The following is a 108,487-nucleotide window of genomic DNA, read 5'->3' on the forward strand; positions in this document are numbered from 1 at the left end:
GGAGTGAAGTCTAAAATAACACGCTACCGTTTTGTTCAGGTGTCAGGCACATCATATACCAGGTGAGACCCGGGAAAACAGTTTGGGATACATTGTTTAAATGTTTTTAACACAAGTGTGTGGGGGGTGAAAAAGCATGTTACTAAGAAAAGTATTTTATTGTAAGTGCAAAATTGTCCTCTTTAGTGGTCAAAACGTAAATATGATAAACACCCCCACACGTGATATAATTGAAAGGCCAAATGTCTTCTCAAAAAGGACTTAATAAAACAGCTTGTATGGCCTCAGATACAGACCAAGATCTAAATGTCCACTGGAGGAATAAAATTACCTGCTGGGTCTCAGGAGGATTTAGGTTAACAGGTTTAATAGCTTCCAACAGGTGGGATTACAGAATATTTCAAACTGGCAGAAATAGGACCATGGAGGAGAGTGAAGGAGTACGAATGGTAGCAACCGTGTCTAGCCAAGCTGGGACAGTCCAACCTGAACACACACTATTTCACTGACCAAACACATAATGCAGGAGAAGGGCATTCAATTCTCCTTGTAATGAGGGCATAAATCTGACTCCACTTGCAAACACACGGATGACAGCGGTTGTGTGGTTCACACCAAAGTTTTATTAAAAGTCTTGATTCAGCTACAAAAAAAGATGAGTATTTAGTCAAAGCATTTAGTACTGACTAGAGCTACATTAAAAGATAAAAAGTTATTTTAAAAATTAAAAAACATGACTTAAAAAGATCAAAACCAATAGAACATGTGACATACAAACTAAAAGCAGAGGAAGAGAGTGATCAGTGTCGGAGACGAGCACGTCGAGAGGTGCGGGCGATGGGTGTGGTCACCTTAGGTGTCTCACTCTCTGCCATGACAGCGTCTGATTGGGTAAAAACAAACATCAGTAACATTGTGTTAATTTGACAAGCAACAACTAAGCAGATTTGTTCCTATGAAATTGCAAAGATTAAAATAAATCTAATTTCATTCACTGGGCTCAAATGTACTTCATGACACCATCCTGGGAAGCCAGCACCAACAATCTACTGAGAGCATGAATCAGTTTAAATGCTTTCCATCACTTTAACTGAAAAGCACTGCCAAAACTCAAACAGATTTCACTTTCTAACAGTACAGATACCTTCTTCTTCCTCATCCTCCTCTTCATCACTACTGAAGGTGATAACAGCTTTCTTGGAGGACTTCCGGGTTGGTTTAGGGGTCACAAAGCTATCGTCATGGCAACTGGATACAGAGGGCTTGGCTTGACCTTTGAGGGGAGAGAAAGAAAAATCATGGAACATTAGCTAAAGTCTATATAATAGGAAAAAATAAATACATTCAGGAGGGAAAAATTCACTGTCTAGCAGAAGTCACTACACGTGTGCTCACCTCTCTTGGGCCTGCCACCCCGTCCCCTGTTGGGTAGTGGCGTACGAGTGGTGTTCTGGCTGGTCCCAGCTCCCTCAGGCCGTTTTGTCTCCATCTCAGGGCTCTCTACGTTCTCCAGCCCCCGGGTGTGGACCGCCGTCAGACGTTTCTCAAACTCCTCTACCTGGACCTGGGGACAGAGAATAATCAGAATAAGACCCAGCATGTGTATTCATTCAGAGGCACAGTCAAGAAATCAGTCTGGATAGTCAGAAAGAGTCAGGATAGTCTATAGTCTCTCACTTGTCCCAAGTTTGTTATGTATATCTGAATTCGGGGGGGGCTAAGGGCTTTCTTAGGTGGTTTGAACTGTACCCTGAGCTGTGGCTTGGCTCCTCGGCGTAGCTTAGCAGTGATGGAGAGGAGAGGCTGGTAGACTCCTGTCTCAGTCAGCTTGTCACTGTAACAGTCCCAACACTCCTGGAGCCTCTTCAGCCCTCGCTCACACATAGACAGCAGAGACAGAGACACGGCCAGGTCACACCACTGACGCTCAGTCCTGGAGAGAGAATGGGGGGGTGAGGAAATTTGATTATTCACTTACAACAAATAGTATTTCAAGAACAGAGGAAGCCTGACATTTGAAATCATTCTCCGCCCATGGTCTCGATGATTCACTGTCTGTCTGTGGCTTAATCTAAAATGCCCTTTCTATGGAGGTCTGTGCTTTGAATGACGAGCCAGAAAGAGGGAAAGAGTTGGCCCTGCGTTCGCCGAACAGACGACCCAGGCCTCGAATACTCCTGAGACTGAGAGGAACTAATGCCAGCCGTTATGACACAGAGCGGGAGAACAGAAATGAGGAGATGGGAAGGAAGAGCGAGGGGAAGACGGGCTGCTCACTTTGCTGTCCTGAAGCGCTGACACAGCTTCTCCACCAGAGACTCAGTCTGTCTCTCCTTAGTGATGTAGGAAAACAGCTGCCTGAAAACAGAGACAAAGAGGAACATTTAAAATAAGGCATTAAAACACTACTCACATATTAGCATCCCATTTCCATGTTATTCAGCACAACAGGTTTCAAACCAGAGTCACAATGTGACCCCAGCATGCCAAGTCATCCAGAGTGTAAAGCCTGGGAGAGAACACAGTGGGCCACAGACACAGATTAAGTAGCCCGTAGATTATTAAAGCTTGCGGGTATTTGAATAACTCCCTGCAAGACACACTATACTGATCACAACACAATATACACCATGAGAGCAGAAGAGGCACACAGCTCAGTGTGGACACCACTCACTTCATGATGGTGTAGAAGTCTTCCTCGTTCATGGCTCTCTCTGGGTCTGACAGTCTGCTGATGATGTCTGGGAGCAGGTTGTAGATGGCATTGTCCTGGGAGGAGAGGCCACTGTCTGGTTTAGAACATTGGAGGATCCACATGACCCTCAGTCTATGTAAAAAGTTCCCCAATAGTAAAAAGTTCCAATACACCAACTCAGATTTACAGTGCATTCGGAAAGTATTCAGACCCATTGACTGACTTATTCTAAATTTGATTAAATTGTTTCCCCCCTCCTAATTACACACAATATCCCAAAACGACAAAGCAAAAACAGGTTTAGAAATGTTTGCTAATTTGTTAAAAATAAAAACCTGGAATATCCAATCAATTGAATTTACCACAGGTGGACCCCAATCAAGTTGTACAAACATCAAGGCTGATCAATGGAAACAGGACGCACCCGAGCTCAATTTCAAGTCTCATAGCAAAGGGTCTGAATACTTATGTAAATAAGGTGTCTTAAAAAAAAAAACTGTCATTATGGAGTGTAGATGGGATAATAAAAAAAAGACATTTTCAAATAAGCCTGTAACATAACAAAATGTAGAAAAAGTCAAAAGGGTCTGAATATTTCCCAAAGGCTCTGTATATCCCAATCAAATAGAAATGCCTGGAAATAATACTGTGTGTACCTTGGAGGCGAGCTCATTGAAGAAGTTGAGTGCGAGGCTGGTGATGTGTGTCTGGGGGTCGATGAGCAGCACAGCTACCTCGCTGACCTGACCTTTGACCTTGAGCACATCCTTCAGCACTAGTTGGGTCAGAACAGTCACCGCAGTCTGCCTCACCGCCGGGTTGTCGTCACTCAGCCTAGGCAGGGGAGATGGGGACATGTTATAATGAAGAAACAACATTTAAATGGCATGCAGGTTTCCGCTCTAATCAGGATCAGCTGGGATACCATGTAAGAGACTCTGGCTAATCAATGACATGACATTAAGCAATCGACTACCTGGGTGAAAATACGACCAGCTATACATTGGACCCGGAGGCTTCGATGCCAATACCCCTGACTGGCATTGACCATAATCCTCTGCTATGCAGTCATTTCAGATGTACAGAAGGCCTCTACCCCGAGGAAGCTGACACAAAATGACTGCAGGGTCTCCCTGGCCTCCATTGTTCTAAACAGGGGAATTAATTAACCACATACACTGGGAAGGGATTTGAGGCCAGGTGGAAAAAAACAACAATATGCAACTTCTCCTCCTGCCGTGGATTAGGACGTTTTGCAGAGGAACCAGACTCACCGGGGGTGTAGTCTGCTATACAGTAGATGGTCATAAGCCACAGCTTCAGTATAATTAACTACGCCTGTAAAACAGTGCATTACCATTAGAGTAAAAATCATGTTTAATACCCTTATCAGTCCTCTCCCAGGGAGGGCTGTCTGTCTTTGAGGAGACCCAACACAATGGAGGTGTGTGGGAGACAATTACTGACCACTACAAAACACTTTACCATGAGGAAGAACCTGAGGATGTGTTCATGGTGAAAAGCCTGGAAAACACTATTCATCTGAAACACCTCAAACGTAAGAATAACCAAGCATCATAATTAGCACTATACAAAGACAAAAATGGAACTAGTGGAATGTAAAGAGATAACGAATTGTAATTAAACTTAATGGGGAAGGGGTATGGCTTCAGTGCATCTCAATGTGGGAGGAACAACCAGCAATCATCATTAAGATTTCTTCAATTAAGTCCCCATCCTTCCTACAGAGTATAACAAATGGCATCACCTGAAATTATCCCCCTTCTCCCTCCGATCTACTCATTGTATAATTATACCACCAACAAGTAGTTCTGGACACAATCAGAACCTTCAAGCTGTTCTAGGCCTTTCTGCTCAAATTTTATTTGAGTGCATGAGCGAGCAGCCCATGGTTGCCACAGTCCAGAAGTGCAGTTGGAGTTCTGAAGAGCACAGTACAATGTACTGTCACGCTATAGCAGAGGTCAGAATGCTAGTGGAGGACATGACAGCATTTTACAATGCTTCCTATTGTTTTTTTCTGTTCTGAACATATGGAAATAGGTTTTTGATAAACTGGTTCAGTAGACTGCAGCAGCAGGACTGGAGCATCTGAAGGAACATTAGCAGACAACCAGACATGGAACGAGCTTGTAGCCCTCAGCCATCCTCATCTAATGGCCATGTTTACCTAAATTAAAAAAGCCATAATCCATAGTACACACACAGCTGGGTAATTAAATAAAGATCAGCTTGTTTGCTCCTTCCATATTCTAAACAAGTTCTATTAGCTGCTTGGTTAATATTTAGTCACTGAATGAAAGTGGATTGTGGGTGTTCACACCTGGTACAGAGGTTCTGGGTCCAGGTGTTTGGATTACCTGGTGTAGAGGTTCTGGGTCCAGGTGTTTGGATTACCTGGTGTAGAGGTTCTGGGTCCAGGTGTTTGGATTACCTGGTATAGAGGTTCTGGGTCCAGGGCTCCAGGATGTTGGGGAAGCGGACGGTGAGGTCTCCCAGGCCGATGATGGCGTTGGCCCTGACGACGGGCAGAGAGGAGCGCTCCAGCACCGTGAACAGGAGACGGATGTGCTCCTCACACACTGACGGACTGACAGAGGTTGACAGCAGGAGAGGGGATAGAGGTTGACAGACACACACCACACAAAGGAAAATTATAGAAAAACAATGTAGTCTGAGGTGTAGTCTGACCTGATCATCATGTACTGTGAGAGGGCCAGGCAGGCAGCGGTGGTGAGCTGGGGGTGGCAGTATCTCCCTGGGGAACTACACACCCTCACCAGCAGGGGCAGGAACGAGCACAACAGGTTCTCCTCTGGGGGGAGGAGATGTGGTTGTCAAGGCAATTAAATCACACCAGGAAAAATGACACCGTTTTTGAAAAAGTTCGGCCTCTTACCAGCCAGCAGCTCAGTCTCACAGATCTTCCTGATCAGCTCTGCCTCGGTGTCCTCAGCAGAAGCACCCATCAACCCAAGTTCTTCATCCACAGAACTGTCATTGGCCGCTTGCTGTGGGAAACATGGATCATGACAGTTGATTAAGAACTCCCTGTTCAAGTCTAGTCTACTGGAAAGTTAGTGATTTAAACTAAAGGAGTAATTAGGAAAAAGTTCACTGTTGAATTTAGCCCCCTGTTGGGAAGAATCATCAAGACCTGTCAATCACTGTGTTGCGTGACCAAAATTAAACTCATCAAGCATTTCCCAGGGAGAAAAAGTCACTGATTGGCAAGACAATCCTGCTCACCAGGAGACTCACATGGCCTCTTTACTAATCAACATCCTGTTCTGATAACATTTGGTTTATGAAATGCAATGAGAATCAATTTGACACGTATAGTAAAAGCTTCTGAAACACAGAACATGTGTATATCCCAGCAGTCTCATTACCACTAGGTTTGCAGTATCCTAATCTCATGACTGACCATTATGTGAATTATTGCATCATTGGTTTGGATTGCCTAAAAATACTGGACATCATAAACATTGTGTTCTCAGGGCGGCAGGGTAGCCTAGTGGTTAGAGCGTTGGACTAGTAACCGAAAGGTTGCAAGTTCATTTCCCTGAGCTGACATGGTACAAATCTGTCGTTCTGCACCTGAACAGGCAGTTAACCCACTGTTCCTAGGCCGTCATTGAAAATAAGAATTTGTTCTTAACTGACTTGCCCAGTTAAATAAAAGGTAAAATAAATCAATTCCATGTCCAGACTGACCTTGGCCTTACGGGAGGGTACCTTCGCCTTCTCCTCCCTCTCTTCTGTCTCTCCTCTCCTCCTCCGCAGCTCAGTGCTGACGCTGCGCTCCAGGTGGGACACCTGCCAGAACGCCACGCAGCCACACAGAGACAGCAGCTGGGCCAGGGACACGCAGCTCACCGCAGGGACTAGAGGGACAGGAACACCGTACTGATCATGAAGTACCAATACAAAATACTGGTCATCATAATACATTACCACACTAGGCACATTGAAAGAGCACCAGACAAGAGAAAGTAATCTATTCATACTACTTTGAGAAGGTGTTTTACCAGAGTGCACCAAGTTTTAAAATAAATATCCACTCTGTCTCTCACCTTGTTCTCCCTGCTCCTCAGGGTCCTGAGATGCACCCGGCAACTGGCTGACATCCTTGTTTGCTAACATCTCCCCGCCCTCCGCGATCTGGTCCAATAGCAGACGAGAGCAGCGCTGGAGGAGGCGGGAGCAGAGCTGGTCTGGGGACTCTGACAGGAAGTACAGCAGACGGACAGCCTGCTCCATGAAGCTCTGCCAATGAGGGTCCGCCATCACCACACCTGGGGCGTGACCAGACAGATAGTCAGTTAAGAGTCAGGGGCAGATGCACTACATTCTTCCACTCAAGAGACCGTGTGTGTACACACCTTCAGCGATGGCCTGAGTGAGGCAGGTAAAGAGCTGGTTGTCCTGAGGCAGTCGGAATGGAGCTCCTTTGCATTGCTGGGGGGGGACAATTCAACTCAATCACTTTACACAATTCAAACTGTATAGGGTTGACCCCATTTAGTCACCTGGTAGATTGTTTAGTTCAGGCTGTTGGTTGACCGAGATTTTAGTCAAGCAGTTAAAAAAAAATGTTCATGGTGCACAAGAGTCCTGTCTGATTCCCACCTGTCTCAGTGGACTAATCCATTGCAGAGGCCACGGGGATGGCACAGTTCATCACTCTAAGACATGAGCTACTGAACTTGTAAGTGATTATATGTTGTAAGAAAATGATGCAACAGTAATAAATATATTATTTTATAACAAATGCAGTTTCTCACACGATGGATAGCGGGAGAAAGCGCTGTCCGCGGTTCTGAAACGTAATCTTCAGTGCGCCGCTGAATTGGCACCTTTCCCTTTATGTTGCTATGTGCATAATAGCAACGTTAACCAGCATATTGTTGTTGCGAACAATGCGGCAGAAGCAGAGCAAGGAGAACAGAAAATAGCCCTAGCCTTAATTGTCTAAGAAACTTGAGAGGAAACTAACTTAGATATATAATCCATAGCATAACTGTTAAAACGTCCCTGGCTTTATAAATCAATTTCTACAGAAATAAAACTGATCCTGTTTGTTGCCAGTTTGAGTGTTTAATAGCCTACTGACTCCGTGAGCACCAAGCCTCTAACAACCACAGAATGGCAGATAAAGCAACTTCAAATGTGGCTGTTTTTAATCTTTGCTGTAATAAAGGATGTAGATTTTTGTTAGAAAATACTACATTTTAAGTAATACCAGAGTTGTTTACACAGTTCCAAACAGGCAGAAAACATTGAAATCTAATAGGACTGGGCAGAGGTGCAGTCATGATGGGTGGGCCTGGGTCCACACACTACGGAGCCAGGCCCAGCCAATCAGAATACATTTTCCGCCACAATTAAAAACAGAAATACTGCTCAGCATCCAGCCTCCCCCTATCCCACAGGAAAAGAAGCTGGATGTGTCGGGATCTTTTATTTCAGCTCATGAAAAATGGGACCAACACTTTACATGTTTATATTTTTGTTCAGTATAGTTAATTTTATTCAAACACATTGTGTGTGTGTGTATAAATGAAGAGACATTACTTTAAATTTCAACCAAAGAACATGTTGAAAGAACATGTGACTTTTGGTCAACCAAGATAGTGTTTGTCTGGGACAGCCCTAGACCTCTAGAAAGTCTAGGCCGGGAATCTACGTGTGGGTTCTTACCCTGACATGGTCAGTGATGTTACAGATGGTGATAACTGAGTCTCTGGCCAGTAGGAAGTCTTCAGTCAACTTCTCTCCCAGAGCCACAGAGCACAGAGTGTCCAGGTTACTGAGGACCACCTCCCTCTCTGCTCTACACAGAGAAATACACAATTACATTAGTCTACACACTGAATAACCTAAAATGCTACATCTAATCTGATACAAGAACACACATACAAACATGCTATTACACACAGCAACTTTAGTGTGGGGTGCACAAATGTTCTTATCAGTAAATGTACATACTGCCATGTCTACACACAGAGTAGTAGGCTACGTCATTTAAATTATGCCCAGGCTCCAGATTAATTAATCATCTCATCGGTGCTCGGGCCCTGCGCAGAACACACAGTCTACGGGGGATTGTGTGTAGGAGGGAGGGTTAGAGGAAGTGAGGGGAGGATTAAACAGGTTACGGAAAGAGAGGAGGCACTGTATTGTCCATTACAGTGTGGGTGGACTGCAGATAGTCCCCCTCACCCCTCCACCGGCAGTGGCTGTCTTTGAAGGAGACAGAATGTGTGTTTAAAACGCTTGTTCTTCATTGAAAACCCTGGCGGTGAGCCCAGATGTGTGTGGTCGTGACTTAGACTCAATGGAGAGAAGTCTGTACTCTGCTGTGCTCCTACTGACAGAATAAAGGCACCAGCATGCTTCAGTTCGGCTAACCAAATGAGTATGCTAGCATACTCTTAAAAGACATTCACTTTAACGACAAAACAAAAGAGTCAATAGTACAGTTTGTCAATTTTGAGACAGCGTAGCCAGTACACTTCCTCAAAATAGTCTGAATTATTCTAAGATAGAAATTAATGACAGAGTTCACGTTTATGCTGAGGATATCTTTTGTTTGTTTTTGCAACTAAGATGTTTTCAGCAGTATTTCTCAATGAAAAAACATGCACGAAAACGAGTCGTCTCTTGCTGAATGACCGACTATTGAAGAATCCCTACTGTTGACCAATCACCGACAACGGGGTGTAGACTTGGTGCCCCCGAACTGAAAAAACCTAAGTCTAAAATAAACATGTGCATATATTATTACATCTTGTGACATCTTGTGTTACAGATGGGAAGCATGCAGGCGCCTTAATGAGGTTCAGTGGACAAATTAACCAACACCAGACTGTTGAGACAAAGCCAAGCGCCACAGGTAGGAGTTGCCAATAGGTGCAGACCTAGGAACAGTTTAACATACGTCAATAAGGGAACATTGTCAATGGGAGGTTAACAGCAAAACTGGACTTGGATCAGTCTCATATTAAACAAAGATCAAGAGATTAAGATAGTCAAATGGCCACAAGGCCAACAGAAATTTTACTTCCACTTTTAACTCAACCCCTCCGAAAGACGCATACAGGTGTAGAAGCCCTCAGATTACCAAAGAAGAGCGCTCATGGACAACTGAATATTGAGGAGAGGTAGGGTTCTCCCTGCCTCACACATACAGACAAACACACGTCAGTCACACTGTCAGCACCCTCCCACTATTCTCTACAGTGTTTCTTTAACGGGAGAAACATATGGGTGGGGCCAAGTCACTGTAGGCCGGCCCTTACAGCAGAGCAGCCAATCTTCGCTACACTGCCAAGATTACCGGCCAATCAAGACAAAGGAGAACCCAACACTCTCGTTCAGTTGGCTCGCATTCGCCTTGGTCTCATCATTGGGCAAGAAGTCAAAGGGGACTTAAAGACAGAGGTGTGGAGTTAGAACTTGTGTTTGTGTGTGGGCCTTACCGTGCAGCCATTCCCAGAAGCAGCACTGCTGCTCGTCTGTGCAGGCTGGAGGTCTCTCGTTTGCCAGTGAACCTCTCCCACAGAACCTGCACCACCGTGGACTGCAGGCTGCTGCCACCACCAAAAAACTCCTGGACCTGGAACGACATGAGAGGTGGTGTTTGAACAGATTAGATGAGAGAGAACAGGGTTAATTATTGAAAGACAGGATGGGTAGAGAGTAATCAGTAAAGAGTAAGGGCTAACAATCACTGGGAAGTACTGATGACAGGATGGATAGAGAGTAATCAGTAAAGAGTAAGGGCTAACAATCACTGGGAAGTACTGATGACAGGATGGATAGAGAGTAATCAGTAAAGAGTAAGGGCTAACAATCACTGGGTAGTAATGATGACAGGATGGATAGAGTAATCAGTAAAGAGTAAGGGCTAACAATCACTGGGAAGTACTGATGACAGGATGGATAGAGAGTAATCAGTAAAGAGTAAGGGCTAACAATCACTGGGTAGTAATGATGACAGGATGGATAGAGAGTAATCAGTAAAGAGTAAGGGCTAACAATCACTGGGAAGTACTGATGACAGGATGGATAGAGAGTAATCAGTAAAGAGTAAGGGCTAACAATCACTGGGAAGTACTGATGACAGGATGGATAGAGAGTAATCAGTAAAGAGTAAGGGCTAACAATCACTGGGTAGTAATGATGACAGGATGGATAGAGTAATCAGTAAAGAGTAAGGGCTAACAATCACTGGGAAGTACTGATGACAGGATGGATAGAGTAATCAGTAAAGAGTAAGGGCTAACAATCACTGGGAAGTACTGATGACAGGATGGATAGAGTAAAGAGTAAGGGCTAACAATCACTGGGTAGTAATGATGACAGGATGGATAGAGAGTAATCAGTAAAGAGTAAGGGCTAACAATCACTGGGAAGTACTGATGACAGGATGGATAGAGTAAAGAGTAAGGGCTAACAATCACTGGGAAGTACTGATGACAGGATGGATAGAGTAAAGAGTAAGGGCTAAGAATCACTAGGAAGTACTGATGACAGGATGGATAGAGAGTAATCAGTAAAGAGTAAGGGCTAAGAATCACTGGGTAGTACTGATGACAGGATGGATAGAGTAAAGAGTAAGGGCTAAGAATCACTAGGAAGTACTGATGACAGGATGGATAGAGTAATCAGTAAAGAGTAAGGGCTAAGAATCACTAGGAAGTACTGATGACAGGATGGATAGAGTAATCAGTAAAGAGTAAGGGCTAAGAATCACTAGGAAGTACTGATGACAGGATGGATAGAGAGTAATCAGTAAAGAGTAAGGGCTAACAATCACTGGGAAGTACTGATGACAGGATGGATAGAGAGTAATCAGTAAAGAGTAAGGGCTAAGAATCACTGGGAAGTACTGATGACAGGATGGATAGAGAGTAATCAGTAAAGAGTAAGGGCTAACAATCACTGGGTAATATTGATGACAGGATGGATAATAAAAGACTAATAAGAGAAACTCACTATCTCCTCAAGACACTGGATTGTCCCCAGAGAGGCATCCACCATCAGTTCAGACAGACTGTCCACTAGAGTCTGAGCTTTAGCCCTGAGAGGGAGAGAGAGTCAGGCACCAGAGCAGAGCCCATTGGAGGTTGATTAAGTTGCTCCAAGACATTGTTCTACGGTCAATTGTGCAATTTCCCACCTCAACTTCTACCTTGAGTCTGCATCTCTTTCAGCAGCAATGTGCTAGCGGGAGCAAGATTAACAAATGCACAGCAGAAAATGTAGTCATTTCAGAGCTGATCCGATCAGTCAAAAGACCAATTAGTGAAAATAAGATCAGAATGGGATTGCATGTCTATAAACGCAGCCCGAGAGTTGAAACCGCTGGTCCAGGAGGCAGTGCAAATTGGTAGTGGGATCGAGGGACCTGAGGGGTTGATAGAACGTGCCTGTGGCAACAGTTTGAAGGTGTGACAGCGTACCTGGTGTTGTCTCCCTGGGGGTTGAGGTAGAGGCGTCTGTAGGCCTGCACCACAGCATCTTTAATGGCAGCGTCAGTAGACCAGACCAGAGGCAGCATCTTCCTCACGCCAGTCAGAGAGTTCGCCACACTGAACTCGCATACTGTCACACAGAACTGCACCGCCTCCTGGACCACTGAGACACATTCATTCCTCAATACCCCACACATTACATTGTCTCAGAACACATGCATGGAGTCATTGGGGTGAGATGTTGACTGTGCAGGTGATAAAGGTATGGTAATGCGGGTGTAGGTAAGATGAGGTGTGTTTGTACCTGAGGTAGTCTTCCAGTAGAGCATGGTGTTGATGACAGCGATGGCTCTCTCCACCTGCAGGGCAAAGCTCTCAGTGTCTTTCAGATACTGCAACAGCATCTCCTGTTTCTTCAGCTCGCTCTCCTCCACCCCTTCCTTCCCCCCATCCCCTGCTCTCTCCTTCTGGGGGGTGGAAGGCAGGTCCTCTCTGATCTCAGAGGTGTCCTGGTCAGGACCTGGGGAAGAAGAAAAATGTTCTAATGAGAGCAGATGTGAACATCTTAAATCCTGTCACAGTGTGAGGACACATTTGTTCCAGGCCACATGATTTAACTAAATAGTGGTCTAAAATGAAGACCAGTGTTAGTTCTCAGGTGTTAGAGCTAGGGTTGGGTGATTTACCAGTAGAAAACATTATCACCCACCCCATCAGTAATGCTGTCATCTAGAACTACACCTCCTACACTGCTGAAAGCCCACAGCACTAGATTGACCTTAATTACATTTTGATTGGTTATATCATACTCTTATTCTAGCACTGATTTCACCACTTGTTTTTGAAGGCTTGGTACTGAATCATTTGTTTAATCGATATGAAAGTGTTTTGATTGAGTGATTAGGACTCTTTCAGCAGAGTGCTGGTTAGTTCTGAATAGTTTACTTACTAGACTTGTATTATGCGGTTCTTTCAAAGTGCACTAAATGACCCAAAATTTTCAGAATGCTAACTTTCCCCCCTCCTATCTCCTACACTTAACCAATACACGTTCTTTGTGATGTGATTGACAGACAGAGTTCAGTACCTTTGAAGAGCAGGGCCAGTGTGTCCAAGAGAGTCTCGGGGGTGAGAGTGGACAGAGACGAGAACATCTCAGACTCTGGGAACAGGCTGTAGGCTCGCACACACAGACGCACTGCATTCCTGACACACAAACAACAATCAGTTATTATCATTTCTATAAACAGTTGATCCTGACTTAATACAAATCTAGTCACGTGGGCAGTGTTTCAAAGTTATTTGATTTTGCCTATTGGATAGGATTAAATGGATAGAAATAAAATGAATAGAACGACCCCCCACTTACCGGTATTTGTTGACGCGGAGGAACTGGGCGATCTGTACGGCGGTGGCCCTGTCGTCGTCGTCTTCTCCAGCCTCGTCCTCCTCCCTCTCACCGGTGGGCTCCAGCTCGGCTCTGACGGTGAGGAGTAGCTCAGGCTCCATAGCGGCCCACAGCTCGGAGGCCTTGATCACTGCCACTGGACGGAGAGACCAAAGGAATATGGTTAAATGGGAAATCAACACTAAAATCATTTTGCATCATGATGATGTGGCTGGTGACACTGCTTCTCGAAAGTCCAATATCTTGAAAGCTTGACTGCTGACATGCAAAACATTTTTTGGGGACTGTATCAGGGGATTAATGAAAAAATCAAATAGAGCTTGAGTGGAGTTTCCCTTTAATGATAAATATAGTTTGGAAAAAAGAGGCAGAAGAGGTAGAGAAGCTCAGAATGAATTCTATTGTTACAAAGCCCTCAGATTAACAAAAAAGAGCACTCAAGGCCAACTGAATATTGAGAGGCTCTCCATGCCTCACACATACAGACAAACACACGTCAGTCACACTGTCAGCACCCTCCCACTATTCTCTACCGTGTTTCTTTAACGGGAGAAACATGTGGGTGGGGCCAAGTCACTGTAGGCCGGCCCTTACAGCAGAGCAGCCAATATCCGCCACACTGCCAAGATTACCGGCCAATCGAGACAAGAGATCCCAACCCTCTTTCAGTTGGCTCACATTCGCCTTGGTCTCATCATTGGGCACTATAGAAAAGATAAATCTAAAAGAAGGTGGTGTGTATAATTTACCAGGTGCGTTTTCCTGCAGTCTCTCTCTAAGCTCTCGGAGTTTATCCGTCTCCTTCTCCAGGGGTTTCTTCAGGTCAGCACTGCTCAACTACAGATGAAAAACCAATTGTAAGACACTGTGTTGTGTGTGTACTTCACAGTAGTGGTTGTTCGAGTGTGTGCGTGCACCTTGCAGCTGTAGGGGTTGTGTGCGATGAAGGCAGCCAGTAGCTGGATGGCACTCTTGACCACATTGATGGATTTGTCCATCAGCCTTCCCACTGCCAACCCCATCACTTCACTGTACCTGTTCAGGGGCAGAGCCTGGGGGGGGAGAAATCACACAGGACATTAGAGGAACATTCAGTAATCCCAGCAGAAGTGATGCTCTCCTTGTCACCTTTCCTTCAAAAACAAAATAGTCAGGCTTGAGAATGACAATCAAATGGGGATTTGATGTCGAGGGACAATTCACTTCAAACCAGCACAGAAGTGTTGGTGACTTTACTGATGTTGAGGCCACTGCATAGCTGTCACTAAGATTTCTGAATGCCCTCAGATTACCAAAGAAATTGTTCATAGCCATAACAAAGGCCATCAACCAAGAGTTGTCTCCTTGCCAATTGAAACATATTCTCACACTCACAAAGACTTTCAGCAGCCTCCATCCTGCCTTCTCCCATGTCTCTGGGATGGGCAGAGGGTGAGGAGGACTGCTAGTTTACTGTAGGTGGGCCCTTACAGCAGAGCAGCCAATCTTCACCACACTGCCAAGATTACCCACCAATCAGCAGGAAGGAGAACAATCTCTCAGCCTGATTGGCTCATACTTGCCATGATCTCATCACTGGGCATTGGTGAATACATAATACTGCAGTTTCATAATAGTGCAAGTAACATCCGGAATTTGCTTCATACATCAACATAGTTGTTTGGGATACACTTTCAGAGATGTAAGCACACACACTCGCACCTTGCTGTTGACGATGCGCGTGTAGACCTGCAGTACTCGGGCCCTGACGTAGGAGTGTGTGTCATGGAGGTGCTCCTGCAGTGTGTCCATGAAGCGGTCCCTGTCAGCTCTGCCAGACTCATCCAGTCCATCTCCACTCAGGACCCTGACCAGAACCTCTCCCAACACTTCACACACTGCCACACGCAAACTAGGGCTCTGCAGGCACAGAGAGGTTTGAACATTCAGTCACGACAAGATACTAAGGACATAATGATTGATCAAAGGAAGCACAATTTCAAGGGAAAAAGTAGTACTAAAAAACCTCATGTTGGTGTATGAGTTACATCGCCCTCCAGGTGTGTGAGTAACACACTGATGTTATGGATCATGGTGTATGAGTTACATCGCCCTCCAGGTGTGTGAGTAACACACTGATGTTATGGATCATGGTGTATGAGTTACCTCGCCCTCCAGGTGTGTGAGTAACACACTGATGTTATGGATCATGGTGTATGAGTTACCTCGCCCTCCAGGTGTGTGAGTAACACACTGATGTTATGGATCATGGTGTACGAGTTACCTCGCCCTCCAGGTGTGTGAGTAACACACTGATGTTATGGATCATGGTGTATGAGTTACCTCGCCCTCCAGGTGTGTGAGTAACACACTGATGTTATGGATCATGGTGTATGAGTTACCTCGCCCTCCAGGTGTGTGAGTAACACACTGATGTTATGGATCATGGTGTACGAGTTACCTCGCCCTCCAGGTGTGTGAGTAACACACTGATGTTATGGATCATGGTGTATGAGTTACCTCGCCCTCCAGGTGTGTGAGTAACACACTGATGTTATGGATCATGGTGTATGAGTTACATCACCCTCCAGGTGTGTGAGTAACACACTGATGTTATGGATCATGGTGTATGAGTTACCTCGCCCTCCAGGTGTGTGAGTAACACACTGATGTTATGGATCATGGTGTATGAGTTACATCGCCCTCCAGGTGTGTGAGTAACACACTGATGTTATGGATCATGGTGTACGAGTTACATTTACATTACATTTAAGTCATTTAGCAGACGCTCTTATCCAGAGCGTTACCTCGCCCTCCAGGTGTGTGAGTAACACACTGATGTTATGGATCATGGTGTACGAGTTACCTCGCCCTCCAGGTGTGTGAGTAACACACTGATGTTGGGGATCATGGTGTCTGGGACCAGGGTGCCCAGTTCAGACAGGAAGCTGGAGAAGGCCTTGACCCCTGACCCCTCTCTGGCCAGCTCCTCACTAGACTTCTGACCGATCTCCCTGAGAGAGGAAGTTCAGTATAGAAAACAGGGCATCAGAACAGAGACGTCATACACATTCCAACTCAAGTCGCTAATATGTTTCTCACAACACCTTATAAACAGGGATAAAAAGGACATGACACAAGGACCTTAGACATTCTAGCAGAAAATTACACACCAATACAGAAAGTAATCTCTTCAACTGACCTCATGACCTCTCCTACAATAGCCTTGACTCCATACTCAGTGCTCCACACAGACACCGCCTGGGCACACACTGATGACAGCTGCTCAAAGTGCTGCAGCAGCTGGATCACCTTCACACTGGCACCTGTGGATGGAGAAAGAGAGGACATCAGTACAACGCTTCACTTGAACACCATACCACTAATACAAAGCCAGTGGAGCAGTAACATTTGCATGGGAGCAGTAACATTTGCATGCATCAGTATAGGTTCTATGGAGCTGTCTAATAACATTGGTTTGGGGGTGTCGAGTTACTGACCCAGAAGGTGGTTGTATTTCTTGACCTGCACCCCCAGCAGGTGAATGATGGCGTCTCTGGTGGGCTTGTTCTTCACGTGGCTGATGGTTGGGTTCTCCAGGAGCTTATAGCAGCAGCATGTTACACAGCTGAGGACATAAAGTATACTGTAAGTCATGTAGACTGCTGCTCATCGCTCACTATGTTCTCTACCTAGAGTGAAACTCCACAAACCCATGTTTCCTCCAGCCCCACACACTCATCCACAGGCTGGCCCTCTCACCTGATGAACTCCTCCTCGACCAAAGAGAGGCTCCAAAGGGAGCGGATGTCCAGCTGAAGGAGCTGGGTTAGAGCCTGCAGCACAGTCTCCCTCTCAGAGTCCCACTGTAGTAGACCTTCTCCTGCAGCCTTCCCCTTCTTACTGCCCTGAGGGAGTCGACAGAAAGTTCACTTCAAACTGTCAACACAGTACAGGACTGGGGAGGGTTGAGATTCTAGATTGACTGAAAGGGTATACTGTACTATCCTTATGCAGTTACAATATCCTTATGCAGTTAGAGTGACTCCTTGTTTATGAGGCCACTATGCATAGCAGTCACAAAGATCTGGGTGTGGTTTTTGAATGCCCTCAGATTACCAAAGAAAAATGTCATAGCCATAGCAAAGGCCATCAACGAAGAGTTGTGTCTCCATGCCAACTGAAACATATTCTCACACAAAGCATTTCAGCAGCCTCCGTCCTGCCTTCTCCCATGTCTCTGGGATGGGCAGAGGATGAGGAGGACTGCTAGTTTACTATAGGTGGGCCCTTACAGCAGAGCAGCCAATCTTCACCACTCTGCCAAGATTACCCACCAATCAGGAGGAAGGAGCACACTCTCAGCCTGATAGGCTCATACTTGCCATGATCTCATCACTGGGCATTAATGATGTATGAATTGACTATAGAGCATGCTATGAGACTACATATTCAAATATGACTGGGTGCAGAAGGACCTACCTTACTGGGTGCAGTGACAATACTCTGCCTGTAAGAGTCACTCTCCAGGATTTCCGTGAGCTTGCAGAGGAGGAATACACTCATTTTGACAGCATTGAGCTGCTCCTTGCGGTCCGGGGCAGAGAGTGAGGCGTTGAGGAGGAGGGAGGGCAGGGAGACGGACAGGCCACTCACCACTAATAGAGAACGCAATGAAATACGGATGAGGACTTCGGCTGAATAGTGAGCACTAGCAGGCACAAGTATGCCATCATGTGTATAAGTTGAAAGACATTTCAACACACCATCACAAACACTGACCTTGTATGAGTAACTCCAGGGTGTCCTCTTTCACACTCATGTCCACTTTATGGCAATGCCTGTGACATACAGTAGAATGCAACATGAGTCAAAATTCGAGAAATTACATCATAGTTGTGGTAGGTTTAAGAAATAAAAAATACAATAATTTGGGTAAATGTAGCTACTCACTGCAGCACAGTGTAACCCGTGTCAAAGTGTTCCAGGATACACAATGGACCCTGGCTTCTCAGTGCAGCCTTGAAACCTGGAAAATATATAGAATAGTAAAGGAGTTGCTTGGTCAGATTTCAGGATGACAATAGTCTAACAATTGTAAGTCTGTAACAAACTATGGGATATTTACTGTTGAGATGGGAGGGCAGTTGTTTAGGGGAGACGACATCCTGAACCACGTACTGGTTAATGCCCCCAGTCTTCACCAGGTCACCCACGCACACAGGCACAAAGAAGTCCCACGACATCACTATATACGAAAAAACAACTTGTTAGCCGAGTGGTTGACATTCTAGGTATCGTTAATTATAGTAAGGTAAGTTCATTCCATGTAGCTAGAAACGATCCAATCACACTAATGTATTAACGAAGTTAACTTGGTCAAAAGAAAGCTAGCTATTAGTTACGCGTTTGTTTCGATTTATTCGCGAACTAGTTAACGTCAGTAAGCTACCTTAGTTAGCCACAAGATAACTTTAGCTAGCTACGTTAATTTATTTTAAGATAGCTACCGTATTTAACGTTGTTTTTAGTCAACTAACTGACTAGCTATATTTCACAACTAAGAAAAAGTCCAGACACAAGTAACGTTAACCAAGTATAACACACTTACCAATATTTTTTTTAGCGCTCTCAGCCACAATTTCGGATCTTTAGAAACTGTTGAACAGATTGAAACAGCAAGGTTCTGCTCTAAACGGTTTGTGGCGAAGGGTTTTGAATTTTTAACAGCAGCGCGCCAAAGGACTACGTCATCAGCATCGCTCCCCTCCTCCCACTGACCCTCTTCCGTGAACAAACTACGCCATCTGTCTGCAGATAACTGATGCTACAATCTTATTGATACTTTATTACTGCAAACTCAAATATTGCAATATCAAGTACAGTAAATCTGATTACCTCATGCAACATACAATTGTAGCTATGCTGTTCAGAACCAATCTACATGATAAAGGACAAAAAGGACAAAACTGATTTGAGGTAGTAGCTGTATTCAAACTGAAAATACAATTTTCCTCACATGTACCCAGGTGTCAGCTACAGTATTGATATTTCCCATTATGCAATGTATTCGCTCTTAACCAGATCTATCATTTTGAAAATGTAAAAAGTCAAATGTGGTTCAATCAACTAACTACCACACAGATAAAAGCGCTAATGTCTTAAATTAACATTTCCCCACTCACTCTGTCAGGCTAAAATATGTGTTTTAGAGCGCACACAATATAATCCAAAATTCTGTAACAAACTTGAAAGCACAACAGTTCTCGATGGTCCAACACTGCATCCATTACAATACGTCAATCCACTTCACTCCAGTCAATCACATGTAGTCAAACACACACTACAATATTATGGACACGAACTGTCACATTTTAGTGTTTATTGTTCAGTTACAAAAAAATAGAAACATAAAAATGTAAAAACAAAGCAACTCTCGTACCTATCAACTCTCATAACCTTTGAAACATTTTAAATACATCTGTAACCACATATCTCCTTCACACTGCATTAAACCAAGACAGAACAATCAAGTAAACAAAAAAATAAAGCACCAATTGTTCAATGCTAGAAGACCGATAAACAATGTAATACTATCCTGGGGACAGAAACTGTCATGTTACTTTCTCTTCATTACTAACGTAGTATCCTGACTCTACAACCGGTTGGCTCCTCTACCTTAGGGGCTTACTTTCTCTTTCTGTCTTGAGAGCAGCGTGGACAATACCTGCAGAGTTAGAAAAAAGGAAATACTCAGTTTGTAAACCTTAAAATCCCATCATTATTTCCGTTATGTAAGATACACACTCACCAGCCAGTTTATCAGGTATACCACCCTGTTTATAAAAATGGATCGCTCCTACAGACAGTGAGTCACGTGGCCGTAGCTTGCTATATAAAGCCGGCATTCAGTTACTGTTTGATTGAACGTTAAAATTGCCAAAACAAGTGACCTAAGCGATTGAGTGCGGTATGATCGTCATTGCCAGGTGCGTCGGATCCGATATCTTAGAAACAGCTGCCCACCTGAGCTTTTCACACACGGCAGTGTCTGCGGTTTACCGAGAACGGTGTGACAAACAAAAAACATCCAGTCAGCAGCAGTCCTGTGAGCAAAAACTGTAAGCGTTGATGAGAGGTCGAAGGAGAAGGGCAAGAATCGTACAAGATAACAGGCGGGCCCGCAAACAGACAAATAACGGCGCAGAGCAACAGTGCTGTGCAGAACGGCCTCTAGGAATGCACAACTTATCAATCCTTGTCACGAATGGGCTATTACAGACTAGACAGACAAGAGTGGCTGTAGTTGACACGTGATCACAAACACTGGACGATTGAGGAGTGGAAAAACATCACCTGGTCCAACGAATCCGGTTCCTGTTGAGTCATACTGATGGCAGAGTAAGGATTTAGTATAAGCAGTCCATGGACCCATCCTGCCTGGTGTCAACTGCGTACCGCTGTCCAATCTGCAGCAACTGTGTGATGCCATTGTGTCAGCAGGACAAACATCCCTGTGGAATGTTTCTGACTTGTAGAATCCATGCCCCAAAGAATTCAGGCTGTTCTCGAGGCAAAGGGTGGTCTGACCCTGTACTAGATGTGTGTATCTAATGAACTGGCCAGTGAGTGTAGTATGTATGGTTAGTCTGTGGAGGTTGGCTGATTCCCTCACCATTTCCCTCTTGGTTTCGTTGTCAGGCCCACGCAGGCAAAGTGGAACCACTCGATGGAACACTGCAAAAACAATCAACACAGGGGTTTGATGAAGTCTGTACAGACTGTAGCTTTCAAGACCCAGGATCAACACAACAATATAGGTCAGGTCAGTGCACACACTGGGGGAAACTCAGAGGAGGTTTCTGGGGAAACTCACGTCTGTGTTGTCACAGCCAATCATCTCTCCATAGGACACCTGGTGACACAGGCAGTAGGTGGGCTCATTGGGGTCCACTGGCATGTCCAGAACATCAGAGGGATGCACATTCCCAAAATTAGCAACTGGAGCAGTGAACTCCCCCCTGACAATGAGAGTTGTGGGTGAGCGCGCACACACACACACACACACACACACACACACACACACACACACACACACAATTAAGGCCAATGAAAGAGTGTCTTCAAGGAAGGAAGTGATAGAGTGCACAATAACAAACGTACGGCTGGAGAAGTTTGACTTTCTTCTGTGCACTCTTCGGACTGCCATCTTCATCGGAGCTCTTCACTTTAGACCGAGTTTTAGCCACCTTCTTCTCTTTCAGCCCCCTGGACTCACCTGAAATATCAGAACATAGCTTTAAATATACAGTGAGCTCCAAAAGTATTGGATAAGTTACATTTTTAATTATACAATGACTATGGGGTTCAAGTGCAGACGGTCAGCTTCATTTGAGGGTATTTTTGTCCATATCGGGTAAATCGTTTAGAGATTACAACAGTTTTTGTACATAGTCACCCCCATTTAGGGGAACAAAAACTGTGGAACAAGTTCACTTATGTGTATTAAAATAGTAAAACGTTTGGTAATTGGTCCCATATTCCTAGCACGCAACGATTACATCAAGCTTGTGACTGTACAAACTTATTGGATGCATTTGCTATTTGTGGGGGGGTGTATGATATTTATGCCTCTTTCACTCTTTATTCACGATTCATTCAGGACTATCCGTAATCATGGTAGCATCCACATGAATGTAGAGTATTTAGAAATATATTATTATTTACAATAAAAGTGACTCCAAAATGACAATACATTTACCATCGTTTTTTCTCGGAAGGATCTGATATTTTGAAGTGTGTCAAGATGCTACAAGGCAAACACTCATGAGAAACAGACCCGAACGTACACACACACACTTCAAATACGTACATTTCTTTCCCTTACTGGAGGTGGAATCATAGTCTGTGCTCTCTATCTGCTTCTCCTTCAGGTCGGCCTCAAAACGGGCCAGGTCTGTGTCCAGTCTCCGGATGTGCTTGTCCACCTAGGGAACAACCACTGCACTTTAGGATTAATTTGACTGACCCACAAAGGCTCCAATACAAATGAAGCACAGAGCTCCAAAGTACTACTACTGACCATCTCATAAGTCTGCATGGCCAGTTGCACTTTGTCATCCCCAAACTCCTTGCTTTTGCTGTACGACTGCTGGATCTGCCTCAGAATAGTAAGCTTCTGTTCAGACGAGAGGGTCCTGGCGTTGGATGTGTAATCCTTTGCCAGGGAGTCTATCTGCCCCTTTAGATCTGAGAGAAAGACAGATGGGTTGAGTGAGAAGTTTGGATAAGCAATTTTATTGATGCCACTTGTCTGAGAATATCAGCCTTATGTGATGTGTGTTACTGTGTCCCTTGCTTTCACATAACATGTATTTTTTTAATGAAGTATGTGCATCTAGGGCTTTTACAAGTATGAATGGATCTAAGAAATCCCATGCCTGTGCCCTTCAAAAGCTCAACAAAGTACTGCTATGTAAAGACGCCTCACAGAATTCTAGTGCAGCTTTTGGTCTATATGACCTGACGATGTTTGAAGATTAGATCATTGAATGGTAAATTGTTGAGGACCGTGGACATGAATGTTATGGAGGCTAGACAGATTTCATTTGCATACATTCAACATGGGCAATTCAAATGCACAACTTGTGGGTGGGATGACTGCTACTTTATTATGCATTGTAAACATGGTTCACACATACTCTGCAGAGTAGTGAATTGGTCGGTAACAGTTGTAGTTAGTGTTATTTCTCACCCTCCGTACGTTGATCCAAGTCCCTCATCAAATTGAAGTTCCTCTGCAGTTCAAATGGCAGGTTCTCTATGCCTGTGATGAGAAATCAACAATCATTAACTTTTGACTAATAGTCACTAAAAATACAAACTATTGGTATAACAAATGTATATTCAATTTGTGATGATACTCTAGCTAGGCTATTGCCTAGCAGGCAAAACGACCGTTGGTGTTGCTTAGCTAGGTAGCTAGCGGCCTAATTCTCCAAATAAAGCATTCCTTCTTGCAATGCATTGACTAAACATACAGAAAAATTCAAATTGATAGCTAAACTATCGAAAACATAAGCAGATTTGTATCTTTAAATAGAAAATTAACTCACTGTCCAAATAGTGTTCCAAATACATTCCCGCCGCCATCTTGGAAAATGTAAACAACACAACTTCCGGCGAGGACGTGTTCTTTGGTTTTATCCGAAATCAAATCCAAGTACCAGTATTTTATTATCAATCGATAATGCATACGGATATTGTATTTGCACCGTGTCAGAAACTGAATGTAATTTATTAAACATACTGTTTATGAAAACGATCTAATAACATATTTGATGTCATTCACAGCCAACAATACTGCAGTAATATAAAAATAAACACAAGATGGGGGTATATGGCAAACAATCTGAAACATTTTATTGTCTCAAGGATTAGTCTTTACAATACATATCAATTTGACCAAAAGACAACATGAAATTAAAACAAACCGATAGCATTGCAAGGAAAGAATAAAATGTGAAATTGTGATGCTTAATGAGAGTTGAAATTAGAACATTGCCCTCAACCAGAGCTAGGATCATATTACCATATTCCTAACCTAGAAGCAATCATCCACGAGGGCCATGAAACATTTCTGATCCAGTATCTGTGTGGTTAGGGACATCTACCTACTCCAAAAGGGGCTGAGGCTCAGGGCCCTCGAAGGAGGGCCTACTGCAGTGATTTTCAGTCTGAAGGGAGGCAATATTTAACAATGCTAACATGCTCTGCTCAACTTTTGTGAAAATTACTGATCTGTCATGAAACTTAGACCTCTCTGACTAGCGACAACTGCAAAATAATTAGTCTTCATTTTCATAAACATTTTATACATGTTCATTGTCCAACCTCTTCTTTTTTCAGCAGCTTCTTCAACTTATTGAATTTGTTCTTCCCCATTCTCTTCTTGCTCTGCATGGGGGATTTCCTCTGTTTATCGCCCTTTTTCTCAAACCTGCTCCCTTCCTTTGACTGTTTGGTCGTTTCCCCTTCTGTTTTGACTGTGTTGGACTTCTTGTGCTCTCCATCCACTTTCACAGTCCCACCATCCATCTTAGCGATCTTTGCCTTTTTCGGCCCAGTTGGTTTCTCATTCTTTTTCAAGGTGCTTAGGTTTGTTGTTTTCTTGCCTATGCTTTTGTCTGGCTTCCCGTTGGCTGTGGCCTTCTGTGACATAGCTGGCTTGCCAGGGACTGGCTTCTGCTTCTTGGACTTGTTCTTAGACCCTGCTTTAGATGGTCCGTCCTCATCAGAGGAATCAGCTGTAACCTCTACTGCCTCAGATGGCTTGGTTTCCTCTTCTCCGTCTGAAAGTGACAATAACAGGATGTTAGTTTTACATAACACAAGTGATGTTTCCATGATACCGGACAAAGCATTGTGGTTTATTAGATCCAAGATGACATCTACTTTACCTTTTTCAACTGCTGTGGTTGGGACCATGTTGGAGAACTTTTTCAGCTTGGCCACAAAGAAACCGTCCATGTTGTGGGAATGAGGATAGAACCGGCGTGAGAGTTTCAGAGAGGGATGGAATCGTCTCTCTTTGAATCTAAATGGAGAAAATATATTTGTTCATATTGCACGAGAAAAGGGTTTGGGGGTATATCTGGATGAATGTGAAAAATGTAGTGTTCTTATAACCCCTTTACCTGGTGAAACCTTCTTTGCCAAAGTCCAGTCCAGTCTGGACGAGTTTGACGTTTCTTTTCTTGAGAGCGTAGTCCACTACCCACTCGTTCTCCTCCACCTGGTGATGAAGTCAATTACGTAATTTCAGCTATTCTAGTCCAAATGAATTTAACCAGACATTTTGTACATGCACCAACAACAAAAAGTCTACGATAAAGTGAATTGCAATGATTTATTGTAAGTAAAGCCCCACAATTTAGATTGTTTATTTGTCATCAGTGTGACACTGTGTACCCACCATTATAGAGCATGTGCAGTACACCAGATAGCCTCCAGAGGGAGACTCAGCGTTGACCGAGTCGATGGCCGCCAGGATGAGCTCCTTCTGCAGGTGGGCCAACCGCTGGATGTCAGACTCGTCCTGAGATGCAGGACATAGGATTAGGAAGACATGAACAGGAAGTTGTCATTAAAGGCCAGTGTATACTGTAAATCTAAAGGCCCGTGTAGTGTATAATAGGTTTTTTCTCACTTTACTGGTCTTCACAGCAGGGTCTTTGGAGATTACTCCTGTGCCTGAGCAGGGAGCATCAAGCAGCACTCTGTCAAACCCCCCCATGACCTGCAAATATAGTAACCAACAGGTTAACATACCATCAATGGGTGTAACATACATACTTATATTATGTCATACAGTACATGTATAAACTGCATGTAGAGCAAGAACCCCTCTCATTACCTTGGGGAACTGCCTCCCGTCGTAGTTACAGATCATTGAGTTGGTGACTCCCAGACGGTGGATGTTGCCCACCACACTCTTCAGTCTGTCAGCACTGGCATCATTGGCCACAATCACACCTGTGTTCCTCATCAACTGGGCTGTGGGACACACACATATACACAATAAATAAGTTACCCAATAAAAAGACAAGTCTTGCCTGTCAAGCCCCCAGATCAGGGGTTCTTCATATTTTTCAGGATCGGGCCCAAATCAGAAATTAAGTGTTTTCCTGAGACCGAAGCACATGAAAACATGCCCCCTTTTGAGGGCCCTAAGCGAGATATGGTTGGGGGGCTCCCCCACCTCGCAGGCAAAACATTTGAGTTTTAAAGTTAATTTCCTGCAATTCTACACACTTTGCCATGACTTATGCCATTTTAATATGATATCTGAGTGAGTGCCTAACAAAATCAATGGGGGGGCCCTTGGAGGTCAGGGCCCTCGGAGGTCAGGGCCCTCGGAGGTCAGGGCCCTCGGAGGTCAGGGCCCTCGGAGGTCAGGGCCCTCGGAGGTCAGGGCCCTTGGGCATGTGCACGGTCAGTATTCAACCATGATTAGATAGCTGGCTAGACTAACTTAACAATCTAAAAAGTGTTTGCTGACATGGCTAATTAAGTAACTGTCAGTAACTAGGTTACCAAACAAGCGCCAACAGATTTTCATACAAATATTCCAAAGTCTGCATAAAGAAAGTATGCACATTTTCCCACAAGTGGTGTGTTTTCACTGAACTGACTTCCGTGATGACGTAACGTAGTGCACACAAAATGTACTTTCACACTTAAGTTTTCATGTTCCGAATAAATATCTAAAGTTTCCATCACCTTTTCAACTCTGCTGATAGTTCTGTCACAAAAACTGTTGCGTTACACAGCAAATGTGCCTAGTCTGGTCTTGGTACGTGCGCTCTCAGATGCATTCCGGGTAGGCTCGTCTACATTGGGTTTTTTATGGATGAGAGCGAGAATAGTTTTATTTGTCAAACGGCAGTCATGCATCGATCATCATGTCACCAGAACAAGACCCATGATATTTATTGGAGAGGAGCATCAAGTTCACCACCCTGTGAAGTTGATCCTAACTTATTTCATTTGTAGCCTAATAAATTGCATGGTTTCCCCAAGTCACGTTTCCACCGAAGTTTCTCGCACAATTAATTTTAGACAAAAAGATCCCACCATGTCAGCCGAACAAATGATGTCGGCATTTATAGTAATATATATATATATATTATGACTTTACTCACATAAAAACTGGATGGAAACATGGTTATTGACTGACATAGCAAGAGAAAAACGGCAGCTGCACAACCAAATGTCAAAATTATGTTTTCTTCTATTCTAACTCCCATGTCGAAACACAAGAAAGGCTGCCCTTGATTGTTAGGCTAATTGTAGAGACCAACAGCAGTTAACAGTATTGTGATCATGGTCATTCAACTCTCATTTTTAACATCCTCACCCATATAGGTGGTCTTTCCCCCGGGAGCTGAGCTCATGTCGAGCACAGTCTCCCCCTCCTGGGGAGAGAGAGCCATGACAGGCAGGAAGCTGGAGGCTCCCTGCAGCATGTAGTGACCCGCTAGGTACTCTGGGGTCGCACCTGGGAACAAGAAAACACAGCTAGGGTATACACGCATCAATTCATCAATGTATACTTACTCATAACACACAGAAAGCACGATAACAGTAGTAAATAGAGAATTAACATTCTAATCTTTCATCACAATATAAAAAGGTTTCACTGTGCTGGTACTGACCTATGGGTACCGAGGAGTCGAAAATGACCAGGCCCACTTTAGACCACTTCCCCAGAGGATCCAGATTCACCCCTCTGTTGATCAGGGCCTGGGACAAACATACACATCACTTGGTCAGTCTGGCAGAGGAACAGGCATTACTAATAGCATCCAATTATCCTTTGGTCAATTCCAAATGGACCTTTAGTCTTAATATTTTCAGAGATACACAAATGCCTAGGGGTTAGGGGTGGATTTGGGGCACCTTTATTTGATCCAACTTGAAATAGATTTGTTACCTGAGCCAAGTCCCTCCTCCTTGTCTTCAGTGTATTGGTCCGAATGGTGACAGGTCGCTGAATTTCATTGGCCTCCAGGAAATCAATCAGCTACAAAGCACATAAAACGAGGGAAGCCTAAGTTCAGCATGATGACAACACTGTTACAACAAAACGTAACCTTCCAAAGATTCCTGTTCATTTTGTGTTTCTATGACATTTGGGAGAACAAAGCAATGACACATACCTCTGACACTGGGAAGATATCCAGCAGTTTGTCTATGAGGAAATTGTTGTAGCTGTAGTAAGTGGAAAGATCCTTTTTGAGGAGAGAGAGGTACTCTGTTCTCTCTTTCCCCTCCTCCCTCTTGGTAGCAAAGTGAGAGAGAACATCCACGTTGTCCTTTATTCTCTGGTGGATGGTCTGCAGGTCTACAAGCAAAACACCTGCAATCACAGGAGAGAGAAAGAAACTCAGTACAGATGGAGTCCACAGGCACTGATAAAGAACATGTAGCAATGTGTAAACAGGCATAACAAAAAGCAGAACTGTCAAATCTAAAAAAGTACAAATCTAAGCTTTAAACTGACCCTCTTTTGCAATCTCCTCTGCTCCAGGTAGTATGAATTTGTCCATATCATCTAAATTAGCCTGTACCGTGTCATCTTCATCCATGTCTTCATCTCCAGTCTTCCCCTTATTTTCATTATCATCATCATCATCACTCTCCTGGCCCATTGCTTCCTGCAGCTTCTTCTGCTTCCTGGCAGCTCGCTCGATGGGGAGCAGCTGAACGAGGGATGAAAAGAGGAGTACGGAGCAGATGATTCAACAGACAAAGATTCAGGACCTTGCTAAACAACAGTAAGAACTTTGAAGGACTAACATTGTTTTGCTATTTAGAACATGTCCTGGACACATAAATTCAGTGAATAGTTTCACATACCTCCTCTCCATCACCATCTACTTCTCCCTCTCCTTCACTGCTGTCCTCCAATGCACCGTAGTCATCAACCAGGTCATCATCGTCACCGTCTCCTTCAATTAGCAGTTTTTTCCCTTTATTGTTCTCCCCTCCCTCTTGTCCCTCGTCCTCTTCCTGCTCCCATTGGCTGTCACTGTCGTCCTCGTTATCTGATTGACCGACCTCACGCTTCCTCTTTGCTGGCTTCAGCCATTCACTGTTTTCATCTGTGAATCCTTGAGAACAGGGGAAACAAACCAATGAAATCCCCATAGACATTCACAGTGAATGGATGGGGCTGTCTGACTCTGGATCCACATGGACTGGGGTGACTTACCCCCCCCAATGCTTACAAATGAACAGTAACTTACCTTTTTTTGGCTCCTCCTTCTCAGTGCTTTCCTTGGGCTTTTTGGTCACTTGAGCTCGCTTCCCAGCTCTACAAAACATCATCATCTTCAGCAAAAGTGACACATTACATAGTGGTTTAAAAAAAGGGATTGACGACATAACATACAAAAGATTACAAACTGACCTTTTCCTGGACCTGCTTGACAGTCGTTTTGGTGCAGTATCCTCTGCAAATGACAAGCATAGTTAGTGAGCATCAACCTCTAAAGCTTCATGTCTCATTCCCAGTCATGCATCTTTGCTTTAGTGCCACTGTACTCCCAGCAAGTGAAGGAATACTGAGCATGTCTTCTCACACTGCCCTACCCTGTGCTCTGACCTCTTTCTCCCCTCTCTCTCCAGATGAAATCTCGCGTCTTGTGACGGCCGGCCGCCCAACAACCTGCCCGCTTGACCCTATCCCCTCCTCTCTTCTCCAGACCATTTCCGGAAACCTCCTCCCTTACCTCACCTCGCTCATCAACTCATCCCTGACCGCTGGCTACGTCCCTTCCGTCCTCAAGAGAGCGAGAGTTGCACCCCTTCTGAAAAAACCTACACTCAATCCCTCCGATGTCAACAACTACAGACCAGTATCCCTTCTTTCTTTTCTCTCCAAAACTCTTGAACGTGCCGTCCTTGGCCAGCTCTCCCGCTATCTCTCTCTGAATGACCTTCTTGATCCAAATCAGTCAGGTTTCAAGACTAGTCATTCAACTGAGACTGCTCTTCTCTGTATCACGGAGGCGCTCCGCACCGCTAAAGCTATCTCTCTCTCCTCTGCTCTCATCCTTCTAGACCTATCGGCTGCCTTCGATACTGTGAACCATCAGATCCTCCTCTCCACCCTCTCCGAGTTGGGCATCTCCGGCGCGGCCCACGCTTGGATTGCGTCCTACCTGACAGGTCGCTCCTACCAGGTGGCGTGGCGAGAATCTGTCTCCTCACCACGCGCTCTCACCACTGGTGTCCCCCAGGGCTCTGTTCTAGGCCCTCTCCTATTCTCGCTATACACCAAGTCACTTGGCTCTGTCATAACCTCACATGGTCTCTCCTATCATTGCTATGCAGACGACACACAATTAATCTTCTCCTTTCCCCCTTCTGATGACCAGGTGGCGAATCGCATCTCTGCATGTCTGGCAGACATATCAGTGTGGATGACGGATCACCACCTCAAGCTGAACCTCGGCAAGACGGAGCTGCTCTTCCTCCCGGGAAGGACTGCCCGTTCCATGATCTCGCCATCACGGTTGACAACTCCATTGTGTCCTCCTCCCAGAGCGCTAAGAACCTTGCGTGATCCTGGACAACACCCTGTCGTTCTCAACTAACATCAAGGCGGTGGCCCGTTCCTGTAGGTTCATGCTCTACAACATCCGCAGAGTACGACCCTGCCTCACACAGGAAGCGGCGCAGGTCCTAATCCAGGCACTTGTCATCTCCCGTCTGGATTACTGCAACTCGCTGTTGGCTGGGCTCCCTGCCTGTGCCATTAAACCCCTACAACTCATCCAGAACGCCGCAGCCCGTCTGGTGTTCAACCTTCCCAAGTTCTCTCACGTCACCGCTCCTCCGCTCTCTCCACTGGCTTCCAGTTGAAGCTTGCATCCGCTACAAGACCATGGTGCTTGCCTACGGAGCTGTGAGGGGAACGGCACCTCAGTACCTCCAGGCTCTGATCAGGCCCTACACCCAAACAAGGGCACTGCGTTCATCCACCTCTGGCCTGCTCGCCTCCCTACCACTGAGGAAGTACAGTTCCCGCTCAGCCCAGTCAAAACTGTTCGCTGCTCTGGCCCCCCAATGGTGGAACAAACTCCCTCACGACGCCAGGACAGCGGAGTCAATCACCACCTTCCGGAGACACCTGAAACCCCACCTCTTTAAGGAATACCTAGGACAGGATAAGTAATCCTTCTCACCCCCCCCCCCCCTTTAAGATTTAGATGCACTATTTTAAAGTGACTATTCTACTGTATGTCATAAGGTGAATGCACCAATTTGTAAGTCGCTCTGGATAAGAGCGTCTGCTAAATGACTTAAATGTAAAAATGTTAAATGTAAATGTCTTCAGAAGCTGTATGTTATAATAGCATCCCTCTCACCATCCGTTAAGAACTTGGCCAGCTCAGTCTCTGCTCCTTTCTGCTTCCTGGACTTCCGCCCCGGCCCCTTCTTCACATACGTGGTGGGATCCAACTTCCTGCCCATGACTGACACCAACACAGGTAGTCTGGAGAGAAGATATAGCTCGTGATCATGTTGGATTTAAACACAAAGGCATAGGATCAGAATGGGATTAAAGTAGTCACTAATAACTATGCACCGTTGGCAGCTCTGAAAGATGGTAGCTAGCTATATTCTCAGTAACATGTTGCTCAGAATCTGTTCCAAGAATGTTGCAAATAACAAAATGGTAAATGACGACAAATCAGCTTAACCTCAAGTGTTTACTGAAAATGCTCCTGAGAACATATCACCTCCTAACTCTGACCAGCACTGACGTGGAAAAATAAAAAGCTATGTGAAATAGAAAAAAGTTGTCTCTTACATCACGGTGTAACATGTAACGTAAGTTATTATAATACGCGGAACGTCCTTTTCACATGACAAATCTGCATTCTCGTCATAAGAATGTTAGGTAGCTATCGAGCTAACTAGTTGACAACTGTTAATGTTATAGTACACTTTTCCACGCATGCTAAAGTTATCCATCAATGGTATCCCCCTATATTCAAGTATGATGATGTGCCGGTAATTAGCTAACGACACGTTGACTTCTTTTAAAAACAAACGAGTTGCATTCTAGAGACAACCCAAAATTCATCACATGATGCTGCTATGAGCGGTAAAGAATTTTAGTTCGCTGGAATTTGATATCACATACGCAGTGCAAGTCCGTCACCATGACTTGTCCATTCACTTGTGTATGGCACAAACAATCACGGCATTTATCTTTACGACAACTCTCCAAAACCCACCTTTGCAATAGTTAAAGTATAATGTATTTATTCGATCCTTGATTCCAGTTAACAGATCAAATTTACGCACATGTGGTTTTTTCCTCGCACACGTTGATTCCCGGAAGAAACAACCATGCGTTTCCGGCGCATGTGATATACGAAGGCAAAATGCTCATTTTGTTTCGTGTAGACCTACATGACAATTTTTCAGTTGGATGCGTTGTCCCGATTAATAATATGTTATTTTCCTGGGACATTGACAATCAGAGAGAATAATCAAAAATGTTCGATTATATACTGAACAAAAATAGAAACGCAACATGTAAAGTGTTGGTCCCATTTTTCATGAGCTGATGGAAAACAGATAGGAAAACGCTGCACACTGCTGCTCATGCTCCCAGGTGATATTTATAACAACGTTATGACCCTTAAGTCTTCATCAGGCATCCATATCCCAGGTGGGGGTGGAAGGTCCTACATATATAGGGGTAGTACTCAGTGACATCACTTCCTAAAACAGGTGGTAAAAAATGTACAACATAGGTTCACAATATTAACATTCAATGTATCAAAATATGTGATCAATATTTACTGTAATATACATACACATACAATAATAAATTACGATGAAAAAATATATAATTTGAACATTTTGAAACTGAAATAAAATATCCCAGAAATGTTCCATATGCACAAAAATAGTATTTATCTCAAATGTTGTGCATAAATTGATTTACATCCCTGTTAGTGAGCATTTCTACTTTGTCACGATAATCCATCCATCTTACAGGTGTGGCATATCAAGAAGCTGATTAAATAGCATGGCCATTACACAGGTGCACCTTGTGCTGGGGATAATAAAAGTCCACTAAAATGTACAGTTTTGTCACATAACACAATGCCATAGATGACTCAAATTGAGGGAGCAATTGGCATGCTGACTGCAGGAATGTCAACCTGAGCTGTTGCCAGAGAATTTAATGTTAATTTCTCTATCATAAGCCAGGTCCATAGTGGTTTTAGAGAATCAGAATGTCCAACAGGCCTCACAACCGCAGACCACACGTAACCACACCAACCCAGGACTTTCACATCTGGCTTCTTTACCTGCGGGATGGTCTGAGACCAGCCACACGGACAGCTGATCAAAGGGGGTTTGCACAACCGGGGAATTCTGCACAAACTGTCAGAAAACATCTCAGGGAAGCTCTTCTGCGTGCTCATAGTCCTGCAGTTCAGCATCGTAACCAACTTCAGTGGGCGAATACTCACCTTCGATGGCCACTGGCACGCTTGAGAAGTGTGCTCTTCATGGATGAATCCCGGTTTCAATTGTACCGGGCAGATGGCAGACAGCATGTGTGGGCGAGCGGTTAACTGATGTCAACGTTGTGAACAGTGCCCCTTGGTGGTGTGGGGTTATGGTATGAGCAGGCATAAGCTACAGACAGTGAACACAATTGCATTTAATCAATTGCAATTTGAATGCAGAGGTACCGTGACGAGATCCTGAGGCCCAATGTCCTGCCATTCATCCGCAGTCATCACATCAAGCTGAAAATGTCCCTGTACTTCCTTGGTCTGCCTGCATACTCACCAAACATGTCACCCATTGAGCACGTTTGGGATGCTCTGGATCGACATGTACAACATGTTCCAGTTCCCACCAACATCCAGCAACTTCGCACAGCCATCGAAGAGGAGTGGGACAACATTCAACAGGCCACAACCAACAGCCTGATCAACTCTACCAGATACTGACTCGTTTTCAGATCCAGGCTCCTACCTTTTTTTAAAGTATCTGTGACCAACCGATGCATATCTGTATTCCCAGTTATATGAAATCCATAGATTAGGGCCTAATGATTTTATTTCAATTGACTGATTTCCTTACATGAACTGTAATTTTAAAAAATTAAACTGTTGCATGTTCCGTGTACAAGGGAGCTAAAATAATGTAGAAAAAACAATGTCTCAAAATGTAAATGATTTTTCAAAGTGTGAATTAACCGTTACAAAGAACAACAAATACCAACCAAGCACCACAAGACTTTATTGCGGAGACGTTTCGTTCTCCTTCAATGACACTCACAGACGGTAGTTTTATTATACGCAAATAAGCGCCACCAACCAGCACACACCTAAGCTTTGCTTGCAGTGAGGAGCTAGCTCAAACCTAGTGTATGTTGGTTGCTGGCTTGTTGATTTTCTTGCTTCTGGTGACCCGACCCGCGTTCAATATAATTATCGAACGACCGTTTAAATTTTTTTTCTTTTCGAACGACCGTTTGAAAACTGATATTGTTGTTTTTTGTAAATTGAAATTGATAAAACGTCATCATTTCGTTCGCTAACGTATCCCACTTTCCCAACTCACTGTTTAACCAAATATAGTAACGTTAGCTAGCTATCTTTACTTTATGTGATTTGCTCGACCACAACTTGTAATCAACAATATGCCTAGAAACGACCGCAAAAAGAAAGATGTCAAACGTGAGAGAAAAGGGAAAGTTAACATAGAATCAAAGGGAACAGTTACAGTAATCAACCGAGGACAAGAGAAAGTTAAACGTAAACCGCCAGTAAAACCACCGGTCAAGTCGCCGGTGAAGCATCAAACGAAGCCAGTAAAAAACCCAGGTGGTCGGGGCCTTGGGAAAGCAGGGGCTAGACGTTTGGGTCAGCTATTGAAGCGTGCAATCCAAGAGAAGAAGAATGTTACAGGAAACGAAAAAGTGCCTTTGCCAAGTGAGTGATCTAGCTAGCCAATTTCTTTAGCTTGTTCAATATTTGCTTGCGCATCACATTGCAGCAAATTCGGGGGGTTGCCCCCTATCCCAGGTAGCACAAACCCACAGAGTTTTGTCTTTAAACAAACCTCTGGCCGGTGTGGGCTAGAGGTGGATGCTAACGTTACCTGGGAACCGGGGCCAGGATGGCATCTTGTCAACTCCTAGCTGTTACACGAAGAGATCGGAACATTTTGACTAGGTCACTTGGTTTTGGGTCAAGGTTGCTACACTACCCCCATCCTTCAGAGAGCACATTCTTGTGCTTCACTACAGTTAATTGCGGCGCCTGCACTCTTGATGACTGCAACCTGGGGATATCTAATTTCTAACACCAATGCAGCAAAGTCAGGGGGTAGTCACAAATGGGTCTTGAACCCAGGACTGTCAACCCAACACATCTGGTGCGCCAAGACATCCAAAGCTCTTGACCAGGTCGCTAGGTGTTGGGTTAAGGTCACTACAATATCTTAATGATTTTCAAAAAGAAATTTTGAAGTATGTGATGTTTGTGTCATAAAATATTGAATAACTAATGAGTGTAGCCCCATCTTCATCTCAATCTGTATCCAGCGACCCCAGTTCGCCTGTTCAAGTACCAGGCAGAGGCTGCATCTGCACCCAAAACCAACGATGCAAGGCGTGTGGCTACCCGGGTCTCCCAGCTCATCCTTCGGGTAGTCTCCCAGTGCAAGCACCGGGGTGGCATCTCCATGGTGGACCTCAAGCATGCCCTGGCTGCTGGTGGCTATGATGTCACCAAGAACAATACCCGTGTGAACTTAGCTGTGAAAGGCCTGGTGAGGAAGGAGACACTGGTGCAGACTACTGGAGTTGGTGCATCTGGGTCATTTAAACTCAACAAGGTAACTGTTTTAAGTAATACATTTTTGTCTGTGTTTTTTTTGTTTTAGCTCATTGGCAGTTTGATTTTCCACTGGCTCATTTCACCTGAGTAGGAAGCAAATTGCACCATGGTGCATACTTCATTGATAAAAGGTGCTCAAGTTGTCATTGTCAAACCACAACCAGTTATTTGGGAATTTGAATTATGCAGATGTTTCTCTCTCGTCTCCTGTTCTAAAAACTACAGAAACTGACGTATGAGAAGAGAGTTAAGACAAGAGCCATGAGAGACCTTGAAGCAGCTGAGAGGGCCAAGCAGAGAGACCGTGCAACAGTTGAGAGAGCCAAGCAGAGAGACCGTGCAACAGTCGAGAGAGCCAAGCAGAAAAAAGGAATTTTGAAGCCAGCAGCAGAGAAAGGAAAGGCCTTGAAACCAGGAGCAAAAACAACTAAACCAGCAGGAAAAGCTCTGAAACCAGGAGCAAAAACAACTAAACCAGCAGGAAAAGCTCTGAAACCAGGAGCAAAAACAACTAAACCAGCAGGAAAAACAGCTCAACCAGCAGACAAGAACAAAACAGTTGTTGGAAAAGGTCAAAGGGAAATAGGAGATAGACCAAAACAAGTCGGCAAAAGCCACAAACCAGCAGGACAAGCATCAAAATCACCAGCCAAGGTCCAAAAAACAGGCTACAAAGCCCCTAAACCTGCAGGAAAGTCCTTGAAAGTAGCCAATAAGAAAACTCGTAAAATGGTTGTAACCCGCAATACAAAGCCACGGATATAGTGACCTGGGGTTGCTAAAAGACGTGCTTCCTTGTGGAAATGGACTGAGTATGGACTAAAAGAATATGTCCATAGTAGATTTGTCAAATTACCTTAACCTTACGTATGACTGTTATATGTTGTCAATGTAATAAAAACCAATACAATGTTACTCACAAATTACATGTACACTACCATTCAAATGTTTGGGGTCACATAGAAATGTCCTTTAATCAGAACAGTTTTCAGCTCTACTAACATAATTGCAAAAGGGTTTTCTAATGATCAATTAGCCTTTTAAAACAAACTTGGATTAGCTAACACAATGTGCCATTGGAACACGAGTGATGGTTGCTGATAATGGGCCTCTGCACACCCATGTAGATATTCCATAAAATATCTGCCGTTTCCAGCTACAATAGTCTACACTATATTTCTGATCAATTTGATGTTATTTTATTTAATGGACAAAACATTGGCTTTTCTTTCAAAAACAAGGACATTTAAGTGACCCCAAAGTTTTGAACAGTAACGTATAATTGAGTGATTATTTGACCAGTATTACATGAAAACATGATTTTTGTCCCCATCATGTGTTAAATTGTTTTGTTCCCTACAGTCTCTTTGACAAGGAACAACAGAAACCAGAGGACAAACTATACAGATTATTTCCACTGTATAATCATGGGAACAATGATGCACTGGATACATGTACAAAAAAACACAAAAAAAACAAGTAGGAAGACCATATTTGGTGCCAAGTCCTTACAGATGGTGTATTCAAAACAGTATTCATTTCATATTGAAACTACCTTTATTAAGACATGTAAAATACCATATTTTACACACAATACCCATAGTATCGTACAAATCCACAGGAGGTAATTGGTGAAATGGACCGTTTCTGTACAATGTTCCTTGACTGTCCAATCCATTTCTAGTCCCTGTAAGACAATGTTCATGTTGACAACCTTTTTAGCTGGAGCAGCAGTGCGCTGTCAACTTCATCACAACACGCCCCAGACCTCCTCAAAGGCAGAGCACATCTTGGCACAGGTGAGGGCAGCAGAGAGAGGGTAGTTACTGATGGAAACAGTCTTCTCTGTGTAGTCCACATTCACCTAAGACAGGAGAGGACAAGCAGAGAGAGGGTAGTTACTGATGGAAACAGTCTTCTCTGTGTAGTCCACATTCACCTAAGACAGGAGAGGACAAGCAGAGCTCAAACCAATGCATAATCAAATCAAACGTATTTATAAAGCCATTCTTACATCAGCTGATGTCAAAGTTCTGTATAGAAACGCAGCCTAAAATCCCAAAACAGCAAGCAATGAAGGTGTAGAAGCACGGTGGCTAGGAAAAAAATCCCTAGAAAAGGCCAAAACCTAGGAAGAAAGCCTGGTTCCTCTCTAGGTATGTGGGGTGGCCAGTTCTCTTCTGGCTGTGCCGGGTGGAGATTATAACAGAACATGGCCAAAATGTTCATAGATGACCAGCAGTGTCAAATAATAATAATCACAGTGGTTGTCAAGGGTACAGCAAGTCAGCATCTCAGGAGTAAATGTCAGTTGGCTTTTCATAGCCGATCATTCAGAGTATCTCTACCAGAGAGTTGAAAACCTAGCCGCAGGCAGAACAGTTCAAACTGGAGCAGCAGCACATAATCATCTACCAAATTCCAGCTTATTTTTTAATTGGTAGAGAATAAAATCAACCAACATCTACATTTCATATATTATTATATATATTATTATTAAACCAACATCTACATTTCTAACACACTACCTACATCAACAGCACCTAAATCAGCTTCTGCCCCAGAGAAGTAGGATGAAGATGCCCCATAACACTGATCTACGGTCTGTAATGAGGGAGGGTAAGTAAAGCTGATCCTGGATCGGTGCACACGGGCCATTACACTAGAGCCTTAAGCTAAACTCACCGCTCCGTGTGCAAATGCTCCGACCACCACAGTGGCGGGCCCATCCTCTGGTACCACGGTGCGGGCGCCCACTGCCTCCCCAGAGGAGAAGGAGGTACAAATACGGGGGCAGCCAGGGGGCAGGTGGTCTGACACAGGGTTCTTGATGAGCTTCAGCAGGCGCTGGGGGCCATCAGCCGCCCTCACACTAAGCTTGTGCAGGAGCTGGACTAGGAGGAGACATAAATACAAGTGGGATGAAATGAGAGGGAGGAGAGGAGGATGGTAGGAGAGAAGGTATATAGAGAATTTCAGCAGAACCTAGCAGGCTTACCCATGAGGCCACAGAAGCGGTTGAAGGTTCGGGGGATGCGTGTCTGTGGGTTGATCTCAATCAGGGCGTTCCTCTCTGTGTGGATGTAAACCTGTAGGAGACCTGCCCTGTTCAATGGACTGTCCATCAGCATCAACAAACACTGGGGGGGGGGGGACACACAATTACAGGATATGGCTGGGTTAGGAGCGAAGAAGAAAGATGACTGGTATTCCAGGGTCAAAGTGAAAATGACAGCTTACCTGATGTGTAATGTCAGGTCGAATCTTCCCTGGGTCCCGTCCACTTTTGATGATCATGCCCTTGTGTTGGTCACAGTTCAGCAGTTCAAATGTCTTGCCAACCTGAGTGGAAAGAGTAGAACATGATTAACATCCTTCTTTGATTATGGTGCAACTTCCATGCCCACTATTTAGAACAGGGTTTTCCAAACTTGGTCCTGGGGGCACGTTTTTGATTTTGCCCTAGCACTACACAGCTGATTCGAATAATTAAAGCTTGATGATGAGTTGGTTATTTGAATCAGCTGTGTAGTGCTAGGACAAAAACCAAAACGTGTACAAGGGGGGGGGGGAGGCAGGACCGAGCTTGGGAAACCCTGCTTTAGGACATGCATCAGTGGGCCTGCAGGCAGGTGCTAACTAATAACAAATCGTTTCATTCAGTCACAAAACACAGTTATCGTGCAGAATGCAATATTCATATCACAAATCTACCAGGCAAGTCTGGTTGAACAGGAAGCTATCTAAATGGTTTATATCCAATAACGCAGGAAGTAAGAGACACAGCTAACATTAGCTTTAACGTTAAGTTTCCCAACACAGCAGTTGGGTGGCGGAGGTGAATAGCAAAATACTTGTCTTGACCTTCACTGTTTCCAGCGTTGCCCCCTCTAAAATAACTACTAGTCGCCTTTCCACCATGCGATCGTGCAGGCTACGCATATGTTTGGCTGGTTTGGGTTCATATTCGTCTAAATGCTCAAGACCACGCTTGTCACAACTGTGGGCTTCCATGTTGCTTCCGGATGGTAGTCGCCGGAATAACGCGTCATACTGATGGAGTTTTGCCAAGGTTCTACCCCTCATTTGAATAATTATGCAGCAGGCGGCCGTCTATGGCGGCAGATTGACGAAGACTGCATTTTCTGAGCTAAACTGACAAAGACGTACCTCTAACAACAGATAAAAGCTCACATAATTCTGCCGAAAATCAATGACAGTTTATCTCAACCAGTGGCATATGGGCTTTTTAGGTGAGCGCTGATGCCGCCCTGTGATAAGCAGTGCCCACTTTGTCAAAAGATAGGGACGCGAAAATATCTATCATGTCCAGTCCTAGCCGCCTCTCCAGGGTGATGTTGGAGAGACGTATCGCTGCAGAGCTCCACCAACATTCAGTCAAAACACGAATCTAACGTAAATCATGTAGCAGATATAGCATATGGTAGAAAGAGTATGTGGCCTTTTCTGTAGCTTTCAGGCCGGAGATCAAATGTATGACAATGTAATTAGAAGGAAACGTTTTACATTAGGTTACTCCAATCAAATAGCCTACACTAAATAGCGCCCAATCACTAGTCCTACCCGCTGACCTGTCCACCGTTTTGACCTAGCTATTAGAAACATGTTGCATAACAATCACATATTACATGTATACGTTATTACTCCATAAGAAATACAACTCCCTTCACATTAAAAAATCAACTTTATTTTGTAGAATGATCAGCCCTATATCTATGACCGCACCTCTGATTCAGAGGGATTGGGTTAAATGCGCAAGACACATTTCAGTTGAATGCATTCAGTTGTAAAACTGACTAGATATCCCCCTTTCCCTATTCATTTACATCCACACACTTCATACACACTTTTTCAACACTGTTTGTGTCTTTGGCACCATCTAAACTGGCAGACACACTCTCCTACATTTAACAAAGGTAAGTAGACCATAACCTCCAAACATAACTAATAGTAAGTATCCTTATGGATAACAAGGTGCTTGTTACATACTGCAGTTTTAAATAAAACACAGACAATGTGCATAGTTTTATCTCAGAACCCAGAAACAAATCTCCCATGCACAGGATGTCACAAGAGACTGGATGGATGTGCCTAATGAATAATCAACTATCCTGTCAGTTGCATTTGGATTTAGTGTTCTGTTCTATTGCCTTCTTAAAGATCTGACCCTTTAAAAAAAAATGTTTGCCTAAAATGACATACCCAAATCTAACTGCCTGTAGCTCAGGACCTGAAGCAAGGATATGCATATTCTTCATACCATTTGAAAGGAAACACTTCAAAGTTTGTGGAAATGTTCAATTAATGTAGGAGAATATAACACATTAGATCTGGTAAAAGATAATACAAAGAAAAAAACATGCATTTTTTTGTACCATCATCTTTGAAATGCAAGAGAAAGGCCATAATGTATTATTCCAGCCCAGACATAATTTTGATTTTGGCCACTAGATGGCAGCAGTGTATGTGCAAAGTGTTAGACTGATGCAATGAACCATTGTATATCTGTTCAAAATGTTGTTTCAAGACTGTCCAAATGTGCCTAATTGGTTTATTAATACATTTTCAAGTTCATAATTGTGCACTCTTCTCAAACAATAGTAAGGTATTATTTCACTGTAATATCTACTGTAAATTGGACAGGACAGTTAGATTAACAAGAATTTAAGCCTTCTGCCCATATCAGATATGTTTATGTCCTGAGATTATTATTTTTTTGTTACTTACAACCTCATGCTAATCATATTAGCCTACATTAGCTCAACCGTCCCGCGGGGGGGGCACACTGATCTGTTTAAATTACAGTCTTGTGTGTTCATCAATGGCTCTGCATTTTTTGTTTGGTAGGAGATGTTACTGTAGATCTGTAGGTCAGCATGTCCCTAAGAGGTGCTGCTGGGGTTTGTTGGGGCAGGAGAGGGTCGTAGGGCAGAGGTTAGAGTCCCCACAGATGACAGTAACCAGAAAGGAAGGTTCAAAGGGCATGAACTCGTGGTACGGGTCAGAGTCGCAGTTGATCTGAAAGAAGATAAAATCAATACAATTATGGGAAGGAAAACATCCATTCGTAGGACCTTCATATGCATGTTAAAGTGAACCTTTTAGACATCTGCAATTGTTGTTCTGTTACTGTTGTTATCCTTACCTGAGTGAATGAAGTAAGGAACAGATGAGTGTGAGAGAGGCCTGAGAGAGAGGAGTCGCCAGGATACTTCTTCAAACTCTGATTGTAAGCCTGAGACACAGAGAGTAAAGGATACAGAGGGAGAAATAAGTAGATAAAGCTTTGACAAACATACTATGCCTCTGATACCAACCAAAACATAGTATGCCTCTGATACCAACCAAAACATAGTATGTCTCTGATACCAACCAAAACATAGTATGTCTCTGATACCAACCAACACATAGTATGTCTCAACCAAAAATGTCTCATAGTACCAAAACATAGTATCAACCACATCATAGTATGCCTCTGATACCAAAACATAGTATGTCTCTGATATCAACCAAAACATAGTATGTCTCTGATATGCCTCTGATATCAACCAAAACATAGTATGTCTCTGATATGCAAAACATAGTATGTCTCTGATATCAACCAAAACATAGTATGTCTCTGATATCAACCAAAACATAGTATGTCTCTGATATCAACCAAAACATAGTATGCCTCTGCAAAACATAGTATGTCTCTGATATCAACCAAAACATAGTATGTCTCTGATATGTCTCTCATAGTATGTCTCTGATATCAACCAAAACATAGTATGTCTCTGATATCAACCAAAACATAGTATGTCTCTGATATCAACCAAAACATAGTATGTCTCTGATATCAAACCAAAACATAGTATGTCTCTGATATCAACCAAAACATAGTATGTCTCATGATATCAACCAAAACATAGTATGTCTCTGATATCAACCAAAACAACCAAAACATAGTATGTCTCTGATATCAACCAAAACATAGTATGTCTCTGATATCAACCAAAACATAGTATGTCTCTGATATCAGTACCAAAACATAGTATGTCTCATATCAACCAAAACATAGTATGTCTCTGATATCAACTACATCATATCATAGTAAAACATAGTATGTCTCTGATATCAACCAAAACATAGTATGTCTCTGATATCAACCAAAACATAGTATGTCTCTGATATCAACCAAAACATAGTATGTCTCTGATATCAACCAAAACATAGTATGTCCATATCCAAAACATAGTATGTCTCTGATATCAACCAAAACATAGTATGTCTCTGATATCAACCAAAACATAGTATGTCTCTGATATCAACCAAAACATAGTATGTCTCTGATATCAACCAAAACATAGTATGTCTCTGATCAACCAAAACATAGTATGTCTCTGATATCAACCAAAACATAGTATGTCTCTCATACCAAAACATGTATGTCTCTGATATCAACCAAAACATAGTATGTCTCTGATATCAACCAAAACATAGTATGTCTCTGATATCAACCAAAACATAGTATGTCTCTGATATCAACCAAAACATAGTATGTCTCTGATATCAACCAAAACATAGTATGTCTCTCAACCAAAACATATATGTCTCTGATATCAAAAAACATAGTATGTCTCTGATATCAACCAAAACATAGTATGTCTCTGATATCAACCAAAACATAGTATGTCTCTGTATGTCTCTGATGATATCATACCAAAACATAGTATGTCTCTGATATCAACCAAAACATAGTATGTCTCTGATATCAGCAAAACATAGTATGTCTCTGATATCAACCAAAACATAGTATGTCTCTGATATCAACCAAAACATAGTATGTCTCTGATATCAACCAAAACATAGTATGTCTCTGATATCAACCAAAACATAGTCAGCAAAACATGTATGTCTCTGATATCAACCAAAACATAGTATCTGATATCAACCAAAACATAGTATGTCTCTGATATCAACCAAAACATAGTATGTCTCTGATATCAACCAAAACATAGTATGTCTCTGATATCAACCAAAACATAGTATGTCTCTGATATCAACCAAAACATAGTATGTCTCTGATACCAACCAAAACATAGTATGTCTCTGATATCAACCAAAACATAGTATGTCTCTGATATCAACCAAAACATAGTATGTCTCTGATATCAACCAAAACATAGTATGTCTCTGATATCAACCAAAACATAGTATGTCTCTGATATCAACCAAAACATAGTATGTCTCTGATATCAACCAAAACATAGTATGTCTCTGATACCAACCAAAACATAGTATGTCTCTGATATCAACCAAAACATAGTATGTCTCTGATATCAACCAAAACATAGTATGTCTCTGATATCAACCAAAACATAGTATGCCTCTGATACCAACCAAAACATAGTATGTCTCTGATATCAACCAAAACATAGTATGTCTCTGATATCAACCACATCATAGTATGTCTCTGATATCAACCAAAACATAGTATGTCTCTGATATCAACCAAAACATAGTATGCCTCTGATACCAACCAAAACATAGTATGCCTCTGATATCAACCACAACAACTAAGGTGCTGAAATTGAAATAGCCTAGGTACCCTAGAATAGATTTGGAATCCCAAAAACTGACCTGTAGTGCGATCTGCAGAGCAGAGTACTGCACCCACATCTCCTGCTGCTGTGCTGGTGACAGCGAGAATGCCCCCTCTCTCCCTGGTCCCTCTGTCATACTCAGGTACTGGTACCGCACACACTCTGCTATGGACCTGGGAGACACACTCTGAGAATGGACTAAAGCACAGGGTGAACAGTCAGGGCACACACATGGATCATGTATAAACCTACACACACATGGATCATGTATAAACCTACACACACATGGATCATGTATAAACCTACACACATATGCATACACACAAATAAACATGTGCAAAATGCAAACTCTGCACATAATTTCATTAACTGCATTACAATCATAGAGTAATTCATTGAGACTATTTGCCTTACTGTTGGGAAGAAGGAGATGGAGAATATCTTTGGCCATCAAAGATCCCAAAACCCCAAAGTTGATGGCCCTGACACAAAAACATGCAAATACTCAACAAAACACGCCTTTGAGGGATTTGATTATTTATCTCAATAAGACTACTTGGTTATTCAGAGTTTTTTATGTGATAGTAAAAATATGAGTTTGGGTTACCTGGGATAGGTAGGGTGGAAGAGAGGCTGGACAAACATCCCTATGGGAAAGACTAGCTCATTGCCGGAGATAAATGGAGTGAGGGACCAACTGGAGGAGAAGATGGAGAGAATCCTCAATTCTCATATTCACATATTAATAACACATATCTACCCAAACCAAATCACATAGACTTTTCATGACAACTGGGCTCTCACATATCATCTCCTTCAGCCTGGGAAAAGAGTTTGCTTGGTCTCTGGCGCTGGAGGGAGAGAGACTGGATGTAGTTGGAGAAATACATGTGTTCGTCAATTGTCACCTATTAATTAAATAAATGGGGGAAAATTAACTACCAGTATGTATATAGTACATTGTATTATCATCACTGGTAATATGATTCATTAGTGATATTGATTAAGAAATCCTATATCTTATTGGCAATGTAGACTAGTTCCACTACAATAAAATACTATACCTTTGAATACAGTTGGTTTAGTTCAGCTTCACTGAAAATGTTGTTTTTAGTTGAAAGTCTTGGAGTTAGAGACTGAATCTGGGAAAACAGATTGTTCATTTCAAGTGGACAATGAATACACAGTTGTTTTTAAATAAGGGTTCCAGTGAATTACATCCACTGTTGACTTTTTACCTTATTCAAAACAGACATGCGAGACTCCTCATCTCTCCACCTGAGATCAGGTAGTTTGGACTTGATGGAGGAATAGACATTCTGAATCAGCTCCTCTGCCTAGAGGAAACAGATAGTACAATTTCAACACACTTAGTTATCTTGTATTTTGTTGCTAAAAATAATATTTCTGAAGATTTTCACATTTGAAAATTATAAATACTGTAGTTCACATAAATACAATTAATCAATACATTTGAGTTCATAATTACATAACATGATTTACACATGTAATAGCCTATGGGAGTTTTTGGAGTCCATCTTATTTATTTTAGTTATGTTTATATTTTTTTTAAAATATAAATTGTATTCGATCAAAATATTTTTTTATAGTCATAATGCATCTTGTCTTCCAAATGTTACTGTTCACCTTAATTCTTTAGTAATGTCATAAATGTGAGTATCGAAGACACCCTGAAAGACTTATACATACATCAACAAATATACTTCTCATCAGAACCCATATTTCTTTAGTTCTGTAGCAGTTCAGAGGGGTTGGATTAAATGCGGAAGACACATTTCAGTTGAATACATTCAGTTGGACAACTGACTAGGTATCCCCCTTTCACTAAAATGTGTTCTAAACTCTTCCTCATGACAATTAGGCCTAGGACACAATTAACCTTTTCTATTTATATTTTGTTGCTGCTATTCTTCATCACACATTTCACACACTACATCCTCTTCTGTCTTTGCTTTCTCTATGCACACACGCACGCACGCACGCACGCACGCACGCACGCACGCACACACACAGACACACACACACAGACACAAAAACACACACACAGAGACACACAGACACAAATCACACACACACAGTGCCTCTCACCTCTGTGTATGCGGTGTTCTCTCTCAGCATGTGTTTTAGTACCGTGTCAAACCCTTTCTCAGTCTGCAGAACACACTGCCTCCAGCGAGGGACATCCTGAGAGAGGCAAGTAGCAATGAACTACAAGTCCCAGACAATATAATCACTCCAAGCCAGTGTTATTCAACTACAAGAGCAAGCTGGGAAATGTAGTCCATATTCAATTACCTCCTCTGTAGTCCCCAGAGCTAAGGAGAAATTCCTCTCTGTCTGAGTGAACCTGGAGTCTAGCGCGGGTATGACAGTGTGGAGGAGACTGAGGACCATGAAGGTGTGAAGAGGGCCACTAAACAGAAAGATGGACAGGCACCAAACAAACGTGTACTGATTACTATACACCATGCTGTAAGTAACAGAGGTAGCTTGTGTGATGAGAAACCTTGTTATATTTGTTACTGTCTTTTGCATGATATTTTTGATGGATATAAAGTACCTGCCACTCAATTCATGCTTGTTCAGCCATTTGCCGATGATGCGGGACATGTGGACTATGTAAGGGAGGTTGTGCAGGAGGACGTGATCTGATTGGCTAACAGGGTGGGGATGGAAGGTGGTCTGTAGACAGCCCAGCCAATCAATGGCAGGGGCCAGGGTCTGTTCACAAAATAAGAAAGATGCATTCTGTATAGGGAAATACAGGTACACATATACAATAGCTCTATGAGTTAGAGAAGGTTAGGGTAAAGGGAGATATAACTAGACACACACACACACTCACACATAAGTACATACACACACACCCGCACCTGTAGCTCTTTGATGGTGATGCGCTGGTACAGCAGCCCCTGTTGCAGGCGATGCGGCAGAGGAGAGGCAGCTACAGCCAGTTCAGAGGACAGAGAGATGAACAGGCCTATATGGAGAATGGTGCTGCTGGAGGGAGAGCCCAACAGGGCCAGCAACCTCTGATATGAGGCCAGGAACAGACGCAGGATCTGGGGGGAAAAGAGAGAAATAAAGAGCGGGAGCAGAGGGGATGAGAGACATAATGCCAAATGTTGACATCAGCAGATAGATGATATACTATAGAACCGATATAGACTTAGTGTACCTGGGTGTTAGCTTTGGACTTCTGAGTCTTGCTGCTCCATTCAGTAGGTATCTGAAAATCCGGTTGATCAATCTATAGAAAAAAAGTATATGCTATAAATGTATAGTGGATGGGGAAGTTACCCTTTATGTAAAGCTCCAGTGAAAAGTGCTGTATGAACATAATCCATTACTGTATATACTGTAGAACACCCATTAGGTATTTCACTGCCCCAGAACCCCAGTCTAACTGACCTGTATGTATCGCATGTCTCCTTGAGTGTCGTTAGGATCCTTGCCCACATAAACACTAAAGAATGGGAAGGTGCCATAGTCTCTCATCAGTAGAGACAGAGTGGAGTTGAAATCTGTCTGGTTCCACCGGCCTGATACAGCCCAGCCACCCAGCTTAAGGGGGGGGGGGGGGTAAAGAGAGAGAGAGGGAAATAGGCTTTACCATAAGAGTAGAGAAGGTGTAATCAGTCACCATACCCCACCAATCTATTCCAGGGATCTGACCTTGTGGACTAGCCTGAGAAAAGGTTCTGGCCCGGCGGACTCTGTGGGGCCAGTGTCCATACAGGAACGGTAGAACATACAGGCCTTCTGCTTCGCTGAGTTACCCGGGCTGGAGCGGTCCTCAGCTTCTGACAGAGGAACATTATATCAAAGTTTCATTGTGAGGATAAAAGGTCCTGTTATGGAAACAGTTTCAGCAGTTCTATTTAAATGGTTGTCCCAAAGAACAGGTACAAAATCTACAGAGGATAAACACATTTTTAGATTCTCACCCAAAATCTCCCTCATTGTCAGCAGTAGTGCAGTCTGTCTGTCTGGCATTCTGTCTGCTGGAGCCTTTTCTATTATGTCCGTGCCTGTCTCTCTCTCCTTCCTCCCTCTTTCTCTCTCTTTCTCTGCCTGTGCTGCCCTGCTCTTGTAGCCCTGTGGGTGTAGGGGCATGCCCTTGCCCCTCTGTCTCCCCCTGTTGGACAGAGACGCCCCTTCAGACCCACAGGGAAACAGGAAGTAGTCACAGGGCTGAGAGAAGGGGTCGACTGAGATGGAAAGACGGGCGGTAGCCCTCTGACAAGCCGGGGAGGTACATGGAGGAGAGGCTGGCGGTGTGCTCTCTGGTGGGAGGTGCTGCTGGGAGTAGTAGGCCAGGCCCACTATGGAGGCACAGAAGGAGGATGCCAGGAGGAAGAGAAGGAGTACGCAGTGACGTGTCCACACCCAGGGCTTCACCTCCTCTTCAGACGGGGGCTCAGGGAGGGTATCAGGCTGGGGTAGGAGCTGGGGCCCAGGAAGGCTATCCGGCTGAGTCAGGGGCTGGGGAACGGTATCAGGCTGGGGTAGTGGCTGGGGCTCAGGGAGGGTATCAGGCTGGGGTAGGAGCTGGGGCCCAGGAAGGCTATCCGGCTGAGGCTGGGGCTGGGGCTCAGGGAGGGTATCAGGCTGAGGCTGGGGCAGGGGCCAAGGCTGGGGTAGGAGCTGGGGCCCAGGAAGGCTATCCTCAGCCTGGGGCAGGGGCTGGGGAAGGGTATCAGGCTGGGGTAGTGGCTGAGGCTCAGATAGAGGATGTAGTTGGTACTGGAGCTGAGGCTCAGAAAGGGTATTAGATGGGGGCTGCAGCTCACAGTCAATCTAAACAAAATGGAATGATAGTCAGTTTCATATCAGGATTATCATGATACACATTTCTGCTTTATTTAAGACTAATTTGACACGACAGGCTTATAACCTATCTTGTCCTCTATATACATTTAATTAATACTGCATTAAAAACAGGAGTACAACTTGAAATGTACAGTATGAGGCGCAGGAAAATTGAGAGCTTGCTCCAACACCCCCTCCCCCAAAAACAACTGATGCAATAAGTAGAAAGTGTTGAGCCTGTGGCAGGCCAACATTGATTTGACATCACCTAAAGCATAAATCAGCATAAACCTCATAATAACATTTCATTAAATAATTAAAAGTCCTTCTACAGGTTTTACCTGAGGCTCTGCTGGGGTTTCTGCCATACTCTGTTGTGTCTTGTTCTGTCTGTCTGGGCTTAGCTTGTTACAGCCACTGACGTTTCTCATTTCTCCCTCACACGTAACCTCCAGACCTCTATCTCTCCCTCCATCAGCCAGCTGTCATCTCAGCTCTCTATCTTCTTTCATCACTCACTGCTCTCCTCCTCCTCTGACGTTTTGATAAACAGAGTTGACCTGGCAGCCTACCTCTCTCTCTGCTACATTATCAGGTGGCACTATGGATCCATTTAGACTGTGACATGCACGTGGGTGTGTTTGATGTGTAGGAGGAATCCTCTTCAACCCTAAAATGACTTTGAGTTTTAACTCAAATATCATTCAAATGTAATGAGAACATTATATCCCTAAGCAACAGGTCGGTACAGAGCCAATAAAATCCGCCCCACTCTGAAACACAGAAAAAGTCTAAACGTTAAGAGGACACATTGTTACCCTGCATCGAGAGGACAAACATTTTCTCAAATGCAAAAACAGTGCACACACAGCCGTCTACCCACGTCACTATCAGTGCAGCAGAGGGTCTGGTATGAATTGATAGAGAGAGCGAGGGTGTCCTAGAGGTCATCTGGCAATGGAACACGTCACTGATAGCATAGTGGAGGACACGTCACAAGGCCGCTGGGCCAGACGGATTACCAGGATGTGTACTGCGAGCGTGCGCTGACCAACTGGCAAGTGTCTTCACTGACATTTTCAACCTCTCCCTGTCAGTCTATAATACCAACATGTATCTGTGCCAAAGAGCACTAAGGTAACCTGCCTAAATGACTACCGACCCTGAGCACTCACGTCTGTAGTCATGAAATGCTTTGAAAGGCTGGTAATGGCTCACACCAACACTGCTATCCCAGAAACCCTAGACCCACTCCAATTTGCATACCGCACCAACAGATCCACAGGTGATGCAATCTCTATTGCACTCCACACTGCCCTTTTCCACCTGGACAAAAGGAACACCTACATGAGAATGCTATTCATCGACTACAGCTCAGCGTTCAACACCATAGTGCCCTCAAAGCTCATCACTCAGCTAAGGACACTGGGACTAAACACCTCCCTCTGCAACTGGATCATAGACTTCCTGACAGGCCGCCCCCAGGTGGTAAGGGTAGGTAACACCACATCCACCATGCTGATCCTCAACATGGGGGCCCCGTAGGGGTGCGTGCTCAGTCCCCTCATGTACTCCCTGTTCACTCATGACTGCACGGCCAGGCACAATTCCAACACCATCATTAAGTTTGCTGATGACACAACAGTGGCAGGCCTGATCACTGACAACGATGAGACAGCCTATAGGGAGGTCAGAGACCTGACCATGTGGTGCAAGGACAACAACCTCTCCCTCAATGTGATCAAGACAAAGGAGATGATTATGGACTACAGGAAATAGAGGATCGAGCACGCCCCCATTCTCATCGATGGGGCTGTAGTGGAGCAGGTTGAGAGCTTCAAGTTCCTTGTCGTCCACATCAACAAACTAACATGGTCCAAGCACACCAAGACAGTTGTAAAGAGGGCACAACAAAACCTATTCCCCCTAAGGAGACTGAAAAGATTTGGCATGGGTCCTCAGATCCTCAAAAGATTTTACAGCTGCACCATTGAGAGCATCACTGCCTGGTATGGCAACTGCTCGGCCTCCGACCGCAAGGCACTACTGAGGGTAATGCATACGGCCCAGTACATCACCGGGGCCAAGCTTCCTGCCATCCAGGACCTCTATACCAGGCGGTGTCAGATGAAGGCCCCATAGTCATATACTGTTCTCTCTGCTACCACACAGCAAGTGGTACTGGAGCACCAAAGCTAGGTCCAAGAAGCTTCTAAACAGCTTCTACTTAGCACCCCCCACCCTGCTACTACCGTTATTATCTATGCATACCCACTTTAACAACCCTACCTGCATGTACATAATTAGCTCAATTACCTCAACACCGGTACCCCCTGTATATAGCCCTGCTATTGTTATTCACTGCTGCTCTTCATGATTTTTTCTGACTTTCTTTATTTAAAAAATGATTTTTTCTTAAAACTACATCGTAGGTTAAGGGCTTCTAAGTAAGCATTTCAGTGTAAAGGTCTACTACACCTGTTGTATTTGGCGCATGTGACAAATAACATTTGATTTGAGAGAGAAATACTATATTTGATGTGAGAGAATGAGGACAATACTGAACAATAACTTCCAAGGGTAAAGACCTTTAATGATTGCAAATGCCAAACAGGCTAAATAAAACCACACAGGATTTAGGCAATTAGCAGTTTTATTTTGAGTACAGTAAAATTAAAGAAGAAAAAGAATGACATGTACAGGTAATTAATGTTGGCATGTTTGGAACCGTAAACATACACACACATATAAGAGGAATTTATCAAAACTATATGAAAAGAACAAGGCAATCATCATTGAGCAAAGTGGTGTTTTTGAAGGCATCATCACACACCAATGGTCTGACAGAAGACAAAGGCATGGTCACAAGGGTGGAATCATTTGTGCAAATAAAAAAGGAAAACAACTGAGAATACTAAAGATGATACCGACGACCCAGATAACATGCATATGGAGTCTGTTTGGCCATATGGTTTAGGATGTTAGTTTGGTCATGAGGGTTGTGTTGCTATGCCAGACTGAGGATTGTAATAAGGATCGGTGTTCGGTGCCAAACCAGTCTGAAAAGGAGAGATAGGAATACTAGGGTGGAAATGGCAACTCACCAAGTTTCACAGTAAAATCACTGAAAATAAGTACTTATCAATTAAATACAGTATGGTAAGATTACAAGCAGAGTAAATATAACTGATATCGAGACATAAAAGAAAACTAAGCTGAATAATGGAAACAGTGGTATTTATTGGAGTATTATGAGAAAGGAAGAGGAACAATATACTGTGTAAAGCACACAAAATATGATTAAAACTTGGCAGTGAATTTAAAGTGTGATGCGTTTGAGTGACGTGCTACCATCACCTTGAACTGTATTGGTTTGATCTACATGCTACTGCTACAGTCAATGACCTACTACACTCTACTGGAAAACAGACTGGCCATTTGATCTGTCGCATGTTTATAATACTTAAAACCCTGATTCAGAGCCAGTTCTATTATGTTATTCAGAGAGCTGCAAATGCCCAAAATACGAAGCATTTGTAAATGCAGGTGTATAGTGCAAAAATCCACGAGTTGACCTTTAGGTGAATTGAATTAATGAGAGGTAATATCTCTATGTTACTCATTAGATATCTTAACTCACCTGCACACTACATAAGTATGCGTTCAAGAGCGCTTCATTGAGGATGATAGGATTATACTGTACTGTAGGTCCTGGAAGTTGCCCCTAACTACTGATGCAGGATCCGATGTTTTCCCTCCACCCCCTTTAAATTAAGATTAGGGATGAGGTAGGGTAATCTGATCCTAGAGGTTAAGAGCAACTTCTGCCTGTAGCGTAGGTTCTGTTCTAAGCCATGTGGTCCTCTTTAAACTACAGCACTCTATTTAACATGAGGAGATCATAGGAATGGAATCTGTGCTTGGCTAACTTTTGACCTTTGTTCTAGGTAGTGTCTCTAATCATGATCTTAAATCTTCTATTCTTTTGCCAAAGAAATAAATGGTCATTTTGATCGTATTGTACCCTCATTCTGTGCTTGACAAACTGGTGAGAGTAACTGACAGTGATCTGTAGCTATGCATGCCTATAAAGCAACAAACGCACACAACAAAAACAAACGAGAGCGACATTCACATATTTTTGTTGTTTTTTTGCACTCAGTTTTTAGCCCAAGAGGAACTACATTTCCTACAGCACACTGCTCTGCTACATTGTGTCTGGTGGGATATGTAGTTCTGTAGAAAGCACTCTCTAAAGGCAGTTAAGCAACTTGTATGTTTGCAGGCACTCCAAAGTGCTTCCGGTGCCACCAGCCCACCAGAGCTCAGCCCTATGGGAGGTGCAGGGGAACATGAATTAGTCCACCTTAAACTTTTGTTCAACTCCTCGTGCACTGGGGTCAGGGGGTTACACTAAACTTCTGGGAAAAGTTGCCAGTAGGCACAGATCTAAGATCTAACCATAATCAGTAAGGGGGGGATTGCAAGACTGACCCAAGATCAGCATTTAGGGTCAACTTGATCTTACTGTTACTATGTCTCACTCTGAAATACTTCCACTCTTTTCCTTCCGTGCCACTGAAAAGTGAAAGACAAATCAAAGTTAAGTCTGAAACCTTATCAACATGTTTTCCTATCAGTGGAGAGAGAAGAGGAGAGGAAACCATCTTTGACTGTTGGGACAGCCCATGACTAAGCTATACTTGTGCAAGTCATGCTGGGAATTTAAGCATAAACAAAAAATGGCCTTGATAACACTGGCATTAACACAAGGGGAGAATGGGAGGAGGAATGGAGTCTCTCAGTGCAGTACATTACCTCTGGACTGAGAGGGGAAATAAGCAGAAAGAGGAGAGAGACATAACGACATCTGCATGCAAACATACTCGCTTTCACTCACTCACTCACTCACTCACTCACCTCACTCACCTCACTCACCTCACTACCTCACTACCTCACTCACCTCACTACCTCACTACCTCACTCACCTCACTCACTCCTCACTCACCTCACTCACCTCACTCACTCACCTCACTCACTCACCTCACTACCTCACTCACCTCACTCACCTCACTACCTCACTCACCTCACTACCTCACCTCACTCACTCACCTCACTCACCTCACTCACTCACCTCACTCACTCACCTCACTCACTCACCTCACTCACCTCACTCACCTCACTCACTCACCTCACTCACAGCGCACAAGTAAAGCCCTGTTGCAAAGACAGAATGGTAGAAGCTGAATGGATCCCGTCTTGGATTTGGTTCAAAGTTAGACTTGAATAACAGATGTGTCCACCAATCACTGCATAGCCTTGGCCCGCTGGGTGTGGCACTTCATGCACAGGATCCTGCCGTTCAATGGGTAGCAGCCGTCTGCGTCCGCCTCTATGGAGAGGGGGCGGGAACAATCCTGCAACCAGGAAGAGAGACTTCAGGATGTGCAGAAGGTCACTGGAAAACAGTTACATCCAAAACACACAGGGACTCCATTCCAACTGTTAAGATATTTATCCATCTCTTCATAATACATCTTTAGGAGTTCATCTTTACATCTGGCACTTTCTTTACAGTTCCTTGCAAAAGTATTCATCCCCCGTGGCGTTTTTCCTATTTTGTTGCATTACAACCTGTAATTTAAATGTATTTTTATTTGGATTTCATGTAATGGACATACACAAAATAGTCCCCAGAAAAATTACTTGTTTCAAAAAATTCTATAAAATAAAAAACTGAAAAGTGTTGCATGGATATGTATTCACCCCCTTCGCTATGAAGCCCCTAAATAAGATCTGGTGCAACCAATTACCTTCAGAAGTCACATAATTAGTTAAATAGATTGCACACAGGTGGACTTTAAGTGTCACATGATCAGTCACATGATCGATAGATAGATATACACATACACCTGTTCTGAAAGCCCCCAGAGTGTGCAACACCAGTAAGCAAGGGGCACCACCAAGCAAGCAGCACTATGAAGACCAAGGAGCTCTCCAAACAAGTCAGGGACAAAGTTGTGGAGAAGTACAGATCAGGGTTGGGTTATAAAAAAATATCCGAAACTTTGAACATCCCACAGAGCACCAGTAAATCCATTATTTAAAAAAATGGAAAGAATATGGCACTACAACAAACCTGCCAAGAGAGGGCCGCCACCAAAACTCATAGACCAGCCAAGGAGGGCATTAATCAGAGAGGCAACAAAGAGACCAAAGATAACCCTGAAGGAACTGCAAAGTTCCACAGCAGAGATTGGAGTATCTGCCCGTAGGACCACTTTATGCCGTACATTCCACAGAGCTGGGCTTTACAGAAGGGTGGCCAGAAAAGCCATTGCTTAAAGTGTTCGCCAAAAAGCATTTGGGAGACTCCCCAAACATATGGAAGAAGGTACTCTGGTCAGATGAGACTAAAATGGAGCTTTTTGGCCATCAAGATAAATGCTATGCCTGGCGTAAACCCAACAACTCTCATCACCCCGAGAACGCTCATCACCCCGAGAATCATCACCCCGAGAACGCTCATCACCCCGAGAACGCTCATCACCCCCTCATCACCCCGAGAACTCCATTGCATCGGCAGGGACTAGGAAACTGGTCAGAATTGAAGGAATGATGGATGGTGCTAAATACAGGGAAATTCTTGAGGGAAATCTGTTTCAGTCTTTCAGAGATTTGAGACTGGGACGGAGGTTCACCGTCCAACAGGACAATGATCCTAAGCATACTGCTAAAGCAACACTCCAGATGTTCATGGGGAAACATTTAAATGTCTTGGAATGGTCTAGTCAAAGCCCAGAGCTCAATCCAATTGGAAATATGTGATATGACAAAGATTGCTGTACACCAGCAGAACCCATCCAACTTGAAGGAGCAGTGGCTAGATGTGGCAAGCTTTTAGAGACATACCCCAAGAGACTTACAGCTGTAATTCCTGCAAAAGGTGGCTCTACAAAGTATTGACTTTGGGGGGGTGAATAGTTATGCAAATGATACAACTTTAATTCCAGGTAAGGCAACAAAATAGGAAAAATGCCTCACAGCGGTAGTACTTTAGATGTAGCAGGTCTGATGTCCTTACCTCACAGCGGTAGTACTTTAGATGTAGCAGGTCTGTTGTCCTTACCTCACAGCGGTAGTACTTTAGATGTAGCAGGTCTGTTGTCCTTACCTCACAGCGGTAGTACTTTAGATGTAGCAGGTCTGTTGTCCTTACCTCACAGCGGTAGTACTTTAGATGTAGCAGGTCTGTTGTCCTTACCTCACAGCGGTAGTACTTTAGATGTAGCAGGTCTGTTGTCCTTACCTCACAGCGGTAGTACTTTAGATGTAGCAGGTCTGTTGTCCTTACCTCACAGCGGTAGTACTTTAGATGTAGCAGGTCTGTTGTCCTTACCTCACAGCGGTAGTACTTTAGATGTAGCAGGTCTGATGTCCTTACCTCACAGCGGTAGTACTTTAGATGTAGCAGGTCTGTTGTCCTTACCTCACAGCGGTAGTACTTTAGATGTAGCAGGTCTGATGTCCTTACCTCACAGCGGTAGTACTTTAGATGTAGCAGGTCTGTTGTCCTTACCTCACAGCGGTAGTACTTTAGATGTAGCAGGTCTGTTGTCCTTACCTCACAGCGGTAGTACTTTAGATGTAGCAGGTCTGTTGTCCTTACCTCACAGCGGTAGTACTTTAGATGTAGCAGGTCTGATGTCCTTACCTCACAGCGGTAGTACTTTAGATGTAGCAGGTCTGATGTCCTTACCTCACAGCGGTAGTACTTTAGATGTAGCAGGTCTGTTGTCCTTACCTCACAGCGGTAGTACTTTAGATGTAGCAGGTCTGTTGTCCTTACCTCACAGCGGTAGTACTTTAGATGTAGCAGGTCTGATGTCCTTACCTCACAGCGGTAGTACTTTAGATGTAGCAGGTCTGTTGTCCTTACCTCACAGCAGTACTACTTTAGATGTAGCAGGTCTGTTGTCCTTACCTCACAGCGGTAGTACTTTAGATGTAGCAGGTCTGATGTCCTTACCTCACAGCGGTACTACTTTAGATGTAGCAGGTCTGTTGTCCTTACCTCACAGCGGTAGTACTTTAGATATAGCAGGTCTGATGTCCTTACCTCACAGTGGTAGTACTTTAGATGTAGCAGGTCTGTTGTCCTTACCTCACAGCGGTAGTACTTTAGATGTAGCAGGTCTGTTGTCCTTACCTCACAGCGGTAGCACTTTAGATGTAGCAGGTCTGTTGTCCTTACCTCACAGCGGTAGTACTTTAGATGTAGCAGGTCTGTTGTCCTTACCTCACAGCGGTAGCACTTGAGGTGGAAGTTCTTGTTGGGCCTTACTCTCACGGTCTCTTGACTGCCGGCGTCAGGAACTATGGGCTCATTACAGCTCACACACAGGGGAGATGAAACGCCTATGGCAGGGGGACAGAGAGGACATTAGACTGTACCACAGGTCACACACACACACACACACACACACTTTAGATGTACACACACACACACACACACACACACACACACACACACACACACACGGGAGGAAACGCCTACAGGCAGGGGGACAGAGCAGGACATTGACTGTACCACACACACACAGGGAGTAGAAACGATACAGGCAGGGGGACAGAGAGGACATTAGACTGTACACACACACACACAGGGAGAGAAACGCCTACAGGCAGGGGGACAGAGAGGACATTAGACTGTACCACACACACACACATGGGAGGAAACGCCTACAGGCAGGGGGACAGAGAGGACATTAGACTGTGTCACACACACACAGGGGAGAGAAACGCCTACAGGCAGGGGGACAGAGAGGACATTAGACTGTACCACACACACACAGGGAGAGAAACGCCTACAGGCAGGGGGACAGAGAGGACATTAGACTGTACCACACACACACAGGGGGAGAAACGCCTACAGGCAGGGGGACAGAGAGGACATTAGACTGTACCACACACACACACAGGGAGAGAAACACCTACAAGCAGGGGGACAGAGAGGACATTAGACTGTACCACACACACACACACACACACACACACACACACACACACACACACACACACACACACACACACACACACACACACACACACACACACAGGGGAGAGAAACGCCTACAAGCAGGGGGACAGAGAGGACATTAGACTGTACCACACACACAGGGGAGAGAAACGCCTACAGGCAGGGGGACAGAGAGGACATTAGACTGTACCACACACACACACACACACAGGGGAGAGAAACACCTACAGGCAGGGGGACAGAGAGGACATTAGACTGTACCACACACACAGGGGAGAGAAACGCCTACAGGCAGGGGGACAGAGAGGACATTAGACTGTACCACACACACACACACACACACACACAGGGGAGAGAAACACCTACAGGCAGGGGGACAGAGAGGACATTAGACTGTACCACACACACAGGGGAGAGAAACGCCTACAGGCAGGGGGACAGAGAGGACATTAGACTGTACCACACACACACAGGGGAGAGAAACGCCTACAGGCAGGGGGACAGAGAGGACATTAGACTGTACCACACACACACACAGGGGAGAGAAACACCTACAGGCAGGGGGACAGAGAGGACATTAGACTGTACCACACACACACACAGGGGAGAGAAACGCCTACAGGCAGGGGGACAGAGAGGACATTAGACTGTACCACACACACACAGGGGAGAGAAACGCCTACAGGCAGGGGGACAGAGAGGACATTAGACTGTACCACACACACACAGGGGAGAGAAACACCTACAGGCAGGGGGACAGAGAGGACATTAGACTGTACCACACACACACAGGGGAGAGAAACGCCTACAGGCAGGGGGACAGAGAGGACATTAGACTGTACCACACACACACACAGGGGAGAGAAACACCTACAGGCAGGGGGACAGAGAGGACATTAGACTGTACCCACACACACACAGGGGAGAGAAACACCTACAGGCAGGGGGACAGAGAGGACATTAGACTGTACCACACACACACAGGGAGAGAAACGCCTACAGGCAGGGGGACAGAGAGGACATTAGACTGTACCACACACACACAGGGGAGAGAAACACCTACAGGCAGGGGGACAGAGAGGACATTAGACTGTACCACACACACACAGGGGAGAGAAACGCCTACAGGCAGGGGGACAGAGAGGACATTAGACTGTACCACACACACACAGGGGAGAGAAACGCCTACAGGCAGGGGGACAGAGAGGACATTAGACTGTACACACACACACAGGGGAGAGAAACACCTACAGGCAGGGGGACAGAGAGGACATTAGACTGTACCACACACACACACAGGGGAGAGAAACACCTACAGGCAGGGGGACAGAGAGGACATTAGACTGTACCACACACACAGAGGACAATACCTGAGAGAGAGAGAGAAAGACAAGGAGATGAGAGGCCGTACCTGTGGTAGTCTGGGACACAGTATGGGTTGTTGTTGTCGTCGGTGATGAAAGGCGCCCCCTCCAGGCTGCAGGCGCAGGTGCAGCAGCGGAAACAATGGGCATGGAAACACTGGCCCACCGCCTTCAACACACGGTCTGTAATACGCTCCCCACACCGAGAACACACCGCCAGAGAACTCTGTAGAGACACACAGACAGGAGGGTGGGAGAGAGAGCAAACACGTTACATGTCTTTGTGTGTGAGAGAGTGAATTAATTACTGTAAGCTTTTTATGCATGCAATTTCTGTGTGTGTACATGTGTGTACTCACAGTGTAGCAGTCGTCACACTGTGGCGTCCCGTCCTTGTCGTAGAACTGCATGCCCTGCAGGGGGCGATGGCAGCTCATACAGCAGAAACAGTCAGAGTGGAAGAGTTTGTTCATGGCTCTCACTGCAGGCTGGGAACGAGACAGAGCCTCACCACACTTACCACATACCTCTGAAAGAGAGAGATGAGGAGAGGGAGAGAGAGATGAGGAGAGAGGGAGTGTCGAGGGAGAGATGAGGAGAGGGAGAGAGAGAGAGAGAGAGAGAGAGAGAGAGAGATGGGGAGAGTGGAGAGGGAGAGTGGAGAGGGAGAGATGAGGAGAGGGAGAGAGAGAGAGAGAAAGGACAAAGAGAGAGGACGAAGAGAGAGGGGATAATAGTTGGTTGACGCTGACAGAGGCAGAACCCAGTCAATCCTATTCCACACAGTCATTAAGTCATTACCACAGACATACTGGTCTAGCACCAATGAGAGTGAGGAGGGAGGAGGCTCCTTACTGCCTAATTACCCTGATCAATCATTTTGATGAAAGGCCAATCAGCACCTCAGCCCAGCAGCACCTCAGCCCATCAGCACCCCAGCCCAGTCTACTAGCACTACAGCCCAGTCGACTCGAACTACAGCCCAGTCGACTCGAACTACAGCCCAGTCGACGAGAACCACAGCCCAGTCGACGAGAACTACAGCCCAGTCGACGAGAACTACAGCCCAGTCGACTAGAACTACAGCCAAGTCGACTAGAACTACAGCCAAGTCGACTAGAACTACAGAACTACAAGGGGACTAGAACTACAGCCCAGTTAGACTGTAGAACTACAGCCCAGTCGACTAGAACTACAGCCACAGGCAGGGGAACTACAGCCCAGTCGACTAGAACTACAGCCAAGTCGACTAGAACTACAGCCAGGGACTAGAACTACAGCCAAGTCGGCTAGGGGGACAGCCAAGTCGACTAGAACTACAGCCAAGTCGACTAGAACTACAGCCAAGGGGACTAGAACAACAGCCAAGTCGACTAGGGGGACAGAGAGGACATTAGAACTACAGCCAAGTCGACTAGAACTACAGCCAAGTCGACTAGAACTACAGAGAACAAGTCGACTAGAACTACAGCCAAGTCGACTAGAACTACAGCCAAGTCGACTAGAAACAAGATAATACTAGAAGCCCAGTCGACTAGAACTACAGCCAAGTCGACTAGAACCAGCCAGTCGACTAGACAGCCAAGTGAGAACTACAAGTCGACTAGAACTACAGCCAAGTCGACTAGAACTACAGCCAAGTCGACTAGAACTGCAGCCAGTCGACTAGAACTACAGAACAACCAGCGACTAGAACTACAGCCAAGTCGACTAGAACTACAAGCCAAGTCGACTAGAACTACAGCCCAGTCGACTAGAACACACCGCCAGAGAACTCTAGAAGACAGCACAGACTAGAACTACAGCCCAGTCGAGCAGAACTACAGCCCAGTCGACTAGAACTACAGCCCAGTCGACTAGAACTACAGCCCAGTCGACTAGAACTACAGCCAAGTCGACTAGAACTACAGCCAAGTCGACTAGAACTACAGCCCAGTCGACTAGAACTACAGCCAAGTCGACTAGAACTACAGCCAAGTCGACTAGAACTACAGCCAAGTCGACTAGAACTACAGCCAAGTCGACTAGAACTACAGCCAAGTCGACTAGAACTACAGCCAAGTCGACTAGAACTACAGCCCAGTCGACTAGAACTACAGCCCAGTCGACTAGAACTACAGCCAAGTCGACTAGAACTACAGCCAAGTCGACTAGAACTACAGCCAAGTCGACTAGTCTGAGGTCGACTAGAAACAGCCAAGTCGACTAGAACTACAGCCAGTCGACTAGAACTACAGTCGACTAGAACTACAGCCAAGTCGACAGAACTACAGCCAGTCGACTAGATGAGTCGACTAGAACTACAGCCAAGTCGACTGAGAAGATGCCAGGTCGACTAGAACATACTGAGTCGACTAGGAACTGCAGCCCAGTAATGACGCTAGAACTACAGCCAGAGAGAGATGAGAACTGAGTACCAAGTCGACTAGAACTACAGCCAAGTCGACTAGAACTACAGAGTGACTGAGAAGATGGGGCCAAGTGGAGGTGATGAGGGAGAGATGAGGTGCTGAGGGAGAAGAGAGACAGCCAAGGAGGTGATGAAAGAGCTGAGTGATGAACTACAGAGGGGATGAACGGACAGCCTGTAGGTGCTGGTGATGAACTGACAGAGTGCTGAGGTGAGAACCCAGTACCTGTAGGTGCTAGAATGAACGGAGCCAAGTGTACCTGTAGGAACTGAGGTGAGAACGGAGTGTGTGTGTGTACCAGAACTGAGGTGATGAGCGGAGGGTGTGTGTGTACCTGTAGGTGTGAGTCGACTACGGAGGTGTGTGTGTACCTGTAGGTGCTGCTGAGTGTGAGGAGGGTGTGTGTACCTGTAGGTGCTGAGGTGATGAACGGAGGGTGTGTGTGTACCTGATCAATCAGGTGCTGAGGTGATGAACGGAGGGTGTGTGTGTACCTGTAGGTGCCGGAGGGTGTGTGTGTAAGGTGCTGAGGTGATGAACGGAGGGGTGTGTGTGTACCTGTACCGGAGGTGTGTGTACCAGGTGCCGGGTGTGTGTGTACCTGTAGGTGCTGAGGTGAGAACACCTGTAGGTGCTGAGGTGATGAACGGAGGGTGTGTGTGTACCTGTAGGTGCTGAGGTGAGACGGACTACCAGCCAGTCTGTAGGTGCTAGAACTACAGCCCAGTGCTGAGGTGATGACTGTGAACTACAGTACCAGTGCTGAGGTGATGAACGGAGGGTGTGTGTGAAGGTGCTGAGGTGATGAACAGGGTGTGTGTGTACCAAGTGCTGAGGTGATGAACTACAGCCCAGTACCTGTAGGTGCTGAGGTGATGAACGGAGGGAACTGTAGGTGCTGAGGTGATGCCCTGTAGGTGCTGAGGTGATGAACGGAGGGGTGTGTGAAGGTGCTGAGGTGATGAGCCGGAGGGTGTGTGTGTACCTGTAGGTGCTGAGTCAGGTGCTGAGGTGATGAACTGGTACCTGTAGGTGCTGAGGTGATGAACGGAGGGTGTGTGTGTACCTGTAGGTGCTGAGGTGATGAACGGAGGGTGGTGCCAAGTAGGTGCTGAGGTGATGAACGGAGGGGTGTGTGTACCTGAACGGAGGGTGTGTGTGTACCTGTAGGTGCTGAGTGATGAACGGAGGGGTGTGTGTGTACAATGAACTGAGGTGATGAACGGAGTGTGTACCTGTAGGTGGTGATGACGGAGGTGTGTGTGTACCTGTTGGTGCTGAGGTGATGAACGGAGGGTGTGTGTGTGTACCTGAGGTGATGAACGGAGGTGTGTGGTGTAGGTGCTGAGGTGATGAACGGAGGTGTGTGTGTACCTGTAGGTGCTGAGGTGATGAACGGAGGGGTGTGTGTACCTGTAGGTGCTGAGGTGAGGGGTGTGAACTGTAGGTGCTGAGGTGATGAACGAGAGGGTGTGTGTGTACCTGTAGGTGCTGAGGTGATGAACGGAGGGTGTGTGTGTACCTGTGAGGTGATGAACGGAGGGTGTGGTGTACCTGAGGTGCTGAGATGATGAACGGAGGGTGTGTGTGTACCTGTAGGTGCTGATGAACGGAGGGTGGTGTGTGTACCTGTAGGTGCTGAGGTGATGAACGGAGGGTGTGTGTGTACCTGTTGGTGCGGTGATGAACGGAGGGTGTGTGTGTACCTGTAGGTGCTGAGGTGATGAACGGAGGGTGTGTGTGTACCTGTAGGTGCTGAGGTGATGAACGGAGGGTGTGTGTGTACCTGTAGGTGCTGAGGTGATGAACGGAGGGTGTGTGTGTGTACCTGTAGGTGATGAACGGAGGTGCTGAGGTGCTGAGATGATGAACGGAGGGTGTGTGTGTACCTGTTGGTGCTGAGGTGATGAACGGAGGGTGTGTGTGTACCTGTTGGTGCTGAGGTGATGAACAGAGGGTGTGTGTGTACCTGTTGGTGCTGAGGTGATGAACGGAGGGTGTGTGTGTACCTGTAGGTGATGAACGGAGGGTGTGTGTGTACCTGTAGGTGCTGAGGTGATGACGGGAGCGTGTGTGTCCATGTCTTTGATGAATGCATTGGTCATTCTCTCCAGCTCCTCCACCTCCCTCATGGAGAGAGGAACACCTCCACCTGGGACAGAGACAGGCCCAGGAGGCGAGGGCTGGGGGACAGAAAACACACATTTAACAGGGGGAGTACTAAACACACACACTCACACTCACCCCAAAGGGTCTCCTAACATACCTTTGATGAAGGGGGAGATTTCATTGGCTGGCTGAAAGAAGGTGGTGATGTCATCGCTTTGGGCTGAGGAGGGGGCATGGGAGCAGTCATCTGAGAGTCAATGGAAGAGGGCTTTGAGTGATTGAAGGCTGGGGGAGACACTTTGTTGGCTGGTGGGGCGGGAGGAGCGGCAGGAGGAGCGGCAGGAGGAGGAGGGAAGGAGCTGGCTGTAGGGGAAGGTTTAGGAGCAACACCAAATGGAGCCGGGGCATGGTTCTGGTTCTTCAGTCCCACAGGAGGCACGGATGTCCCCGTTTTCATGCCCCCAAAAGCCTTAGGAGCCACGACTGGGGCTTTAGCAAATGGCTGTGGGGCAGGAGCAGGAACTGGGGTGGATATAGGGTTATTGGCTTGTCTGTGTGTCGTCCGGAGTTTGAGCTCCTCGGCCCAGGGAGCGGGAGGGGGCTTGTCTCCCATCTCTGGAGGGGGGAGGAAGGAGAGGTTGGGCTTGGGAGCAGTGGGGGGAGGCCCTGCAGGCTTGGGGGCAGGAGGAGGAGGAGCTGAGTACTGACTGGGCAACTGGGGAGACAAGATCAGACAAGAAAACATTACAGGCTATATGTACTGAAGAGTTGAAGAGAACTATGAGACAACACACAACAACAAGCTGTTGTATGGAACTCAAACCTACTTTTACACTAAAAGCATTAGGAACTGAGTGCCTCTTTCAGCTATTTTGGAAGTTTTAAACATTTTAAACAATCCACCCTCCTTAACAAGCCGGCTGTGTTTTTAGGAACGGTGAAAACGGCTATTAGTATCATTCAAGTACAGAATTCAAACATTTTAAAAGGTTGCAGGTAGTGATTTTCTATCGTATCAAATGTTCAACTTCCACAAAGCACAGGCTCTGAGTCATACAGAGGAACTTGAGCTCATCAGTAGTAATCTGTCTTTGACATTCTTATCAAGAGCTTGTGCCAACATTTCTCTATTCTGATCCAGTTCCTCCCAGGAGGATAAAAACACTCCATTTATGGCTGTTTCCCCAGACCGCTGGCTTGGCCCCACACACACAGGCCTGATCACAATGGAGTATGCATTGTGTACCACGTCTCTCTCTCTCTCTCGGTCTTGCTTGGTCCTCCTTTCTATTTGCATCGCCATCTTTCTTTATAAACATCATTCAGTGTGAGTTTCTCTGCATCACTCACTTCCTCTGTTTTTGTACATCACTCTCTCATTGTCTGTCTGTGTACAGTAACGAACAGCTTACTCATCCTAGAGCCATCAGCCTGAACAGACACAAAACAGCCTGGCATCTGGACAAACGGTTTATCCTAACCTGCTCTCTCTCCCCTCTTTCTCTCTACCTTGGAGGCCCTTTATTCAAACTTCTGAGTCAACGTCTCCTCTTTCCCCCTCCCTACTCCTCCATTCATTCCCCCTCCCTACTCCTCCATTCATTCCCCCTCCCTACTCCTCCATTCATTCCCGCTCCCTACTCCTCCAATCATTCCCCCTCCCTACTCCTCCATTCATTCCCCCTCCCTACTCCTCCATTCATTCCCCCTCCCTACTCCTCCATTCATTCCCCCTCCCTACTCCTCCATTCATTCCCCCTCCCTACTCCTCCATTCATTCCCCCCCCCTCCCTCCATTCATTCCCCCTCCCTACCCCTCCATTCCCCCTCCCTACTCCTCCATTCATTCCCCCTCCCTACTCCTCCATTCATTCCCCCTCCCTACTCCTCCATTCATTCCCCCTCCCTACTCCTCCATTCATTCCCCCTCCCTACTCCTCCATTCATTCCCCCTCCCTACTCCTCCATTCATTCCCCCTCCCTACTCCTCCATTCATTCCCCCTCCCTACTCCTCCATTCATTCCCCCTCCCTACTCCTCCATTCATTCCCCCTCCCTACTCCTCCATTCATTCCCCCTCCCTACTCCTCCATTCATTCCCCCTCCCTACTCCTCCATTTATTCCCCTCCACATCTTTATTTCCCTCCATCTTCTCAGTCCCAAGTCTTTCCTACTCTCTCTGTATCATACCATGTCTACTGCAGTCTTTTGTTACAGTCAGTTTCCCTGTTGGTTTACTGACGTTGTGTGCTCCTCCATTCATATCCCCCTCCCTACTCCTCCATTTATACGACGCTCTACATCTTTACGACGCCTCCATCTTCTCAGTCCGACGCTCTACAGTTCCGACTCTCTACAGTATCACGCTCCAGTCTACTGCAGCTCTACAGTTACACGCTCTACAGTTTCGACGCTCTACAGTTTACTGACGCTCTACAGTCTATGACGCTCTACAGTATACGACGCTCTACAGTCTACGACGCTCTACAGTCTACGACGCTCTACAGTATACGACGCTCTACAGTATACGACGCTCTACAGTCTACGACGCTCTACAGTATACGACGCTCTACAGTATACGACGCTCTACAGTATACGACGCTCTACAGTATACGACGCTCTACAGTATACGACGCTCTACAGTATACGACGCTCTACAGTATACGACGCTCTACAGTATACGACGCTCTACAGTATACGACGCTCTACAGTATACGACGCTCTACAGTCTACGACGCTCTACAGTCTACGACGCTCTACAGTATACGACGCTCTACAGTCTACGACGCTCTACAGTATACGACGCCCTACAGTCTACGACGCTCTACAGTCTACGACGCTCTACAGTCTACGACGCTCTACAGTCTACGACGCTCTACAGTCTACGACGCTCTACAGTATACGACGCTCTACAGTATACGACGCTCTACAGTATACGACGCTCTACAGTATACGACGCTCTACGACGCTCTACAGTATACGACGCTCTACAGTATACGACGCTCTACAGTATACGACGCTCTACAGTATACGACGCTCTACAGTCTGACGCCTACAGTATACGACGCCCTACAGTATACGACGCTCTATAGTATACGACGCTCTACAGTATACGACGCTCTATAGTATACGACGCTCTACAGTATACGACGCTCTACAGTATACGACGCTCTATAGTATACGAAGCTCTACAGTATCCGACGCTCTACAGTATCCGACGCTCTACAGTATCCGACGCTCTACAGTATCCGACGCTCTACAGTATACGACGCTCTACAGTATACGACGCTCTACAGTCTACGACGCTCTACAGTCTACGACGCTCTACAGTATACGACGCTCTACAGTATACGACGCTCTACAGTATACGACGCTCTACAGTATACGACGCTCTACAGTATACGACGCTCTACAGTCTACGACGCTCTACAGTATACGACGCTCTACAGTCTACGACGCTCTACAGTATACGACGCTCTACAGTATACGACGCTCTACAGTATACGACGCTCTACAGTATACGACGCTCTACAGTATACGACGCTCTACAGTATACGACGCTCTACAGTATACGACGCTCTACAGTATACGACGCTCTACAGTATACGACGCTCTACAGTATACGAAGCTCCACAGTATACGACGCTCTACAGTATACGACGCTCTACAGTATACGACGCTCTACAGTCTACGACGCTCTACAGTATACGAAGCTCTACAGTATACGACGCTCTACAGTATACGACGCCCTACAGTATACGACGCTCTACAGTATACGACGCTCTACAGTATACGACGCTCTACAGTATACGACGCTCTACAGTATACGAAGCTCCACAGTATACGAAGCTCTACAGTATATGAAATACTTTCCCTCCTCCCCCTTGTCCTTCTCTGTACCTTGGGGTTGAAGGGTCCTCTGGTCTCCATCTCAGACAGCAGGTCAGTCAGAGAATCCAGCTGTTTGTCAAAACTAGTCTGCTTTGCCAGACGCTGTGTGGGTGGGTGGGGAGAAAGAGAGAGAGAGATGGTTGATCAACAGGCTGAATCTTGACTTGAAAAATGTTGCAGCCTCCAACTGCCACCTAAATCATACACTTGTGTCAATGGGGAATGTGCACAGAAGTGTACTGATAGAACAGAATGTAACTGATTTGCATGGATCAGAACTTAAGCACTCACATCACGTTAGGCAATAGACTTCCACATCTGTTTACTGGGGACATCCACCATGGTAGTAGATGTGTGGATGAGAGTTATGGCTGTCATCCAACACAACTACACCAATACAATGTGCTTTGGGACCTTATGGAAAGTTCTATATTTAAGCAATAAGGCACGAGGGGGTGTGGTATATTGCCAATATACCAACGCTAAGGGCTGTTCTTATGCACGACGCAAAGCGGAATGCTTGGACAGACCTTAGCCATGGTATATTGGCCATATATCACAAACCCCCGAGGTGCCTTATTGCTATTATAAACTGGTAACCAATGTAATTAGAGCAGTAAAAATAAATGTTGTCATACCCGTGTTATACGATCTCATATACCACAGCTGTTAGCCAATCAGCATTCAGGGCTCAAACCACCCAGTTTATAATACAGAAAGCATTCCATTCTTATGATTATTAACCCTGACTCACCTGAAAGTTCTCCCCAGCACTGGGGACACTACTGGGACCAGAGACTGGGAGAGGGGGAGGGGGTGGTGGAGGAGGGGGAGACGGGGAACGGGGGAGACAGGCATTCTCCTCAAGCGGGGCGGGGGGGAGGGGGAGGTCATCCACCGCGGGAGGGGGAGGGAAGGCAGGGGGAGGGGCATCGGAGGCTGGGGGTGTGGTTGCACAGTTGGGGGGAGGGGCTGGCAGCTCATCGTCCAACGGAGGAGGAGGGGGCGGGAAGTCTAATAGAAACGGGGAGGGTTGATTGGTTAAATCAAAGGCATGGCAATCCAATGGTTTCTAAACGTTCTATAATTCATTCAAAACCTGTCATCTATTCACTGCACCCACCCAGACACTCATTCAAAACCTGTCATCTATTCACTGCACCCACCCAGACACTCATTCAAAACCTGTCATCTATTCACTGCACCCACCCAGACACTCATTCAAAACCTGTCATCTATTCACTGCACCCACCCAGACACTCATTCAAAACCTTCAATTCACTGCACCCACCCAGACACTCATTCAAAACCTGTCATCTATTCACTGCACCCACCCAGACACTCATTCAAAACCTGTCATCTATTCACTGCACCCACCCAGACACTCATTCAAAACCTGTCATCTATTCACTGCACCCACCCAGACACTCATTCAAAACCTGTCATCTATTCACTGCACCCACCCAGACACTCATTCAAAACCTGTCATCTATTCACTGCACCCACCCAGACACTCATTCAAAACCTGTCATCTATTCACTGCACCCACCCAGACACTCATTCAAAACCTGTCATCTATTCACTGCACCCACCCAGACACTCATTCAAAACCTGTCATCTATTCACTGCACCCACCCAGACACTCATTCAAAACCTGTCATCTATTCACTGCACCCACCCAGACACTCATTCAAAACCTGTTCTAAAACCTGTCATCTATTCACTGCACCCACCCAGACACTCATTCAAAACCTGTCATCTATTCACTGCACCCACCCAGACACTCATTCAAAACCTGTCATCTATTCACTGCACCCACCCAGACACTCATTCAAAACCTGTCATCTATTCACTGCACCCACCCAGACACTCATTCAAAACCTGTCATCTATTCACTGCACCCACCCAGACACTCATTCAAAACCTGTCATCTATTCACTGCACCCACCCAGACACTCATTCAAAACCTGTCATCTATTCACTGCACCCACCCAGACACTCATTCAAAACCTGTCATCTATTCACTGCACCCACCCAGACACTCATTCAAAACCTGTCATCTATTCACTGCACCCACCCAGACACTCATTCAAAACCTGTCATCTATTCACTGCACCCACCAGACACTCATTCAAAACCTGTCATCTATTCACTGCACCCACCCAGACACTCATTCAAAACCTGTCATCTATTCACTGCACCCACCCAGATTCAAAACCTGTCATCATTCACTCAGACAATTCAAAACCTGTCATCTATTCACTGCACCCACCCAGACATTCATTCAAAATCTGTCATCTATTCACTGCACCCACCCAGACACTCATTCAAAACCTGTCATCTATTCACTGCACCCACCCAGACACTCATTCAAGTGAACTCGATGACAATACAGTTTCTACACACAGAGACAGTGAAATGATACTGTCCAGAAAATAGACTTGAAGGGATAAGTAGGTGGGTAAGTAGAAAAACAGCTTAATAGCCAGAATCTCGCAGTATTCCTTTAAATGCAGTAATTAGAGTGTGTGAGAAACAGGAAAGGTGAGTTTCATTGACGGGATAAAGGCAATGTTGCAGTCTACCAATCTGTTGGGTTGCCAACACCAGGCTCAAACTCTGGGATCCAACATCCTTGTTTTATCAGAAACAAAGATAAATACTTGTAACTAAATAATAACATGCTTGATGCTTCTGTTGCGAGATAAGTCTGGTCCTAAAACAACCCCTAGCCACTTCCCCTACCACCATATTTTTACACCTATCCAGTTACTTCACATCTGCACTGTGAAGGGAAAGAGATTAAGTGAAGAAGTTAGGTGTCACATTGAACCAGACATCTAGATGCATGGGATAAATGTTTACAAAATGACAAACGAAAACGGCCAATCACCTTCGCAGAGCGATGGTGGGGGTGGAGGCATCACTCCAACTCGACCAATGACAGCTGTGCCGACACCGCGTGTTGAGGAGACCAGACTGGGGGGAGGAGAGGGACCTGCGGGAGGAGTTGAGCCCGGGGGAGGCGACGGGTCGGACTGGCTTTTGGGGCGTGGCGGGTTGACCGAGGCAAACTTCTTTGGCTGGTTGTAGAAGGAGGGGGTGGTGACTTTGAGGTTGATGGAGGAAGTCACCATGAAGGGTTTACTGCCGCTGGAGTCAGACATGTTGTCGTTTTACTGTCTGAGGAGAGAAGAAGAGGACAGCTGTTGTTTATGACCATATTGTTTTTTTTACGACGATTTAGAAGAGGACAAACACAATCCATCCAAATCAACAAACTCAAATGAGCGGTAGGGAGGCTGCCAACTGTTAAAGAGATGGCTGTGTTACAGAGGAGGTCTAGCAAACCTGGAGGCCAGCTGTAGAAAGGATAGCAGAGAAGATAAAATAAACCTTTGATATAGAAATGAACCATCGAGCATTAGCTTATCTGAGGTGAGCACACAGAGCTTTTGAAACAGTAGGGGAATATTTCTCCTTGGTGAATTAGTGGGGACACATCAACAAAGGATCTAACAACCCTGTAGCCTAACTACAGGAGAGAAACTCCAAAGCATGCATGCATAGAAACACACACACACACACACACACACACACACACACACACACACACACCTCTGATAGATCTTGACTGCTTTACACAGTACCTCACCCCAGATTGTAAATACACACTAGCCACTCCTTAGGCTCAGTATGGAGAGGTATACCGTAACCATAGCAGCACTTACAGCTGCTTCAAGGTCCACTCTCAGTATGAAAGCGTTCATTGTAATAAAAGCAGTTGAGAACTACAGCATGGTTTACTATAGGGCTGACCGGGTCGGACCTGAGACGGGTAAAACCATTATAACATGTTCATGTGAGCTACGTCAAGGAGAGGGTCATTCAACGTTAGCTCAAATATTTACCTCACGTGCTTGTGGTTAAAAATGTTGATGTTACCACAGCGGCTCTATCTCAGATTCCCCAAACGCCTGTGGCCCTGTAGGTGACCCCTGGTTAAACAGAGACGTGGGCCCTGTAGGTGACCCCTGGTTAAACAGAGACGTGGCCCTGTAGGTGACCCCTGGTTAAACAGAGACGTGGGCCCTGTAGGTGACCCCTGGTTAAACAGAGACGTGGCCCTGTAGGTGACCCCTGGTTAAACAGAGACGTGGGCCCTGTAGGTGACCCCTGGTTAAACAGAGACGTGGCCCTGTAGGTGACCCCTGGTTAAACAGAGACGTGGGCCCTGTAGGTGACCCCTGGTTAAACAGAGGTGACCCCTGGTTAAACAGAGACCCTGTGAGGTGGGCCCCCCTGGTTAAACAGAGACGTGGGCCCTGTAGGTGACCCCTGGTTAAACAGAGACGTGGGCCCTGTAGGTGACCCCTGGTGACCCCTGGTTAAACAGAGACGTGGCCCCCTGGTTAAACAGAGGTGGCCCTGTAGGTGACCCCTGGTTAAACAGAGACGTGGGCCCTGTAGGTGACGTGGGCCCCCCTGGGTAGGTGAAACAGAGACGTGGGCCCTGTAGGTGACCCCTGGTTAAACAGAGACGTGGCCCTGTAGGTGACCCCTGGTTAAACAGAGACGTGGCCCTGTAGGTGACCCCTGGTTAAACAGAGACGTGGGCCCTGTAGGTGACCCCTGGTTAAACAGAGACGTGGGCCCTGTAGGTGACCCCTGGTTAAACAGAGACGTGGGCCCTGTAGGTGACCCCTGGTTAAACAGAGACGTGGGCCCTGTAGGTGACCCCTGGTTAAACAGAGACGTGGGCCCTGTAGGTGACCCCTGGTTAAACAGAGACGTGGGCCCTGTAGGTGACCCCTGGTTAAACAGAGACGTGGCCCTGTAGGTGACCCCTGGTTAAACAGAGACGTGGCCCTGTAGGTGACCCCTGGTTAAACAGAGACGTGGGCCCTGTAGGTGACCCCTGGTTAAACAGAGACGTGGGCCCTGTAGGTGACCCCTGGTTAAACAGAGACGTGGCCCTGTTAGGTGACCCTGGTTAAACAGAGACGTGGGCCCGTGGGCCCTGGTTGTAGGTGACCCCTGGTTAAACAGAGACGTGGGCCCTGTAGGTGACCCCTGGTTAAACAGAGACGTGGCCCTGTAGGTGACCCCTGGTTAAACAGTGGGCCCTGTAGGTGACCCCTGGTTAAACAGAGACGTGGCCCTGTAGGTGACCCCTGGTTAAACAGAGACGTGGGCCCTGTAGGTGACCCCTGGTTAAACAGAGACGTGGGCCCTGTAGGTGACCCCTGGTTAAACAGAGACGTGGCCCTGTAGGTGACCCCTGGTTAAACAGAGCCCGTAGGTGCCCTGTAAACAGAGGTGACCCCTGGTTAAACAGAGACGTGGGCCCTGTGAGGTGACCCCTGGTTAAACAGAGAGCCCGTGGGCCCTGTAGGTGACCCCTGGTTAAACAGAGACGTGGGCCCTGTAGGTGACCCCTGGTTAAACAGAGACGTGGCCCTGTAGGTGACCCCTGGTTAAACAGAAACGTGGCCCTGTAGATGACCCCTGGTTAAACAGAGACGTGGCCCTGTAGGTGACCCCTGGTTAAACAGAGACGTGGGCCCTGTAGGTGACCCCTGGTTAAACAGAGACGTGGCCCTGTAGGTGACCCCTGGTTAAACAGAGACGTGGCCCTGTAGGTGACCCCTGGTTAAACAGAAACGTGGCCCTGTAGATGACCCCTGGTTAAACAGAGACGTGGCCCTGTAGGTGACCCCTGGTTAAACAGAGACGTGGGCCCTGTAGGTGACCCCTGGTTAAACAGAGACGTGGCCCTGTAGGTGACCCCTGGTTAAACAGAGACGTGGGCCCTGTAGGTGACCCCCTGGTTAAACAGAGACGTAGGTGCCCTGTAGGTGACCCCTGGTTAAACAGAGACGTGGCCCTGTAGGTGACCCCTGGTTAAACAGAGACGTGGGCCCTGTAGGTGACCCCTGGTTAAACAGAGACGTGGCCCTAGGTGACCCCGGTGACCCCTGGTTAAACAGAGACGTGGCCCTGTAGGTGACCCCTGGTTAAACAGAGACGTGGCCCTGTAGGTGACCCCTGGTTAAACAGAGACGTGGGCCCTGTAGGTGACCCCTGGTTAAACAGAGACGTGGCCCTGTAGGTGACCCCTGGTTAAACAGAGACGTGGCCCTGTAGGTGACCCCTGGTTAAACAGAGACGTGGCCCTGTAGGTGACCCCTGGTTAAACAGGAGACGTGGGCCCTGTAGGTGACCCCTGGTTAAACAGAGACGTGGCCCTGTAGGTGACCCCTGGTTAAACAGAGACGTGGCCCTGTAGGTGACCCCTGGTTAAACAGAGACGTGGCCCTGTAGGTGACCCCTGGTTAAACAGAGACGTGGCCCTGTAGGTGACCCCTGGTTAAACAGAGACGTGGGCCCTGTAGGTGACCCCTGGTTAAACAGAGACGTGGCCCTGTAGGTGACCCCTGGTTAAACAGAGACGTTGGGCCCTGTAGGTGACCCCTGGTTAAACAGAGACGTGGGCCCTGTAGGTGACCCCTGGTTAAACAGAGACCCCTGGTTAAACAGAGACGGGCCCTGTAGGTGACCCCTGGTTAAACAGAGACGTGGGCCCTGTAGGTGACCCCTGGTTAAACAGAGACGTGGGCCCTGTAGGTGACCCCTGGTTAAACAGAGACGTGGGCCCTCTCTCTCAGTACCTGTCTTAACGTTACTTTCAGCTAGACGCTAGGCTGTTTTCGTGCCCTACAGAGTATACAGTGCATTTGGATTCCCCTTTTCAACATTTTGTTAAGTTACAGCCTTATTCTAAAATTGATTAAATAATTCCCCTCCCCCCTCATCAATCCACACAATACCCCATAATTACAAAGGAAAACAGTTTTTTTGCAAATGTATATATATATATTTTTTAAGACATACCTTGTGTAAATAAGCATTCACACCGTTTTCTATGAGACTCCAAATTGAGCTCAGGTGTATCCTGTTTCCATTGATCATCCAGATGTTTCTACAACTTGATTGCAGTCCACCTGTGGTAAATTCAATTGATTGGACATGATTTGAAAAGGCACACACCTGTCTACATAAGGGCCCACAGCTGACAGTGCATGTCAGAGCAAAATCCAAGCCATAAGGTTGAAGGAATTGTCCATAGAGCTCTGAGACAGGATTGAGTCGAGGCACAGATCTGGGGAAGGGTAACAAAACATTTCTGCAGCATTCAAGGTCCCCAATAACAGAGTGGCCTCCAACATTCTTAAATGGAAGAAGTTTGGAACCACCAAGACTCTTCAGAGAGCTGGCGGCCCAGCCAAACGGAGCAATTGGGGGAGAAGGGCCTTGGTCAGGGAGGGAGAACCATCAGAAGGACAAACATCTCTGCAGCACTCCACCAATCAGGCCTTTATGGTAGAGTGGCCAGGTGGAAGCCACTCCTCAGTAAAAGGCACATGACAGCCCTCTTGGAGTTTGCCAAAAGGCACCTAAAGGACTCTCAGACCATAAGAAACAAGATTCTCTCATCTGATAAAACCAAGATTGAAGTCTTTGGCATGAATGCCAAGCGTCACGTCTGGAGGAAACCTGGCAACATCGCTATGGTTGAGAATGCTTGCCTCATGCTGTGAGGATATATTTCAGTGGCAGGGATTGGGAGACTAGTCAGGATTGAGGGAAAGATGAACAGAGTAAAGTACAGAGAGATCCTTGATGAAAACCTGCTCCAGAGCGCTCAGGACCTCAGACTGGGGCATAGGATTAACTTTCAACAGGACAACAACCCTAAGCACACAGCCAAGACAACGCAGGAGTGGCTTCAGGACAAGTTTCTAAATGTTCTTGAGTGTCCCAGCCAGAGTCCGGACTTGAACCCGATCGAACATCTCTGGAGAGGCCTGAAAATAGCTGTGCAGTGGCGCTCCCCTCCAACCTGACAGAGCTTGAGAGGATCTGCATAGAAGAATGGGAGAAACTTCCCAAATACAGGTGTGCCAAGCTTGTATCGTCATACTCAAGACTTGATGCTGTAATTGCTGATAAAGGTGCTTCAACAAAGTACTGACTAAAGAGTCTGAATACTTATGTAAATGTGATAGATTTTTATTTTAAATAAATTAGCAAACATTTAAAAAAAAATCAGTTTTAGCTTCGTCATTATGGGATATTGTGTGTAGATTGATGGGGGGAAAAAAACAATTAAATAAATTACAGCCTTATTCTAAAATGTAACAATATGTAGAAAAAGTCAGTGTTTGAATACTTTTAGAATGCACTGTATATAACGACATTGATGGGTCCTAGTCAGCGTCTGAATACTTTTAGAATGCACTGTATATAACAACATTGATGGGTCCTAGTCAGTGTCTGAATACTTTTAGAATGCACTGTATATAACAACATTGATGGGTCCTAGTCAGTGTCTGAATACTTTTAGAATGCACTGTATATAACGACATTGATGGGTCCTAGTCAGTGTCTGAATACTTTTAGAATGCACTGTATATAACAACATTGATGGGTCCTAGTCAGTGTCTGAATACTTTTAGAATGCACTGTATATAACAACATTGATGGGTCCTAGTCAGTGTCTGAATACTTTTAGAATGCACTGTATATAACAACATTGATGGGTCCTAGTCAGTGTCTGAATACTTTTAGAATGCACTGTATATAACAACATTGATGGGTCCTAGTCAGTGTCTGAATACTTTTAGAATGCACTGTATATAACAACATTGATGGGTCCTAGTCAGTGTCTGAATACTTTTAGAATGCACTGTATATAACAACATTGATGGGTCCTAGTCAGCGTCTGAATACTTTTAGAATGCACTGTATATAACAATTGATTGATGGGTCCTAGTCAGCGTCTGAATACTTTTAGAATGCACTGTATATAACAACATTGATGGGTCCTAGTCAGTGTCTGAATACTTTTAGAATGCACTGTATATAACGACATTGATGGGTCCTAGTCAGTGTCTGAATACTTTTAGAATGCACTGTATATAACGACATTGATGGGTCCTAGTCAGTGTCTGAATACTTTTAGAATGCACTGTATATAACAACATTGATGGGTCCTAGTCAGCGTCTGAATACTTTTAGAATGCACTGTATATAACAACATTGATGGGTCCTAGTCAGCGTCTGAATACTTTTAGAATGCACTGTATATAACGACATTGATGGGTCCTAGTCAGTGTCTGAATACTTTTAGAATGCACTGTATATAACGACATTGATGGGTCCTAGTCAGTGTCTGAATACTTTTAGAATGCACTGTATATAACGACATTGATGGGTCCTAGTCAGTGTCTGAATACTTTTAGAATGCACTGTATATAACGACATTGATGGGTCCTAGTCAGCGTCTGAATACTTTTAGAATGCACTGTATATAACAACATTGATGGGTCCTAGTCAGTGTCTGAATACTTTTAGAATGCACTGTATATAACAACATTGATGGGTCCTAGTCAGTGTCTGAATACTTTTAGAATGCACTGTATATAACAACATTGATGGGTCCTAGTCAGTGTCTGAATACTTTTAGAATGCACTGTATATAACAACATTGATGGGTCCTAGTCAGTGTCTGAATACTTTTAGAATGCACTGTATATAACAACATTGATGGGTCCTAGTCAGTGTCTGAATACTTTTAGAATGCACTGTATATAACAACATTGATGGGTCCTAGTCAGTGTCTGAATACTTTTAGAATGCACTGTATATAACAACATTGATGGGTCCTAGTCAGTGTCTGAATACTTTTAGAATGCACTGTATATAACAACATTGATGGGTCCTAGTCAGTGTCTGAATACTTTTAGAATGCACTGTATATAACAACATTGATGGGTCCTAGTCAGTGTCTGAATACTTTTAGAATGCACTGTATATAACGACATTGATGGGTCCTAGTCAGCGTCTGAATACTTTTAGAATGCACTGTATATAACAACATTGATGGGTCCTAGTCAGTGTCTGAATACTTTTAGAATGCACTGTATATAACAACATTGATGGGTCCTAGTCAGTGTCTGAATACTTTTAGAATGCACTGTTTAGATTGATAGTCAGTGTCTGAATACTTTTAGAATGCACTGTATATAACAACATTGATGGGTCCTAGTCAGTGTCTGAATACTTTTAGAATGCACTGTATATAACAACATTGATGGGTCCTAGTCAGTGTCTGAATACTTTTGAATGCACTGTATAACAACATTGATGGGTTAGTCAGTGTCTGAATACTTTTAGAATGCACTGTATATAACAACATTGATGGGTCCTAGTCAGTGTCTGAATACTTTTAGAATGCACTGTATATAACAACATTGATGGGTCCTAGTCAGTGTCTGAATACTTTTAGAATGCACTGTATAACAACATTGATGGGTCCTAGTCAGTGTCTGAATACTTTTAGAATGCACTGTATATAACAACATTGATGGGTCCTAGTCAGTGTCTGAATACTTTTAGAATGCACTGTATATAACAACATTGATGGGTCCTAGTCAGTGTCTGAATACTTTTAGAATGCACTGTATATAACAACATTGATGGGTCCTAGTCAGTGTCTGAATACTTTTAGAATGCACTGTATATAACAACATTGATGGGTCCTAGTCAGTGTCTGAATACTTTTAGAATGCACTGTATATAACAACATTGATGGGTCCTAGTCAGTGTCTGAATACTTTTAGAATGCACTGTATATAACAACATTGATGGGTCCTAGTCAGTGTCTCACCGTTGGATCATTAACAAGCCTAATGGCTTATGTCTAGAAACATGCTTTCGTCCATCATGTGAAATGCTTTTGTTAGAGCAACAACATATTTAAGAACCATTGCCATAGTGATAATATAAATGGGTTTCCTCAGGCCTTGTTTGTTTTGGAAGGAAAAGCAATGCCCCAGAACTAGCATAGTACATGCTCCGATGTGGGCTTGTGATGCGGGTGACTGATTTATTTCGCTATGATCAGAATCAGCCCTTAGACGGGGAATGATTTACCACCCAGGCTTGACTATGTTACGCCATGTCAGTTTCATGAGAAACTTTACATAACTTCCTTCCCAGGGTTACCAGATTTCTGTGAAATATGACCTATAATTAATTTTATGAGTGAAAGTTATTTAATTTGTATTAAGTAGGTTAAATAGCAGCTTTTGTGTTGGAATGGTATGGGTGTACCCCAAGTACAGAATGGTGTGGTTGTACCCCAGCGACAGAATGGTGTGGTTGTACCCCAGCGACAGAATCGTGTGGTTGTACCCCAGTGACAGAATGGTATGGGTGTACCCCAAGGACAGAATGGTGTGGTTGCACCCCAGCGACAGAATGGTGTGGTTGTACCCCAGCGACAGAATGGTATGGGTGTACCCCAGGGACAGAATGGTGTGGTTGTACCCCAGCGACAGAATGGTGTGGTTGTACCCCAGCGACAGAATGGTGTGGTTGTACCCCAGCGACAGAATGGTGTGGTTGTACCCCAGCGACAGAATGGTGTGGGTGGTATATACGGTTCATTAAAAATATTAAGGCAAGTAGACGGCCGACTCTCAAGCTCAGACAATCAGCCAACATAACATCATGTTCTAGGAGTAAATAGCAGGCACCTTTTTAAAGGGTCTGTGTGATACATGTTGGTTGGTAGGTTTTTTTAACTGTTTTTTCTCCAATTCATGCTTTGGTCGCAAATACGAGTACAGGACGAGTTAACAGAATATGAACTTTAAAAAGTGAGATTTAAACTTGACAGTTACCTTAAGACACATTTCTTAAATAGTTTTTCAGTTTGAAATTGAGGTTTCCACATTGCATGTAGCTGTGACTTGGGGGCCTTGACACAAGTTCTGACAAGATAAAGACATCAACCGTGGGTGAAAGTATTCCTGAAATGCTGACTCAGGCCTCAACACAGGATGAAGAAAAAAACAGCGTAAGTAAGCTAACTGTTTGTTAGGATCCTCTGGAAAACACAGCGTTTTCTACATTTCACTCCTAACTTCGTACTTTAACAGTTAAAATGCTGACAGGAAGCCAAAGAGAGAAGATATCATATTTGCACTCACAAGCCCATTCAAAGTGAGCAACAAAAAGCCACAAACTGTTAAAAACTTTTCTATTTTCAAAATGGATTTACTGTTAAATAATGCAGAGAAGAGCAGGATGAAATATTAAAGGCAAATGACCAAAGGGGACATCAACCAATCTGGTTGCCCACCCTACCACAGCTTGCTACAGCCTGTAGGCTCGCTAGCTGTCTTATATTTCCAAGACCACACAAAGCAGTAAGTCCAACCTAGTAAGAGTCCAACGCTCCACTGACAAAGCGTTGGCTCCTCTCTGTGATGAAAGAGCCTGCATCAAGCAGAGCAGACCTCCCCTGTAATATCCTCAGTTAGACAGAAACCTGCTCTCCTTGGCCAATAGAACCCTGTTGAAACCTCTGCTAATGAGGGCCAGTGCATTGGATACCAGCAGACTGTTCAGTTGTGAGGGAAATATTACGAGGCTTTGATCTAAAGGCTTTCTATCTTTCTAGAGAGCCAGCGCTCTACACTAAGTGGAGGCAGAGAACTTGGCTTATTGGTTCTAGTGCTCATTTAAGAGTGTCTCATTATATTAGCCAACTGTAGAAAGCCCTGGGGATAATGCATGAGACGGTCACGGGACTGAGACATGCTCGGAGCAAACGTTCCTCATGGTGCCCCTGGAAATAGACCACCCGATTTGAGGAATTAAAAAAAACAAATACCGCTGTAAACGTCATCCTACATAAGTCAAGTGATTTTTTATGATGTATTATTTAATTCACTACTCAACCAACTGGAAAGGCATTGACAAAAAACACTCCCCACAGATTCCATGTGGCTGTAGACCTGGCTAATGGTTTTATATGGTGAGGTCAGCTGCAGGCTCCTCCCAGACAGTCCCCTAAGCCTAACTAAAGTAAACCATTGTGAAATTGGATCCAGAGATGATGAGACCCATGGTGAGAACATTTGGCACTTCAGTTGAATGACATCATCAACACCATGGTCTGCTTTTTCCTTTCCCTCCATCTCCAATCTGCTCCCCCTTTCTCTCCCTAAATCACTCCTACCTCAACACCCCCCCAAAGCTCCCTCCTATCATTTCAGTTGGATGACATGACCGCGGCCTGTATTTCATCATCTTAACTAGTTTTACAGCTTGGCTGTGAGGCGACATCATGTGTGCAGAGAGAGCGCTAAAACTCATACAAACCGTCTACTGTAAATAATAGCGCATAGCTTATCAAGTACGTTATGATTTCCACATGGTCGGTTGGTCTTCGGTCTACAAAGGAGGGTTAGAAGACAATTCATTTGGTAGAGGAGATGATATTTGAGATGGTATCAAGGCCCAGACATCGATTGAAGCATCTTTCTGTGTTGGATGCGGATGGATGAGACTATAACACTAAACACTTACAGTACACTGTTGTTTTACCACTGGCTGCGGGTCTGTAAGTGTTCACCTGAGAGAAACAACACCAACAATAGATACTGTGCCAGACCAATAAGAACACTAGTGACAAGCCAACACGCTGCTTGGGGGCGATCGCTTTGGAATCCAGATGAGGAGTAGAAAACAGGCAGAAGCACTTGATTCTGAAAGCCACTCTTGAACTAGGGCTGAGAATTGCCAGGGACGTCACGATACAATATTATCACAATAATTAGGTGACGATACTATATGTATTGCGATTCTCACGATTCTATATGTATCACGATGCGATACTGTGATTTTATTGCCACTCAATGTGCCAAACATGCTGCTCACCATACATCTACTGCAGAAGGACAAGAGAGAATCATGAGAAAACAAGTTTTGATCAGGCATGGAAATAAATGTGCTGAAAACAAATTGGCTCCTTATTTAAAAAGATTGAATTCAAGCTATGAAGGAAAAATTATTATTTGATAAAATTGCGATATTGTCAAAACGATACATTGTTCAAAAATAATATCCTGATATATAATTGTACCCCAAAACACACACACTATCTTGGACCCTAACACCTAACCCTATCCCCTAAAGTTACCATGACCAGAGCCCAAAATCAACAACAAAAATACTTCCCTACTAGCTCATCAGCACTGACGCCAGTGTTGTCCTCTCTAGCATGGCCAACATGCCTCTGATTAGCTATGGTAGGTCTGCTAAGCTCAAGACAGCTAAGAACACATAATATACAAAATATCCGACGATCATCAATGAATCATCCATGTAGTCATAGCTAGGTAAAGTCTATCTAACCCTGATTCAAGAGAATTGCAGTGTGTGTCAATCCGTATTGATAGCCCTGGTCTAGCATTCACCTGCATACAACCCAGAGTTGAAATAACTTCAAAACGGCAAAAATGTATATAATAGCTACATATAAAAGCGCTATCTGTCTAGACATGCTGGCTAGTTAGTTTGTGCACTCACCTATATTTTTGCTGGCTAGCAGCCTCCCTACAGTTGGTAGCTAGCCAGAGGTTGTAGAGGGCTAACGTTACTTCCTCGCCTCTCTACTTCGATGACACGGTTTATCGTTCTCAACCGGCCACTTTCTATTTATTCTTCAACGGCAGGTCTATCTGTACCCTAAATGGATGTTGCCATCACCCTTTCCCTGTATATTTTTAAAGGAATGTGAGATTTCTGTCTGGCTAATCAGCCAGCTAACTATTCCTCCTAAACTGTACTTCCGGTTACAGCCTCTGAATTTTTCTTTGTCGTGAGCGAGCGGGAATCTATCAAAAGCTGTAAAAGTGTAAATGCGCCCCTTGCACAAGGACTGCTCAGTGGACTAAAAAGCGGAACACCCGCCCCGGTAGATGAGTAATAATCGTACCAGGCACTTTGCTATTGTTCTTTCATACATCTTCTTAACTGTTGAAACTCTGCAATGCACCAAAACTATATATCACATAATCTGATTATAGCGTTGCTTAGACTGAAATGATAAGGCTACAAAATATTTAATAACTCATAATCAGTGTAACATCTGTTCTTACCTATGTGTGCAGTTGGGAGAGCAAACTATTACCCTCCCCTACAGTATCTCTATTCCTTCTCCTTTTCCCTAGCTGTAGATCCAAACCCACACAGAAAGAAAGTGTGCTGGTTAACTTTCCTCTACCCCCCTCTCTCTCAGTTCCCCTACAGCTGTTAGATCCCCCTCTCTCTCTCCTCCCCTCCTCTCTCTCTCTCTCTCTCTCCTCCCCCTCTCCATGGAAAAGGAATGACACCATCCTTCCAAACAAGTTCTTTCTCGTTGGACTTTCTCTCAGGATGTGTATATTACTATGTAAACACCACCTCTCTCTTTCTCATCCTGTATGTTCATAAACTGCTGTGAGGCAGTAGCCCCTGTCTTTCCTCTCTGTTTCTCCCTGTCTCACTCTCTCTCTGCATTCCTGCAACATTCTTCATTCTATGACATCAACACTGCCTGCCTTTCCTTGTAAGGTCAGAGAGAGAGGGAACGAGGGAGGGAGGAGAGAGAGGGAGGGGAGAGAGGGAGGGGAGAGAGGGAGGAGAGAGAGGGAGGGGAGAGAGGGAGGGGGAAGGGAGGGGGGGGGAGGGAGGAGAGAGAGGGAGGGGAGAGAGGGAGGAGAGAGAGGGAGGGGAGAGAGGGAGGGGAGAGAGGGAGGGGAGAGAGGGAGGGGAGAGAGGGAGGAGAGAGAGGGAGGGGAGAGAGGGAGGAGAGAGAGGGAGGGGAGAGAGGGAGGGGAGAGAGGGAGGGGAGAGAGGGAGGGGAGAGAGGGAATGAGAGAGAGGGAGGAGAGAGATACTGGAGGTAGAGGCTTGATTAGGTACAGACACTAAAATGGTTGGGGGACACAAGGGAAAGAGAAAGGCCACATCACATAGTGCTGTTGCACTCGCTGAAAGCCCTGATCCTGTCCTGGTGTAAAAGGCATTTCCATGCAGTTTGGTTCAGGTATCACATACATGCATAACCATTATTTCATTGAAATATAAAGTAATACATTGCTGTGGCTCTGTTACTCAGTTTGATTGAGTGAAAAAAAAGGACATGGTACCTCATAGACCCTAACTGTTCCTACTGACATGAGGATGTGAGCCTAACCCTAACCCACAGTAATATCACAACCACGGAGAATGACCCCTCCCATCCTGCACATCTGCTACCTCTGACACGGCTTCCCTATCACACACACGTTATGTTTTCTATCCTCGTGGGGACCTAAAATTCATTTTCATTCAAAATCATATTTTCCCTAACCATAAACCTTAACCCATAACCCTAAACCTAACCACTTACCCAAACCCTAACCACTAACCCCTTACCCAAACCTAACTCCTAAACCTAACGACTAACGCCTTACCCAAACCCTAAACCTAACTCCTAAACCTAACCACTAACCCCTTACCCAAACCTAACGACTAACCCCTTACCCAAACCCTAAACCTAACCACTAACCCCTTACCCAAACCTAACTCCTAAAACTAACAACTAACCCCTTACCCAAACCTAACTCCTAAGCTTAAAATAGCCTTTGTCCTCATGGGGACATGGGAAATGTCCCCATAAGGTAGACTTTTCCTTGTTTCACTGTCCTTGTGGGGGATTTTAGATCCCCACATGAAGAACCAATACACACACACACACCTTTTGACCTCACCTTCCAGCGTCTTAGTTATCGTGCTTTCAGGTGTGTTTTACAGCTGGTACAGGAATGCGTTGTACACCTTATAGTAGTTCCTTGTTCTATTATCACTGATGCGCTCTTTGCTGTCTGTCACACACTAGGGGCTAGGTAGTTTGATTCTCTTTTAGCCCACAATAGGGCTAATCTTCCAAGAATCCAGTGTGACAAGTCAACAAGCAGCACTTTAACTTGTGTTATTTTATATAGTAGTATGTGGCGGGATTATAATGTATGCTGTTGTGTTATACATTGTAGTGTTGTAAAGTGTTGTGTTGTGTAACCCACCACTCTTAGGGCTAATCCATGAACCAGAGGGTGTGGTCATGGGGATCCTTGGGGTGTGGTCATGGGATTGCCTATTGTCCCTTATGGAAACTTTCCAGGCCCTCCCCACTTCCATTAGGAAAATAATGCAGTGTTTCCATACATAGCATTCCACTGGTGCAGGCCTGAGAAATCTGTCCCTCCCAGCGTATCACTAGATGGTCATGCCAGAAAGAAGCATGTCAGCTATTTGATCGTTATTTAAGGTTAGGGACAGGTCATGCAATCCTATTTGTAGTTATACACCACTAGCCATACTCTCCAGCATGGCTAGATAGAGACATCCTGTTCTCATTTGTAGTTTGTTTTTCTTACCATGTGACCTGACCAGGAACAATTCCTATTGCCTATATGTAGGCCCCAGTTTCTCTAGGTCAGAAATATCTCTGGGCTCACAAGGAGGTTGTAGTTGGAGTCAGGCAGTGGTAGGGCAGCTGTGGGGTCCTGCAGCCTGCATGGAGGTGAGCCTAAAACCACAGAAGAGTGTCAGAATCACAGCCAGACAGGCTGGAATGTCACCAAACCCGGTATGAAAAGTCTGCCCCTCCCCCTCACGTTTTTTTCTCTCTCTTCCCTTCTTTTTTCTCACACTCACTATTTTTCCTTCTCCCTGTCTCATTCAATTATTACCTCTTTTCCCAAATCTCTATATTCTACCACTTAGTTTCTTTCTTTCTTCTCCTTCAATCACTCCTTCTCTCTTCCCCACCTTCTCCCTCCCTATACCTCTCTCTCTGCTCCAGTGAGTCATTACCTGTTCCTATCTTGGTGCAGAGTTAAAATCCTGATCCTGCTCTGCATCCAGGGCTGATTCATGACGTGATGAAAGAGGCACACACACACACGTACACACACACACACACACACACACACACACACACACACACACACACACACACACACACACACACACACACACACACACACACACACACACACACACACTGAACTGAGTGAGGGAGCCAACATTCTATATTACTCAAACACTGTATTTCTACCTCCCTGGCACCAACACAGACCATCTCAAATTCACCGTAAGTCTACAGAGCCATTTCTACACAATGTTCACTGAACTCTCTGTGATTTCAAAACATCTATAGTATATGCACTACCATTCTAAAGTTTAGGGTCACTTAGAAATGTCCTTGTTTTTGAAAGAAAGGCAAAACATTTTGTCCATTAAAATAGCATCAAATTGATCAGAAATACAGTGTAGACATTGTTAATGTTGTAAATGACTATTGTAGCTGGAAACGGATCTCGTACAACGCTGTGTACTACTCCCTTCACAGAACAGCTCAAACTGGCTCTAACCAGAATAGAAAAAGTGGGAGGCCCCGGTGCACAACTAAGCAAGAGGACAAGTACATTAGAGTGTCTAGTTTGAAACAGACGCCTCAATCAAGGTGAGACCCAGATGCAGATGGTTGGAGTCTTACAATGTTTATTAATCCAAAGGGGTAGGCAAGAAAATGGTCCTGGACAGGAAAAAAGGTCAAACCCGATTAGAGTCCAGGAGGTACAGAGTGGCAGACACGCTCGGGGTCATGGCTGGCGGGTACAAAGTCCAGAAACAGGCAAGGGTCAAAACCGGGAGGACTAGAAAAAGGAGAATGCAAAAAGCTGTAGAACGGGAAAACCACTGGTTGACTTGGAAACATACAAGACGAACATTGCCCTCAGCAATGACATATCCCAGAAAGGTGATGGTAGAGTGGCGGAACTCAGCTTTCACAAACAGTTGGTTCTCCAGGAGGCGCTGAAGGACCTGTCTGACATGAAGAACATGTTCTTGTGCAGATCGGGGAAAAAACAGGATGTTGTCAAGGTAGACGAACACAAACCGGTTAAGCATGTCCCGGAGCACATCGTTAACCAAAGCCTGGAAAACAGGGCCGCCAGAGAGTCCAAACGGCTTAACCTGGTACTCATAATGTCCACTGGCTGTGTTGAAGGCTGTCTTCCACTCATCCCCCTCGCGTATCCGAACCTGGTGGTAGGCATTTGGAAGGTCCAACTTGGAAAATACGGTGGCCACCTGGAGAGGTTCAAACGCAGAGGAGAGGTATTGGGTAACGATACTTGACAGTAATGTCATTAAGTCCCGGGTAGTCAATGCACGGACGCAGGGTCTTGTCCTTCGAGATGCAGACAGACGGACGGCCCCACTACATCCATGGGCACAGAGAGAGGCTGAGTGGGAATACCAAGCTATCATGGCATCCATAAGATTTTCATCAGCCCAGAGTCAATGAGCACTCAGAGAGACTTAGATTGGTCTCCCCACAGCACAAGAGCAAAAAGGTGTGTGCGGGTGATGGGAATTAGGGAACTCCCAGTCTGACTCACCATAGTACTGGTACCCACTAGAGACAGGGGTTTCCTAATAGGGCAGGTAGCTATACAATGTCCTGCCCCGCTACAGTGCAGACAATAGTTATTATTCATCCTCTGTGAGCGCTCCCAAACTGATAGCCTAGTTCTTCCCAACTGCATAGGCTCAGGAGTATCCAAGTCACCCGTCCGTAGATTCACGAGAGAGTTCTTGTGGCTTCGACTCCTCTCGGAAGAGCAGGGACCAGGATTCTCCGAATATTGCTCCGCAGGAGGTAAGCGGGGCTCTCTGGGAGCCGGGATAGGCTGTACAATCTCACCACAGATTGTTTTTTTCCCCAGAGGTGGCAGGCAGCCTCTGAGCTAACTCCCTGATTTGCTCAATAATAGCCTTTAACCCATGGTTGTGGCGTACCGTCAAGGACCTGAGCCCTTCCAAAAGGCCCTGTACCAACTCCTCATGTCTCCCAATTGTGGCTCCTTGCAGGGAGACAGCGTGGCGGAGCTCGTCCAAATCTGCTGGGTCTGTCATGGCCAGTTCGTACTATCATGACACAAGGCGAGACCCAGATGCAGACACTGGATGCAGATGGTTGGAGTCTTACAATGTTTATTAATCCAAAGGGGTAGGCAAGAGAATGGTCGTGGACAGGAAAAAAGGTCAAAAAGAATGAGGGTGAGAGTCGAGAGAGAGAGAGAGAGAGAGAGAGAGAGAGAGAGAGAGAGAATGAGGTTAAGAGTAAAGAGAGAGAGAGAATGAGGGTAAGAGTAAAGAGAGAGAATGAGGGTAAGAGTAGAGAGGGAGAGAGAGAATGAGGGTAAGAGTAAAGAGAGAGAATGAGAGTAGAGAGAGAGAATGAGGGTGAGAGTCGAGAGAGAGAGAGAGAGAGAGAGAGAGAGAGAATGAGGTTAAGAGTAAAGAGAGAGAGAATGAGGTTAAGAGTAAAGAGAGAGAGAATGCGGCTAAGAGTAGAGAGAGAGAGAGAATGAGAGTAAGAGTAGAGAGAGCGGGAGAGAATGAGCGTAAGAGTAGAGAGAGAGCGAGAGCGAGATAATGAGGGTAGGAGTAGAGAGGGAGAGAGAGAATGAGGATAAGAGTAGAGGGAGAGAGAGAATGAGGGTAAGAGTAGAGAGAGGCCAAACCACGACCAACAACATTGGACACTCTATGGAACAAAATTCCTTCACTATATTATCCTGGAATATCCAAGGCCTGAGGTCATCTGCCTTTGGCCTAAAGAGCAGAAACCCGGACTTCACCAAAGAAATCGGTAATACAGACATTGTCATCCTGCAAGAAACCTGGTATAGAGGAGACGGACCCACTGGTTGCCCTCTAGGTTACAGAGAGCTGGTAGTCCCATCCACCAAACTACCAGGTGTGAAACAGGGAAGGGACTCAGGGGGTATGCTAATTTGGTATAGAGCAGACCTAACTCACTCCATTAAATTAATCAAAACAGGAACATTCTACATTTGGCTAGAAATTCAAAAGGAAATTATCCTAACAGAGAAAAATGTCCTCCTGTGTGCTACCTATATCCCCCCACTAGAATCCCCATATTTTAATGAAGACAGCTTCTCCATCCTGGAGGGGGAAATCAATAATTTCCAGGCCCAGGGACATGTACTAGTCTGTGGTGACCTCAATGCCAGAACCGGACAAGAACCTGACACCCTCAGCACACAGGGGGACAAACACCTGCCTGGAGCTAACAGCATTCCCTCCCACATATGCCCCCCTAGACACAACTATGACAACATAACCAACAAAAACGGGTCACAACTCCTGCAGCTCTGTCACACGCTGGGTATGTACATAGTCAACGGTAGGCTTCGAGGGGACTCCTATGGTAGGTACACCTATAGCTCATCTCTTGGCAGTAGTACTGTAGACTACTTTATCACTGACCTCAACCCAGAGTCTCTCAGAGCGTTCAAAGTCAGCCCACTGACACCCCTATCAGACCACAGCAAAATCACAGTCTACTTAAACAGAGAAATACTCAATCATGAGGCATCAAAGCCAAAGGAACTGAGTAACATTAAGAAATGCTATAGATGGAAGGAATGCAGTTTGGAAACCTACCAAAAAACAATTAGGCAACAACAAATTCAATCCCTTTTAGACAAGTTTCTGGGTAAAACGTTCCACTGTAATAGTGAAGGTGTAAACTTGGCAGTAGAAAATCTTAACAGTACATATTTGACCTCTCAGCTTCCCTATCAAATCTAAAAATCTCAAATAGAAAACTGAAGAAAATTAACAATAATGACAAATGGTTTGATGAAGAATGCAAAAATCTAAGAATGAAATTGAGAAACCTGTCCAACCAAAAACATAGAGACCCGGAAAACCTGAATCTTCGCCTTCACTATGGTGAATCACTAAAACAATACAGAAATACACTACGGAAAAAGAAGGAACAGCATGTCAGAAATCAGCTCAATGCAATTGAATAATCCATAGACTCTAACCACTTCTGGGAAAATTGGAAAACACTAAACAAACAACAACACGAAGAATTATCTATCCAAAATGGAGATGTATGGGTAAACCACTTCTCCAATCTTTTTGGCTCTATAACAAAGAATAAAGAGCAAAAACATATACATGATCAAATACAGATCTTAGAATCAACTATTAAAGACTACCAGAACCCACTGGATTCTCCAATTACATTGAATGAGTTACAGGACAAAATAAAAACCCTCCAACCCAAAAAGGCCTGTGGTGTTGATGGTATCCTCAATGAAATGATCAAATATACAGACAACAAATTCCAATTGGCTATACTAAAACTCTTTAACATCATACTTAGCTCTGGCATCTTCCCCAATATTTGGAACCAAGGACTGATCACCCCAATCCACAAAATTGGAGACAAATTTGACCCCAATAACTACCGTGGAATATGTGTCAACAGTAACCTTGGGAAAATCCTCTGCATTATTATTAACAGCAGACTCGTACATTTCTTCAATGAAAACAATGTACTGAGCAAATGTCAAATTGGCTTTTTACCAAATTACCGTACAACAGACCATGTATTCACCCTGCACACCCTAATTGACAACCAAACAAACCAAAACAAAGGCAAAGTCTTCTCATGCTTTGTTGATTTCAAAAAAGCCTTCGACTCAATCTGGCATGAGGGTCTGCTATACAAATTGATGGAAAGTGGTGTTGGGGGTAAAACATACAACATTATAAAATCCATGTACACAAACAACAAGTGTGTGGTTAAAATTGGCAAAAAACACACACATTTCTTCACACAGGGTCGTGGGGTTAGACAGGGATGCAGCTTAAGCCCCACCCTCTTCAACATATATATCAACGAATTGGCGCGGGCACTAGAAAAGTCTGCAGCACCCGGCCTCCCCCTGCTAGAATCCGAAGTCAAATGTCTGCTGTTTGTTGATGATCTGGTGCTTCTGTCACCAACCAAGGAGGGCCTACAGCAGCACCTAGATCTTATGCACAGATTCTGTCAGACCTGGGCCCTAACAGTAAATCTCAGTAAGACCAAAATAATGGTGTTCCAAAAAAGGTCCAGTCACCAGGACCACAAATACAAATTCAATCTAGACACTGTTGCCCTAGAGCACACAAAAACTATACATACCTTGGTCTAAACATCAGCGCCACAGGTAACTTCCACAAAGCTGTGAACGATCTGAGAGACAAGGCAAGAAGGGCATTCTATGCCATCAAAAGAAACATACATTTCAACATACCAATTAGGATTTGGCTAAAAATACTTGAATCAGTCATAGAGCCCATTGCCCTTTATGGTTGTGAGGTCTGGGGTCCGCTCACCAACCAAGACTTCACAAAATGGGACAAACACCAAATTGAGACTCTGCACGCAGAATTCTGCAAAAATATCCTCCGTGTACAACGTAGAACACCAAATAATGCATGCAGAGCAGAATTAGGCCGATACCCACTAATTATCAAAATCCAGAAAAGAGCTGTTAAATTCTACAACCACCTAAAAGGAAGCGATTCACAAACCTTCCATAACAAAGCCATCACCTACAGAGAGATGAACCTGGAGAAGAGTCCCAACCAAATCATGAGAAAACAAAAAGATAATTACTGAACACATTGGAAAGAATTAACAAAAAAAACTGAGCAAACTAGAATGCTATTTGGCCCTACACAGAGAGTACACAGCGGCAGAATACCTGACCACTGTGACTGACCCAAAATTAAGGAAAGCTTTGACTATGTACAGACTCAGTGAGCATAGCCTTGCTATTGAGAAAGGCCGCCGTAGGCAGACATGGCTCTCAAGAGAAGACAGGCTATGTGCTCACTGCCCACAAAATGAGGTGGAAACTGAGCTGCACTTCCTAACCTTCTGCCCAATGTATGACCATATTAGAGAGACATATTTCCCTCAGATTACACAGATCCACAAAGAATTCGAAAACAAATCCAATTTTGAAAAACTCCCATATCTACTGGGTGAAATTCCACAGTGTGCCATCACAGCAGCAAGATTTGTGACCTGTTGCCACGAGAAAAGGGCAACCAGTGAAGAACAAACACCATTGTAAATACAACCCATATTTATGCTTATTTATTTTATCTTGTGTCCTTTAACCATTTGTACATTGTTAAAACACTGTATATATATATAATATTACATTTGTAATGTCTTTACTGTTTTGAAACTTCTGTATGTGTAATGTTTACTGTTAATTTTTGTTGTTTTTCACTTTATATATTCACTTTGTATGTTGTCTACCTCACTTGCTTTGGCAATGTTAACACGTTTCCCATGCCAATAAAGCCCTTGAATTGAATTGAATTGAATTGAATGAGGTTAAGAGTAAAGAGAGAGAGAGAATGAGGGTAAGAGGAGAGAGAGAGAATGAGGGTAAGAGTAGAGAGAGAATGAGAGTAAGATTAGAGAGTGAGAGAGAGATGAGGGTAAGAGTAAAGAGAGAGAGATGAGGGTAAGAGGAGAAAGGGAGAGAGTAAAAAGAGAGAGAGAGAGAGAGAGAATGAGGGTAAGAGGAGAGGGAGAGAGAGAGAAAATGATACTGAATTATAGAAGAGAACTGGGATCTCTTAACACACACAGAGACCTTGAGACTTACTCACGTGACATGAGTTATGTGTGCTTTCCGCCCACTGCCATGTGTCCTGTCTATTAGAGCTGTCTGGTGTGGGCCAGCCTGTTTAATATATCTCCTCGAAGACCTTTACACACATCACACATACTGCGTGCCCACATTGACATTTACATGAATCACATTCATCACACTCAAACATTCCACATTTACGAGGTGAAAACCAACCTACATTGCACCCAGACTCATACAATCCTATTTCCATTAGCATGGCCAGGCAAAACAGAACAGCTTATCAGACATAAACAGCCTCTTTCCCCAATAACACAACAACTTCCCCTCTTTCTCTCACTGTCCTCCTTCCTCTCCTCTCTCTCTCTCTCTCTCTCTCTCTCTCTCTCTCTCTCTCTCTCTTTCACTCTCTTTCACTCTCTCTCTTTCACACCTTCCCCTCTGACCCTACTACAAGTTCTCCTTCCCCTCCCATCTTCCTCTCTCCCTCACAAGGGCTGTTTTCGTCCTTCTTTTCCCTCTCCAAATGGTGGTGTGAGGTTAAATCCAGAGGAGGCTGGTGGGAGGAGCTTTGGTGTGACGGGCTCATTGTAATGGCTGTATTGGAATCGATGGAACGATATCAAACACATCAAACATTTGGAAACCACACGTTTGACTCGGTTCCACTTATTCCTTTCCAGCCATTACAATTAAGCCATCCTCCTGTAGCTCCCCCCACCAGCCTCCTCTGGATACATCAGAGCCTAACGACAAACCTCCCTCCTCCCACCACCAGCACCACATGTGACACACACACACTCACTCACTCTGTCCTCAGGACACATACAGTGAGCGAGAACAGGGAGATAAGATGGAGAGAGAGTGTAAGGAATGGTGATGGAGAGAAGGAGAGAGAGTAAGGGATAGTGATAGAGAGAAGGAGAGAGAGTAAGGGATAGTGATAGAGAGAAGGAGAGAGAGTAAGGGATAGTGATAGAGAGAAGGAGAGAGAGTAAGGGATAGTGATAGAGAGAAGGAGAGAGAGTAAGGGATAGTGATAGAGAGAAGGAGAGAGAGTAAGGGATAGTGATAGAGAGAAGGAGAGAGAGAGTAAGGAATGGTGATGGAGAGAAGGAGAGAGAGTAAGGGATAGTGATAGAGAGAAGGAGGGAGAGTAAGGAATGGTGATGGAGAGAAGGAGAGAGAGTAAGGGATAGTGATGGAGAGAAGGAGAGAGAGTAAGGGATGGTGATAGAGAGAAGGAGAGAGAGTAAGGAATGGTGATGGAGAGAAGGAGAGAGAGTAAGGGATAGTGATAGAGAGAAGGAGAGAGAGTAAGGGATAGTGATAGAGAGAAGGAGAGAGAGTAAGGGATAGTGATAGAGAGAAGGAGAGAGAGTAAGGGATAGTGATAGAGAGAAGGATAGAGAGTAAGGGATAGTGATAGAGAGAAGGAGAGAGAGTAAAGGATGGTGATAGAGAGAAGGAGAGAGAGTAAGGGATAGTGATAGAGAGAAGGAGAGAGAGTAAGGGATAGTGATAGAGAGAAGGAGAGAGAGTAAGGGATAGTGATAGAGAGAAGGAGAGAGAGTAAGGGATGGTGATAGAGAGAAGGAGAGAGAGTAAGGGATAGTGATAGAGAGAAGGAGAGAGAGTAAAGGATGGTGATAGAGAGAAGGAGAGAGAGTAAGGGATAGTGATAGAGAGAAGGAGAGAGAGTAAGGGATAGTGATAGAGAGAAGGATAGAGAGTAAGGGATAGTGATAGAGAGGAGAGAGTAATGGATAGTGATAGAGAGAGTAAGGGATAGTGATAGAGAGAAGGAGAGAGAATAAGGGATAGTGATAGAGAGAAGAAGAGAGAGTAAGGGATAGAGATAAAGAGAAGAAAAGAGAGTAAGGGATAGTGATAGAGAGAAGGATAGAGAGTAAGGGATAGTGATAGAGAGGAGAGAGTAATGGATAGTGATAGAGAGAGTAAGGGATAGTGATAGAGAGAAGGAGAGAGAATAAGGGATAGTGATAGAGAGAAGAAGAGAGAGTAAGGGATAGTGATAGAGAGAAGGAGAGAGAGTAAGGGATAGTGATAGAGAGAAGGATAGAGAGTAAGGGATAGTGATAGAGAGGAGAGAGTAATGGATAGTGATAGAGAGAGTAAGGGATAGTGATAGAGAGAAGGAGAGAGAATAAGGGATAGTGATAGAGAGAAGAAGAGAGAGTAAGGGATAGAGATAAAGAGAAGAAAAGAGAGTAAGGGATAGTGATAGAGAGAAGGATAGAGAGTAAGGAATGGTGATGGAGAGAAAGTGAAACAGAGAGGGAGATAATTTACTAGTTTCAACTGACCTGAGCCCTTGGACCGTGCCCCAGGACTACCTGACATGATTACTCCTTACTGTCCCCAGTCCACCCGACCGTGCTGCTGCTCCAGTTTCAACTGTTCTGCCTTATTATTATTCGACCATGCTGGTCATTTATGAACGTTTGAACATCTTGGCCATGTTCTGTTATAATCTCCACCCGGCACAGCCAGAAGAGGACTGGCCACCCCACATAGCCTGGTTCCTCTCTAGGTCTCTTCCTAGGTTTTGGCCTTTCTAGGGAGTTTTCCTAGCCACCGTGCTTCTACACCTGCATTGCTTGCTGTTTGGGGTTTTAGGCTGGGTTTCTGTACAGCACTTTGAGATATCAGCTGATGTACGAAGGGCTTTATAAATACATTTGATTTGAAGCCTTGTATTCCCATTGTACTGTTAATCTTTGATTTCAACAAGTCATATCTAAAATGAATGAACACATTGTCTTAAAACATGAAAGCAGTCAAGAAAATCCCCTTCCATCAGTTGATGGAGAGAGACAGCGAGATACGTGAGTGATTTGGTTTGGATGTTAAGAAATACGCAGCACTCAAATGCAATCCATTATCATTCAACATCAGCAACATCACAAACAGCACATATAACAGTCAGATTAACTGGAATGGCAACATGGCAACCAATGATTAGAAGCATGTTGCACGCTGCTCTAAACAGGAAGCACGCTGAAAGACTGTTACAACTGTCGCTCCACACAGGATCAATAAGACTGACAGGTATGTGGAAGTCATCTGTGTTGGATGTTGCAGAGCCAGTTGCAATGTCACTCAGTGTGTTTTAACCTTTGCTGTGTTAACCATGCAGGTGGAATATCTCATCCTTCTGTGTGTGTGTGTGTGTGTGTGTGTGTGTGTGTGTGTGTGTGTGTGTGTGTGTGTGTGTGTGTGTGTGTGTGTGTGTGTGTGTGTGTGTGTGTGTGTGTGTGTGTGTGTGTGTGTGTGTGTGTGTGTGTGTGATGGCCATTTTTGCGTGGGCAAATGCATCACAGGTGAGATTATTGTCAAGTCTTTGTTCCCTCTGTGGCTGACCTTGCCTCACAGTGACAGCAGCCATGTCGTACTGTAGATCACAGCACTGTCACAGCAATGTTTGGGTGCATGTTCCGCCACCAGCAGGATTAAACACATGATATATCCTACATTGAGAGAGAGTGAGAGAACAAGATGGAGGTATAAAGGAAGAGTCACAAGCACTTATCGACAAAGAGACACAGACTGATGGAGAGATAACGGGAGATTAAGAGAGGAGAAAGAGAGGATAAAGGTCTCAGAGGTGTGACCTGGAGGGGAAAGGAAAGAGACTGACAGAGAGGAGTCAGAAACACTATCTTACAAACAAAGAGACACAGACTGATGGAGAGATAATGGGAGATTAAGAGAGGAGAAAGAGAGGATAAAGGTCTCAGAGGTGTGACCTGGAGGGGAAAGGAAAGAGACTGACAGAGAGGAGTCAGAAACACTATCTTACAAACAAAGAGACACAGACTGATGGAGAGATAACGGGAGATTAAAGAGAGGAGAAAGAGAGGATAAAGGTCTCAGAGGTGTGACCTGGAGGGGAAAGGAAAGAGACTGACAGAGAGGAGTCAGAAACACTATCTTACAAACAAAGAGACACAGACTGATGGAGAGATAACGGGAGATTAAGAGAGGAGAAAGAGAGGATAAAGGTCTCAGAGGTGTGACCTGGAGGGGAAAGGAAAGAGACTGACAGAGAGGAGTCAGAAACACTATCTTACAAACAAAGAGACACAGACTGATGGAGAGATAACGGGAGATTAAGAGAGGAGAAAGAGAGGATAAAGGTCTCAGAGGTGTGACCTGGAGGGGAAAGGAAAGAGACTGACAGAGAGGAGTCAGAAACACTATCTTACAAACAAAGAGAGACAGAGTGATGGACAGACAGGGAGAGAGAGACAAACACTATGTTGAAACACTAAAACAATCAAGATATACACGAAGAAAAAGAAGGAACAGGAGTTCAGAAAACAGCTCATTGAAAAATCCATGGATTCAAATCACTTCTGGAAAAATTGGAACACACTAAACAAACAACAACACGAAGAGCTATCTATCAAAAATGGAGATGTATGGATAAACCACTTCTCCAACCTTTTCAGTCATTTAAAACGTCTTTACGCTAGGGGGCAGTATTTTGAGGTTTGGATGACAAACGTGTCCAAAGTAAACTACATGTTACTCAGGCCCAGAAGCTAGGATATGCATATAATTGGTAGATTTGGATAGAAAACACTCTGAAGTTTCTAAAACTGTTAAAATAATGTCTGTTTAGTATAACAGAGCTGATATGGCAGGTGAAAACCAGAGGAAAATCCATCCAGGAAATGGGATTGTTTTTTATGTGAGTGGTTTTATATTGAAAGCCTATTGACTATGTAAGTGGTTAGGGCCCAGATTGCAGTTCCTATGGCTTGGACTAGATGTCAACAGTCTTTAGACATGGTTTCAGGCTTGTTTTCTGAAAAATTAAGAAAAATTAGACCTTTTGGCCAGTGGATTACTGAACAAAACGCGCAAACAAAACTGAGTTTTTGGGATATGAAGAGGGACGTTATCGAACAAAACAACCATTTATTGTGTAGCTGGGACCCTGATTGCAACCAGATGAAGATCTTCAAAGGTAAGTGATTTATTTTATCGCTATTTCTGACTTTCGTGACTCCTCTACTTGGTTGGAAAATGTTTGTATGCTTTTGTAAGCGGGGCGCTGTCCCCAGCATGGTATGCTTTCTCTGTAAAGCCTTTTTGAAATCTGACAAATCGGCTGGATTAACAAGAAGTTAACCTTTTTTTATTTATCCAATTGTTAGTAGCTACTATCTTGTCTCATCGCTACAACTCCCGTACAGACACGAAGGTCGAAAGTCGTGCGTCCTCCGATACACAACCCAACCAAGCCGCACTGCTTCTTAACACAGCGTGCATCCAACCCAGAAGCACCAATGTGTTGGAGGAAACACTGTGCACCTGGCAACCTTGGTTAGCGTGCACTGCGCCTGGCACGCCACAGGAGTCGCTGGTGCGCGATGAGACAAGGATATCCCTACCGGCCAAACCCTTCCTAACCTGGACAATGCCAGGCCAATTGTGCATCGCCCCACGGACCTCCCGGTCGAGGACAGTTACGACTGAGCCTGGGCACGAACCCAGTGTCTCTGGTGGCACAGCTGACACTGCATTGCAGCACCCTTAACCACTGCTCCACCCGGGAGGCCCAAGAAGTTAATCTTTTAACCGATGTATAACACCTGTATTTTCATGAATGTTTAGTATTACTATTTCTGTAATTTGAATTTGGCACTCTGCACTTTCACCAGATGTTGTCAAGGTGGGTCGCCTCCTTGGCCAAAGAGGATAACAAGAACCAAGAGCAAAAACATATACGTGATCATTTACTAAACTTAGAACCAGCTATTAAAGACCACCAGAACACACTGGATTCCAACATTTCCTCAGTGACAGCAATGTCCTGAGCAAATGTCTAATTGGCATCTACTGTCTACTGTTTGCAGATGATCTGGTGCTTCTGTCCCCAACCAAGGAGGGCCTACAGTAGCATCTAGATCTTCTGCACAGATTCTGTCAGACTTGGGCCCTGACAGTAAATGTCAGAAATCTAAGACTAAAATAATGGTGTTCCAAAAAGGTCCAGTAGCCAAGACAGCAAATACAAATTCTGTCTAGACACTTGCCCTAGAGGACATAAAGAATTACACCTACCTTGGCCTAAACATTAACACCACAGGTAACTTCCACAAGGCTGTGAATGATCTAAAAGACAAGGCCAGAAGGCTTTCTATGCCATCACAAGGAACATAAAACATCCCAATACTTCAATCAGTTATCGAACCCATTGGTTGTGAGGTCTGGGGTCCACTCACCAACCAGTAAGCATAGCCTTGCTATTGAGGGAGGCCGCCATAGGCACACCTGGCTCTCGAGAAAAGACATGTGCCCATGTCCCACAAAATGAGGTGGAAACTGAGTTACACTTCCTAACCTCCTGCCAACTGTATGACCACATTAAAGACACATATTTCCCACAGATCAAACAGACCCGTAAAGAATTAGAAAACAAATCAAACATGAATAAACTCCAATATCTGTTAGGTGAAATTCCACAGTGCGCAATCACAGCAGCAAGATTTGTGGCCCGTTGCCATAAGAAAAGGGCAACCAGAGGAGCACAAACACCTTTGTAAATACAACCTATATTTATCTATTTATTTATTTTCCCTTTCATACTTCAACTACTTGCACATTGTTACAACACTGTACTTAGCCAATATTATAACATTTGAAATGTGTAATGTTTACTGTTATTTTTTTATTGTTTATTTAACTTTTGTTTATTATCTATTTCACTTGCTATGGCAATGTAAGCATATGTTTCCCATGCCAATGAAGCCCTTTGAATTGAATTGAGAGCGAGAGAGAGAGACATCACGTCTAACTCCTACATTATTCACCCCCTGGTGGTCACCTTGTGACATCACATTTAACTCCTACCTTATTCACCCCTCCTTCACTCACGCTGCCAAACTTACCCTAGTAAAACTGACTATCCTACCGATCCTCGACTTCGGCGATGTCATCTACAAAATAGCTTCCAATACTCTACTCAGCAAACTGGATGCAGTTTATCCCAGTGCCGTTTTGTTACTAAAGCACCTTATACCACCCACCACTGCGACCTGTATGCTCTAGTCGGCCGGTCCTCGCTACATATTCGTCGCCAGACCCACTGGCTCCAGGTCATCTACAAGTCCATGCTAGGTAAAGCTCCGCCTTATCTCAGTTCACTGGTCACGATGTCAATACCCACCCGTAGCACGCGCTCCAGCAGGTGTATCTCACTGACCATCCCTAAAGCCAACACCTCATTTGGCCGCCTTTCCTTCCAGTTCTCTGCTGCCTGTGACTGGAACGAATTGCAAAAATCGCTGAAGTTGGAGACTCTTATCTCCCTCGCCAACTTTAAACATCTGCTATCTGAGCAGCTAACCGATCGCTGCAGCTGTACATAGTCCATCGGTAAATAGCCCACCCAATTTACCTACCTCATCCCCATACTGTTTTTATTTATTTACTTTTCTGCTCTTTTGCACACCAGTATCTCTACCTGCACATTTACTTGATCATTTATCACTCCAGTGTTAATCTGCCAAATTGTAATTATTCGCTTACCTCCTCATGCCTTTTGCATACAATGTATATAGACTATTTTTTTTATTTTTTCCACTGTGTTATTGACTTGTTTATTGTTTACTCCATGTGTAACTCTGTGTTGTTGTTTGTGTCACACTGCTTTGCTTTATCTTGGCCAGGTCGCAGTTGTAAATGAGAACATGTTCTCAACTAGCCTACCTGGTTAAATAAAGGTGAAAAAACCCACACAAAAAAACCCTGGTGGTCACCTTGTGACATCACATTTAACTCCTACCTTATTCACCCCCTAGTGGTCACCTTGTGACATCACGTCTAACTCCTACCTTATTCACCCCCTGGTGGTGATCTTGTGAAATCACATTTAACTCCTACCTTATTCACCCCCTGGTGGTCGCCTTGTGACATCACATCCAACTCCTACCTTATTCACCCCCTAGTGGTCACCTTGTGACATCACGTCTAACTCCTACCTTATTCACCCCCTGGTGGTGATCTTGTGAAATCACATTTAACTCCTACCTTATTCACCCCCTGGTGGTCACCTTGTGACATCACATTTAACTCCTACCTTATTCACCCCCTAGTGGTCACCTTGTGACATCACATCTAACCCCAACCTTCCTCCATCTAGCAGTTCACATTACCCTCTACTGTAAATTGGTTGTCTCTACTGTACACTAACCCTCTCTCCCTCCTTCCCTCTTTCCTTCCCTCTCTCCTCCTTCCTTCTGTGGCTCAGTTGGTAGAGCATGGCGCTTGTAACGCCAGGGTAGTGGGTTCGATCCCTCGGGACCACCCATACGTAGAATGTATGCACACATGACTGTAAGTCGCTTTGGATAAAAGCCTCAGCTAAATGGCATATATTATTATTATTATATTATTCCCTCTTTCCTTTCCCCCTCCTCCTCCTCCTTCCCTCTCTCCTCCTTCCCTCTCCTCCCTCATCCCTCTTTCCTTCCCTCTCCTCCCCTCTCCTCCCTCTCCTCCTCTCCTCCCTCCCTCCCTCCCCCTCCCTCCCTCCCTCCCTCCCTCCCTCCCTCCCTTCCTCCCTCCCTCCCTCCCTCCCTCCCCTCTCTCTCCTTCCCTCTCTCCTCCTTCCCTCTCTCCCTCCATCCCTCTCTCCTTCCCTCTCTCCTTCCCTCTCTCTCTCCATCGCTCTCTCCCTCCTTCCCTCTCTCCGTCCCTCTCTCTCTCCCTCCTTCCCTCTTTCCTTCCCTCTCTCCTCCATCCCTCTTTCCTTCCCTCTCTTCTACCTCTCTCCCTCCATCCCTCCTGGAATACTAATTTGAGTGTCTCGTCTTCACCTCTGCTCAGCCTTCCATGACTCAAAGCATCCCCCGCTCTTTTTCACTACCTCCCCCATCTGCCTCCCTCATGCTCTCTGTCTCCATCTGTCCCTCCCCGTCTCTCTCCTCCCTGTCTGCCTTCTTCAGTGTGTGTGAACTCAAGGAAACATGATTGACCATGCCTGCTGCTTGTGCCAGCCCTGCGTCATTTGGCAGACAAACCCTTATAGAAACAGAAACAGCCCATCATAAATATATAGTCCCTCTAGAGAGGGAAGGAGAGGTGGAGGGTAGGAGAGAGAAGTGGTGAGAGGGAGAGAGAGAGATGGAAAGGGAGGGAGAGGTGGAGGGTGGGAGAGAGTAGGTACACCTATAGCTCATCTCTTGTCAGTAGTACTGTAGACTACTTTATTACTGACCTCAACCCAGAGTCTCTCAGAGCGTTCACAGTCAGCCTACTGACACCCCTATCAGATCACAGCAAAATCACAGTCTATTTGAACAGAGCAATAATCAAGCATGAGGCATCAAAGCCAAAGGAACTGAATACTATTAAGAAATGCTTTAGATGGAAGGAATGTAGTGTGGAAATATACCAAAAGACAATTAGGCAATAACAAATTAAATTCCTTTCAGACAATTTCCTGGACAAAGCGTTCCACTGTAATAGTGAAGGTATAAACTTGGCAGTAGAAAACCTAAACAGTAAATTTGCCCATCACATCTAAAAATGTCAAACATAAAACCAGAAGAAAATTAACAACAATGACAAATGGTTTGATGAAGAATGCAAAAACCTAAGAAAGCAATTGAGAAACATATCCAACCAAAAACATAGATACTCAGAAAACCTGAGTCTACACCTTGACTATGGTGAATCACTAAAACCATTTATTTTTTATTTCACCAGGTAGGCTAGTTGAGAACCAGTTCTCATTTACAACTGCAACCTGGCCAAGATAAAGCAAACCAGTGCGACACAAACAACAACACAGAGTTACACATGGAGTAAACAAACATACAGTCAATAACACAATAGAAAAAAGTATATATACAGTGTGTGCAAATGAGGTAAGATAAGGGAGGTAAGGCAATAAATTGGCCATGGCGGCATAGTGGTAATTACAATTTAGCAATTAAACACTGGAGTGATAGATGTGCAGAAGATGAATGTGCAAGTAGAGATACTGGGGTGCAAAGGAGCAACAAACAAAAAAAATAACAGTGTGGGGATGAGGTAGTTGGATGGGCTATATACAGATGGGCTATGTACAGGTGCAGTGATCTGTGAGCTGCTCTGACAGCTGGTGCTTAAAGTTAGTGAGGGAGATATGAGTCTCCACCTTCAGTGATTTTTGAAATTTATTCCAGTCATTGGCAGCAGAGAACTGGAAGGAAAGGCGGCCAAAGTAGGAATTGGCTTTGGGGGTGACCAGTGAAATATACCTGCTGGAGCGCGTGCTACGGGTGGGTGCTGCTATGGTGACCAGTGAAATATACCTGCTGGAGCGCGTGCTACGGGTGGGTGCTGCTATGGTGACCAGTGAAATATACCTGCTGGAGCGCGTGCTACGGGTGGGTGCTGCTATGGTGACCAGTGAAATATACCTGCTGGAGCACGTGCTACGGGTGGGTGCTGCTATGGTGACCAGTGAAATATACCTGCTGGAGCACGTGCTACGGGTGGGTGCTGCTATGGTGACCAGTGAAATATACCTGCAGGAGCACGTGCTACGACGGGTGGGTGTTGCTATGGTGACCAGTGAAATATACCTGCAGGAGCACATGCTACGGGTGGGTGTTGCTATGGTGACCAGTGAAATATACCTGCTGGAGAAATATACCGCATGCTACGGGTGGGTGCTGCTATGGTGACCAGTGAAATATACCTGCAGGAGCACATGCTACGGGTGGGTGTTGCTATGGTGACCAGTGAAATATACCTGCAGGAGCGCGTGCTACGGGTGGGTGCTGCTATGGTGACCAGTGAAATATACCTGCAGGAGCACGTGCTACGGGTGGGTGCTGCTATGGTGACCAGTGAAATATACCTGCTGGAGCACGTGCTACGGGTGGGTGCTGCTATGGTGATCAGTGAAATATACCTGCAGGAGCACGTGCTACGGGTGGGTGCTGCTATGGTGACCAGTGAAATATACCTGCAGGAGCACGTGCTACGGGTGGGTGCTGCTATGGTGACCAGTGAAATATACCTGCTGGAGCACGTGCTACGGGTGGGTGCTGCTATGGTGACCAGTGAAATATATCTGCTGGAGCGCGTGCTACGGGTGGGTGCTGCTATGGTGACCAGTGAAATATACCTGCTGGAGCACGTGCTACGGGTGGGTGCTGCTATGGTGACCAGTGAAATATATCTGCTGGAGCACGTGCTACGGGTGGGTGATGCTATGGTGATCAGTGAGCTGAGATAAGGTGGGGCTCAATACAGAAATACACCACGGAAAAAGAAGGAATATCATGTCAGAAATGAGCTCAATGTATTTGAAGAATCCATAGATTTTGGGACAATTGGAACACACTAATCAAACAACAACACAAAGAGTTATCTATCTAAAATGTATGGATAAACCACTTCTCCCATCTTTTTGGCCCTATAACAAAGAATAAACAGCAAAACATATACATGATCAAATACAAGTTTTAGACTCAACTATTAAAAACTACCAGAACCCACTGGATTCTCCAATAACATTGAATGAACAACAGGACAAAATAGAATCCCTCCAACCCAAAAAGGCCTGTGGTGTTGATGGTATCCTCAACGAAATAATCAAATATTCAGACAACAAACTCCAATTGGCTATACTTAAACTATCTATACTTTAACATCATCATACTCTGACATCTTCACCAATATTTGGAACCAAGGCCTGATCACCCCAATCCACAAAAGTGAAGACAAATTTGACCCCAATAACTGCCATGGGATATGCGTCAACAGCAACCTTGGGAAAATCCTCTGCATTATCATTAACACCAGACTCATACATTTCCTCAGTGAAAACAATGTACTGAGCAAATGTCAAATGGGCTTTTTACCAAATTCCCGTCTGACAGACCACGCGTTCAGCCTGCACACCCTAATTGACAAACAAACATACAGAGTGGCGCAGCGGTCTAAGGCACTGCATCTCAGTGCAAGAGGCGACACTACAGTCCCTGGTTTGAATCCAGGCTGAATCACATGGTTGGGAGTCTCATAGGGCGGCGCAAAATTGGCCCATCGTCGTCCGGGTTTGGCCGGGGTAGGCCGTCATTGTAAATAAGAATTTGTTCTTAACTGACTTGCCTAGTTAAATAAAGGTTAAATAAAATTAAAAAACAAAGGCAAAGTCGTCTCATGCTTGGTTGATTTTTAAAAAGCCCTTGACTTAATTTGGCATGAAGGTCTGCTTTACAAATTGATGGAAAGTGGTGTTGAGGGAAAAACATACAACTTTATCAAATCCATGTACATAAACAACAAGTGTTCGGTTAAAATGAGCAAAAAACACACATTTCTTGCCACAGGGCTGTGGGGTGAGACAGGGATGCAGCTTAAGCCCCACCCTCTTTAACATATATATCAACAAATTGGCAGGGCACTCGAACAGTCTGCAGCACCCGGCCCCACCCTACTAGAATCTGAAGTCAAATGTCTACTGTTTGCTGATGATCTGGTGCTTCGGTCACCAACCAAGGAGGGCCTACAGCAGCACCTAGATCTTCTGCACAGATTCTGTCAGACCTGGGCCCCGACAGCATTTTATTTTATTTGACGGCCTACCCTGGCCAAACCCTAACCTGGTCGACCCTGGGCCAATTGTGTGCGGGCCCTACTGCTAATCACAGCCGGTTGTGATACAGCCTGGAATTGAACCAGGTCTTTAGTGACGCCTCTAGCACTGAGATGCAGTGCCTTAGACCACTGTGCCACTCAGGAGCACAGTAAATCTCAGTAAAACAAAAATAATGGTGTTCCAGAAAATCTACATTTTCCAGAGCCACAAACACAAATTCCATCTAGACACCGTTGCCCTAGAGCACACAAAAAATTATACATACCTCTGCCTAAACATCAGCACCACAGCTAACTTCCACAAAGCTGTGAACGAGCTGAGAGAAAAAGCAAGAAGGACCTTCTGTGCCACCTTCTGTTCCTGTTGTGCCTGGTTTCCCTTGCCTGACACTGTTGTCCGCTCTGCTACAGTTCTGCCCGTTCTGACTCTGGTCCCTGTCTCCAGTCCGACTTCTCATCAGTCCTGCTACTCTGTCCTGGATTCCCCACTCTACGCTCCCTTGGATTCCCCTCCGGACCTGCTTCCCCACACCTCTCACTCCAGCCTCAGCCTCCGCACCTGGTTTCCAGCAACCCAAACGAGCTTCCCCTGGCCTGCACTCAATCTTCCCCCCGTGTTTCAATAAACACCTTGGTTACCTCATCCCAGTCTCCTCGTCTGAGTCTGCTCTTGGGTTCACCTGTTCCGCTCTGCATGACCCAAGCACAAACACCCCCCACAGAGCACCAGGACAGCAACACAATTCGACCCAACCAAATCATGAGAAAACAAAAATATAATTACTTGACACATTGGAAAGAATTAACAAAACAGAGCAAACTAGAATGCTATTTGGTCCGAAGCAGAATACCTGACCACTATGACTGACCCAAACTTAAGGAAAACGTTGACTATGTATAGACTCAGTGAGCATAGCCGTGCTATTGAGAAAGGCCACCGTAGGCAGATCTGCTTCTCAAGAGAAGACAGACTATGTTCTCACTGCCCACAAAATGAGGTGGAAACTGAGCTGCACATCCTAACCTCCTGCCAAATGTATGACCATATTAGAAACACGTATTTCCCTGAGATTACACAGATCCACAAAGAACTAGAAAACATACCCAATTTTGATAAACTCCCATATCTACTGGGTGAAATACCACAGTGTGCCATCACAGCAGCAAGATTTGTGACCTGGTGCCACAAGAAAAGGGCAACCAGTGAAGAACAAACACCATTGTAAATACAACCCATATTTATGCTTATTTATTTTCCCTTCTGTACAATAACTATTCACACATCGTTACAACACTGTATGTAGACATATGCCATTTGACATTCTTTTGGAACTTCTGTGAGTTACTGTTACTGTTCATTTGTATTGTTTATCTCACTTTAGTTTATTATCTACTTCACTTGCTTTGGCAATGTTAACATACAGTTGAAGTCAGACGTTTACATACACCTTAGCCAAATACATTTAAACTCAGCTTTTCACAATTCCTGACATTTAATCCTAGTAAACATTCCCTGTCTTACGTCAGTTAGGATCACCACATAATTTTGAGAATGTGAAATGTCAGAATAATAGTAGAGAGACCGATTTATTTCAGCTTGTATTTTTTTAATCACATTCCCAGTTGGTCAGAAGTTTACATACACTCAATTAGTATTTGGTAGCATTAACTTTAAACTGTTGAACTTGGGTCAAACATTTCTGGTAGCCTTCCACAAGCTTCCCACAATAATTTTGGCCCATTCCTCCTGACAGAGCTGGTGTAACTGAGTCAGGTTTGTAGGCCTCCTTGCTCGCACACGCTTTTTCAGTTCTGCCCACAAATTGTCTATAAGATTGAGGTCAGGGCTTTGTGATGGCCACTCGAATACCTTGACTTTGTTGTCCTTAAGCCATTTTGCCACAACTTTAGAAGTGTGCTTGGGGTCATTGTCCATTTGGAAGATCCATTTGCCACCAAGCTTTAACTTCCTGACTGATGTCATGAGATGTTGCTTCAATATATCCACATAATTTTCCATCCTCATGATGCCATCTATTTTGTGAAGTGCACGAGTCCCTCCAGCAGCAAAGCCCCCCCACAACATGATGCTGCCACCCCCATGCTTCACGGTTGGGATGGAGTTCTTTGGCTTGCAAGCCTCCCCTTTTTCCTCCAAACATAACGATGGTCATTATGGCCAAACAGTTCTATTTTTGTTTCATTAGACCAGAGGACATTTCTCCAAAAAGTACGATCTTTGTCCCCATGTGGAGTTGCAAACCGTACTCTGTCTTTTTTCTGACAGTTTTGGAGCAGTGGCTTCTTCCTTGCTGAGTGGACTTTCAGGTTATGTCGATATAGGTCTTGTTTTACTGTGGATATAGATACTTTTGTACCTGTTTCCTTCAGCAACTTCACAAGGTTCCTTTGCTGTTGTTCTGGGATTGATTTTCACTTATCGCACCAAAGTACATTCATCTCTAGGAGACAGAAGGAATCTCCTTCCTGAGTGGTATGATGGCTGCGTGGTTCCATGATGTTTATACTTGCGTACTATTGTTTGTACAGATGAATGTGGTACCTTCAGGCATTTGAAAATTGCTCCCAAGGATGAACTAGGCTTTTTTCCTGAGGTCTTGGAAGTTAACTTTGACTTTGTTCAGGGCACAGAGCCCAAAGCTTCACGGTTTGGTTTTGTTCTTTGTTTTGTCGGCGTCATTTTTAATAAAGAGAAAACGCTTACCATGCTGCACCTTGGTCCAGTCCTTCAGCCAGCCGTGACAGTAGGCCTTGAAATAGATCCACAGGTACACCTCCAATTGACTCAAATTATGTCATTTCGCCTATCAGAAGCTTCTAAAGCCATGACATAATTTTCTGGAATTTCCAAGCTGTTTAAAGGCACAGCCAACTTAGTGTATGTAAACTTCTGACCCACTGGAATTGTGATACAGTGAATTAGAAGTGAAATAATCTGTCTGTAAAAGATTGTTGGAAAAATGACTTGTGTCATGCAGAAAGTAGATGTCCTAACCGACTTGCCAAAACTATAGTTTGTTATCAAGAAATTTGTGGAGTAGTTGAAAGACAAGCTTTAATGACTCCATAAGTGTATGTAAACTTCCAACTTCAACTGTATGTTTC

General features: G+C 44.9%; 8 protein-coding genes, 1 long non-coding RNA gene and 4 other non-coding genes across 71 annotated transcripts; 2 read left to right on the forward strand and 11 right to left on the reverse strand.

Annotated features, from left to right (window-relative positions):
* Positions 1–600: 600 nt before the first annotated feature.
* Positions 601–19,350, reverse strand: ncapd2 (non-SMC condensin I complex, subunit D2). Its single transcript, XM_035760283.2, has 32 exons — positions 19,197–19,350; positions 18,714–18,833; positions 18,539–18,614; positions 18,368–18,426; positions 18,068–18,243; positions 17,348–17,493; positions 17,086–17,213; positions 16,788–16,911; positions 16,452–16,599; positions 15,308–15,505; positions 14,524–14,658; positions 14,356–14,443; positions 13,568–13,742; positions 13,286–13,404; positions 12,503–12,718; positions 12,187–12,361; positions 11,720–11,804; positions 10,201–10,337; positions 8,420–8,552; positions 7,102–7,177; positions 6,793–7,014; positions 6,434–6,603; positions 5,616–5,727; positions 5,408–5,531; positions 5,151–5,306; positions 3,352–3,529; positions 2,675–2,769; positions 2,278–2,358; positions 1,750–1,933; positions 1,396–1,564; positions 1,145–1,273; positions 601–883 (listed from the first exon to the last, which is right to left on the reverse strand). Exons 2-32 carry the CDS (start codon positions 18,829–18,831, stop codon positions 801–803), a joined length of 4,215 nt encoding a protein of 1,404 aa, XP_035616176.1. The 5' UTR covers positions 18,832–18,833; positions 19,197–19,350; the 3' UTR covers positions 601–800.
* Positions 9,829–10,133, reverse strand: LOC118373962 (small nucleolar RNA U85). Its single transcript, XR_004823517.1, has one exon. It is a non-coding gene; the product is annotated as a small nucleolar RNA U85 (small nucleolar RNA).
* On the reverse strand, positions 14,017–14,309 carry LOC118373963 (small nucleolar RNA U85). Its single transcript, XR_004823518.1, has one exon. It is a non-coding gene; the product is annotated as a small nucleolar RNA U85 (small nucleolar RNA).
* Positions 14,885–15,187, reverse strand: LOC118373960 (small nucleolar RNA U85). Its single transcript, XR_004823515.1, has one exon. It is a non-coding gene; the product is annotated as a small nucleolar RNA U85 (small nucleolar RNA).
* Positions 17,691–17,989, reverse strand: LOC118373961 (small nucleolar RNA U85). Its single transcript, XR_004823516.1, has one exon. It is a non-coding gene; the product is annotated as a small nucleolar RNA U85 (small nucleolar RNA).
* Positions 19,351–19,952: 602 nt separating the features above from the next.
* On the reverse strand, positions 19,953–23,778 carry LOC118373950 (inhibitor of growth protein 4-like). The gene is made up of 8 exons (XM_035760284.2): positions 23,701–23,778; positions 23,340–23,411; positions 22,668–22,834; positions 22,458–22,572; positions 21,749–21,863; positions 21,462–21,606; positions 21,261–21,322; positions 19,953–20,312 (listed from the first exon to the last, which is right to left on the reverse strand). The coding sequence occupies exons 1-8, from the start codon at positions 23,735–23,737 to the stop codon at positions 20,273–20,275; spliced, it is 753 nt and encodes a 250-aa protein (XP_035616177.2). The 5' UTR covers positions 23,738–23,778; the 3' UTR covers positions 19,953–20,272.
* Positions 23,779–23,983: 205 nt separating this feature from the next.
* On the reverse strand, positions 23,984–32,546 carry LOC118367906 (probable 28S rRNA (cytosine-C(5))-methyltransferase). 4 transcript variants are annotated; one of them, XM_052494872.1, is made up of 16 exons: positions 32,398–32,546; positions 31,522–31,649; positions 29,559–29,601; positions 29,395–29,462; positions 29,006–29,259; positions 28,650–28,848; positions 28,306–28,505; positions 28,080–28,169; positions 27,802–27,889; positions 27,504–27,644; positions 26,001–26,140; positions 25,794–25,883; positions 25,560–25,682; positions 25,282–25,379; positions 25,045–25,181; positions 23,984–24,936 (listed from the first exon to the last, which is right to left on the reverse strand). In XM_052494872.1, the coding sequence occupies exons 2-16, from the start codon at positions 31,625–31,627 to the stop codon at positions 24,467–24,469; spliced, it is 2,247 nt and encodes a 748-aa protein (XP_052350832.1). In that variant the 5' UTR covers positions 31,628–31,649; positions 32,398–32,546; the 3' UTR covers positions 23,984–24,466. The 4 variants fall into 4 exon arrangements, with proteins under 4 accessions (XP_052350832.1, XP_052350831.1, XP_052350834.1 ...); XM_052494871.1 differs by having other exon boundaries at positions 32,468–32,486; XM_052494874.1 differs by lacking the exon at positions 32,398–32,546 and adding an exon at positions 32,304–32,374.
* Positions 32,547–34,427: 1,881 nt separating this feature from the next.
* LOC118366570 (histone H1-like) lies at positions 34,428–36,951 on the forward strand. Its single transcript, XM_035749184.2, has 3 exons — positions 34,428–35,127; positions 35,742–36,034; positions 36,262–36,951. Exons 1-3 carry the CDS (start codon positions 34,836–34,838, stop codon positions 36,799–36,801), a joined length of 1,125 nt encoding a protein of 374 aa, XP_035605077.1. The 5' UTR covers positions 34,428–34,835; the 3' UTR covers positions 36,802–36,951.
* A 623-nt stretch (positions 36,952–37,574) lies between these two features.
* LOC118367907 (ribosomal RNA small subunit methyltransferase NEP1-like) lies at positions 37,575–40,119 on the reverse strand. Of its 3 annotated transcripts, none has more exons than XM_052494876.1 (5): positions 39,901–40,119; positions 39,277–39,378; positions 39,035–39,125; positions 38,722–38,930; positions 37,575–37,900 (listed from the first exon to the last, which is right to left on the reverse strand). In XM_052494876.1, the coding sequence occupies exons 1-5, from the start codon at positions 40,048–40,050 to the stop codon at positions 37,787–37,789; spliced, it is 666 nt and encodes a 221-aa protein (XP_052350836.1). In that variant the 5' UTR covers positions 40,051–40,119; the 3' UTR covers positions 37,575–37,786. The 3 variants fall into 3 exon arrangements, with proteins under 3 accessions (XP_052350836.1, XP_035607533.2, XP_052350835.1); XM_035751640.2 differs by having other exon boundaries at positions 39,035–39,176; positions 39,901–40,112; XM_052494875.1 differs by having other exon boundaries at positions 37,840–37,975; positions 39,035–39,176.
* Positions 40,120–40,722: 603 nt separating this feature from the next.
* Positions 40,723–50,268, reverse strand: kel (Kell metallo-endopeptidase (Kell blood group)). Of its 3 annotated transcripts, none has more exons than XM_035751643.2 (17): positions 49,817–50,268; positions 48,611–49,463; positions 48,339–48,463; positions 48,075–48,227; positions 47,842–47,913; positions 47,537–47,725; positions 47,224–47,384; positions 46,959–47,076; positions 46,752–46,847; positions 45,881–45,979; positions 45,707–45,784; positions 45,447–45,550; positions 45,250–45,339; positions 45,057–45,124; positions 44,680–44,840; positions 42,203–42,292; positions 40,723–42,075 (listed from the first exon to the last, which is right to left on the reverse strand). In XM_035751643.2, the coding sequence occupies exons 1-17, from the start codon at positions 49,904–49,906 to the stop codon at positions 41,929–41,931; spliced, it is 2,694 nt and encodes an 897-aa protein (XP_035607536.1). In that variant the 5' UTR covers positions 49,907–50,268; the 3' UTR covers positions 40,723–41,928. The 3 variants fall into 3 exon arrangements, with proteins under 3 accessions (XP_035607536.1, XP_035607537.1, XP_035607535.1); XM_035751644.2 differs by having other exon boundaries at positions 45,447–45,493; positions 48,339–48,466; positions 49,817–50,265; XM_035751642.2 differs by having other exon boundaries at positions 48,339–48,466; positions 49,817–50,262.
* A 1,842-nt stretch (positions 50,269–52,110) lies between these two features.
* Positions 52,111–83,474, reverse strand: LOC118379506 (zyxin-like). 50 transcript variants are annotated; one of them, XR_008090696.1, is made up of 14 exons: positions 83,309–83,474; positions 71,185–71,474; positions 69,046–69,305; positions 68,301–68,393; positions 64,557–65,114; positions 64,332–64,473; positions 60,239–60,408; positions 59,927–60,105; positions 58,915–58,938; positions 57,640–57,868; positions 57,460–57,504; positions 54,645–57,369; positions 54,536–54,591; positions 52,111–54,446 (listed from the first exon to the last, which is right to left on the reverse strand). XR_008090696.1 is itself a non-coding variant. In XM_052494909.1 (14 exons), exons 2-14 carry the CDS (start codon positions 71,456–71,458, stop codon positions 56,479–56,481), a joined length of 2,190 nt encoding a protein of 729 aa, XP_052350869.1. In that variant the 5' UTR covers positions 71,459–71,474; positions 83,309–83,474; the 3' UTR covers positions 52,111–56,478. The 50 variants fall into 50 exon arrangements, 32 of the variants coding, with proteins under 32 accessions (XP_052350869.1, XP_052350851.1, XP_052350868.1 ...); XR_008090688.1 differs by lacking the exon at positions 54,536–54,591 and adding an exon at positions 54,597–54,613 and having other exon boundaries at positions 52,111–54,522; XR_008090690.1 differs by having other exon boundaries at positions 52,111–54,509; positions 54,588–54,613.
* LOC127915245 (uncharacterized) lies at positions 69,318–71,122 on the reverse strand. Of its 3 annotated transcripts, XR_008090700.1 has the most exons (4): positions 70,430–70,494; positions 70,001–70,387; positions 69,602–69,945; positions 69,318–69,562 (listed from the first exon to the last, which is right to left on the reverse strand). It is a non-coding gene; the product is annotated as an uncharacterized LOC127915245 (long non-coding RNA). The 3 variants fall into 3 exon arrangements; XR_008090702.1 differs by lacking the exons at positions 70,001–70,387; positions 70,430–70,494 and adding an exon at positions 70,626–71,122 and having other exon boundaries at positions 69,602–69,988; XR_008090701.1 differs by lacking the exon at positions 70,001–70,387 and having other exon boundaries at positions 69,602–69,988.
* LOC127914902 (collagen alpha-1(X) chain-like) lies at positions 72,090–75,090 on the forward strand. Its single transcript, XM_052492667.1, has 6 exons — positions 72,090–72,129; positions 72,584–72,658; positions 72,881–73,096; positions 73,167–73,238; positions 73,459–73,530; positions 74,847–75,090. Exons 1-6 carry the CDS (start codon positions 72,090–72,092, stop codon positions 74,969–74,971), a joined length of 600 nt encoding a protein of 199 aa, XP_052348627.1. The 3' UTR covers positions 74,972–75,090.
* Positions 83,475–108,487: the final 25,013 nt, after the last annotated feature.

The sequence above is a fragment of the Oncorhynchus keta genome, chromosome 34 (assembly GCF_023373465.1).
Source record: "Oncorhynchus keta strain PuntledgeMale-10-30-2019 chromosome 34, Oket_V2, whole genome shotgun sequence".
In the NCBI taxonomy this organism is placed as follows: Eukaryota; Metazoa; Chordata; class Actinopteri; order Salmoniformes; family Salmonidae; genus Oncorhynchus; species Oncorhynchus keta.

Excerpts from the sequence above, each read along its gene's own strand:
- LOC127914902 (XM_052492667.1), top strand. The coding sequence starts at position 72,090 with ATGGTTTACTATAGGGCTGACCGGGTCGGACCTGAGACGG. Across the intron at positions 72,659-72,880 it reads CAGAGACGTGGGCCCTGTAG|GTGACCCCTGGTTAAACAGA; the intron begins GTGACCCCTGGT and ends GTGGCCCTGTAG. Across the intron at positions 73,097-73,166 it reads CAGAGACGTGGGCCCTGTAG|GTGACCCCTGGTTAAACAGA; the intron begins GTGACCCCTGGT and ends GTGGCCCTGTAG.
- LOC118366570 (XM_035749184.2), top strand. The coding sequence starts at position 34,836 with ATGCCTAGAAACGACCGCAAAAAGAAAGATGTCAAACGTGAGAGAAAA. Across the intron at positions 35,128-35,741 it reads CGAAAAAGTGCCTTTGCCAA|CGACCCCAGTTCGCCTGTTC; the intron begins GTGAGTGATCTA and ends ATCTGTATCCAG. Across the intron at positions 36,035-36,261 it reads GGTCATTTAAACTCAACAAG|AAACTGACGTATGAGAAGAG; the intron begins GTAACTGTTTTA and ends TAAAAACTACAG.
- ncapd2 (XM_035760283.2), bottom strand. The coding sequence starts at position 18,831 with ATGTCGTGGGACTTCTTTGTGCCTGTGTGCGTGGGTGACCTGGTGAAG. Across the intron at positions 3,530-5,150 it reads ACCCAGAACCTCTATACCAG|GCTGAGTGACGACAACCCGG; the intron begins GTAATCCAAACA and ends TCCCCTGCCTAG. Across the intron at positions 2,359-2,674 it reads GACTTCTACACCATCATGAA|GCAGCTGTTTTCCTACATCA; the intron begins GTGAGTGGTGTC and ends CTCTGTTTTCAG.
- LOC118367906 (XM_052494872.1), bottom strand. The coding sequence starts at position 31,627 with ATGGGCAGGAAGTTGGATCCCACCACGTATGTGAAGAAGGGGCCGGGG. Across the intron at positions 27,645-27,801 it reads CGACTCCTCGGTACCCATAG|GTGCGACCCCAGAGTACCTA; the intron begins GTCAGTACCAGC and ends TCTTGTTCCCAG. Across the intron at positions 25,182-25,281 it reads GGCAAAGAAGGTTTCACCAG|ATTCAAAGAGAGACGATTCC; the intron begins GTAAAGGGGTTA and ends TTCTCCATTTAG.
- LOC118367907 (XM_035751640.2), bottom strand. The coding sequence starts at position 40,050 with ATGGAAGCCCACAGTTGTGACAAGCGTGGTCTTGAGCATTTAGACGAA. Across the intron at positions 39,177-39,276 it reads GACCTGACATTACACATCAG|TGTTTGTTGATGCTGATGGA; the intron begins GTAAGCTGTCAT and ends CCCCCCCCCCAG. Across the intron at positions 37,901-38,721 it reads GAGCATTTGCACACGGAGCG|GTGAATGTGGACTACACAGA; the intron begins GTGAGTTTAGCT and ends CTCCTGTCTTAG.
- kel (XM_035751642.2), bottom strand. The coding sequence starts at position 49,906 with ATGAGAAACGTCAGTGGCTGTAACAAGCTAAGCCCAGACAGACAGAAC. Across the intron at positions 48,228-48,338 it reads TTCTCAGGCTAGTCCACAAG|CTGGGTGGCTGGGCTGTATC; the intron begins GTCAGATCCCTG and ends CCCCCCCTTAAG. Across the intron at positions 45,785-45,880 it reads GCATGTCTGTTTTGAATAAG|ATTCAGTCTCTAACTCCAAG; the intron begins GTAAAAAGTCAA and ends CTGTTTTCCCAG.
- LOC118379506 (XM_052494878.1), bottom strand. The coding sequence starts at position 71,458 with ATGTCTGACTCCAGCGGCAGTAAACCCTTCATGGTGACTTCCTCCATC. Across the intron at positions 60,106-60,238 it reads AGTGTGACGACTGCTACACT|AGTTCTCTGGCGGTGTGTTC; the intron begins GTGAGTACACAC and ends GTGTCTCTACAG. Across the intron at positions 57,505-57,639 it reads TAAAGTACTACCGCTGTGAG|GTAAGGACATCAGACCTGCT; the intron begins GTAAGGACAACA and ends TACCGCTGTGAG.
- LOC118373950 (XM_035760284.2), bottom strand. The coding sequence starts at position 23,737 with ATGGCGGCGGGAATGTATTTGGAACACTATTTGGACA. Across the intron at positions 23,412-23,700 it reads TTTGGAACACTATTTGGACA|GCATAGAGAACCTGCCATTT; the intron begins GTGAGTTAATTT and ends TTCTCATCACAG. Across the intron at positions 22,835-23,339 it reads CTTGGATCAACGTACGGAGG|ATCTAAAGGGGCAGATAGAC; the intron begins GTGAGAAATAAC and ends TCTTTCTCTCAG.